The sequence below is a fragment of the Rhinolophus sinicus genome, linkage group LG02, assembly GCF_036562045.2.
Source record: "Rhinolophus sinicus isolate RSC01 linkage group LG02, ASM3656204v1, whole genome shotgun sequence".
Lineage (NCBI taxonomy): Eukaryota > Metazoa > Chordata > Mammalia > Chiroptera > Rhinolophidae > Rhinolophus > Rhinolophus sinicus.
This window is the reverse complement of record NC_133752.1, coordinates 176,231,218-176,335,898: the sequence shown is the minus strand read 5'-3', so window position 1 is coordinate 176,335,898 and position 104,681 is coordinate 176,231,218. Positions and strand designations below refer to the sequence as shown.

General features: G+C 39.3%; 2 protein-coding genes across 4 annotated transcripts; one reads left to right on the top strand and one right to left on the bottom strand.

Moving 5' to 3' along the window:
- The first annotated feature begins 9,785 nt into the window (after positions 1-9,785).
- Positions 9,786-70,169, top strand: SLC2A3 (solute carrier family 2 member 3). 2 transcript variants are annotated; one of them, XM_074326072.1, is made up of 11 exons: positions 9,786-9,965; positions 11,682-11,759; positions 58,258-58,350; positions 58,891-59,051; positions 61,206-61,446; positions 61,744-61,906; positions 62,218-62,405; positions 65,592-65,696; positions 66,180-66,281; positions 66,775-66,978; positions 67,712-70,169. In XM_074326072.1, the coding sequence occupies exons 2-11, from the start codon at positions 11,739-11,741 to the stop codon at positions 67,928-67,930; spliced, it is 1,497 nt and encodes a 498-aa protein (XP_074182173.1). In that variant the 5' UTR covers positions 9,786-9,965; positions 11,682-11,738; the 3' UTR covers positions 67,931-70,169. The 2 variants fall into 2 exon arrangements, with proteins under 2 accessions (XP_074182173.1, XP_019569073.1); XM_019713514.2 differs by lacking the exon at positions 9,786-9,965 and adding an exon at positions 56,301-56,468 and having other exon boundaries at positions 11,743-11,759.
- Positions 70,170-85,519: 15,350 nt separating this feature from the next.
- Positions 85,520-89,686, bottom strand: NANOG (Nanog homeobox). 2 transcript variants are annotated; one of them, XM_019713466.2, is made up of 4 exons: positions 89,536-89,686; positions 87,249-87,508; positions 86,158-86,244; positions 85,520-86,017 (listed from the first exon to the last, which is right to left on the bottom strand). In XM_019713466.2, exons 1-4 carry the CDS (start codon positions 89,684-89,686, stop codon positions 85,586-85,588), a joined length of 930 nt encoding a protein of 309 aa, XP_019569025.2. In that variant the 3' UTR covers positions 85,520-85,585. The 2 variants fall into 2 exon arrangements, with proteins under 2 accessions (XP_019569025.2, XP_074175646.1); XM_074319545.1 differs by having other exon boundaries at positions 85,520-85,969.
- Between the last annotated feature and the right edge of the window lie 14,995 nt (positions 89,687-104,681).

Genomic DNA, 104,681 nt, shown 5'->3' with positions numbered 1-104,681 from the left:
ATTGGTGAATATGCCACAATATACATTTTGTTAGCATTTTTTAAAGACCTGTGTATTATATGAAACATAGTATAGTGCATAAGATTCATGTATCCAAATCATGTATTGGTACTCAGTAACTGAGAATTTAAGTCATTTAAGTCAACATCTCATTAGTAAAATGGGGATAATAATAGTACCTACTTCATTGTGTTGTGGAGGCTTTGTGTGACTTCATGCATGTGATGCATTTAGATAAGCACACCAGAGAAGGGGAACCTAGAGATTAAAAGAGGCTTAAAATACACATAAAGCAAATGTAATATATACAGATCAAGAGGCATATCCATCAAATGCAATATGTAGACAGTTGGGGGGAATCCTGACTTGAACAAAGCAGCTGGAACAAATATGAAGCAATTGGTGAAATTTCAGTCCTGGTTTTTGTGATATCACAGAATATTGTTATATTTTAGATGTGCCAGTGGCTCAGGCGGTTAGAGCTCCATGCTCCTAACTCCGAAGGCTGCCGGTTCGATTCCCACATGGGCCAGTGGGCTCTCAACCACAAGGTTGCCAGTTCAATTCCTCGAGTCCGCAAGGGATGGTGGGCTGTGCCCCTGCAACTAGCAATGACAACTGGACCTGGAGCTGAGCTGCGCCCTCCACAACTAAGACTGAAAGGACAACAACTTGAAGCTGAATGGCACCCTCCACAACTAAGATTGAAAAGACAACAACTTGACTTGGAAAAGAAAAAAGAAAAAAGACCCAGCAATCCGTCTCCTGGGTATCTACCCAAAAAATCTGAAAACATTTATACATAAAGACACGTGTGCTCCAATATTCAATTGCAGCTTTGTTTACGGTGGCCAAGACATGGAAACAACCAAAATGTCCTTTGACACATGAATGGATAAAGAAGTTGTGGTATATATACACAATGGAATACTATTCGGCGATAAGAAAATATGCTATAGGAACATTTGTGACAACATGGATGGATCTTGAGAGTATAATGCTAAGCGAAATAAGTCAGACAGAAAAAGCAGAGAACCATATGATTTCACTGATATGTGGTATATAAACCAAAAACAACAAAAGAACAAGACAAACAAATAAGAAAGAAAAACTCATAGACACAGACAATAGTTTAGTGGTTACCAGAGGGTAAGTGGGATGGGGGTTGGGAGATGAGGGTAAAGGGGATCAAATATATGGTGATGGAAGGAGAAGAACTGACTCTGGGTGGTGAACACACAATGGGATTTATAGATGATGTAATACAGAATTGTACACCTGAAATCTATGTAATTTCACTAACAATTGTCACCCCAATAAATTAGAAAAAAGAAAATGAAAAGAAAGCCACAGATTGGGAGAAAAAATTTGCAAAACACATATTTCCTAAAGGACTGGTAACCACATTACATATATAAAGGACTTAAAAATAATAAAGAAACTAATAACCCAATAAGAAATTGGGCAAAAGATTTGAACATATGAGTACACCACACCAGAAAAGACACACAAATGGCAAATAAAGCACATTAAAAGATGCTCAACATCATTAGTCATTAGGGAAATGCAAATTAAAATCATAACATGTTAGAATGGCTACACACTTGTTAGAATGGCTAATGTTAAAAAGACAAACAAAAACACCTTTCAGTGGCAAGTGCTGTCAAGGATGCAGAGCAACTTGACCTTTCATACATAGGCTGGTGGGAATGCAAAATGGTACAGATCCTATGGAAAACTGTTCAACAGTTTTTAATAAAGTTAAATATATACCTAAAAAAAAAAAAGAATCTTTATATTTTAAAGTTGCGTTTGGGAGTCATGAAATGCCAGAAATTTATTTCAAAATAATCAAGTAATGGGGGAGAAAGGCATAGATGATAAAAGGTTGGCCACGTGTTGCTTATTACAGCATTTTACAAAATATAATACTATTCTCTTTACTTTTGTATATCTGAAGTTTTACAAAATAAAGTTTTTTAAAATACTGTTCAAAAAGTGCTGGAACATAGCAAGGACAATGTAAATGTTTATTATTATATGATTTGTATTTATATCATCTAATGTTTATTTACACCTTTCAGATCACAACGTATTTTCATTTACACTATGTGTTTTGGTATTCACACTAAACCTAGGAGGTAGGTTTTATTATCCCCATTTTACAAATGAGAACACAGAGCCAGAGCCAACACTGCGAGGCCACCTCCACTCTTTCAGCTATAGGGACCAGTGGTAAAAGGATAAAAGATACCTCCAGCCACCATACACAAGGCCCTCGCTTCCTTTAATGCCTGTAGTCAGATTCAGTGGGGAGATAATAAACAATATACAAAACGATTCACCTAGATTTATTAGACAAAATTTGAACTTATATTTGCACATCAGAGAAATTCTAGCTAGCTACTTTAGAAGGCAATCTCGGGGGGAAAAGAGTAGAACACAGCAGAAGAAATTAAATGATAAAGGAAAAGTTCTCTCCGTGGTTTGTATTTCCTCTACTTAACTGTTTATTATTTTGTTTTATTAATTTAATTTTATATCCTCTACCTAACCTGTTTATTCTTCTTAACAAATAAGACTAGAACTAAGGCCAGGGAACAGAGATGAGAAACTGTGGGAAGCGAGATTGAGAGGCAGGAGGACGTCACACCCTAGTTGTTTTGAGGCCCAGCCACTTAACAGTTCCGTTCCACCTTAAGAAGCTTTAGCCGCTCCCCTAGTAGAGCCAGCACTCAGCTCCTCCCACTCCCGTGTCAGCTTCTACCCGGGAACGTGGGGAAGGGAGAGACGCACTGAATGGAAAGACTGTCGCCAGGGGCTGTAGGGTCTCTCCGTTTCCTTACTCTAGCGAGTCGGGGAGGAGCGTGTAAAGCCCGGGGCAATGGGGTTTGGTTCTTTTCCGGGGGATTCAGGATAGGGATGTGTTCTGCTGAATTGGGGGGGAGGGGCAGGCTGTGAGGGGTGGGGCTCATCTTGTGGTGGGGTCGAAGAGGGACAGAACTGGGGCATTTAAGATGTATAGTAAGCTATGATCGCTAGTCGAAAAATCTAAGTTCACGAAGTGCGGACGCACCTCTTCAAACCATTTCCAAAAGAGGGGCAAGTTTTTCATTCTCCGCCCCAATTCCCCTTCTTCATTTTAATTGATTGGGTTTAAGGTAGGCTGGGCCCAAGGTTGCCTGTTGATTGGCTACCTAAGTAATCTATCAGGATGACGCAAGAGTGGGGGGTGGCTATTTGGGAAGGAAGTGAAGATTATTTTGGTACCTCCTACCCCAACAACTGATTGGTTGAGCTTTGCAGCGATGTAAAACAAGGCAGGGACGTCATCTAGGGTGGGACTTGGAAAAGCCAGCTGGACTGTGTTATTGTAGTGAGGACCAAATTGATTGAAACCCGGAAATGAGTTTAGAAGGAAACTGAAGGAAAAAGAGGAAAACCGGCGGCACCTTCGTTGCCCTCAAAGAAGGTCATTTCCTGCATGGGATTGATAGTTTCCTGTTTACTCAAAGAAGTCTGCGTATACCCTGCTTTCTGGAATATGCATGATAGTTAAATTCTTATGCGCCTTTGGTCCCAGACTTCTAGTTACTTATGTTACCTAAAAGAATGAATGAGACAGAGGAAAGGAAAAGCACAGGGTTTAACCCTGCCTTTAGGAAAGGTTAGGGAAACTGAGGCCCTCTGATGGAAAGCTAAGGATGACAACCCTGGATCACAGGATCCAAGCAGGTGGGTTCCTAAAGAAACCTCATAAAATAACTGGAGAGGATGGGTGAGGAGAAGGCACTGTAAAAATTTGTATGAAGGACGGGCATTAATCACATACAAAAACTTTCTTTGATAGAAAGTATGTTAGGCAAGGCCAGAGGAATGAATTGCGGGAGACCAAAATTGGTCTATTAGAATTTATTTGGCATGTTTGAACTGTGGGAAGTCAGGTTAGAAAAGACCATAACCTCCCCGAGCAAAGAGGGTTATGGAGTTTTATAGGAGGGGGTAAACCAGGCTGTTCCCCCTTCAATGCTTCAGGGGGTTTTTGTTGACAAAGGGGGTTTCAGGGCATGACCTAGCCCTCCAGCTTGCTGATCACAGGCCTGTAGGATATAAAGCACAGCAGGATCAAGACAAGATGGCTTTTAAGATAAGGTTTCTGCTCCTGGCCTAAATATGGCTTAACAAAGTGTATTTTATTCATGGTATATCTGGTGCCTGGCAGTATGGGGTACGTAGTAGGTGATCTGAACCAAATCGGAATGAGAAGACTTTTATAAAATACGCTGGACAAATTTTAAAAATGCCAGACCTTTAGAATATGTTTTTAAAGGTATCTGTGCCAATTTTATGATCCTGGAGAAATGTTTCACACTCACCACCTGGGTTAATCCAGCCAGAAATTGTGCTGTCGATATACTTCTCAGACCCACCTGGGAAGCTACCTACCTGTGAAAATGCTACCATTTTCTCCTTAACACCCTAAGGCCTTTAAAATTTGAAAGCGGATTTCCCCTCAACCTGCCTACCTAGAAAGATTGAAAAGACAGATGGGATTAGATGAAAAGATGTCCTCTACAAGCAATGAATGGAAAATAGCGTGTTTAACCTTCAATCTGAGATTAAAAGGTAGGAAGGATGTACTATTTGAGTGTTGAGAAATACCATCTATACTATAAATTATGGAATCACTTTTTTCCCAGCATAGGTGTACACTTGTTTTCCAAATCTAGATTTTTCCTTATAGCTAGACTTCGTAATGCTTTAACATGGTATAAAAGTTCTGCTCTGAAACTGAGTGAACAGTGTAAGAACTTCCCATTAGCATAATAACTATCCCCACTACAGGACCCTGCAAGAGCAGTGGGTCAAGATTCAGTAACAGATGTCTTGTGTTTACCCCAAGTGATCCCATCTTTTTATGATCTTCTAAGCCAGATTGTTTACAAGAGAATATATCACCCTGGCTCTTCAGTATCATTTTAACAATTGTTTAGAAATAGGGGAGGAATATGAGGCAGCTATATTTGAAATAATGAAAGTACCAGGGGAAAATTATTAGTAGGCTACAAATAATTCTGCATAATAAGGTATATGTTGCTTATGCCAAAGGGCAGAGGTGGGGAGAGACAGAGCTGTTAAGAAAATTTTTAAGGATTGTGTTCATGAGAGAAATGTGCATTTTGTTCCTGTCAATGTAAAAAATGTCCAAACATGTAGAGAATTTTTATAAGTTTATTTGAGCCAAATTGAGGACATATGCCTGGGAGCAAGATATCAAATACTCCAGAGAATAACAGTTGGCAGTTTCTTTTATGCATTTGAAATTAGGGAGGGAATGTAAGGAAGATTATCATGAGTGTGGGAGAAAGTAAGGCAGAGATCTGATTACAGGTTAAGATCTCTTGAGGGTGGTCCTGCTTTAGAAGAAGGGGTCTGAAAAGAGGCATTTCAAAGGTGTGTTAACCCAGGCAAAAAGAAGCCTTTTATTACAGAAGTTATATGCAGGGTGCATGACTACGCACCAGGACCCCCCACTTAGTAATTTATGATCAAATTACCCTGTGAGGTTACTTTCCACAGAACCCCATTTTTCATCCACATTCCTACTGTTACATGAATTATATGGAAACATGCAAAGTGATTTTTAGGTTAATAATTCATGCACAGATAGCAGTCACTTTCCCTTTGATGATGCTCAATAAGCCAAAACAGAAATTATCTCTGAGGGAAGTTAAACCCCAGCTCCAAATCTAAGGAAGGAAAAAAAACCTGTCATTGTTCCTAATCACAGATCCCAACCCTCCAGCATGTAAAAACTGTAGATGTAAAAAGGGGTTCTATGGTAAGTAGTCTCACAGGCTGATCTGATCATAAATTACTAACTGGGCAGGTTATGGTGGGTAGTCACACCCTGGGCATATAACCTTTTAGTAAAAGTTTTATCTTTGTCTTAAGCAAGCTCTGTCCATTGTTTCTGTGCATCTAGGTTAATACACCTTTGAAATAAGTTATAACCACCCTCATGAGACCACATAATCTTGTTAACTATCCTGTAATCCAATCCCGCCTTACTTTCTCCTACCATGTAATGTTCCTTAGTTCCATCCTTAATCTCAAATGCATAAAAGAAGCTGCAAAACTTATGAGACACTGAGTCAGATAGTAGAATCTTAGACCTTAAAAGAATCTTCAACCTCTTGGACCCTAGCTGCTCCCCCCTCCCCTAACACCCCCTTGTGAAACAGTAATCAAGCATTTCTTTCCTCTCTAGAACCCCAAGGAACAGCTACAAGGCCTCAGAAAACCAGAGATGAAAGTACCAGATCATACTGCATTTTGCATTTATGGAAAGAAGAGGAAAAGGGAGGGCAGAAGTATAGGAGGGGCTGGTAGAGGCATAGAAGGTACAATGTACTTACTATTGCCCAGTCAGGTATTCTGTCAGGGTTGGTTGCAATAAACAGAAACCACTTTGTTTTAAACAGAAAACACCTTAATACAGAGACATGGATGCTTTAAAAAAAATCATGGGAAGGACTGGAGGAGCATGGTCTCTGCTGATCTCAGAAATGGCTCCAAGAATGAGACTAGTAAAACTCTCCCACCAGGGAAGTTTCATAAAGGGGAGGAATGAAGACTATTGCTGAAACTGTTGAGTTCAAGAACACAGTGTCCTAGTTGTGATCCAGGAATCAGGAAGCTACTGTTGCTATCACTACCTCAACATCCTCCAGTGGCCATGTGAAGGGATGCTGGAAGACTGCTGCAGAAAAACCCAACATCCCATGACCATGCTGGCCAGCCACAACCAAAGCAGCCAGGAGGTGGCCCCTGCCTCACTTCTATTTTTCAAGTCTCTTGGGTGTGCAAATTATTGATAGATCAAAATTTATAAATAATCCTAGCTGCAGGAAAAGTCTGGGAAATACAATTTTTGGGTTTCCAGCCTCTACAGCACAGGAAGGCACATAAAAAAGGATATAGAATGTGGGTCAGCCATATCCCTCACAAGTGTATACATACTACATTTAAAATTTTTCCTTGGTAACAAGTAGAATGAATGGACTCTTAGCCAGAAGCAGCACAAGAATGAAGCAAAAGTCTATTTCAGACTTTTTCGTTTTGTAAACCAATAGGGACATAAGGGGAGAGCAGAGAACTTTTTATATTGTCAGATAAAGACATTACTACCGTCTACCATGACTTTCATTTCATAAAAGGCCCTCCTCAACCTGGTCCTAACCCACATTTATCACAATTTTCTGCCTCTCCTAAAAACAACTGGCATCACTTGAGTAGGTGCCCTTATTTCTATTGTCGTTTTCGCAATTTCATTTCAACAAATATTCATTGAGCTTATTGAGCATCTTCTGTGTGCCAGACTTTGTGTTAGATACTTCAGCAAGTTCAAAGATTGAATCAGGCGCGTCTCCTGCTAGAGTGACCGCCCATTCTAGGTTGCCTAGGACTATCTTGGATTTAGCATAAAAAGAAACCCCTCAGTCCTGGGAAATTAAGACAGTTGATCACCCTAGCCCCTGCCCACAAGTAATTATGCGGATCTTAAGATCACTTCTAACTCAGAAACTCTTCCCAGATGCATATTCTTTACTCCAACGTTCTTCCAAAGTAACTATTTTGGACTTCTCTAGCAGTTAGCATAGTATCAAAGACGATTCCCAAGAAATGACTTTTATGTTTGTGCTACCTCCTAAATTATGAACTCCTGGAAGCAGAAATATCCTTCCGGGACTCCATAGTGCCTACTAATGAGTTGTGTATTGTGATTATAAAAGGAATGTTATGTTGAATAGTAGAGAACTTGAACAAATTAATACTCCAGGCTTTTTTTCCCCTTAAAGTCTTAAAACGTATGGAAAAATGTTCAGTTGGATGATTGTTTTTACGAAGTTAACAGCACCCAGACCAACTCACAGAACATACCGCAGAAGCTCTATTTTCCTTTCCAGTCACAACAGCCCAAAGAATAACCACAATCTAGATTTATGACATCATAGATAAGTTTTGCCTGTTTTTGACCTTTATAGAAATGGAATAATTCAGTATCTTTTATACCTGGTTCCTTTCACTCAATTTTGTGAAATTCATCCATATAGTTGCATGTCACTGTACTACATTCACCATGTTGTACAGTATTCCATTGTGTGAATATACCATAATGTATTTATCCATTTTTCTCTTAATGAACATTTGGATTGTTTCCAATTTGACACTATTATGTATATTGCTGAGATGAATATTCCAGTACCTATTTTTTTGATGAACGTATGTGTGCATTTCTGTTGAGTATATACCTTGGAGTGGAATTGTTAGGTCATAAGGTAGGCATATGTTCTGTTTTAATAAATATTGCTAAATAGTTTTCCAAAGTGATTGCACCAATTTATCAGTTTACATTCTCATTAACAGTGTGGGAGGGTGTGGGATATTACACATTTCCTCCCCTGTTTGGCATTCTCTTTCCTTTTCCTCCTCTTTTGTTTGAACCATTCTGGTGGGTGTGCAGTGGAATCTCATTTTAATTTGGAGTTCCCTGATGACAAGTTGCACACCTTTTGATGTGTGTATTGGTCACTGGTCACCGGAATAGTCTCTTTTTTTGTTTGTTTGTTTGTTTGTTTGTTTTTAAAGATTTTATTGGGGAAGGGGAACAGGACTTTATTGGGGAACAGGGTATACTTCCAGGCCTTTTTTCCAAGTCAAGTTGTTGTCTTTTTTTAGTCTTAGTTGTGGAGGGCACAGCTCAGCTCCAGGTCCAGTTGCCATTGCTAGTTGCAGGGAGCACAGCCCACCATCCCTTGCGGGAGTCAAAACCTGCAACCTTGTGGTTGAGAGGATGCGCTCCAACCAACTGAGCCATCCGGGAGGCAGCTCAGCTCAAAGTTCTGTGTTCAATCTTAGTTGCAGGGGGGAAGCCCACCATCCCTTGCGGGACTCGAGGAATCGAACTGGCAACCTTGTGGTTGAGAGCCCACTGGCCCATGTGGGAATCAAACCTGCAGCCTTCAGAGTTAGAAACATAGAGCTCTAACCGCCTGAGCCACCCGGCCGGCCCCGGAATAGTCTCTTTTGAGAAGTGCAATGTAGACCTTTTTTAAAACCCTGTCACTATTGACTCAACTTTTTACTAAGAGCCATGCTATCATGGTGAGGCTCCCAATAATTAGGTTCAAGGGAGAACAATCCCTCCAAAATACCTTTGTGTTCTGTCTCTTGGGGCCCTTCCCTCCCCTGGACAGCACCAACGAGGCAGCAGAGGACACCTTAAAGAGTCCTCTTAACCCCAACACCTTAAAGAGTCCTTTCCAGGAGGTGGAGAGAAAGGCATTGGGTTTTTTCATCATAAAAGAGCTACTGGGTTCAAAAGGACTACCAGACATTGCCTTTGGCCTCTCAGTCCTGACTCTGGCTCGCCCCACTGTGATATCTGGAGGCACTATCTCCGGATCTCATGGCAGGGAGGCTGGAAGGATGAGGGGCTGGGGGGGAGGGCTGTGTGGGGGAATGGGTATCTCTTAAAGCAGAAATGACAGCATCCTCTTAATGGCGATGTTAAGGATGATGGGGCCCAGAACTGGTTCCCCGAACTGGGTTCTCCAGTCTCTTCGCGGGAAGACGCCTGAGGGGGCGTTGGGTGGGACGAACGGCTGCGGCAGGGCCTGGTCATTTGGGTGTGAAAGTGAGAAGTCAGGCGGGCGCTCCGGGGCCGCGACTTGCGAGCCGCACCCTCGCTCATACCGCGGGCGGCGCATGCGCCTTGCTTACTAAGGGAGCCGGATAAATCGAGTCACGTTTTCCTACTACGTCAACGGATCATTCCAAACAGAATCCTTAGCTTTTCGGAGCAGCGCGGGGATCCTAACGGCTGCTCAGCGGCAGGCGGATGCGCAGTGGCGCGGTCACTGTCACTCCCGGGCGCGGCGGCCGGGAACCATCAGAAAGGGGTGGGTGGCCTCGGAGATGGGCGGTTGAGCGGAGCCTCAGGGCCCAACCGCAGTTGCCAGGTCCGGGTGGTGGGTGCGCAGCGCTGTCCCTGTGGCCGGCCGGTGGGAGGAAGAGCATCCGAGCTGGGCTCAGGTAGAGGTGTGGTGACTCAGAGTTGGGTGGGGCGAAGGGAGGAGTTCTGTGGCTCTGGAGAAATTAACAAGTAGCATCAGGGTATTGGGGAGAATATTTGTTACTTCCTGAGCACCTACTGTGTCCCAAGCCCTGCTCTAGGTGCTGTAGATCCCACAGTGAACGAGGTAGACAATGTCCATGCCTCCCTAGAGCTTATATTCTAAGAAAGGGACAGACAAGAAAATGCATAGATGTATCATAAAATGCCAGACGGTGATACATCTTATGAAAGAAATACATATGTAGTAGGGAATGGAGAAGAGACCGGTATATTAAATCCGGGGAAGGAGAAGGGGTGAGTCTGAGAAGTCCTTTCTGAGGAAGTGTATTTTGACCAGAGACCTGGTCAAAAGGAAGGAAGTGAGGGAGTCATACAGAAGAGTGATCCAGGCAGAGGAAACTGGACTAAAGAAGAGGAAACTGTTGGCCTTGAAAGATGTCTACCAGAAGTTTAAGTATTATGCAGATGAAATTAGCTTTGTAGGTTTTTGCAAGATGAAAATTGCGATTTTCTTAGAAAGTTATTGGTCAGTGTTGAATTCATTTGGTGCTTTATTCCTGCAGTATGAGAACGGGAGTAAGCCCAAGTGCCCTTGGCAAAATATTACAAATTTTGTCCCAGTTTAATACATTGGCTAAATTTAGAATTTAACTTGGTTTTCAAGAATAGTTCAGATCAGTTAATTTTACAAATAAGTAAGAAGCATCTCACTTTTTAAGAAAAGTATATTTATGTGAGTTGAAAGAGTTGTGGAGTTTTTTTGTTTTCCCAAAAGAGGATGACCTAGAAGACAAGAAGTAGCAGACAAAGGAAAGAAGAGAGATGAAACTGGGAATAGGAACGTTGTAGAGAGAAATGCAAAGGACAGAGTATTAAGGAGGCTGTGGAGTATTCAGAGGAATGATCTGTTCTAATTCTCCTCCAAGCAAACTTGGGAAATAATACTAGTGCTTCAACATACAGCGTCTGAGCTAATCCTCAGAACTGTCCAACCAAGTCAGGAGAGCTGGTAGAGGAGGAAATAGACTCAGACTTGATAACTGGTTAAGCAGAATCGTGAGTTCCCATTCCACTGAAGGAGTTTAGGCTAAGGTAAAGCTATGAGGTGGTGGGTTATTTCAAATGTTTTAAACTTTATATGGCAAAATAAGCCACATTAAGTCACAGAATTTTATAATGGCAGGATCACCTAATCCATTCCCTGCTCATTTTGCTGATGGGGAGACTGTGTTAGTTGGTGACAGAGCAATAAATCAAAATATAGAGGTTCTGTTTTCAACATATTCAGCTCTTTTCCTTTTCTTTCCCCAGAACCCGTAACTTGATAGAATTCTTTACACTGGCTTCTAAAGAAATGGAAAGAGCTTTGTTGAGGACCTCAGAAATGCATTAATCTAAGACATCATTAGAATTATATGAGGTTTCGCCTTCTTCCATAAGCATTTATTGGTGTGCCCATTGGTTAGGAGGCTAAGTCACAACCTCTTAAGGAGCTTAAGTACATAGAGCAAATAAATAACTAGCCAATTACAATTTACAGGAAGCAGTACCTTGAAGAGGAATTGGAGGGAGAGTCAATTCTTAGTATTGCAGAGAGATGGAGAGCAACAAACAGGATGTGAGTATTAAGAATGTATGTCAGATGGGTATCAAATTGTTTTTGTCATAGTTGTGTTAATCACAATACCTATCATCTTCCTCAACTTTTATTGTCTTGATAATGTGTCACATACATACATAAATGGTGGTGGGAGAAACTATTCCAACTAATAGACTGTGTACATCCCCACATTCTATTCACAATGAATTAGTACTTGCTATTTGTGGCATTTTGTGCTTTAATATTATGAAGAATAATAAGAATGACAAAATATCCAGGTTCAACATTATAATTGGAAACAGGCCTCAGTAAAATCATACACAACTGCTCTTGAGGGAATCTCCTTGGTGGATAGGTGTGAAGAGTAATACTGAGTAATACATGAATGCACAATAATAAGAACTGTTCTGGAAGAAAAGGGGGGAAAAGAACTGTTCTTACAGAGCAAACACTGGAGTATAACTGAGTCATACAACTTGCAAAGCATTGTGAGGAAGATCCACAGAAAAGTATTAACTAATGTGTGAGCCTTGGAATGGGATAGGGGTAGGGTAGGCATCATCTGGTGGCTGAATCACATGTTGCCAGAAGTCAGGGGTTTGCCTACACATGATCACATCTAGAAAGACTTTAAATAAGCTTGTTCTTTGGGAATTCACTGGTATCTTGAATAGCAGTCTTCTCAGACATCCAGATTTTTTCCCCCGCACCTTTTAACGGTCCATACTAAGGGAAGCAGAGCTGGAGGAAGTGCAGATGGTACAATTGCTCTTCCTTAGCTAGCACATTTTGCAAAAGTTCCATCTTTTGGAAAATCTAAAAAGTCACAGTTTTAAAGATGATACCTTTACATGACAATTGTTAAGACTATCTTGAAAAGGCGTTTAGGGGAACCACTGAAAGAGCAAGATACGAAACAGAAATTAGTCAGAGTGATCCTTTATTAAAATGTGTTCATTCCTCTACCAGTCAAGACCAAAGCCGCTCTGCTTCCTGCCCACGTCTGCTCCCCACCAAGTTCCCCCTGCTGCATATTTATTTAAGTTAATAATTAGATTTGACAACTTAAGACTAGAGTTACTTTGTTTTCCATTTCAAAAATTATAGGATATTCTACTTCTGTAATTAGTGGGTTTCCTAATTATGCCAACCTTATCATTATTAAGATATCAGATATCATTGTTATTGTTTTATTTTAAAACCCTGTGAAAATCCAAATAACACAGAAATTAAAGGACAGAGTCCCCTTACTTTTGGTGGGAATCAAGTTTAAGTGTAAGTTAAGATGGTTGTTGCTGTTTTTACTGGCATTAAAAGCAGTGAATTTACTTTTGGGAAGGCCATTTTGACACAGCCATATACAAACGGCTGTGAAAGTTTGTCCTATTTCATACTTGTTAGCCAGACACTATAATTAGCTCTTTGGATGACATTTATCTTTGCTGATTATTGTGACAATTGAATTAGATAATATATTCTAAGCACTCAGCAAGGTATTTAGTGTAAACGAAAAAGCTCAGTTTTTTCTCTCCCTATGTAGGAAAAACCCAGTGCTTCTCTACTTTTTTCTATCCTGTGAATCTTTTACTACTCACACAAAGCACTTCACTGCTGTCACCAATTGTATGGAGGTTTTCTCCACACCAAGCAATTTCCTGTGACACCAGCTAGGTGTTTTAGAGTTCAATTCTGATGCTACCTATCTAGAGATAGCATCAGCTCTCATAAGTTAAGTGCTCAGCCCCACAAGACTTCTTCCTCCCACCACATACACACACACACACACATCAGAGGCCAGTCACAAGCCCATGTTATCACCTCTGTTTCTTCCTGAACAACTGGCTAAAGATTGGAGGCTCCAATGACCCCCCTCCTTGAGTTCACTTAATTTGTGAGAGCAGCTCACAGAACTAAGGAAAACATGTATGTTTACTAGTTTATTAAAGGATATGATAAAGGATACAGATGAAGAGATAAATAAAGCAAGGTCTGGAAGGGTCCCAGAAGCAGGAGCTTCTGTCCCCATGGAGCTGAGGTATGTCACTGTCCCAGTGTGGATGTATTCACTGGACTGGAAGCTCTCTGAATATTGGGATATTATGGAAGCTTCCTTATGTAGGCATGATCATGTGGAGGATGGGTGGCAGGGTTGAAAATTCCAAGCTTCTGATCATTGCTTGGCCTTTCTGGTGAGCAGGCCGCTCTAAGGAGCCATCCAGGAACCCACCCAGAGTCACCTCATTGTAACAAAAGATGCTCCTAGTGCTCTCATCACTTAGGAATTTACAAGGGTTTTAGGAGCTCTGAGCCAGGAAATGGGGGCAGAGACCAACGTATCTATTTTCTGTTACCTCACGTTGGCACATAGAAGATGTTACATAACTGAGAATTTCTTATTATTTACATATATTGGTTTGTGAAGTAGATATTATCTGAAATCAAAGTTTAAGATTTTAAGTTATTAGGGTCACACGACTAGTGAATGCTAGAGCTGACCTATGACCAATGTTTTTATACCAAAACTCTTTCCTTTCCTCTGTTCTACATTGTTCCCCTAGTACATACATCGAGAACTTCAAAATTCAAGGGATCGAGATAATTTGATTATAGTATGAAAAAGATAACCTGCATTATTATCCACCCATTGGATTTCAGTTCAGATTTAAGAGGAGATCAGAAAGGAATACAAAGTTAGAAAACAAATCTAAAGACTTTCAAAAATCCTTGCTCTTTAGCCCGATGTCATCACGCCTCAGCTTGATATGTTAGAGAATACCATAAAGATGAATAACACATAAACATAAACATCACTGACACAAATCATGATGGGGATCAGACATATTGTTCTTTTATTCAAGTATTGTTCCTCTAACAAAATAACTTATGGGGTGATAAGTAGAATTATTTTATCTGGAAAGATGTGGTTGTTCTCTATGATGCATTTATATATTCAAATATTTCTTGAGTACTATTAGATGACAGGCACTATTGGTCCAGGGAATGCCCTCATGGAGCTTATATTCTAGTGAAGGATGTGATAAGTTCCTACAGGGTCCATCAGCAGGAATTGAACCGGCAACCTTGTTGTTGAGAGCTCTCGCTCTAACCAACTGAGCCATCCGGCCAGCCCATGATGTGATAAGTTCTATGAAGAAAAATAAAGCAAGGTAAACCCATTGATTGTAGAATTTGGGGGAGGGTTGAATATTCTAAATAATGTGGTCAGGGAAGGCCTCTCTAAGCTGAATGACAATAAGAAGCCAGCCATAAGAAGATGATCTGAATAAAAAGTATCTCAGACAGAGGGAACAGCATATGTAAAGACCCTGGAGTATAAAGGCTCATCAAATTAGAGCAAGTGGTTAACAAACTCTTCTTTAAAGAGCCAGATAATAAATAATTTAAGCTTTGTGGACCATGTGGTCTCTGTTCAACTATTCAAGTCAGCTTTTATAAGTTAAAGTAGCCACAGACATTATGAACAAAAATGGGCACAGTTGTGCTACAGTGAAACTTTATTTATTAGGTTGGTGCAAAAGTAATTGCGGTTTTTGCAATTATTTTTAACTTTTTAAACCGCAATTACTTTTGCACCAACCTAATACAAAAAGAGGCAGAGGCTTCAAATCAAAAGCAAAAAAAGAAAAATAAGAACAAAAAAGAAAGAAAAATAGATAAATTGGTCCTTACCAAAATTAAAAACTTTTACTCTGCAAAAGACAGGCTGCAAAGAAAATATTTACAAACCACATATTGACAAAGTTAGACATACAGATCAATGGAATAGAATTGAGTCTAGAAATAAACCCCATGTGTCTATGTTCAACTGATTTTCAACAAAGATGCCAAGACAATGCAAAAGAACAGTCTTTTCAATAAATGGTGCAGAGACAACTGGATAGCCATAGGCAAAAGAGTGAAGATAGACCCCTACCTCATACCATATAGAAAAATTAACTCAAAATAGATAGAAGACCTAAATATAAGAGCTAAAACCATAAAACTCTTAGAAGAAAACATAGATGTAAATATTTGTGATATTAGATGCGGCAGTGGTTTCTTAGATATGACACCAAAAGTGTGAGCAACAAATGAAAAAATAGGTATGTTGGATTTAAGATTAAAAATTTTTGTTTCAAAAGACACTAACAAGAAAGTGAAAAGAGGGGCCAGCCCGGTGACTCAGGCGGTTGGAGCTCTGTGCTCCTAACTCCGAAGGCTGCTGGTTCGATTCCCACATGGGCCAGTGGGCTCTCAACCACAAGGTTGCTGGTTCAACTCCTCGAGTCCCGCAAGGGATGGTGGGCAGCGCCCCCTGCAACTAAGATTGAACACGGCTCCTTGATCTGAGTAGCGGCTGAGCTCCCGATAGTTCAGTTTGTTGGAGTGCGTCCTCTCAACCACAAGGTTGCTGGTTCAACTCCCACAAGAGATGGTGGGCTGTGCCCCCTGCAACTAACAATGGCGACTGGACCTGAAGCTGAGCTGTGCCCTCCACAACTAATATTGAAAGGATAACAACTTGACTTGGAAAAAGACCTGGAAGTACACACTGTTCCCCGATAAAGTCCTGTTCCCCTTCCCCAATGAAAATCTTAAAAAAAAAAAAAATTAAGTTGGCTGATGTGGAAAGTTGACGGAGAGTGGTGGGCAGTGAAAAATTGGTATTAATAGTTTAGAGATCCTACTTCTATCAAATTGTTGGAAAGAGGTGATCAGTGTGAGATGCAAGAAATACAGGTTTTAGAAGGAGTGCATTTGTTATTAATGACCAGAGCGAGGGTGTCACCATGAGAATAAGTGACTGAGGAAAACAAGATGATTTGAAATAAATGGACAAGAAACAGAGGCCAGCGTATGGGACAAATTATTTCCATGGATGATGAGTCACCAATGATAACAGTAGGAGTGGTGTAACCAAGAGAATGAATCAGGTTTTTTAATTTCCAGGGAATGAGGGGAAGTGCCCCAGGAGATCAGTAGATGATTGTAGTATCCTGATGCCAAGTACTTTAAAAGAGCTGGGTTTTTGAGGGACTAGAGAAGAGAAATAGTTTGGAAAAGGCAATGAGAAGCTCCATAAGAGGTACAAATGAAATGTTGAACCTATTCATTGGTACTTTTAAGGAAGCGAGATACTCTTAAGTTGGAAGATCAGAAAGGGGATCATGGAAAAAGTGGCATTTATGCTAGACTCTGAAAGATAAACAGAATTTCGAGAGAAGTAGATTTGGGAAGATATTTTCAGTCAGAGAAAAAGCTATCACCAAAGAAAAGGGAGTTAACACTGTTGGTTCCGCCCACATCTAATGCTTTTGCAAATCCACCTTCAGGCCTGTTGATGTTGCCAGACCTCTTTCACAGTAGGCCACCAGGTGGCAGTCTATATCTTTGAGGCACCCTTCCTGGTATTGTTGGTTTGTGACAACTGGAAATGAGACTCAACCATAGCTATAGCTGAGGTGAGGCAAGTGACGTGTGGATTGGTATATCTCGTTAGGCCTGAAAGTGTTGTCATGGTCCTAGCAATAAAGTAGCAAAGTCCTTAAGAGAAGAGAATAAGCTTGAGAACATTTAGGCAAAAGACAAGGAAGGGAAAGGGAAAGGAAGCTGTCAGAATGGGAGTCTGACGGGGTATTAAGGAAAAGCTGAAAGAACTGCAAAGAAAGGAAGAGACCCTAAATTATTTTAGGCAGTTAGGGAGAAAGTCAAAGGTTTTTCTCTGAGTCTTTTGTTTCTTAAAAATAACTAGCTTAAAATAGTGAATATCCCCCAAAAGCATATTTTGAGCTAGCAAACTCTGCTTCCCTTCAAGTACCCTTGTGCAAAAAAAAGGTGCCCCTCCTAGCTGAGGAGCAGGGCCTGACCAGTGGATTGTAGGCTGTATTTCAGCTGCTACTTAACCAAAGAGACTGCACAACTAGGTTTCAGCCTACACTTGCCCCCTAAACTTCACAACCACACACAAAGCTCTTGCAGACTTTTTTATTGTATTGTATTGTATTGTAAAAACCTTTTAATTCAGACAGAACTCATTCAATTTGTGGAAATATAAATGAAATGACAAAGTCATTGTTCATCAAACCAATAAACTAGTCAGACTTCCTTTCTGTCAGAAAAAGTCTGACTTCCGTTTTTATTTCAAATGAAAATGTTAATATGTGTCCCTGTGTCAACCATCTTACTTCTGAATTCTAAGATATACAGATGCTATGGAACTTTGCTTTTTGATTTCTTTGCCAGTTAATGCTTCCAAAACTTTCATACATTTAAAAGTCACTTGGAAGCTTGTTAATACAGATTTCTTGGTCCCACCCTACAGAGATTGTGACTCAGCAGGTATGGGGTGGAGCTGAAAATTTGCACGTCTAACAGGCTCCCAGGAGGTGCAACTCATCTATGGATGAGCACACTTTGAGTAACACGGGATAAAATATGGCACCGCCCATTTAATATTGTGTGTCAGTGCCATATGCTGTCATAGCACTCTCCCTCAAGAGCTATGCACTCTCAGATTGTGGCTATGGAACCATAGTAAAAATGTAAGGTGGGTTAGAGATTAGTTTTTCTTTTGTGAAGTAGGAAGATAGTAGTAAAAAGAAAGGTGGGAAAGAAAAAGGAGCAAACCAGGCACAACCTTTACAAAAACAATTTTAGGAAAGAAAACACATGAAAAGTTTAAGATCTGAAAAATTCCTTCATTAAAAATGAGTGGAGGGAGCAGCAGGGCTGACTAGGTAGAGTACAGAGGATTTTAAGTGCAGTGAACGACACTATAATGGTAGATATAAGTCATTATATGTTTGTCCAAACCCATAGAATGTACAACAACAGGAGTAAACCCTAATGTAAACTATGGACTTTGGGTGATAATGATGTGTCAATGTAGGTTCATCAACTGTAACAACTGTACTGCTCACTGGTGGGGATGTTGGTAGAGGATCTTAAAAAACTGTTTGTAGGCTATTAGGTTAAAAAACATGTGACCAAAGTTGTCAAATTTTGCATGTCAGATTTTACACTAAAAATGTAAAATTGTGTGCAAAATGGTGTGGATAATATAATTGTTTGACAAATCTACTTCATGTTATTAGATTGGTGCATTAAGGAGGAACATTTGTGGATTGGATGGGACAATGGTAAATATTTAGGGTAAGGAAGGCATCACAGCCTGATGAAGGAGAATATGAAGCTATCCATGTATTACATGACCTATCTAGATTTCTGTTCCCAACATTACTGATGTAGCCATTTGGGGAACAAGAGGCACCAGTTTTCAGAAAACAAAATGGAGCTGAAATTGACATAACTATCTTAAGAGGGTGTAAATATAGGTTGCCTAATGTCCAGATTGGGAGTTTAGGGGTTACCCTGGGAAGTGATAAAGTCATTTTATTGAGCAATGACACACATTGATTTTCCAAGCTACACACAAGAGAAATGCCTTTGAAGAAAATCTGCCTGTAGGGTGAGCTATTGCATGACCTCTGGTTCAAGGAATCCTAACTTTCTATGTTGTGTGGGTCTCAGTGCAGTAAAAACTTAGTACTTGATAATTTCCAAAGAACTTGAACGTGTATTATCTAATCTTCCCAGTAACTCTATCACTCAACTTTGCACGGATCTGGACCTTGAGGCACAACTCACCCAAAGTCATACATTTTATAATAGCCTTTTATTTTATATAATACATTCTTTCTAAAATCTGAAGCTACCTACGATAAAGGCAGTTCTTTGTGCTAATGGAAGCTACTGTAGGACTAAACCACAATAATTTATGACTATTTCAGTATCCACTAGATTTTCTTTCTAATTATGTTTCTTCCAATACTGTCTTTTTTCATTTCTGTAGCTAAGACATGGACAGCAGGGAAAAATGAACCAGAAGTGTGTTGAGAGACAGATTTAACGTTTTTATGGACAATCTACATATGGATAATTGAAAATTATCAATATCATATTCCTTAACCTAGGAAGGAGGCAAAAATAACTTTTATTTATTGATATTGTATTAGGTACTTCTCCACTTTATCTGATTTAACCCTCCTAACAACTGAGATGGGACAGAACTTTAGCTCTCTCTGTTTAGGGTTGCCAGATAAAATAGGTTTTTGGTATAAGTATGTCTCAAACATTGCAAACAGTACCCCCTTACTCAAGGCAGGATATGCTTCAAGAATTATTTAGTTTTCTTTACAAATCAACCTTGTGAATAGATACGTTGGTGAAATCTTACAACAAAAATTATAAAAGTTTAAAACCAGAAGGGGCCTTAGAGATTATCTTATTTTTAGAGTTTCCAGAATCTAACTCTGAATCTTAACCAAGAACGGATGTCTCCAGGCAATGTAGATGAGGATTCCTGTAACCACTGCAAGGGTAGGGTCGGGGGTGAAACTCCCTCACCTTTCCCCTTTTCTTGCCTATGCTGCCTCCCAGACACCTCTCCTTTTCTGAGTACCTGACATTCCATATATCTTTTGTTCTTAGGTTATAAAGTGTTATTTATGGCTCCAAAGTGGTGACAATAAAAGCCAAGCAGGTGAGGAAAGTGATATGGAACAATTAGAGATGGCAATAAACAAGCCCCAGACATAGGGAAAGTCCCTTAAGTGAACATTGTGACAAGCCTGAGGAAGAATAGTTCATTCCAATATGGAAGAAAGAGAGGAAAGTGTCAACCCACACAGTCTTGCAGTGGATAAACATAAGGTTATTCTCCTAATAAATAGAATCCAAGGTCAAGAATGCTAAAGAGGAGCAAATGCCAAGTTAGTTAGCACCTGATCTTCCAATGAATATATAACCTTGCTTCTGTTCTAGAGAAACAAATAGATTAGCTGAAATATTTCTAAATGACTTTCTTTCCAGGAGGGCCACCAGCTTACAGAAAGTCACTTATCCATGATTAAATAGCACATATCTAGAAACTTAGCAGTAGCTTTAAGCCATAACAGCATGATATCTCTCTGTGGATATACAGAGAATTGTGCCAAGAGGATCTAATACTATATGTTTGATAAATAAATGTTTATTGAATGAGTTCTCCAAAGTTAGGTTCTGTATTATTTTTCCTGCTTTGTCACAACTATTGCTATGTCTTGTTTTTCCCATCAGTAGTTTAGGAAAAACAAAATCAAACTAGAAATCATAACATCTGCCTCTCAAGGAAATTTACTTGAAAACTTGCATTAGGTGTATTTTTTAATTCTTTTTGATACCAGACATTCTGAGCCCATTGCCATTACCTCAGTTCAAGTCATCATCACCTATTAGTATAAAGCCCCTACCTAGTTTTAGTACAGTCAGTAATCTTTCTAAAATTCCAATCTACTTCTGTTATTAATATACTTAACCTACTTGTTTTCTGTTGTACTCAGAATAATGTTCAAACTCCTTAACCTGGCATTTTAAGGCATTTATGATATAATCTCTGCTTATTTCCTGGCTTCTTCTCACCTGTACACTTTAGCCATGCAGAAAATTTTGCAAGATCAAGCCCTTTCTCACACAACCTAGAAGACTGTTTTCTCCTATTCTCTCCCTCCCTCCTACTTTGTCAGGGCAACTACTACCAAGCCTTCACTTCTTTCTCAACTTACCTTCTCAAAGAGGAAGGCTTCCCGGATATTACTACACCCCTTCCTCCTGCCTGACTTTTGTATCTTTCCCCCAAGTCCCTCCCTAACCCCCAACTCATGCATAACAGGAAGTTGTGCAGCACCAGGTTACCAGGGAGCACCATTCACATAAACTCTGATATGAGTGTTAATCTGGGGTGTGCAGATGCAATCTGCACAATGTTATGTGGCATCCCCACTGGAATTTGAGTCCCATAAGTCTCCTATGCTTCTGTCTCTCATAAGACTAATACTCTAGTGACATTGCCTATTATCATTTTCCCCTATATAACTGAAAACTTTACAATTCTAGGCCCTGTACTGAGTACTGGAAATAAAACAAAGGGAAACCAAAGGCATTAATGTTTGTGCTCAACAATAACACATAACAAAATTATGGTTAGTCCTCCTATAATAGAATTGTAAAAAAAAAAAAAAAAGTTACCGTATAAGCACTCAGGAGAACATAGTTGTTGCTGATGATTGGAAAGAAGGTAAGTGGAGAGATATTTGAGCTGGGCCTTGAAGGTATGGCAACACGCAGAAAAGATAAATAACCGCATTTCAAATAGAGGAAATCACAATAAAAATAGAGGTCATCTGTGTGACCAGATTAGATAGGAGTGAATGATGAGAATGGAAATTAAGGTAAATTGTGTAATGCCTTGACTGTTTCATTAATCAATATGAATTTTATTCTGTAGGCAGAAAATCATTGAAGTTTTGAGCACAACAGTGTTACAATCAGATCTGTTCTTAAAATATGTTTTACTATAAAACAAAACATGCTATTCTTTTTTTTAAAGTTTGTTCCAGAAAAATATATATCAGATAAAGTGAAAGTTTTCTATAATCCCACTCACTAAAGTTAACCATTTGCTATAATGCTCCATCCATATCTTTTCCTGTGCATATATCTTCTCACAAAGGTGTGGCCATTACTTTAATAAAATAAATAAGAATTCCAGTCAGATTTACTCCAGGGATGCAAGGACACATCAATATTCACGAATCAATCAATGTGTGTATATCATATAAACAAAATAAAAGATAAAAATCATGATCATCCCAACAGATGCAGAAAAAGCATTTGATAAATTCAACATCCATATCTGATAAAATCTGTTAACAGTAGGTATAGAGGGAACATACCTCAACATTATAAAGGCCATTTATGACAAACCCACAGCTAACGCGCCACTCAGTAGTGAAAAACTGAAAGCTTTTTAAGATCAGGAGCAAGACAAGGATGCCCACTCACTACTTTTATTCACCATAGTATTGGAAGTCCTAGCCACAGAAATCAGACAAGAAAAAGAGATAAAAGGCATCCAAATTGGAAAAGAAGTAAAACTTTCACTTTTTGCAGATGACATGATTCTGTATATAGAAAACCCTAAAGATTCCACACCAAAAAAAAAAAAAAAAAACTATTAGAAATAATAAATGAATTCAGCAAGGTTGCAGGATACAAAATTAATAGTCAGAAATCTGTTGTATTTCTATACACTAATGACAAACTATCGGAAAGAAAAATTAAGAAAATCCCATTTCCAATTGCATCAAAAAGAATAAAATACCTAGGAATAAATTTACCCAAAGAGATGAAAGACATGTACTCTGAAAACTATAAGACACTGATGAAAGAAATTGAATAAGACACAAATAAATGGAGAAATATACCATGCTTATGAATTGGAAGAATTAATATCATTGAGATACCTGTACTACCCAAAGCAATGTAGAAATTTAATGTAATCCCTATCAAAATACCAATGACATTTTTCACAGAACTAGAACAAATAATCCTAAAATTTATATGGAACCACAAAAGACCACAAATAGCCAAAGAAATCTAGAAAAGAAGAACAGAGTTGAAGGTTTTACACTCCTGAATTTCAAACTATACTGCAAAGCTATAGTAAAAGAGTATGGTACTGTCACAAAAAAACAGACACATAGATCAATGGAACAGAATAGAGAGGCCAGAAATAAACCCACTCTTATATGATCAATTAATCTACAACAAATGAGTCAAGAATATACAATGGGATAAAAATAATCTCTTCAATAAATGGTGTTGGGAAAACTGGACAGCTACTTGCAAAAAAATGAAACTGGACCATTTTCTTGCACCACATACAAAAATAAACTTGAAATGGTTTAAAGACTTAAATGTAAGACCAGATACCATAAAACTCTTAGAATAAAATAAGCAGTAATCTTTGATGTCAGTCTTAGTAATATGTTTTTTTGGATATGTCTCCCAAGGCAAAGGCAACAAAAGCAAAAATAAACAAATGGAACTACATCAAACTAAAAAGCTTTTGCACTGCAAAGGAAACCATCAACAAAATGAAAAAACAACCTACTGAATGGGTGAAGATATTTGCAAATGCTCTGATATGGGATTAATATCCAAAATATATAAAGAACTCATACAACTCAACATAAAAAAAAAAAAATAATAACAATCTGGCACCTTGGGGCCAGTGTCATGGAGCCCAGGTGTGTCCTGCCATGGACCCCTAAACCCTTCACTTGGCTGCTTGGGGTCGCCGATGGGGAAAGTGGGATTGGAGGGGCCCAGGAGGGATAAGCCCTTTGGGGGATTCTGGAGAAGACCCTTGACTTACAGCCCTTTCCTTCAAATATATGAAATCTTCGTCCAGTTCCGTAGCTTCCTATCCTCAGTTTCCTCATTTGTAGAATGGGGGTGCACAACCCTTACTTCAGAGGTCAGAAAAGATTCAGAAAACTGGGAACAGTGTGGAATCTGTGGCCTCACAGCCCTTACCTCTCATAAGTATTTGGTCTTCATCCACAATTCCTGACTCACAGCTTCCTGAACTTTTGGGTGAAAACAAGATGTCTTTTGTTATGCTAATAAGGTGACTTTTGGAAAACACTTAAGTATGGGGTTCTGAGAGCTTCCTGGTTAGTGAACACATGGAGTTGCAGGGAGAATGGCACACATGGAGAGAGTAGAAGCTCCGGGCCCTTTCCCACATGCTTTGCCCTATGCATCTCCTCCATCTAGTTATTCCCAAGTTATATTCTTTTACAATAAACCAGTGATCTAGTAAGTAACATGTTTCTCTGAATTCTTTGAACCATTCTAGCAAATGAAACCCAAGGAAGGGCTTGTGGGGACCTCTGATTTATAGCTAGTCATTTAGTAGTACAGGTGACAACCTGGATTTGTGACTGACACTCTGAGTTAGAGGTGGTGGTTGGAACCTCCAATCTGTGGCCAGTTGGTCAGAGGCACAAGTAACCTGGGCTTGCGTTTGGCATCTGAAGTATGTTGAGGTGGGGCAGTCTTGTAGGACTGAACTCTTAACCTATGGAATCTGATGCTATCTCTGGTAGATAGTGTCAGGATTGAGTTGAATTCTCCAATAGCCTGGTAGCTGAGAATTGTTTGTTGGTGTGGGGGAGCTCCTTCCTCCGCCCCCCCCCCCCCGCCCCCCAGCACATGGTGGAATTGAGTCTGGAAATCTAATTTAGTCGTGCAGTGGAAACGGGAGACTGGAAGGATTCTGGGTGTATTTTGAAGGTAAAGCTAACAGGAGCTGCTGTTGGATTAGATGCGGAAGATGTGGGAAAGAGAGAAATCCTACCTAAACAGCTTCTAGCATTTTGGCTTTTGTAAAAGGGTGAATAGTGATAATGTTTATTGAGAGGGAGAAGACTAAGGAAGGAAAAGATTTGAGGGTTTGAAAGAGAAATTGGTACGTCTATTTTGGCTATACTTAGTTTGAGATGCTTTTTGGCCACTCAAGTGGAGCTATCACACAGGCTATAGATATATGACTCTGGAAATTAGGAGATAAGTCAGCAGTGAGAAACTTTCTACCTTACAAGGCAGCCCATTATATTTTGGATATATCTAATTACCAGGAAGTTCTTTTCCATTACATTGAAATGTTTGCAAATATAAATGATGCCCATTTCCATCTGGGGCTACTGAAAAACACATATTTTTGGAAGCACATTAAATATTTGAAAAAAGTTATCATGTGGGCCAGCCCGGTGGCTCAGGTGGTTGGAGCTCCGTGCTCCTAACTCCGAAGGCTGCCGGTTCGATTCCTACATGGGCCAGTGGGCTCTCAACTACAAGGTTGCTGGTTCAACTCCTCGAGTCCTACAAGGGATGATAGCGCCTCCTGCAACTGGCAACGGCAACTGGACCTGGAGCTGACACAACTAAGATGGAAAGGACAACAACTTGACTTGGAAAAAAAGTCCTGGAAGTACACACTGTTCCCCCAATAAAGTTCTGTTTAAAAAAAGAAAAAGAAAAAAGTTATCATGTTCTCCAATGTCTTTTCTTCGATAAGCTAAATACCTCTATTTCCCCAGCTGCCTTTCATGCCCTTGTTGCCAAATACTTCATCATCCTGGATGCCAAGGACCAAAGTGACCTGACTAACACACCATAAATGTAGGCCTATTATCCCTCTGATTTATTATCCTTTCAGAAATATATTCACTTTTTATAATTCGTTTGTTGTTGTTTTCTTGCTGTCACTAGTGTGTTAATATGCTTGCCCGTGGCATACATCCCTTATAATTTTTATCTAATCTGTTGTTGATTTGGAAGTCAAATAACCAACTTATGCTCTGTGTCAGATATAAACATTTTGCTTTCTATGTTTGAAATATTTTATACTAATTAAAAAGAGAGCGAGACTATATGCTTTCAGAGAGGGGCCAACGGAGCTTTGAACTCTAGCGAGAAAATCTTTTTTCCTTACTTTGTTTTTCTAATGTATATTCAAAATACGTGACTTTTTCAAATAGTTGTGTTCCAGATGGGTGAGGTATTTCAGTCTTTTACACAAGGATTTCAGTAGAGATTTTCAGTCTACGGCAATGGCTCTCAACCAGCAGTGATTTTGCTCCCCAGGGACATTTGGCTTTTTCTGCAGACATATTTGGTTGCCGTGACTTGTGGCAAAGAGAATGCTACTGGCATCGGTGGGTAGAGCCCAGGGATGCTGCTAAACATCCTGCAGTGTACAGCACAAGCCCCAATAAGAAAGAATAATCTGTCCCAAAATCTCAATAGTACCTGGATTGGAAACCCTGGGCCATGGTATCTCCAAGATTTTGTTTACTACTCTTATTGAAGACAGTTAGTACAAGCTTATATGAAAAGATTGACATGATTTAAACTTAGTGAATTAATTCTGCTTCCAACTAATCACTTCCCTCTCCTTTTATAGCATGCCAACCATCTGTTAATAATCATTCTAGAAGTTAATGGGAAAATAATGAAGCACTAATTTTTTCAATACGAAAATGTTATAATGGCTCTAATTTTCTGTCACCTCTCCTAATCGCCATAATTTTTAGAATATTAACAATGTTCAGCGATCAAATTTTGACATTATTTTCATATGCTTTTACTGAAAGCAAAATTATACTCTCACTAAAATTTAAAATATATACATATATGCTCTCACTGATCTCATTGTCCTGTCTGACCCTTAGTTTCCCTTCCCCAGACTTTGTTCATTCTTTCCACTGAAAGTTCATCTTCCTTGAGAAGAGGAATAATGCTGCTCTTCTTCTGGCATCTCTTAATAGTAGATAAATACAATACAACTTGACTAGACACTGTTCTTATCTTGCAGGTGCCTCAGTGAAGCATGCAGCTATTTTGGGATGTGGCTATCCTAATAATGTTCTCTAGTTTGTTATTAGTGAGATAGGTGGAGGCAGAAGTCACCGCCCCGTCACTGGTTGTACTTAGAGATAGAGGTGTGGGGGACAAAGAAGAATGTTGTTGACTGCACGTTCTCCACAGTGGGAACCTGTGAGTCTTTACCTGGGGCTGTTTCTCTTCTTGGTATTGACTGCAGCTGTCAAGATCAAAGAGGAAATAATGAGACAGGAGTAAATAGCTTCATTCTCAGAGTACCTGAAAGAAGCAAATTCTGATGGGGATTAAAGTAAAAGGGGAAAAGCAAATTCTTTCCTCAGCCATACCCAGAAACAACTAGGTAGGTCTTTTCAGATGCTTCTGATTTTTCACATTCCAAATAGTTACTCAGAATCTAGTCGCAAAAATAATCCTTCCCCTATACCTTTATGTTCAGAGCTAGAGATTCAGTCACTCATTCAAATAATTATTTATGTATTAGGTGGGTAAATGAACCAGGGAAAGATTCTAAAAAATTGGAAATTTCAAGTGTGTATTTGAAAGAGGAATGATAAGTGAATACATAATTAGTAGGCAAATATGTATATAATTTATCACCTTTTTTCAATGGCGTAATGATTGCTTTACATGCATGAATCACTAAGTATTTGTATAGGCCGAGTATTTGGCGGGGGTAGGGGGGGCCCTAGAGATTGCAGAGACTGAAACAGCTAGGGTCTTTCTCCTTCAGTCATAAGACCACCTTTTAGAATTAAAGAACTGAGACATGTTTAATGACTTAACTGTTAGCATACTGTGTAGCCCAGCAAGTGAGCACTGTACGCTGAGGTGATACCTGAGTTTTCTAACTTTTAGCCCTGCCTTTGTTCTAAACATAGAAGTGTGAAAAGATTGTTTGCAGAACATGCTTTCCACCAGTGTACCCAGTTGGTAGGTACACTATTTTCTATCAGAAAGCCTTCTGACCTTCTGGAAACAATGTGTAGAATAGTGAAATGAAGCAATGGAGATTGGGGTTCAGGGTTGGGACTAAGGGAAGCTGTGGAAAGGGGACATTAGAAAAAGCACAGAACAAGGAGAACATTTTCATTTGGGCAAAGCATGTAAGGTAAAAAGTGATGCATTTGGCATCTCTGGAGTACTGGTGGTATATTGGTGCTGTAAAAAAGAAAAAAGTGCAACAAAATTTTGTTTTATTCCCCATCTTCAAATAGCAGATCTGGTGTTCAAAGACTCTGCAGCATGGCCCAAATTTGCTTCTCCAGCATTAGCTGTTACTAAATTCCTGTGAGTACCCTACTTTTCATCTAAATTGGACAAAGCACTATCCCCCAACCTTGTGCACAAACTTCCTACCACCACACCTTTGACCAGGCCACTCCATCATTCTCAAATGCCCTTCTCTAATCTCTGCCTATTTTTTTTCCTACCCATCTTTCAAGATCCATTCCAAATTCTAACTTCATGAAGCCTTTCTGGATTGTTTCCACTTGAATAAAATCTCTTTATTCTTTGGCTTCCCTCAGCACTTTATAATCAACTCCAGGGCAGGTACTTTGGGTTCTACAAAGTGCTATGGATTTTGTAGCCTCTCTAGATATATTTTAAGTTTTCTCAACATTGCCTTTAAAAGAAAAATTCATTAAAATCTTCCTGCATTTAGAAAATTGTTGTTTTTTTATTACTTTTATTAGAGGTTATCTTTTCCAAAGATTGAGAGATTTAAGTAAGAATGCAGCTAATGGGCAAAAATAGAGAATGGAGTTGTAAGAAACAAAGTTTCTGGCTAGGATGTGGGGACAAGTATGACTAAGTAAAGGCAGATATTGGAAAAGAGAATGGGGTAGACAGAAGGAAGTATTAAGATGGTGAAAATGGAAAGAAAAAGGAGCAAGAAAGAAGGAATTGTAGAAATTTTAAAATATGAATATTGAAGAGATGGAAAGAGTCTAGAGGTTAAAAGGGTTATATCTAAGGCAGGTGCCTTTGGTTGTCTTTGAGAGGGTCCTTTTCTTATACTTCAGAAGTCCATAGGCAAGAAAAGGAAGTGGAAAACAATACTGAAATAATGGTATCCTCTTTTTAAACTCCCACTGGTCTTTTCCTTGGAAATAGGAATGACTCAGGAGGCATATGAGGATAAACACTGTTCTCAGCAAGGTTCTCTCTGCAGCTGCTTTCTCCAGAATCCTGTATGATCTGGTTCAATACCCGACTGTGTCTCTCGCCCCTTCAGCTTCTCTACATATATTTCAAATCCCTGAGTTTGCTTTTATCTGTTGCCTTAGTACCTCTACTCCTGTGGGCAGTATGTCTCCACCCATTTCTGTAAGTTGTTTATGGCATTTCTCACTTGCACATTTCCTCTTTTGACTGTCTTAAGTCTCATAGGGCTGTGCCTTTTCCTTTTGCTTTAGTCTTTTATTTTTCTCTCTGCACTCTCTCCCATTCTGTTTCTGTCACTGCTTTTCTTTACCAGCTGGTTTAGTATGATTTCATCCCCATGGCAACACCTCTCTGGGGAAGAATGAGGGGAAGTAGAAGGAAGAGAGAGCCTAGAATAGATGGTCAGTGAGAAGCTGGATTAGAGTTGGAGAGCAATCTTTGGGATTGAGTTCTGGAACAGAGAATGGACAAACTATATAGGTAGTTGCCAGCCAAGTTACACAAAACCCTAAGGGAACACAAATTGGGCCCAAATCCAGCCCTTGCTAGCAAAACTCATTCAGCAAATCCCTTATGTTTTATGCCAATTTGTCGTCTGTTTTTCTTTTTTGTTATCCAGATTAACTTTTTTTGTTATGTTTCTAGCCTTCATAATTCTTATACATGTATGGTTTCTGATGTATTGTACCTTGAAAAGCGATTTTCTTAAAGACTCATGAATATTTACATTGGAATCACAAGAGCTGTCTTTTAATGTACTAGAGTATTTCACTAGGATTTGTTCTGGACACCATAATTTAAGTGATAATAAACACTTGGAATGGCCTTAGAAAATAATTTTAAAAATCAACTTAGAAATAATATTGTACACTCTTATTTAGGACAAGAGAGTCAATGAGCAAGAAAGAAGATTTTACCAACAATGGAATTTGTTTTACCTAGGGAAAGTTTACTCAGGGAGGTAATGGAATCATTTTGCCCCCAAGGTCTTTAAAACCAGTAGGTAAACACGTATCTGCAAAGGAATTTGGCTTTAAAGATCAGTGCTTCTCAAACTTGAGCTCCTTTTCCCACTGCTTCCCTTGACCCCAACCTGAAGAGCTTTTTAAAAAATTCCTGAGCTCCTCCCTTAGAGATTCTGATTCTGTCTGTCTGGGGTTGGGGATTGTGGGGTAGGGTGGAGGCGCTATGACTTTGTACCCTTGGTGTTTCTGGTGTAAATTACCTGAGCTCTGTGTTTTGAAACCAGTTTAATAAGTTCTTTACTGAGGACCTCCTGAAGGGCTGCCCTGGCCAGGGAACCGTGGATCTTCAGTCTCTTGGAGACAAGAGCTGGGGTTATAAACTTATAGCTGGGAACTTCCTTATGGAGTTTGTCATTTGTGGCTTTGTCAGACAAGACTAGGTTATTGAGCTTGTCTTAAACTTTGCCTTGGGACCACTTCTTTTTGGCCTTACGTCCAGATTTGTTAACTGGGTCTCTGCCTTTCCTAGCTGACTTACCGTCATCTTCCTTCTTCTTGTCCTTGGGCTGCCTAGAGAATTTGGAAGAGCAGCTGCTACCACCTCAGCCTCTTTAAAATGCCCAACAGAAAATGAATTTGCATTTCTATTTCGAGCAGCCTCCCTGGAGATGCTGATGCTGTTGGTTCATAGACCACAGTTTGAATAACACTAGACTAGAGGATTTCCAAAGTCAAGGAATATGTTGTCATACGTGGTACATAAATGTGTGGCCATTCCATTGTTCTTTAATTAAAAATATATTTTTCTTTGGGAATGGAAGAGCATGAATGAGCTAAATCAGACAGGTTTTATGTTTCTCTGCCCATTGAGAAGCCTTGATAATCACTTGACTCCTTTCTTTGTTCTGTAGAGTGAGCAACCATCCCAGTTTGCCCAGGGCCTTTTAGTGCTAAAACTGGGACAGTCCAAGGCAAACTGGACATCAGGGTGACCACTCTAGTCTCAGGAGGCCAGTGAGTTGAGAGGAATATAAATGGAAAAATGAACTTGATTAGGAATCAGAAAGGGTGGTTCCTACTCCTAATTCACAACTTATTAATTTTATGGTTTTAAATTGGGCATTTAAATTCTCCATTTCAGTTTCTACACCTGTAAAATGAAGACAGTATTATCTACTCACTTCACAAAAATGTTTGAAGATCAATTGAAACGATGTATATACAAGGTTTTTATTAAAATACCATACATGTATTAAGTCAAAGACACTTGTTTTTATTTAGGATTTATTGCCCCAAAAAATCAACCCAGCAATTCCATTCCTAAGTGTATACTCAAAAGAAAAGAATTCATACATATAGCAAATGACAAAAATGTTTATAATAGCCCAAAACTGGAAACAATAATGTGAGCATCAACAGCACAATGGATAAATAAATTTTGGTACATCCATAAATAGAATACTACTCAGCTAATAACAAGGAATGAACTACTGATACACATGACAGAATACTCATAGACACTATGCTGAATGAAAAAAAATCATAGCACAAGAGTACATACTATATGATTCCATATATATATAGCTCAAGAACAATGAAATTAATTGATGGTGATAGAAGTCAGTATAGTGGTTACCTCTGGGGAGGGAGGGTATACATAGATTGGAATAGGCACAAGGAAACCTTCTATGGAGCTAGAAGTGTTCTATAATCCACATCTTAACCTGGGTAGTGGTTATACAAGTTAATACAGATGTAACTGTTCATCCAGGTATACACTTAACATTAGTGCATTTTTACTTGCTTTACTGGATATATATTATACTTCAGTGAAAAAGAAAAAAGACATAAAAGGAAGAAAGAACTCCCCTTCAGTTCTAACACCACTAGAAGACAAATTCTTTTTCTTAAAATGTTTCGATTCTAACAGTCCCAGCACTATTGAAGAGGCTCAGTTTTATAATTTGAACATCTAATGTGGATCTAAAGATTATCTCCTCATTTCATTGTTGGTGGTCAGATATCTCAGGTTTCTAGACTTGAGCAACATGTGACCGTAAGGGGAAATGGAAACCCTGTGTCACTGGTTCAGGAAGAGGGCTAGGTTTACATCAACATTGCAACAAATCTTTTTTTCTTCTTCTTCCTTTTCTTCTTATTTTTCACCTTTGTGTTCTTATGCCTACTTTTCTTAGATTTTTCACCCTCCCCTCATACAACATACCGTTAAGGGAGGGGGGGCCTTCACATTTTCTCCTCAGTAGCCTACTTTGCCATCTTTTCTAATGCGTCTCATTAAACTCAATGATTCATGCTGAAATTTTCTCTTATGAGTCTTTTCCAGGGACCCAACATCCTGTCCCCTGCCCCAGGAGCCTTTACAGCTGCATTGTCAGACTTTTATCTACTTGTTTTTGAAACAGTGCCTGTGACATTCCCAAACTCATTAGGGCATGCCTCCCTCCCAGGCCTCCAGGCAATTCCCCCTGTTTTAGTACTTTCCTACCCAGCTTTCTCTTCATTGGCTATTTTGAGTCTACTGTGTTTTTGTCACTCGTAGGTTTCTTTAAGAAAACAAAGCATTTACTTCTCAGGAAAGATTAGTCACCTGACCAAGTAGTCTGAGGGACTACAAAGGTGGAATTATCAGAAATATATAGGTGGAGGCAGAGCAGAAAACAGGAGTCACATTTATGTGCCTACCCTTTAAACTGAGTGGCTCGGATTTCTTATTTATTTCTGTAACATCTATTTCATAGAAGGTACTTAGTAAATAGTTGCCAATATATGAAAAAGGTGACTGCATGAGACTAAAACTATAATGTGTGATTGAAAAATGACAAAGTCAGCAAGAATCAGGGTGCTTGAGACTGCATGAAACTAAAACTATAATGTGTGATTGAAAAACGACAGTCAGCAAGAATCAGGGTGCTGACTGATTGAGGGAAGAATGAGGGAAATTTCTGAGAAGATGCAAATCTATGGCGTGATGGTTGCACGGGGTATCTATCCAGCTATCAAAAGTCATCGACCTGTTGTCCAACAATAAACCGGAATTTTATTTTGCTGAGTTGTTCTAAAAAAAAAAAAAAAAGTCATCGACCTGTACACAAAATGTATGAATTTTATTGTACGTATTTTATACAAAAACAAATTGACTTTAAAAAATAGAATCAGGTGCTGCAGGAGCATAAAGAAGGGGAAGATTTTGTAAAGATCCGAGGTCATATGGAAGTGTGAAATGTGGAATGTACACAGAAAAGAGATGAGGGGAGAAGAAAAGAGAAGGCAAGACCTGCGGCGAGGCAGGCCTGGTTGTCAGGGTAGGAGTGGTGCTTGCAGACTGACACAGCTGAGTGGTACTAAAAGGGATGTTTGGGGATTATGTTGTCTAGAACAAAAACATATGCCCTTGAGGCAAAACCCTAGTATAACTTTTTGCATCTCCGTAGAGATGTCTCAGATTCCTGGAAATTACGACTTTCTCTGGCCAACTGGGGTGAGCGGAGCGCTCCGGAAGGCTCCTCTCAGCATCTGGCCCCAGCGGAGGCGGGGAGGCGGGGCGGACCGCGGGCTGGAAGCCTGAGCAATGCCTTTCCGTCACTGTTGAGGACGTGCTGGGTCGCACGGCGTCCACGGCGCGCTCGCGTCCTGTCCCCGCCCCGACCTAGGAATCCCCGGGGGAGACGCTGAGAGGGCTGGCTGAGTTCTCACAACTTAATCCTGGCCCCACATTCTCACGTGCACACAATTTTTTTCTTCCGTATCTGCTCTCGGTCTCTACCTTGGACCAGTTTTAGCCACGGAGGAGTGGTGCTTGCAGACTAGGAGTAGTGTTTAGCCACGGAGGGCAAAAGAAAAGAATGAAAATGGAAAGGGGTTGGGAGGGCCTACAAGAAAAAGACTGAGTAGAGTGCAGGAGAGCATTGAAAGAGGAGACGTGGAAACTGGATAGAGGACTGTGTGCGAAAAAGAGAGGGAGAAAGCGCGGTTAGGGGAAGGGATGGATAGAGCGGGTACTGAGAAAAGCGATAATTTTGAACTAATCAAGAGGCTGAAAAACAGGCAGCAAGACTGGGAATAGAAGAGCAGTAAGAACCTAGTAATGGAGGCGTTAAAGACGAGAATAAACTTGTAGAGGGAAATGGAGAAAAAGTAAGTTGCAGGCACGTGGAGAGCTATTTTGCACGCTGCTTGCCGCGGCAAAATTGGTGCCTGAGAGGAGAAACTAGTGGAAACCAGAAAGGGAGTGTGTGTGGGGGGGGATCTAAATCAAAGACTCCATTTCCTGCCTCATTTTCCTTACTGTTCAGATGTAAATGAGTTCCTCTGTTAGTGTTTATCTTTCCCTTTTCATGCTTTGGTGGAAAAAATAAAAGAGCCTCACTTTTAAAACAAGGTGATATATATGTATGATGACATTCTATTTGTGTGTTATATTTTAATTATGCACTTGGTAGTGCCTCTTCTTGCCGCTTAGTATAAACTTTTTAAGACCCTGAGTAGACACATTCAGTATATGTGTCTTCAAAGCTGTATTCAACATATTGGAGAAAGCCAATTATTAGAAAATTCAAGCATGTTCTACTGCACAACACACCTATTGTGCCACATGAAAATCTGCCTTTGCAAATAAATTAATTAGAACAATCATTTACATTATAAAATAATGCAGGGCTTTTAAAACTAATGTAGAGTTTGACTTTATTTTTTATAACAATCTCCCATAGTATATTTAAAAATATGACAGCGTCTAGCAGTAATAGAAATCAGTAAGTGTAGAATAATCAAATTAATGACCTGTGTTTAATAAGGTATTCTGTTTATAATGATTTACTCAGATACCTAATTCCACTAAGGTTCTTTTCCCTCTGCTATTCTCTACATCCCATTTCTTCATTCAACACTTCATTATATAGACGGGGGATGGCTCCAATTTCCATTCCCAACTTTTGAGACTTCCACTTCTCCAACCGGAAACGGGAAAGTTAGAACATGGGGAAATTTCTGGCAACAGCCTAAGACTGTTATCAGTGCATTACTGTATACTTCAGCCATCCTTTTGGCCTTCCTGTCTATATCATCTTTGGTGTTTATATAAAATGCAGTGTGTCTGCCACCTTTTCAGAGTCGCAGAAAATAACCATGGAACTAAGGAAGATGGGAAGACTGGACTTGAAGCCATCAGCCCGTCTTTCATTAGCCACTTCTCTAATCCAGTCCTCAGTTTTCCTCTCCCTAATAACTTGGAGGGCAGCAATATCTTGAAGGTGGCCACTAGGTATTAAGGTGTTATAATATCTACACTGTGTTTCTAGATAAGTAAAAACAACCAGGTGAACCTATCAGCCCTCCATGAATCTAAGGAATCAGTTTGAGAGGGCACTCTCAACACTGGTAAGGTTTTCTCCCATTCCCTATTACATGGAGTGAGAGAAATTTGGAGAACAAATTCATATTTTCTAGCCTCTGTCATTTTGCATCTTCATCTTGGTAAACCCACTTTTTTGCATTCCCTAAGAAACGCTTAGAGATTTTTACTCCTCAGGATGTCTGTATCTCACCCAAATGTGTTCCATTCTTTCTCTCCTACCACCTACTCCTATTGCCCTGCCCCATTCCATTCCTTCCCCTGACTTGGGCCTAGTATAACACTATACTATGGTTCTCACAACTTTATGACCCGATTTCATTTACTCCACCTACTGTCTAACTCAGGAATTGGCAAACTTTAAAGGGGCAGATACTAAATATTTTAGGCTTTGTGGGCCATATAGTCTCTGTCATAACTATACAACTCTGCCATTGTAGTGCAAAGCATCCATGGACGATATGTAAATGAATGATCATGGCTCTGTGCCAATACAATTTTACTTATGGTCACTGAAATTTGAATTTCATGTAATCTTTACAAGTAATGAATTATTATTATTTTGATTTTTTTCCCCAATCACTTAAAAATGTAAAAGCTATTTGTAGTTTATGATAGTATGTGATATAGTATGTAGTACTATAGTACTACTAGTAATAGTATGTGTAGTATGTGATATAAAAATAGGCGTTGGGCACTCCAAATCATTTCTGAAGGAGATGCTTCCTTTTTTTTCCCATTGGTATTTTGATGTGAAAGTTGGACAGTGATGATAGCTGATAGGAAAGAAAAGGATTCATTTGAAATATGGTGTTGGAGGAGAGCTTTGTGGATACCCTGACCACCAGAAACATGAACAAGTGGGTCCTAGAATAAATTAAGCCTGAAACACTGCGGGAGGCAAAAATGACAAAACTGAAGCTGTCCTACTTCAGCTACATCATGAGAAGGCAGTGTCCTTTGGAAAAGACACAATGCTGGGAAAATAGAAGGCAGCAGGAAAGAGGAAGACCAAATATGAGATGGATTGGTTCCATAAAAGAAGCCACAAGCATGAGTCTAAAGGAGCTGAGCGGCTGTTGAGAGCAAGATATGTGGCTATCACTCATTCATAGGGCTACCAGGAGTCAGAGCTAACTCAATGGCATGTAACACACATACCATATCTTGCTTGCAGAGTCAACACTGGTAAGTAAGTAGCAAGAGCTTTCCTTCATTCGAGTAGCTTCCTTCCCTGCCATCCTCATCTCCCCTCCACCAAGGAGGGTTTTCTCTCTATAGCCTGAGAATAAGGATTTTTACTGAATTGGTGGGATGGCTTTTTTCACTTGAATAGCAATTTATCATCAGCCTCCAGATTTATTGCACCCCAGCCATATTTCCTGTTTATGACCACCTGCTTAAGAAGGGAACAAAAAGAGCCTCCATTTCTAGGAGGAAAGAATTAGAGGCTCCATTTCTAGGAGCAAAGGAATGAGGGAAACACAGCTATCCCAGATACTTTTTCCTGAACCTACATTGACTATATCTTTCTCTTAATCTATAGGAATATCTTAATCTGCAGGAATATAGTGTAATACAGTAAGACAACTAGTTCTGCTCCAAACAGAGGGTACTGAAGCAAATGACTTACAGATTTCTCATGGTAAAGCAAGATAATACTAAATTTAAACTACTGTTATGAATTCTAAATGACTTAACATGGTAAAAACCTTGTCACTTAATAAAAACAGTTTCAATTTATCAAGAATCCATTATTACTACTGCTACAGAGAAGACTATTTCTGTGATTTGTTTGAGCTTCTCACATGTAATTGGAGATTCTTTGGAAAGTCTTTAGATTCTTAAAAAGAATGGGGATCTAGCCTTTAATACATGACCAGCAGAAACTTCTTTATCTCTTATATATTAAATATGAAATTAAATAGGTTTCTTTCTCTCTTTCTCTCTTAATTTGACAAACACTTGTATGACACTTAGTACTGGGCACTATTCTATTTTTCTTTCTTTTTTTTTAAATTAAAGTTTATTGGGGTGACAACTGTTAGTAAAGTTACATAGATTTCAGGTATACAATTCTGTAATACATCGTCTATCACATTGTGTGTTCACCACACAGACTCAGTTCTCTTTCCATCGCCATATATTTAATCCCGTTTACCCTCATCTACCATCTCCCTCCCCCCTTACCCTCTGGTAGCGACTAAACTATTATCTGTGTCTATAAGTGTTTTGTTTCTTCATTTGTTTTTCTTGTTCTTTTGTTGTTTTCAGTTTTATATACCACATATCGGTGAAATCATACAGTTCTTGACTTTTTCTGTCTGACTAATTTTGCTCAGCATTATAATCTCAAGATCCATCCATGTTGTCGCAAATGGTACTATTTCATCTTTTCTTATGGCCAGATAGTATTCCATTGTGTACATATACCTCAACTTCTTTTTTTTCTTTTTTTTATTGGGGAATATTGGGGAACAGTGTATTTTTCCAGGACCCATCGGCTCCAAGTCAAGTCGTTTTTCAATCTAGTTGTGGAGGGCGCAGCTCCCTGGCCCATGTGGAAATTGAACCAGCGACACTGGTGTTATGAGCACTGTGCTCTAACCAACTGAGCCAATCGGCCACCCCACCACAACTGCTTTATCCATTCAACTATCGAAGGACACTTTGGTTGTTTCCATGTCTTGGCCACTGTAAATAAAGCTGCAACGAACATTGGAGCACATATGTCTTTATGGATAAATGTTTTCAGATTTTTGGGGTAGATACCCAGGAGAGGGATTGCTGGGTCATATAGTAATTCTATTCTTAAATTTTTTTTTTTAAGTTTATTGGGGGAAGGGGAACAGGACTTTATTGGGGAACAGTGTGTACTTCCAGAACTTTTTCCAAGTCAAGTTGTTGTCCTTTCAATCTTAGTTATGGAGGGCATAGCTCAGCTCGCGGTCCAGTTGCCATTGTTAGTTGCAGGGGGCACAGCCCATCATCCCTTGCGGGAGTTAAACCGGCAACCTTGTGGTTGAGAGCCCACTGGCCCATGTGGGAATCAAACCGGCAGCCTTTGGCATAAGGAGCACAGATCTCCAACCCCCTGAGCCACTGGGCCAGCCCCTATTCTTAATTTTTTGAGGAACCTCCACACTGCCTTCCATAGCGGCTGTACCAATCTGCATTCCTACCAACAGTGTATGAGGGTTCCTTTTTCTCCACAGCCTCTCCAACACTTGTCATCATTTGCCTTGTTGATGATAGCCATTCTAAATGGTGTGAGGTAATATCTCATTGTGGTTTTTATTTGCATTTCTCTGATGATTAGTGATGTTGAGCATTTTTTTTCATATGTCTATTGGCCATTTGTATGTCCTCTTTGGAGAAATGTCTCTTCAGTTCCTCTGCCCATTTTTAAATTGGATTGTTTGTATTTTTTGTTGTTTTGTTTTATATTTTGGATATTAGCCCCTTATCCGAGGTGTTGTTTGCAAAAATCTTCTCCCATTCGATTGGTTGCCTCTTTATTTTATTTTGTTGATGGTTTCTTTTGCAGTGCAGAAGCTTTTTAATTTGATATAGTCCCATTCATTTATTTTAGCTTTTACTTCCCTTGCCTTTGAGATTAAATTCATAAAATGCTCTTTGAACACAAGGTCCATAAGTTTATTACCTATGCTTTCTTCTATGGAATTTATTGTTTCAGTTCTTATATTTAGGTCTTTGATCCATTTTGAGTTAATTTTGGTACATGGTGACAGATAGCTGTCTAGTTTCATTCTTTTGCCATGGCTTTCCAATTTTCCCAGCACCATTTATCGAAGAGGCTGTCTTTTCTCCATTGTATGTTTTTGGCTTCTTTGTCAAAAATTATCTGTCCATATTTATGTGGGTTTATTTCTAGCTTCTCAGTTCTATTCCATTGGTCTGTGTGTCTGTTTTTCTGCCAGTACCAGGCTGTTTTGATTATTGATGCCCTGTAGTACAAGCTGAAGTCAGGGAGTGTGATACTTCAGCATTGTTCTTTTTCCTTAGGTTTGCTTTAGCTATTTGGGGTCTTTTGTTCCATACAAATCTGATGCTTTTTTTTCTATTTCCTTAAAAAATGCTATTGGGATTTCCCAATTGATAGGAATTGCCTTAAAAATGTATATTGCTTTGGGTAATATGGCCATTTTAACTATGTTGATTCTTCCAATCCATGAACATGGAATGTCTTTCCATTTCTTTATGTCTTCTTCAATTTCTTTTAAAAATGTCTTATAGTTTTCAGTATATAAGTCTTTCACATCCTTGGTTAAGTTTATTCCTAGGTATTTTATTCTTTTTGTTGCAACTGCAAAAGGAATTGTTTTTATTTTATTTTTTTATTTTTCTGAGATTTCATGGTTAGTATATAGGAATGCAGTTGACTTTTGTACATTGAATTTGTAGCCGGCAACTTTACTGTATTAATTTATTGTTCCAATAGCTTTTTGGTGGAGTCTTTAGGGTTTTCTATATATAGCACCATGTCATCTGCAAAAAGTGACAATTTAACTTCTCCATTCCCAATTTGGATGCCTTTTATTTCTTTCTCTTGCCTGACTGCTCTGGCTAGGACTTACAATACTATGTTGAAAAGCAGAGGTAATACTGGGCATTATTCTAAGTACTTTACAAATACTAACTGATTTAAATTACTCCTCATAACAAGTCTTATGAAGTAGACTCTATCATTACCTTTATTTTACAGATGAGGAAATAGAAACACAGTGAGGCTAAATAACTTTCCCAAGATCACACAATGTAATTGGTAGTGCTAGGATTCAAACCAAAGATGTCTGGCTCCAGGATCTGTGCTTTTAGCTACACTTAATTTAAAATAATTTTTTCAACTTTTATTTATTTAAGTGTGTTTTTCCAGGGTCCATCAGCTCCAAGTCACATAGTTATTTCAATCTAGTTGTGGAGGGCGCAGCTCACAGTGGCCCATGTGGGGATCAAATGGGCAACCTTGTTGTTAAGAGCACTGCGCTCTAACCAACTGAGCTAACAGGTCGCCTCTAAAATAATTTTTAAAAGTAGAAATAAAAAGTAAAAATGTGTATGTAACCCCACCCCACTTGAATTTAAGCCCCATGCAAGCAAAGAATGGTGTTCTCCTACCACCTTCACCACAGTATCTTCAGTATGTTGCTCTGTTGCTACTTATTAATAGTATTGAGAGGGAGAGGGAGCAGGCCAGTGCTGTGGGGATGAAAAACAATATTCCTTCTACTCCTCTAAATTCTTCTGGCTGGTCTAATAATCGAATTGACATGAGACAAAATAACAGGAAAAAATAAACATATTTATTATGTGCGTGTGGGGGGTTCCATAAGAATATGGGGCCTAGGACAGATGGAGCAGTTAAGGTTTTTACGCCATCTTGAGCTAAGGAGAAGGGGCGGTACAGGGACTTCAAAGGGAAGGAAGGCAATTGACATGGAGATAGAAAAGCAAATGTTTGGTAAATAAATGTTTGCTGAGCCATCTTTAACAATGGGGCACAGAGAGGACTTTGATCAAACAGGCCTTGCTAGGTTCCTCCCAGTCTGTCAAGCTCTAGCTCGTATTAAACTAGTTATCTATGATGATAGTTATCTATTTCTGGTGCAGGTCCTCTATCTAAATTCTTTTAGGCACTAAGGGGAAAGGTCAAAGGTTTTTCCTGAGTCTTTTGTTTCTTAAAAATAACGAGCTTAAAATAATCAATATCCCAAAGGCATATTTCAGGGTGGCAAACTATGCTTCCTCTTAAAACTAAGGCCCAAAGTCCTTAAAGGGCCACTTCTCAAGGGTGTGAGATTGAATGGATTGTCTCTTTCCTCTTAGTTTTCTAAAAACATGTTTAAACTTGTTTATTTCCAATTAGCTTAAAGCAGCTATTTACATGTAGTTGGAATTAAATTTGATTTAAAAGTCCATCTGGAACCTAATATTTTAAGAATTTAGATTGTGATTGTAATCAAAGTAACTTCTCCATATTTGAACACTTAAAACACATAGGATTATAGGGTCAGGCCACTAAAGTCAACATTATTGCACACATTTTTGAAATAGGTACATATTCATTCGATAAGTTTGCATACAAACATGCAAGAGGCACTCAGGGTTTTACACACCCATCACATTATGAGATTCATGTGAAAAGGGACCAAGAACCAAAGAAGATGAGGAAAAACAGGAGAATGAGGGAGAAAAAGATATTGCCTGCATCCCTGGCTAGCATCAGCTTGAAAATAAATTCCGTAGGGAGGGGTGGAGAAGCACCAGAATAAAGAAGGGACGGAGTCTTTGGTCAGCTGTAAGTGATGGAACTGGTCGTTTTGGAGATTTGGCTGACGATCTACAATGCACGTATGCACTTGCTTACGTAGCCCCTGAAAAAACCAGGCGGAGTTAACCTACAGGGTCGGTACAGACTAAAAGAGATACTTTGGTTTCTGGGCCCGCCTCATCCAAATATTTCTGTGACTGCGTGATTCATTTTGAGGCTGAAAACAAGAAAGACAATGAATGGCCTCTGTTATTTGCGAGAAAGTTGTGTGAATTAGGGAAGACAATTTTTTTTTACTACACAGAAAGATTACGGGGCACTTGTAAACGAAGTATATATTTGAGATATAAAATTATTACAAATACAGTGGTTACAACATTGTGTAGCATGAAATTAGGCATCTGGTAAAATTTGTTGAATGCATGTAGTATGGACAGTTTTGATGAGAATACACAATTCTTAGTTTAGCTCATGAGAGCTTTGCCTCCACTGCTTCACATCTCTGCCTCTTCTAGTTACTAGCGGCAAATGCTAACGTGCTACAGTGACCACTTGGACGAGGAAGGGTGAAGAGGTTTAGTCTCCTCAAACTATGCCCTGTTCTGAGGATTGGTTGTACTTCTTGTTAAAGCACCTCAATAATAAGTGGCACTATTCCTGCACTCAGAGAGGACTGCTTTCTCTTCTCCCCTACTAGAAGGGAATTAGAGCCTCTGGCTTGGAAAAAGCATGCTCTTTGTGATTCCACCTGCAGCCCAGATCATCTCTAAGAGTAGAAGAAGCAATATGAAAGCAGACAATACCTAAAGTTTCCACACCACATTTCCTCTTTGATGACTCGGGAGAGGTCAGATTCCTCTCTTCCTCCTTTCTATTACACTCAATGTTTGGCAGCTGCTTTGGCTGTTTTCTGGGTTTTGTACTCATTTTTGGGACTGTGATAAGAGCTTATGGTCCTCCTCCCCCCTCAGAAAAGTAGACAGAAAAAAGTATACTTTTTTGCATCACTTTCAAGGGGGTTGTTTATCTGCCTAGTCCATCTTAGAACCCCACATTGATAAACACCACCAAGAACTTCAATAGCCTTTTTTCTCCTAGAGAACTTGATGAGTTTTTTTTTTAATTTGTCTCTGCTGGGTGGAGGGTCACCAAAGTTAGGGAAGAGGCTTGCTAAGAGAACATAGACCTTTAATTGTGAAACATTGTATTGAAAAGTGGCTTTGCTCATTACCTCATCTACAGATTGAGACTTGCTTATGGTTTTTTTGAAAGAGTAGATGTGAGTTAGCATGAACACTTCAGTTATCAGTATTCAGTAGCTGTCTTCCTGGAAATGAGCCAGGAAGGGGGTATCCTGGTGATAATGTCCAACTAATAGCCACACAGAGAACAAAGGACATCTACAGTTTTAGAGTAAATTTAAGGAACTCAGAGGAAGACAGTTGCTTTCTGCAAGCAATGGTCTGTGTTCTCTATTGGCACTGTATAGAAGTTGACATTTAAAATACTTGTTTGTGGGCCTGCCCAGTGGTTCTGGTGGTTGGAGCTCCATGCTCCTAACGCCCAAGGCTGCCGATCCGATTACCACATGGGCCAGTGGACTCTCAACCACAAGGTTGCCGGTTCGACTCCTCGACTCCCACAAGGGATGGTAGGCTGCACTCCCTGCAACTAATAATGGCAACTGGATCTGGAGCTGAATGGTGCCCTCTATAACTAAGATTGAAAGGACAACAACTTGACTTGGAAAAAGTCCTAGAAGTACATACTGTTCCCCAATAAAGTCCTGTTCACCTTCCCCAATTAAAAAAAAAAAGAACTTTAAAATACTTGTTTGTGACCCAGCATTCACACCCCTTGGTATTTAGCCAAATGAGTTGAAAACCTATGTCCACACAAAAACCTGCACACAAATGTTTATGGCAGCATTATTTATAATTACCCAAACTTAGAAGCAACCAAGATGTCCTTCAGTAGGTGAATAGATAAACTGTGATACATCCAGACAATGGAATATTATTCAGCACTAAAAAGAAATGAGCTATCAAGCTGTGAAAAGCCATGGAGGACATTTAAATGTATATTACTAAGTGAAAGAAGCCAATCTGAAAAGGATACATACTGTATAAATCCAATTACATGACATTCTACAAAAGACGAAACAATGGAAACAGAAAAAATACTGGGTGCCAGGGAAGAGGGATGAATAGGCAGACAACAGAAGGTTTTTAGGGCAGTGAAACTATTCTGTATGATACTATAATGATGGATACTTATTATACATTTGTCCAAAACCCATAAAATGGAGTTTGGGTGACTATGATGTGTCAGTGTAGGTTCATCAGTTGTCACAAATGTACTACACTAATGCAAGATATTAATAACAGGGAAATTGAGGAGGTATATGGGAATTCTATGTACTTTCCGCTCAAATTTTCTGTAAAGTTAAAACTGCTCTCCCCAAAAGAGTCTATTAATTAAAACCCCCACACACACACTGATTTATATGTCTCCTTCCTCTTTCATGAGACATTAAAGGCAAGAACCGTATCTTTTGTTCTTTTGTACCTTTTTATTGCCAGAATCTAGGGATGAAATAGAAGATTGTTCTCTTATTAGTGCATATCTTAACAATACCTCAGACTTAACATGGCTAAAGCAAAACTGAGGATTTAACCTGTCAAACCTGCTAGTCTTTCTGCTTTTCTGATTGAAGTGAATGGCAGTTATTCCAGTTCTTCAGTTGCTCAGGCCAGAACCCTTAGGATTATTCTTGACTTCTTTTTTTTCTCTCTCACCCCCAGCATCTAGATTTTCCATTAGTCCTGTTGGTTCTATCTTTTTTTTTTTTTAAACTTTTACTTATTTTAAGTGTGTTTTTCCAGGACCCATCAACTCCAAGTCAAGTCGTTGTTCCCACCTAGTTATGGAGGGTGCAGCTCACAGTGGCCCATGTGGGGATCGAACTGGCAACCTTGTTGTTAAGAGCACCATGCTCTAACCAACTGAACTAACAGGTTGCCCCTTGAAAATATATTTAAATCCAACAACTTGCTGCTTCCATTACTCTTACTCTTGTTCAAGCTTTCATCATTTCTCACTTGGACCAGTAGCTTCCGAATTCGTCTATATGTTTCCACTCTAGCTCTCCTCCATTCAACATCTTCTCCATTCAACAAGGACTTTTAAAAAAACACAAATCCACTGATGTCAGTCCTTTGCCCAAAAACTAAAGTGGCTTTGTAGCTTCCGGGTTTCCTGTCACATTTAAAATATAATTCAGGATCCTCACCATTATTTACAATGCCCTGCATTGTCAGACTCCCAACATCATTTCTCCTACCTCTGTGCCCCTGGTTCACTCCACTCTTGCAAAAGTCAGCCTTTCGGGCACTATGCCAAGCACACGTCCTTCTCTTGGTGTCTTTGTATTTGAAATGCCTTCTCTTTGAAATGCTGTTCTCACAAATGCTCCCAAAGCTTGCTCCCTCTTGTCATTCAGGTTTCTGTTCAAATGCCATCTCTAGTGAGATTAACCCTATCTACCTTATCTTAAATAATCCTCCTTTTCCAATTCTTAAATAATCCCCCACCCCCAGTTTTTATTATATTATTCTTCAAAGTGCTCCCTTATTGTTATTTGACATTATGCATTTATTTGCTTATTTATTGTCTGGTGTATTAGTCTGCTAATGCTGCCATAACAAAGTACCACTAACTGGCTGGCTTAAATAACAGAAATGTATTTTCTTACAGTTCTGGAGGCTGGAAGTTGAAGATCTGGGTGCCAGCAGGGTTGGTTTCTCCTGAGACCTCTCTCCTTGCAGATGGCTACCTTCTTGCTGTGTACTCACATGGCTTTTTGTCTGCACATCCCTGGTGTCTCTTTCTCTACTTATAAGGACACCAGTCATAATGGATTAGAGCCCCATTCTTATGACCTCATTTAAACTTAATAACTTTTGTAAAGGCCTTGTTTCCAAATACAGTTACATTCTAAGGTACTGGGGATAAAGGCTTCAGCATATGAATTTTAGGACACAATTTGGTCGATAACACCCCCCCCCGCAACCCCCCTCGCCAAAGTTCATTTCCTTCTCTCATGCAAAATACATTCAACTCCATCTCAACAATCCCTCAACAATCCCCAATTAACCCATTCCAATATCAATTCCAGGGTCCAAACTCTCATCTCTATCATCAGATGTACTTCAAAACTCTTCCAGCCTCTACCCATTACTAGGTTCCAAAGCCACTTTCACATTTTTAGGTATTGGTTAGAGCAGAACTCCATTTTTTTGGTACCAGAATCAGTATTTTTTGGTACCAAAATCAGTATTAGTCAGAGTTCTCCAGAGAAACAGAACCAATAGGGTGTGTATGTGTGTGTGTGTGTGTGTGTGTGTGAGAGAGAGAGAGAGAGAGAGAGAGAGAGAGAGAGAGAGAGAGAGAGATTTGTTTTAAGGGATTTGCTCACATAATTATGGAGGTTGGCAAGTCCAAAATCTGCAGAGTGGGCTGGCAGACTGGAGACTCAGGAAGAGCCAATGCTGCAGTTCAAGAACAAAGACCATCAGGTTAGATACCCAGGAAGAACTGATATTGCCATTGAAATTGGAAGATAGTATGCTGACAGAATTCCCTCTTGCTTTGGGGGTGGTGTCAGTCCTTTGTTCTAGTCAGACCCTCAACCGATTGGATGAGACCCACCCACATTATGGAGGGCAATCTGCTTTATTCAAAGTCTACTGATTTAATGTAAATCTCATCTGAAAATACCCCACAGAAACATACAAAGTAATATTTGACCAAATATCTAGGCACCGTGGTTGTCCAGCCAAGTTGACACATAAAATTAACCATCACATAGGTCTCCCATATTAACATGTAAGCTCTATGAGGATAGGGACTTTGTCTTAGTGACATTTGTATTGCTTGCATTTAGGATTGTACCTAGCATACAGCAGGTATTCAATAAACTGTTGATGAAAAATGCGTAAATGACTGACTGATTGACTGAATGAATATTTGTTAGGGCTTTAAAGTTTATTAGTTGGTTTTTTTCACTTGCATTATCTTATTTAATTCTTCTAATAATTCTATGGGCTGAGTATTATGGCCTCCCATTTAAATATTGAAATTGAGAGATAGAGAAGTTAAATGACCTATTCAGATGTCTAAACTCTAGTTCATGTTCCAGAGCTGGGGCTCAGATTTTGCTCTTTTGACTTCCAATCCTTTGCTTAGTCAATTACACAAAATATTCCCTCTCCTACCTATTCTTCTTAGTGTTGATGATAAGACAAAATAGAAAACATAATAATGCCCAGTCACTGCTGGATGTTAGAAAGGGTATATATAGTGAGTGAGAAGGATATTTGTGCCACACCCGAGGCAACTGTGCTCAGTAAGAGGAGGTATCAGAGAAAGAGATTCTGCAATAGTGGTGGATGATCATATCTGGGAAGCATTGAGATGCTCTGCAAGGAGAGTGTATCTTCTTTCTCTCATCCTAGAAGAAAACCAGTTAAGAAAATACTGGAGACAGTCTTTAAATATAAGCCCAAAGATTTTCCTCTGTGCTGCTTTCCAGAAATAGTTTGGCATATGGATATTTGGGGAAAGTTTGGTGCTGAATTTCGGGCAGCTGTTGTATAGGTAGTGGTTTTTTTAGTTTGTATTGTGACATTCACTTCCCTTAGTAACCTGGTTCTTCCTTTTTCTTCAGATCTTCCTTTATCAGCTGTAATGACCTATTTATCTTTGTAGATATTATTTGGAGCATATTCTGGCATTATTATTGATTTTAACAATAAGTATAATATAAATGATGCTATGGCCTGGCAGAGTCAATTTAATCTCTGCCAGGTATTAAACAGTAATATATATATATATATATATATATATATATATATATATATATATATATATAAATTACTTGGAATTGGCAGACATAAAAGCATGAAATTAAGTTTCTAAGGATATAAGTACTAAATAATGGCATATTTTCAAAGAGGTTTAGGGGTATAGTATTAAACAGCAAAGTTCACTGTTCTTTCCATAGAATATTCTTATAAATAGACAATAGTTGGATTTCATTAAAGAGGTGACAAGAAGCAAGCTTAGTTGACTGACTAGGCTAGTGAAATTGATGCAACAGATTATAAATTTTTAACTGCCATTCTGGTTTACCAATAAGAGTGAAGAGTTTATGTCCAATCAATATGTTCTCTCCCATATAGAACTGTCTGCCTCCATAATGAAATTATTGAATTCCCCTAAAATACTTATCAGGTATCTACTTTAAATAATGTACTGTGTCAAGTATTGAGAGGGTGATGGAAATGATAGAGGAAAAGACACAGAAATGAAATGAGCACAGCCTCTGCTTTGAAGATTGGAGAACATTGCTTATATAAGGAATTGGTCTTTTTTTTAGACTTTTTTTTTTTTAGAGCAGTTTTAAGTTTACAGAAAAATTAAGAAGGTACAGAGATTTCCTATATACCTGCTGCCCCCATACATAACCTCCCCCATTATAAACATCTCCCACCAGAGTGGTACACTTATAATTGATGAACCTACATTGACACATCATAATCACCCAAAGTCCATAGACTTTACATTAGGGTTCACTCTTGGTCTCGTACATTCTGTGGATTTGGACAAATGTGTAATGACATGTATCCATCATTACAGCATCATATAGAATAGTTTCACTGCCCTAAAAATCCTCTGTGCTCTGCCTATTCATCCCTCCTTCCACGCCTACCCAAATCCCTGGCAACAAGTGTTCTTATTACTGTCTCCATAGTTTTGCCTTTAGCAGAGTGTTGTGTAGTTGGAACCACACAGCATGTATCCTTTTCAGATTGGATTCTTTACTTACTAATATATATTTAAGGAACCTCCATGTCTTTTCATGGTTTGATAGCTTATTTCTTTTTAGTGCTGAATAGTATTCCATTGTCTGGGTGTACCACTCTTTATTTATGCATTCACCTATTAAAGGATATTTTGATTGCTTCTCAGTTTGGGCAATTATGAATAAAGCTGCTACAAACATGTGTGTGCAAATTTTTGTGTGAATGTATGTTTTCAACTCCTTTGGGTAAATACCAAGGAGCTTGATTGCTGGATCATATAGTAAGAGTATGTTTAGTTTTGTAAGAATCCACCAAACTATCTTCCAAAGTAGCTGTACTCTGTAGCATTCCTGTTGCACCACATCTTCACCAGCATTTGGTGTTGTCAGTGTTCCAGATTTTGGCCATTCTAATAGATATGGTATCTCAGTGTTGTTTTAATTTGCATTTCCCTCATGAACATGTGATGTGGACCATCTTTTCATATGCTTATTTGCTATGTGTATATCTTCTTTGGAGAGGTGTTTATTAAGGTTTTTGCTCTTTTTTTTTTTTGCCCTATTTTTAAATCAAGTTTGTTTTCTTATTGTTGAATTGTAAGAGTTCTTTTTATATTTTGCATAACATTCTTCTAGTCGGGAATATTTGCAAATATTTTCTCCCAGGCTGTGGTTTATCTTCTTATTCTCTTGACAGTGTCTTTTGTAGAGCAGAATTTTTAAAATTAAGTCCAACTTATCAATTGTTGCTTTCCTGTATTGTGCCTTTGTTGTTGTATGCAAAAAATCATCTCCTTACCCAAGGTCATCTAGGTTTTCTCCTGTTATTTTCTAGTTTTGTGGCTTTCTGTTTTACATTTAGATATATGATCCATTTTCAGTTAATTTTTAGGAAGGGAGTAAGGTCTGTGTCTAGATTATTTTATTTATTTATTGTTTGTTTGTTTGTTTGTTTGAATGTCCTGTTGCTCCAGCACCATTTGTTGAAAAAACTATCTGCTCCATTACATTGCCTTTGTTCCTTTGTCAAAAATAAACAGTTGAGTATATTCATGTGGGGCTTTCTGTGGGGCTTTCTGTGGGTCAACTTTGTTCTTCTTCAATATTATGCTGGCTATTTCAGGTCTTTTGCCTCTTCGTATAAACTTTAAAATCAGTTTTTTGATATCCACAAAAATAACTTGCTGGGATATTGGTTGGGATTGCACTGAATCTATAGATCAAGTTGGAAAGACCTGACATCTTGACAATATTGAGTCTTCCTACCCATGAACATGGACTACCTTTCCAATTATTTAGCTCTTCTATGATTTCATTCATCAGTGTTGTAGTTTTCCTCATGTAGATCTTACACATATTTGTTAGATTTATATCTAAATATTTCCTTTTTTTGAAAGCTAATATAAATGGCATTGTGTTTTTAATTTCAAATTCCATTTTTTATTGCTGGTATATAAAATATTAAAAAACTGACTTTTTTTATATTAACTTTGTATCCTGAAACCTTGCTATAATCATTCAGCTAACATGTATGGGACCCTATTCTATTCTGGCCCAGACAAAATCAACCAAACCAGATGGACCTTCCATGGAGTTCCAATTTAGATATCTAAAATTCAAGATAGAATGGCGTATCATAAGTCATGTATGGTCTTCAAATATATTTTCTTTGGTGAGGAGGATTTTGCATTTTAATTGACCCTTGAAGGATGGGAATGACCCTTGAAGTAGGGATGACAGAAATTTGTAAGACTGGGACAATAACAAAGTAAAAACTGTTAAGGCAGGAAATGGGTCCTGTTTGAAAACTGACAAATAGTTCAGTTTGGCTTGGGAAAAGGGAAGATACACTTCTTGGGTGTTTAGTTCATGTTCCAGGTAAGATTGAAATAACTAGTTGATATCATGCTAAGGAGTCAAGAGCTGCACCATCTAATATGGTAATCACTTGCCACATGTGGCTATAGAGCATTGGAAATGTGGCTAGGAATCTGTTAATTTCATCCCATTTTAATTTATTTGAGTTTGTATTTTAAAAGTGAAGCAGTGTAAAAATTTTTGAGGCAGCGTAAAATGTTTTTGTTAAACAGAACTTTATTGTTTTAATAAGACTACATTTCATTTTGATTATTGAAAATTTAGTATGCTGTTAAGTATAAAATACAGATTGGAGTTTGAAGATTTACCATGTTTCCCCGAAAATAAGACCTAGGCGGACAATTAACTCTAATGCATCTTTTGGAGCAAAAATTAATATAAAACCCGGTTGTATTTTACTATAAGACCTGGTTTTTGTAATATAATATAAATATAATATAACATAATACCAGGTCTTATATTAATTTTTGCTCCAAAAGACACATTAGAGTTAATTGTCCATCTAGGTCTTATTTTCAGGGAAACACGGTAGTACCAAAAGGAGAGAAAAATATCTCATTAATAATTTTTTATATTAATTATATGTTGAAATGAGAATATTTGGGGTATATTAGGTTAAATAAAATATATTAAAATAAACAACTTTCTTGTTTTTATTATTTTTTAATGTGGCTACTGGGAAATTTTAAATTTCATGTGTGGCTCACATTGTATTTCTGTTGGGCAGGACTAATCTTGACTTTTTTAAATACCCATTGAAGATACTCACATAGGAGATTGATATGATTAAAATTTTGATTTAGGATAATTCATCTTGCACTGGTGTGTGATGGATTGATTTTTGAAAGAAATTGGTGGAGGGAAGACCCTTTAGTGATAAATAGTTGCAACCCTGTTTAGACAGGAAAATCAACATTTCTCAAATTTTTTTTTTTTTTAAAGATTTTATTGGGGAAGGGGAACAGGACTTTATTGGGGAACAGCGTGTACTTCCAGGACTTTTTTTCCAAGTCAAGTTGTTGTCCTTTCAATCTTAGTTGTGGAGGGCGCAGCTCAGCTCCAGGTCCAGTTGCCGTTGCTAGTTGCAGGGGGCACAATCCACCATCCCTTGTGGGAATCGAACTGGCAACCTTGTGGTTGAGAGGATGCACTCCAACCAACTGAGCCATCCGAGAGCTCAATGGCAGCTCAGCTCAAGGTGCCGTGTTCAATCTTAGTTGCAGGGGGCGGAGCACACTATCCCCTGTGGGACTCGAGGAGTTGAACCAGCAGCCTTGTGGTTGAGAGCCCACTGGCCCACGTGGGAATCGAACAGGCAGCCTTCGGAGTTAGGAGCATGGAGCTGTAACCACCTGAGCCACCGGGCTTGCCCCGTCAATTTTTTTTCTTTCTTCACCCTGGGGGTGTATTTTCTACAGTGTTTTCAGACACAAAATGCACTCTACCTACACCTAAACAAATAAAGGAAGATAAAAAATACTGTAACAAAAGTTGTTCTTTATGTGGAATATTACAAATACAGGCGATGAGTAGAATTAACCTTGGTGGACCTTAGAGCAGTCACTACTGTGTTTCCCCGAAAATAAGACCTAGCCGGATCATCAGCTCTAGTGCGTCTTTTGGAGCAAAAATTAATATAAAACCCAGTCTTATTTTAATATAATGTAATACTGGGTATAATATAATATAATATAATATAACTGGGTCTTATATTAATTTTTGCTCCAAAAGACGCATTAGAATTTATGGTCCGGCTAGGTCTTATTTTTGGGGAAACACGGTAGCTTTTTGGGGTGCCTTGAAATGCCACTTACATTGTTCTGTGAAAAAGGTGGTTTTCCCTGTCTTTACCTTGAAGTGGCTAAAACCTTGTGTTACTCCCTGATTTTAGGATTTGGGATTTGTTTGTTTTTCTGCTTGGTTATCACACTAGCAGACATCCTTCCACAGAGTAACATGACACTAGGATTGAGATTTACGTCTGCAGATATCTACATTTGGATCAAAGGCATTTCAGACCATTATTCCATTCACTGTCTTCATTCTACTGAACCCTACATTAGGTAGGAATTCATAACATTCCTCCCCAAACATATTCCATTTAGAAATTTATCCACTACATCGCCTCCTCTTTTGTTTTCAGTAAAAATGGAAGAACATCTCACAGGAATCTAATGACACAGGATACAACTTTTACGACATTTACCTTGCTGGCCTATCCTAACATATTCCCTCTAGATTGATCACCAGAGCTATGATCTCCTGACTGAACCAGAGCTTGGAATCTAGTGGGACCTACTCCCAAGGTGCACCAAAAACCCCAGTCAACCAACCAATCTCCCCCAAATGCATCATCAAACAGTTATATTGAGCAACTATTATCTATTGGCCAGGGTGAGGATTGCCTAACTTGGACCTATCTGTACTGAACTCTGTACTGAACTGGTTTCTGAGCGTAAGAAGATTAGGTAGGTCCCACTTGTTTAAGAAGCCTGTGTCTCAATAGCTTTAGCACACTTTTAGATTCTTGAGATTTCAGCTGAATTGCAGTTGTAACTTTTCAAATATATATATATTAATGAAAGTAGATCTCTCTCTCTCTCTCTCTCTCTCTCTCTCTCTCTCTCAAAAATGCCTAGCCTAAATGCCTAAAGATAATTTTCTCAGACTGAGTTTAGCTAGCGAAAACAGGTTTCAGATCTCTCTCTCTTTCACACTCCCTTCTTCTTCTTTTTTTTTTTTTTTTTTAAGATTTTATTGGGGAAGGGGAACAGGACATTATTGGGGAACAGTGTGTACTTCCAGGCCTTTTTTCCAAGTCAAGTTGTTGTCCTTTCAGTCTTAGTTGTGGAGGGCACAGCTCAGCTCCAGGTCCAGTTGCCGTTGCTAGTTGCAGGGGGCACAGCCCACCATACCTTGCGGGAGTCAAAACCAGCAACCTTGTGGTTGAGAGGACGCGCTCCAACCAACTGAGCCATCCGGGAGCTCAGCGGCAGCTCAGCTCAAGGTGCCTTGTTCCAACTTAGTTGCAGGGGGCGCTGCCCACCATCCCTTGCGGGAGTCGAGGAATTGAACTGGCAACCTTGTGGTTGAGAGCCCACTGGCCCATGTGGGAATCGAACCAGCAGCCTTCAGAGTTAGGAGCACGGAGCTCTAACCGCCTGAGCCACTGGGCCGGGCCGGCCCCCACACTCCCTTCTTTTTATCAAGAAGAAAATATTCTACAGATCTCAAACATCTAAAACTTGACCCTCAGTGTTATCTTTATCCATCGGGGTTTTACACAAATTATTTTGGGGCAGGTATAATCCTGACTCTTCACAATTATTTTGTTTATTCTTTCAATTAATATTGGGCAAATAAACACTGAGACAAACACTGTGTTCTGAATTATATTGGAGCCTACTCTGAGTAAGTGAAAGGGAAAGGACAGACCTACATTGTACTTTCACTGGTGCCATTTGCTCTTGCAAAAATGAAAGAATAATTATTCTAAGGTTAGGGAGTAGGAAAAAGAAAAAACAAAGTGATTTAAAGCCTAGAGTGGCATTGTGAGATAAATACTAAATAAAACCGAAGATAAAAAAGAATGGAGAAAAGACTAGAGGAAAGGGGCTTCAGGGTCATGTTACTGTAAGCTATAAGCTTCAGCCATGAGCCTCATGGGCTGTGGAGTACTTACACGTGGACAGTGCGACTGAGGAACTGAATTGCTAATTTTAATTATTTTAAAATTGGAGCACTTTAAAATATTTCCCCATTAAACACAACTTTTGGTAGAATATATTTAACTGTAGAAAACTTAGAGTTTAAAATGGAGATGTGTTGTAAATGTAAAATATATACTGGATTTAGAAGACTTGGTAGGAAAAATAAGTAGACTAACTTATTTTTACATTGATTACATGCTGAAATGATATTATTTTGGATATACTAGGTCAAATAAAATAATTACTAAAATTAATTTCTCTTGTTTCTTTTTAAATTTTTAATGTGGCTACTAGAAAATTTCAATATTACATAAGGGGTTCGAATTATATTTCTATTGGACAGCGCTGCCACACTGGATATTTTTTGTCCTTTGGCTGCTAAATTCAGTTGCTGTGGTAACTAAAGGGGCCTCTAGGTTTGTGTTTCCTGGAAGGCAGGGTGAGATGGGGGAGGGGAGGTGTGCCCTCTGGGAAGATTTTCTTGGACCTCACGTTTCACCTGTCTTCAGTTCTCTCAGCTAACAATCAGATTTAGAAAATATCCTCATTTAAGGGAAGGAGACAGCATAATCTGGTTTATTTCACGTCCAGTAGTTTCAGTTTGAATTCTAGGCCCTCAGCAAAACCCCCAAAGAAATATGCACTTCCTCCAATTTACCTAGAAAAATTATGTCCACTTACAGGGCTTCTCTCAACCCACACCGTCTCCCCACATACTGAAGGGGTTGCTGGGCTACAAATTAATGGGCATTAGGAATCCTTGATGCTATCTCTCACTCGCTCAGCTCTTTAACCACAAGTAGTTTGTTTTGCTCTGTTTACTTTCACACTGGAGCCTCTTCTTCTCTCCTTTTGTTATCCTTCATCTTCTTCTCTTCATGTTTTTTTAATCTGTTTTTGTTTCTACTCATCTGCTCAGTTTTCTTGTATAGCTTAGTAATCAGATATTTATCTCACACTTTTTTTTCAAGAAATTCACAGTCCATAATTAATATGATACTGATAACTCTCTTTGGTTTTGTAGGAATCATTTGGCCTTGTTTAACATCTCCATCCCACCCCCCGCTTTTTTTTTTTTAAGTAGAAGAAGAGAAAAGCTACAAATTATTTAAGGGCCAAGACTTTTTTGTCCTATATACTGATGAATTCTCAGCTTCTTGGAGAGTACCTGATACATAGTACTTGTATGTGCTCAGCAAATACCTGTTTAACCGAATTTGATAATTGTTCCATCTCTAAATGCTGTAAATCTGAGACTAGAGGCAAAACTTGCAGAATGGGTAGAATTCAGAAAGGGTGGCATGGTGAATGGCATATTGAGGAGTTTAGATCATATCCCATAGGCAATTGATTCTCTCCTTCCTGCATCTTAGGGGAGTTGGTCTAGCTTCTGGATATTCAGGTTTCCCACCTGGAATGATTATGCTAATCAGAGGACAAGTAGAGCCAAAAATTGGCCCACTTCTTCCTTCCCTTTTCTTTTCCCAGACTATCCTTTCCTCCCCTTCAAGATTGTAGACTCAGGAGATAATCGCAAAGCAGCTGATAAATTCATAGGATCATGAATTTTCTGCTTATACTCCTTCAAACAACCTTAACTCTCAGATAGTAGCACTCACTCGACTTTGCCTTACATAGATAGCATTTATTCTCATGTCTTTATAGATTGGTTCCATTCTGAGCAGACGCTAGAGCAAAAAATAAAGTGTATTTGCCCTCCCTCCAGGCTTTTCTGGTAACATTTTGTCTGTGAAACTAAGAGGCTGTATCTGCTATTAGAAGAGGGAAGCCAATGAGCTTAAAAAAACCGTAGTGGGAAGGGTGCAGGATGTGGTTTTAACCCAGGGCACCGACGGAGTTGTTGCCTAGGGTGGGGGCTGAATTAGATGTTACAAAATTCCGAAAGGTCACGAGATTATTTGGGGGCGGGTATGGGGAGGGGCTGGGGGGGGGCTCGTCTGCCTGCTAGACTCCACCCTTTGCAAAGATTATAAATGGGTGCCTGGCGTGCTCTTCAACAGTGAGAGTCAGCGTGAGATGTAGAGCATTACTCAGAATCTGAAGAAAAACTTGCTGCCAGAGAAGGACATTTTGAAGGTTTGTTGGCTGGAAGAGGTGTCCCTGGAATCACACTCCTAGATCTTTCTTGAAGATTGGAAAATTAAATTAGGGCCATGGGGACACAGAAGGTAAGAATGACACAATTACCAATTATTTTTGCTTGTTTGGGGTACACTGGGAAAGGCAAACAGTAAATGTGATCTCTGTGTTCTATTTTATTCTAAGTCATCACCTATCCATCTTAAGGCCTTTTCATTTCTTCTCCAGCCTGCAATGCTACAGTTTCACCAGTTCTCTTTGAATGTCATATTCTATAAAGGATTTATCTGTACCATCACTTTTCTGTCCTAGGAAAAGTCACCTGGAGACGTTGTGCTTGTTTCTCGGGTTTATTTTACATAATTACTACCGAGGATGAGCCGGTCGAGTGTACCGAGCATCAGGGACTGCTCAGTCGTGCTGATTACAAGTGTGGGTTCAGGGGCAATAGGAGGATTTCTATGGAAACATTAGACCTTGAAAAGACTTGAGATGTGTTTAGGGGCATGGGTCAGTGTCCAGCGGTCTGTTCTATGACCTATAGAATTCTCTGGATACTAAAGAGAGTGAATCCAGTTGTCCTTCCTATTGTTAGGATTGTGAGTGCACAATTTAGTAATATTGTGTTATGTATGTGGTATTTATAATGAAGAAAGGCATTTTCACTAAGGTAAACTTATTTGAAAATAAAGGAAGATAAGAGAAACGATTAAAAAATGGGAAGGAAAAGGAAGGAAAATTACAGATCAATAGCATTTATAAATATAGATGAAAAATCCTGAACAAAATATTAACAAACCAAGTCCAGCGTGTATAATAAAAATAACCTATATTTACTGGAAAAAATTAGTAACTAAAAAGTAAAAAACTAAAAAATGGGAAGGAAGAGGAAAAGCCCCTCAAGGATAGTAATGATAAGGGGGAAAAGAGGTTTTCACTAAAGGGAAAAGGATTAAACAGAAAGCTATGAACTGGCAGGGGGACTTATGCCTAGTTGCCTCAGAGGCAAGGTCAATTCCGGGAACAGAAATTCTCAGACTGCCACTCTTGTCTGATCCGGAGAGAGGAGTTTAAGGAATGGTTGGGGGCTGTAGAGGATGGCCTCAGGCATAAATATTGACTTACCTTAAGGTGAATATCTAAGATAATACCCACTTGAATTATTCCTGGCAAGCTGAGATGACTGGGTTGATTTCTGCCGCCCACTCTCCACAAGAAATGTCTCCTCTCTGGTGGGTTGTGAGTGTACTTGTGCTCTCCCCCTGCTGGGTGGGGGATAGCAGTACAGCATTAAGTAAACTGGAAGAATTTCAAATGGGGCCAGGATATAGTGGGTAGATACACCATCCAGAGAGAGAGAAAAAGAACAGCTCAGTAGTGAAGACACACACACACACACACCACCACCACCACCACCACTGCTCTGGGTCTTCTGTGGAATCTAGGGTACAGGAGAGACTGCACTGGATCTAGCTGTTTCCCAAGTCATCTGTTCTTAGGAATCCTAAGTCTGTCTACCTGTGCCCTCCCAAGTTCTTTCATTCCTCCGTGAAATTCTCTTTGCTTTTATTTTACCTGGGGCAGTTTTTTGAATGCTCCCAAACTGACTAACCCAGTTCCTCTTAACTGTTTCCTCCCCAAATTTTCTTGCCCCCTTTCCCAAGTTTATTCTACGTTCTTGTCCATATATCTCCAGATAAAGTCTTCAGTGATAATCTGCTCTTTTGTGTTCCTCATTCATTACCTAAATCTCATTAAGTTTTTGTTCTTTTCGTACCACTCATAGGCTAAGTTATTCAAATATGTCTCCTTAATTAATAAGAGACAATCGTCAATCAAGAGTCTTAAGGACTGTTTCTCCCCTCCCACCCCCGCCAGGTCACCGCACCTCTGGTCTTTGCCATCACCATTGCTGCAATAGGCTCTTTCCAGTTTGGCTACAACACTGGAGTCATCAATGCCCCTGAGATGGTGAGTGCCAGGCAACTAGAATTAGAATTTGGAATCGGGAAATTATCCTTTAAGTAGGGTTTCAAGAACTAAGAATTTCTGACAAACTTGGTTCTAGCTTGGCTTAAGACTGAAGAGGGAGAATAATATTAGGGAAATCTATTTGAATCGTTAGTCAAAACAAAAAGCCCAGTTGCTCCCCATACCCTGGACTATACCTGTTCTTCCTCTCACCCTATGGTGATAAACTTCCTTTATTATCCCTTAGGGGTTAGTTGCAAAGAAGTGGGGTGCTCTCAGGAGAGGGCTGGGGTAGTCACTGAATATCAGTGCTACTACCTACTGAGGTTTTCAGAACAAATAACAAATGGTTCTTTTCAGAGTTAGTAACATTAACTCCAATATGTTATCTGTCTCTTCCATCCCCATCTAGTCATTTTCTTAGTTCTCTACCTATAAAGTAGTAATTGTAGTGTAGGGAAGGGAAAATCCCCAGTACTTGTTGTCTTTTCTCATCCAACTGTAACAATCTGCCCTCCCACCAACCATTTTAATTTGCAGATCATAAAGGATTTTATCAATTACACTATGGAAGAGAAGTTAGAAAACCCTCCCACTACAGTGTTTCTCACGACCCTCTGGTCCTTGTCGGTGGCCATCTTCTCCATTGGTGGTATGATTGGATCCTTTTCCGTTGGACTCTTTGTCAACCGCTTTGGCAGGTATTGCAAAAATTGGGCAAGGAAAGGGGCTATTCTGGTTGCACTGAGGACAGGTATTGAGAATTAAGATGGAAGATGATGACACATTTGGATGAGAGCACCTCAAATTCTGATCAAGGAAAATCTAGTCCAACTGGCACTGAATATGACTATTGCTGAGAGCTCTCCTACCCTGCATAGCTTCCACCCAGCCATCAAGAGATGGGCCATGTGAATGAGTGATTGGCCTTTGCAGTCCAGTTTTAGCTGATTGAGTTATTCTCTAGTAAGTTCACGATGGAGTTTCCCAGAAACATACTTTATTTACAAGGTTAGAAGTTGTTTGCTTTTCTTAAAAATTTTGGGGTTTTATGCAAATGTTTTCATTATTTTACACAGCAGGATTGGGTGGAAATAACAGGGGTGCCAAAAAAATGTATACACGTGACTTGTATTCATCTTTTGTTATTGGTGTGTATTGAGTATTGCAATATTAATACAGTTCTTTTCTTTCCTTAAAATGTATACATTTTTTTGGCACCCTCTGGATTTTGTAATCCTTGGTCTTTGGCAAATGTAACTGAACTGATATGTCTTTTCCAGAAAAAAGAAAACTAAATGTTCTCACTCTGTGCTAGCTTAATAAAATGTCTTAGCGGGTAGAATATCTGGTGAAGGAACCATTTAGTTGCTAACTAGATGTTCTGGAAGCATAAATGGAATTTAAGTTTAAAATGAAAACAACCTATTTTATTTAATAATGTTTGTTTTTCTTTTTGTTTTTTGTTTTGTTTTTGTTTCTTTAAATTTTTATTTATTTTTAAGTGTTTTTCCAGGACCCATCAGCTCCAAGTCAAATAGTTGTTTCAATCTAGTTGTGGAGGGCAGCAGCGCACAGTGGCCCACGTGGGGATCCAACCCGGCAACCTTGTTGCCAAGAGCAACCAGCTCTAACCAATTGAACTAACCAGCCGCCCCCTGTTTGTTTTTATTTTTGAGGCTACCTTTTGTCTACTAAAGTCATTAAAATTTTAACGAGGGTTTCCCATAACTGACATCGCTTTTTCCTATTATTTTATTAGCAAAAGAACCAATAGAGGAGGGGGGGGGAACAGGGAAAGGAATGCAGAGAAAGGTAAAATTGAGAATGAGGGATGAGATTTTTCTCTTAAAAAGGGTTCTCTACTGTGGCTGCAGTTTTAAACAGTCCCAGTGCTAGGCCACACAGCAACCCAATTAAATCAGCATCCCTGGGGACAGGATCTAGAGTATCAGTATTTTTCACAACTCCTCCAGTAATTCCAATGGGCCACCCAGTTGAGAGTCACTGTGGAAGTATCGTGTTGCTGGTTCTTCCCGACAAACAGCTTTAGTAACTTTTCAGTGTTAATCTTTTACTTCTGTCTTATATCAGCTGTTTCAGTGGCTCTGCCTCCCACATTTGTAGTGCATAAATGCAGTAATTTATTATTTGATACTGGTTATCAATACTAATTGTTGATGGTATCACCACAGTCCAGCTTAGAGAAAGAGAGCCGAAGCTGACTGCTTTTTGCATAAAATTTTCTCTAATATACAAAAACTTGTCTGAAATAATTTATCATCATTAGTATGTTGGTGACATATCTAAGCAACTACATTACAACTAAATGCACTGAGAAGCACTGGTCCAAAAATTTCTCTTGAGTGTGTTCGTGGACCAACTATGTCCGAATTGCCTCTGGCAGTAGTTCTCAAACTTGAGCTTGCACCAAATCACCTGCAGGGCCTTTTAAAACAAATTGCTGGGCCCTACCCCAGAGCCAAGCCTAATGATTTAATAAATCTGTGGTGGGTGGGACAATTTTAATTTCCAGCAAATTTCTAGCTGAATCTGTTAGTTTGTGGACCACTTTGAGAACTACTGGTCTAAAGTGCTTGCTGAAAAAAATACTAGGCTATAGCTAGTACTTAGAGAGGAGAATCTTAAACAAGTTCTCTAGGTGAGTTTTATGCATATTGAAGTGTAAGAACCATTGATCTTGATTATCTCAACTAGAAATGTTCTGATGACAGAAAATGGAAAAGTTAGACCAAAAGAGAAGATACATGAGCTTGGGGAGAGTAGAATAAGGAAAGAAGGGGAAAGATAAGGCCTGTTTTGCTAACTTGACTTGTCTTTGTTTAATCTTTCAGGCGCAATTCAATGCTTATCGTCAATCTATTGGCTATCACTGGTGGCTGCCTTATGGGATTCTGCAAAATAGCAAATTCAGTTGAGATGCTGATCCTGGGTCGGTTGGTTATTGGCCTCTTCTGCGGACTCTGTACAGGCTTTGTGCCCATGTACATTGGAGAGATAGCTCCTACTGCCCTGCGGGGGGCCTTTGGCACTCTCAACCAGCTGGGAATCGTCATCGGGATTCTGGTGGCCCAGGTACTCTAGAATTTAAAGTTACTGAGTGTTAGTTTCATGGCTCATTAAATGGGTTAACATATATAAAGCACTCAAAAGAATGTCTAGCATAGATTCACCCATATATGAGTTTCAGATATTATTATAACTCACCCACAGCTAAAGAAAAAGACAGGGTAGAGAAAGGAAAAGAAACATTTATCCTTTCCTGTGGTGAAAGAATGGATGATTTTCTGAACTTTTTTTGTTTGTTTTAATCCACTTGTGGCCTCTAAAGTATAGGATTTATTTATACTATTATCTTCGTCTGGTTTCTAGATCTTTGGTCTGAAAGTCATCTTGGGAACTGAAGAGCTTTGGCCTGTGCTGTTGGGATTCACCATCCTTCCAGCTCTCCTACAAAGTGCAGCCCTTCCATTTTGCCCTGAAAGTCCTAGATTCTTGCTCATCAACAAAAAGGAAGAGGAAAATGCTAAGAAGAGTGAGTAGCCTTCACACCTTCACTATAGGCCTTTTAGGGTTGTTGATTATTTTAGGATGAGGATATTGGATCTGTTTTGTGTCAGCTCCTTTCCTTGCCCCTCAGAACTCAAATGAAGAGTTTATTACTGTTAAGTCAGGAGCTTTCAACCCCTGAAGAATGAGGTGAGAAGGTAAGTTAAGGCACAGATGCTGATTGATTAGCCATGTCCAGCGCTCATTTCATGTGGCTTCTCTCCAGCTGTCTTATGGGAAAAATGAACTCAGGACAGCACCTTATCTATATCCTTTCTTCTTTGTTCTCTTCACCAGTCCTCCAGCGATTGTGGGGTACCCAGGATGTAGCTCAGGACATCCAGGAGATGAAAGATGAGAGTGCTAGGATGGCACAAGAAAAGCAAGTCACTCTGCTGGAGCTCTTCAGAGTACGCAGCTACCAACAGCCCCTTATGATTTCCATCATGCTCCAGCTCTCTCAGCAGCTCTCTGGAATCAATGCTGTGAGTATCGGTTTTTGTGTCCAAGGTGTCTTGAAATACCTCATTTAAAACACCTGATCAAAGGTGAATAGCATTAGTTTTTGCTCACCATCTTACACAGAGAGTGCCTCACAATGCTTGCCACATAGCAGCCACTCAGAAAATGTTGATTATCCAGGTTTTAATTTGGTTTTGTTTTTATTTCTTAAAATTATACCGATAGTACATGTTTTCCATGTGGAAAATGAGAAAATAAATAAAAATGAAAAATGTGTCACTCTTATCTTGGAGTGGATGGTTAACATTTATCCTCTTCTAGACTTTTTTTAATATATCGGCCAACACAAATTTCTCTAATTTTTATTCATTCTTTTATTTCCAGTCTTCTTTAACTCTGATCTACCTTATATAATGTCATCAATAATAGTGTAGGCAGTGCAACCAAAGTAGGTCTGAGAATTCATATGTTTTGGCTTTTCTCCCAGACTTTACATTCTAAAATCAGTGTAAAGCCCTGGGGAACAATTAGGAAATCAGTTCAAGAGGTCTAGGGGCACACTGGCAACTTCAGACTGAGGTGGCCTTGCCATTCCACATATTTTTTATAGCTAGAATAGAGACCATGATAGTTTAAAGTGGGGGGCAAAACGGAAGCTAGCAATTGGCAAATGGCCCTTCTAGTCTATGCAAATATCAGCTTCCTGCTTTTGAATCTTTGTTGTGGGAAGAGAGGGTATTTACTACCTCCTATCCATTTGTAGTTAAAATATTTGGATATGAAGAGCAGAACACCCTTGTCTCACCTTTTAAAATACTGATTCATGTCCTGAGTGTTTCTCATCAGTCTTTGATATGACTAAATCATTTTGTGACAAACCATTTTGCAAAATACACTTGATACTCAAAATAGTAAGTGGGCCCTTTGCCTTTTTTCCTCCCTTAACACACCAGAAAGGATACAGTAGTCCCCCCTTATCCGTACTTCCACTTCCTGCAATTTCAATTGCCCATGGTCAACTACAGTCCAAAAATATTAAGTGGAAAATTCCAGAAATAACAATTCATAAGGTTTAAATTGCACACAGTTCTGAGTAGCATGATGAAATCTCATGCCTTCCCAGATATGAATCATCCCTTTGTCCAGCTTCTCTACTCTGTACATGCTCCCTGCCCGTTAGTCACTTAGCAACTGTCTGGGTTATCAGATCGACTATATTGGTATCACAGTGCTTATGTTCAAGTAACCCTTATTTTATAATTGTTCTATTTTATTATTACTTATTGCTGTTAATCTCTTACTGTGCCTAATTTATAAATTAAACTTTATCACCTAAGGTAGGTATATATGTATACGAGTTGGAAAAAACATATAAGGTATAGTTTTGGGTACTATCTGCAGTTTCAGGAATCCGCAGCGGGGTTTAGAACATATCCCCCACAGATAAGGGGGGACTACTGTACTTGTATTTGAAATAACAGTGCTTCTCAGGAGGGGTTAGAAGCTGTTACATTAGAACCTGGAAGTACAGGGAGTTTGAAAAAGACTCCCAGGTGATTTAATGGATCCCGGTCTCAAATTTCCTCATTTGAAATATCACTACAATAAAACATATTCTCAAAACTTTCTGGAGCAGCTGGGCTGGGACTAGATTGAGGCATCTAGGTTTAATTTAAGTGCATGGTCCTGAGAGTAAGCGCTTCTTTAAATTATACTCCCTAGGCACCTCACTAGTGCCTGGGATGCCTAATTTAGATCCCAGTCTGGGCCCTACAAAACAAGATCAGAAAAAGAACACTCAGAAAATTATAAATGATCAATGAGCACTCTGTAGGACAGATTCCTCCCACTTCAGGAAATGGTGTGTGAAAATCACTTTTCCAGCCTACCTTGGAGTAATTGATGTTTTCTAATTTCCCTTAAGAAAGGCAGAGGGATAAGAGGTTGGATGGTATTTACCTAGCAGAGTAAATTGCTTTTAGGTAAGATGGTGTAAGGGTTAGCTTCACCTGGCTTGATGGCACCAGACAGCAAGGTAATTTTACTGTAAAAAGTTTCCTTGGGATGTATCTGTATACATTAGGTTTTTGATAGTGTATACACTTTTATATAAGGAAGAGAATTGGCATAACTATTCATTGCTGGCTTTAACTGTTCAAACGTCTTTCCTCACGAGCTTTTTATATCATTAAATATTATTGGAATTTTTTATCCAGTCTTAATTTACTCACCCTCGCTTCTCTTCTAGAGCAGTAGTTTTCAATCAGGATGACACTAAAAATCCTGTTTCAAAAAGCACAACCATAACCTTATTTTTTTAAATGCAGATGTATGTAGTTGCTATCTTATGTTTTAGGGATTTGAAGAGTTGTTTCTTGTGACAATTAATCCCATTGTGGAGGCATATATTCGTTAAAAACAAAAACAAAAACCCGACGAATACTATTATAGAAGCAAATACTCTGGGTGAAATAGTAAACTCCTGAACCAGACCTGAGGGACTGACTGAACCTGGCTGGTAGATACAATTCCCTTGTTACCTTGAGATCTGAGTCCAATATTTTGACATCTCTTTAACTATGATAATTGCAGCAATCCTGTTTTAGCACACTGTTTTGGAAATAATATAAGTAGTATATATGAACTATATAGTAGTTTATTTACTATTTATTTACTATTTAATAGTGGCTTATTAAAATAGTAGCTGGTGTTATTTTCTTAACACTTGGAAAGGACTTAGGGCTAGGAAATCCAGCCCTAGTTCCACTTCTGATTACATGAGCAGGTTGAGGTTACTTGATTTCATCACTGTGAAATTGGGACCTCAATGTGCCTGTCACTATTTTGGGGGTTACGGGAATTGTCCATTGAAAAAGCTTAATTTAAAAACTTACTGGGACTTAAACCAAACCTTTAGATATAAGTTAATAAAATAGATGTAAGGAAGAGACTAAATGGAATGGTAGGAATAAGCATAGAAGAAAATTGCAAATGAATAGCTAGAATTGAGGAGAATTAAGAAGAGAATAGAGATAAGATACAGAAGATAATTCATTGGCAGAAAAGATACTGTGATTGAACAACAACAACAAAAACTCTGAAAGGGACTCCTTACCTCCTGGGACTTTGAGGTTATTTTTCGACAGTTCTATTTAGCTGCCATGCACAATTGCTGTTTGGAAGTTGCATCTTCTTTTGTTTTCTCCTAGGTGTTCTACTACTCAACAGGAATCTTCAAAGATGCGGGTGTTAAGGAGCCGATCTATGCCACCATTGGTGCTGGTGTGGTTAATACCATCTTCACTGTAGTTTCTGTAAGTTGGGTGGTTTGATCATTTTGGGAAGAGTGAGGTGGGGACGGTAGGAAGAAGAGGAGCTCTTGGCTACACATATTCAAAATGGGTTGCCTGTCCTTCCATTTCCTTACCATTATTTAAACCTTTTTTGTTGTTGTTGTGTAATTGTTCTTTGGGGAAAAAGAGATACTGAAATAGTCTTCACTCTCTCGACACAAATATGGAATGGATAAGAAAGAGGGAGGTATAAAGGGGTTATATAGGATGTTTTAAGCTTCAAACTGGAAGAGGGGAAGTGTGACTCTAATACGTATCCTGCTGTTGGTATGGCAGATTCAGGTAGCCCATACAGTGTTTTCATGGAAGGGAAAGCAGAAGTTTCATGTTATATTATTTTTTGTTTGTTTGTTTGTTTGTTTTCTTTTTTTTTTTTTAATTAAATTTATTGGGGTGACAATTGTTAGTAAAATTACATAGATTTCAATATTATTTTTCTTTTAGCTGTTTCTGGTGGAAAAGGCAGGAAGGAGGACTCTACATATGATTGGCCTTGGAGGGATGGCTGCTTGTTCCATCCTCATGACTGTTTCTTTGGTATTAAAGGTGAGAGCTTTTTGAGTGAAGGTAAGTGAGGAGGGAGAAGGGAGAGGTTACAGTTGACTCTGTGATAGGTTGGTAGTTGAAGCTGGAGATGGATAAAGTCAAATTTGGGAAAAGCAGCATGCCCAGAGTTTTAAGAAAAGTAGACATTAAAGAGGGAAGTAAGTAAATTCCTATGATCCATACAGCTATAAAACATATGGGTTGTAAAATACATTTTGTAATTTAATTCTTAAAGTAATCTTGAGGCTATTATTCCCATTTTACAATTGATGAAATGATCTGGTGCAAAATGATGTAAGTTGATCACATGGCTAGGGTTCAAATCTCCACTGGACTACATACAGGACAGAAGAAGCTTTTCAGTGTCAGTCAGTACTCATCTCTGGGATGCTGGCAGAGGGGAAGTGTGACTCTAATACGTATCCTGCTGTCTTAATACTAATTTTTAAGTCATGCTGTCTTAATACTAATTTTTTTCTGTTCCTTCATATAGGATGCCTACAAGTGGATGAGCTTTGTCTGTATTGGGGCTATCTTGGTCTTCGTCGCGTTCTTTGAAATTGGCCCAGGCCCCATTCCCTGGTTTATTGTGGCTGAACTCTTCAGTCAGGGTCCCCGCCCAGCTGCAATGGCGGTGGCTGGTTGTTCCAACTGGACCTCCAACTTTTTGGTTGGACTCCTCTTCCCCTCTGCTGCAGTAAGTAAATTATAGCAAAACTCACCTAGCCTATCTTGAAATCAGCCCACTTAAGCCACCATGTTTATGAATATGATTACTGATCCCGTGAAGGATTATAGATCGCAAGGGCTTTAACTCAGATGTTTTCCCTCATTTTTAATAATGTAGAAAAAGGAGGAATGATAGCAGAAAAGATTGAGGCAGGAGGGTAAAACTTTAAAAGACCTCTAGTCTGAGATGATACAAGCATAGCATAGTTTTACCTAGGAACAGAATGACAGTGATAAGCTTCAAAGGATTCCAAACTAATACTTAAAATTCATCATTGGAATTAGCATTATGGCTTCATGATCGTAAAGGCTCACTAAGCATAGGATATTAATGAATAAAATGATCTGGAGCTGATTTGTTAAATAAAGGGACGTGCAGTGGGCATCTAGAATGCACTTCCTATTTTTGCCAGTCTTTCATAAACCTAGATTTTAAAAATAATAATAAAAAATCCTGAAATATTCAATAGATATTTGGAAGCAGCTAACTTTAATGAATAGAAAAAGGAATGACACAGAATTACAGAGAAATACAGTAAGTTAGCAATGGCATCATAAATGAATCCCTAAATAAACCTTACTGTTCTCATTAAATATGGAAGGGTTATGGCTTGAAGTCTGGGAAATATGATTGTGAAGGAAACGAGTTTGCCAGTGACCAGATTTTTATATCAACACTCCTTTTTTGTATCCTTTCATAGTTCTATTTAGGAGCCTACGTTTTTATTGTCTTCACTGGCTTCCTTGTGATCTTCTTGGTCTTCACCTTCTTCAAAGTCCCTGAGACCCGTGGCAGAACTTTTGAGGAAATTACACGAGCCTTTGAAGGGCAGGCCCAGGGAGCTAACAGAGCTGAGAAAGGCCCCATCGTGGAGATGAACAGCATCCAGCCTGTTAAGGAGACCGACACCAATGTCTAAGCCATGCCTCCTTCCCACCTCCCTCTCAACATGAAAAAGCAACCTCTCCCTGAATAAGGGAGAGAACTCATCAGGTTGTAACCCAGGACTGTTTCTGAGTGCTGCTACTTGATTCTTTTCTCATTCCCACACTCCATGAGAGCTCAGAGGAACCCAATGCCGGGGTTAGTTGTATCTTCAATGGCTTTTTAAACATTTCATTTCTTGGACATTCTCTTCTGTTTAGGAGAGACCAAGTGAACCTACCTTCATTTCTGGAGGGATTGGCACTTGGCATTTGACAACTTTGCCAGCTCTTCCTCCCTTAAGTTCTAATATTGCTTCATGGGGGCAAACAGGGGAGTAAGAATAAGGGTGCAGTTCCCGCAACATCCAACTTACCAGGAAACAGACATACATAAGTGTGGAGGGCAGAGAAGGGTCACATAAGTGCATCTTCCTCACTTCCATACAGCTCGGCGAGCAAATCAACTTGAGTTTTATTTATTTTAGCTTCCGGTTTTATTGCATAAATATTTATTTTTTTAAGTGTAAAGTAATTTTTACCAAATAATGAAAACATAAGGACATTGAGGTTAGAGGGAGGTGTTTAAAGAGTTTATAGGGTGGAAGATTTGATACTGGAGAGGTTGTGGTATAATAAGAAAGGAAGAATTTAGGCAGAAATGTAATTCATTATTGGCAGGTATATGATGTGGTGTGTGAGGTATGCATGTTGCCTCTTAATTTCTGTCCTTCAGATGGAAACTCTCAAGGTCAATTTCTCAGAAAAGTCGTGTGCCTGTGTAAAGAAGCTACTGGTTTCTTTTGGAACATTTTTCTTTGTTTAAGATTTTATGTAGTATTACTTGAAATTTAGGATTATTACTAAGGTGGGTATTGTAGTTAGTGGTGATTAATTGGTTCTAATTTTGGATGGAGTCCAGAGAAGGGAAAGTTATTTGTAGAAATCAGTCTTCTTTTCCCACCCTGGACCAAACAACTTCCTCTTGTAGTAGACTCATTTTTATTTTTTTTTAAGTGCTCCTGCCACCCTCCAGATGAGCAACCTAAAATATTGGTTCTTGGTAAAAGTTTGGTATTTCTCCATTTTGTTTTTTAGGAGATTTTAGATATTGATTCTTATTTTGTTTTAACCTATAGCTTTAAAAGAATTCAGAGGAGAGTGTTCATAGCTAACTTGGAATTTGTAACCTCAGCCCTGGGAGTGGATTTTTTTCTGAATGATTATTATCTAGTTGACATATGTTGTTGCTGTAGGGTCAGCGCATGCCTGTTTTTGTCTGTTACCATGTCAAGTTACCATGTTACTATGGTATTATGTCAAGTGCCTTTAAGGGACTTGAATCTTTCCCATAGACCATGTTTGAGATAGTATGAATAAATGTGCAGTGTAGCCCACACTTGAGAGTATGAATGTATATGCATTGTCACTTTGCTCTGGGTGGAAGTAGTATATTGGTAACTTGTTTCCTCTATGGTCATTCCTACAGCCACCTTTTGCATAGAGTGTGTTAAAACTCATCCCTATGTATATATAAGTAACACTGCCTCTGTTGGGTGGAATTTGCATCTATGGCTTTCTTCCTAACGTGTAGAGGACTCCTTGTCACTCCAGACTCAATGGGAGTAGGAACAGGAGTGTGAAATCAGGGCATGTGGCCTCCTGGGAAAGCTAGAGGAGAGTCATGGGGGAGAGGGAGACATACTTTTTAAGGGGATAAGGAACACACTGAAAATTGTAACTCTGGAACGGTTCAGAGAGTTAGATGAGATGGAGGTTTTTACACTTGCCTCAGGTCACGCACACCTCGCAATCTAGTTTCCCAGTATTTTTATAAATGGAGATTGGACCCCAATGATACTTTCCCTCCCTTCTCTTTGTCATATGTTGCTTGTTCTCCTTTTCCCTCCTTGGTGCTTATACATTTCAGGCCCTTTAGCCAAACCTTTGCCTATGACAGTATTTCAGTTCTCAGTTCTTCCATTCCCTCTTGTCGTTGAGCCTTTGGATGAAAACTCACAGAGCTATGGCATGGGGGTGTTGCTGGGACAGGTAACTTTCCACAAACTGCACCTCCATTTCTGGCTCCTCAAAAACTGTGGGTTAGCAGTAAGGCAGTGTGGAAGTTTTCCCTTTTCTCAGTAACTACATTGTGAATATTTCCAAATAGATTTTCTATTATTAATGTTACTGTGGTTCTTTGTTTTGAAATAAAAATTCTGAATGTACATACGACATCACAAGCTTGTTTTTTTGTTTTGTTCCATTTTTGTCCTTCCTCTAAAAACAAAATTCATTTTAAATCCCAGTTTGGCTACTCAGTACCTGTTGTAACGTTGAGTAATTTTCTTAAAAGAGTCTTGTACATATGAAAATACTTGTTTATTATGCAGATGAAATGAAAATTCCTTAGTGCTTTCCTTTGCATAGTTAATAAGTTATGTTGGTTTCTTTCCCCACTGAGAATTGTTTTTCCTCTCTCATGCTCTTTCCTACTTTGTTTCTCCTCCACTCTTTGATTATAAAATTCATCCAACACTAATGTCAAGGCATCCATATGACATATCACTATCCTACTTAAAATCTTTCAGTAGTTTCCAATCAACTACAGAAAACAAACAAACAAAAAAGCTTAAGCCCCCTGGTGGATCACACAACCCCTTTGCAGTTTGATTTACAATTTCTTAGTTTTCATTTATATAAGACTCATTAAAACCTCTATGCCTTCGTTTATGTAGTTTTGACCCTCCTCTGTTTCCGTTTATTTACTAAAGATTCTACATGGCTATTTCAGCCCTGGTGTGAACCCCATACAGCCTTTCTTACTCCCAACATAATCCTCACACTGTGGTATTCCATATGTTAGAAGGAATGAAAAATTGAACCACCCTTGACTGTTCCAAAAGAGTCTCAGTGAGTACACTATGTTCTCCATAATTGTGGCTGTCTGCTCCCAGAGAGGTCTTTTAAAAATCAGATTATGTCACTCCCTGCTTGAAGCCTTCCAATTACATCTTGTCACACTTAAAATAGTATCCAGACTCCTTTACTACAATGTGGCCTATAAACTGGGTGACCATAAGGCCCAGTTTACTCCTATTACCCTGGTGTAACTTTTAGTATACTGCTTTTGTTGACAAAACTGCCCTGAAAATAAGTTACAGTTATCCCACCAGAAGGTTTGTTGCTTCAATTTCATCTCTTACTGCTCCTCTTGCTCACTAAAGTCTAGCCCCACTGGACTTTCTAGTTCTATATGTCAAGTTCATTATTGGGTTCTTTACATTGGTCCCCTTGTGCTTAGAATTTTGCATGACTGAGTCTATCTTGTGAGTTAAGGTCTTAGTTAACAACCTCTAGGATGTAAGCTCCCTAAAAGCAAGTACCTTGTCTGTTTTGGTCATGCCTAGAACACTGCCTTACATATAATTGATGTTTAAGTGTGTCAGTCCGGATCCTATTTGAAGGTGGAAATCATGCATTGATATAAACAGGGAACGATTAAAGAATATCAAGCTATAATAAGAGTAAACTATAAAAGATGTAAGAGAACACAATATGACACCCTAGAGTTGGGGAAAGTATCCAAGGGAGGACAAACTTGGAAGGAAGGCCACCTTCCAATGCCGAGGTTCAGCTCTTATTTAAAAAGGTATAGTTGCAGTCCACTAGATAGCAGAGAAATTTGCTGAACTGCGTGAGTCAGCTGGTGCCCATTCCCCAGGCAAGCAGGAGACAACTTTTCAGGTGAGCCACAACTGGTGGCAAATACGTGAATGTTTAGAGGGAGTCAGGGCACCAGTATGGGTGGGAAGCCTGAGGCCTCATGGAAAGTGATCACCAGACCTGGAATGGGGCTGTGAGGTGGCTGAGGGAGCTTGCATTCTGGGTGCATGGCTGGGGCAGGGCACCACCAAATGTCATCTTCACTGCTGACCTATAGTGTAGCCACTGGAATCAGCAGGAGAAAGCTCCTTCCTCCTACAACATCCAGCACCACCCACTGAGAAACCTTCACTGTGCTTAACATTCTTAAATGATTTCAAGGAATTCCATCCATTACAACCCAGCAAGTATTGAAGGATGAATTTGGAGCTGAGAGGCAAGAAATTGATAACTGGCACAATAATTGTTACATAGCTGGCTGGATGAAGTGGTCTTTGGTTGACAGGATTTTCTCCTTCCACCCCTCCCAAAGCCACCTGGACTTGAAATAAAACTCAAGTTGAAAGTGTTGCTTTTTTTTTGAACCAAAAATGTTTGCTGCAGAAATTTGGCCAAAGTTCCAGCTGGGTGGCTCCAGCTGAGGTTCGGCCAGTGGCCTCTGCCGGGGACTGGGAAAGTGAGAACGGGAAAGGCAGAGGAACCGCCTCAGCCTGCAGCCTCAGAGCGGTGCAACGACGTTCCGGGTCTTCACCACGCCATTCCCCATCACCATGGAGAATCTTGGGTGTCAGTTTCCAAAGAGTGGCACCAACGAATCACGCAGCAACAAATCTGTGTCCTTGATGTAGGCCATGGTTGCCGGGGCACCACTGTAGCTGCGAGTCCCACCTGGCGTCCACCTTCCTCCTGCGGGTCTCCGCCCTTTTCCCTGCGATATCACTGCTCCACCCTCGGCAGCGGCCTCCAGAGAGCGCAGAGCTCGCGGGGCGTCAGGGGGCGCACAGCCTGGCCAGCCCACACGTAGCCTGGCGGCCGCGACTACCCATCTCCCCAACAGGGAAGTCGCTGGAGGCCACCTCCGGCTGCGAAAGAAACCGCAGACGCTGCAGGAAGCCGGGCTTGGCCGCACTGAGTCTCCCGCGAGCACCCCCTCACTGCGCAGGCGTAGAAGGCCGGAGAAACCTGTTACCCGGTTTTGTTCAAGATCATGAAACACATTTCTAGATCTAAACAGGATGTGCTTGCAACCCAGCAGATCTTCAAGTGAAGATATTACCCTCCTTTCTTATTCTAGAGTGAATTTACCCTTCCTGGATTGGTGTAGGGTTTGTGACTTAATTGATAGGATTGAATCATCTGAGATAGATTTCAGAGATTAAATTCAAGTTTCGTGTTTTTTTTTTTTAATGAGGAAATTGAGCCCAATGAATGAATTGGCAAAACTGGAACTGGCACCCTTGATTTTGACTAAATGCCCAAGGACTGGAGTAGAGTTAAGTAGCCAACAAGCTATAAGGATGCCAATTTCTACACACTTTTACCAAAATGTTTTATTATCAAACATTTAATCTCTATCAATCTACACTGAGAAAGGGATCCTGTACTTTATGTTTGCATTTTTATTATGAGATTGAGCATTTTTTCACATGGTTTGGAGCTATTTGTATTTCCTTATCTGTGACTCATTTATATGAATCAGATGAGGAATATTTTGAAAAGGATATGTTTTGGAGAAGGAACAAGACAAAATAAATAGAATTTATAAATAAAATAGTTACCATATGACCCAGCAATTCCACTCCTAGATATATTATCCAAGAAAAATGAAAACTCATGTTCACACAAAATCTTGTTCACAAATGTTCATAGCAGCATTATTCACAATAACCCAGATTGGAAACAACCCATATAGTCATGACAGATGAATGGATAAACAAAATGTGTTATATCCATACAATGCAATATTATTTGGCCATAAAAAAGAATGAAGTACTGATACATCCTATAATACATCCTATAATATGGATGAACTTTGGATACAAGTGGATGAAGCCAGTCACAAAAGACCACATATTATATGACTCAATTTATATGAAATTTCCAGAATAAGCAACTCTATATAGAGAAGGTAAATTAGTGGTGGCCTAGACACTAAAGAGGGTATAGAAGGGGGTGGGGACACAAAGGGTTAGGAAATAACTTCTAATGGGTATAGAGTTTTTGGGGGTGATAGAAACATCTAAAATTAGATTATGGCAGTGGTTCCACAACTCTGTAAAAATGCTAAAAATCATTGAATTGTATGCTTTAAATGGGTGCACTTTATAATGTATAAATTATGTAAAAATAAAGCTGTTTAATAAAAAGATTAAAGCAAGAATGAAAATAAGAGTGAGAAGTAATTAAGTGAGACAAAAACCTAAATGTTCTGATAGGAAACTGGTAAAAATAAAATCTGAAACATCCTATAATGGAATATTATGCAGACATTCAACATAATTGAACTGATAGATATTTTTGTGCTGTATGTTCATGAAGGATCTGATTTCTCTATATCCTTAACAACAGTTGTTCACATCTGCCTTTTTGAGTGCAGTCATCCTAGTGGGTGTGAAATGATACCTCAATGTGGCTTTGATTTGCGTTTCCCTAGTAATGATGTTGAACATCCTTTCATGTGCTTATTGGCCATTCCTATATCTCCTTTGGTGAAATGTCTATTCAATTCCTTTGTCTGTGTTTTAATTGGGTTACAAGAGTTTTTTTATTTATTACTTTATCTTTTATATAGTCTGGATGTGAGTCTGCTCTCAGATATATGATTTACAAATCCAATTTTGTAGATTTTTTTTTACTTTCTTGATAGTGTGCTTTGAAGCACAGGTTTTAAATTTTGTTAATGGGCTTACTAAATGGTGTAACCACTATGGAAAACAGTATGCAGGTTCCTCAAAAAATTAAAAATAGAACACTATATGATCTAGCAATCCCACTTATGGATATATATCCAAAAGAATTGAAAGCAGGGTCTTGGAGAGATTCTTGCATACCTGTGTTCATAGCAACACTATTCACAAGCAAGAAGTGGAAGTAACACAAATGTCCATCATTGGATGAATAAACAGAATGTGGCATATACATCTAAGGGAATATTATTCAGTCTTTAAAAAAGAAGGAAATCTTATCACAGTTTGCAACATGGATGAAACTTGAGGCCATTATGCTAAGTGAAATAAGCCAGTCACAAAAAGACAAATACTGTATGATTCTATTTGTATGAGTTATCTAAAGTAGTTTCTAAATCATAGAAACAGAAAGTAAAATTGCTGGTTACCAGAGGCTGGGAGAAAGGGAAATGAGAAGTTGTTGTTTAATGGGCGTAGAGTTTCATATTTGCAAGATGAAAATGTTTTGGATCTCTGTTTCACAACTATGTGACTGTACTTAACACTACTTGAACTGCACATTTAACAATGGTTAATGTCTTAGTCCATTTGGGATGCTTTAACAAAATACCATGGACTGGGTAGCTCATAAACAATAGAAATTTATTTGTCATAGTTCTGGTTTGGAGGCCGGAGTCCAAGAGCAGCATGCCAGGTTGGTTGGGTGAGGGCCATTGTCTGGGTTGCAGACTCCTTGTTGCATCCTTACATGGCTGAAAGAGCAAGGGAGCTCGCTCAGATCTCTTTATAAGGGCATTAATCTCATTCATGAGGGTTCTGCCCTCATAACTTTATAATTTCCCAAAGATCCCACCAACTAATAGCATCACATTGGGCATTAGAACTTCAACATATGAATTTGGGGGGTTCACAAATATTCAGATCATAACAGTTAAAATAGTTTTTAAATTTGATTAAGTCCAATTCACCTGTTTTTTTTGTTTGTTTTTTTTTTTGCTTTTTATGCCTACTAGATTGGCAAATCTTTAAATATTTGTAAAATATCAACTGTAGGCAAGAATGCGAAATAGGAACTATCTTTACTGGTAGTAAGAGTATAAAATTGGGGCCGGCCCAGTGGCTCAGGCGATTAGAGCTCTGTGCTCCTAACTCCGAAGGCTGCCGGTTCGATTCCCACATGGGCCAGTGGGCTCTCAACAACAAGGTTGCCAGTTCAACTCCTCGAGTCCCACAAGGGATGGTGGGCTCTGCCCCCTGCAACTAAGATTGAACACTGCACCTTGAGCTGAGCTGCCGCTGAGCTCCGGGATAGCTCAGTTGGTTGGAGCGCGTCTTCTCAACCACAAGGTTGCCGGTTCGACTCCCTCAAGGGATGGTGGGCAGTGCCCCCTGCAACTAGCAATGGCAACTGGACCTGGAGCTGAGCTGCGCCCTCCACAACTAAGATTAAAAGGACAACAACTTGACTTGGAAAAAAAAAGTCCTGTTCCCCTTCCCCAATAAAATCTAAAAAAAAAAAAAAAAGTATAAAATTGTACCACCACTGTAGAAAGCAGTTTGGCTTTATCTAATCATGCATGGCCTCAATTCTTTACCCTCCCCACCCAACCCCCAATTCCATGCTCTCTACCAAGTGATTTTGTAGTTCTGTTATGGTCTGAATGTTTGTGCCCCTCATCCCAAAAATTCATGTGTTGAAATCCTAACCCCCTTAATCATTGGGAAATGATTAAGTCATGAAGGTGGAGCTCTCATGAATGGGATTAGTGCCCTCATAAAATCTTCCCCAAAAAAACTTCCTTGTCCTTTCCTCCATGTGAGATTACAGCAAAAAGGCGGCTACCTATGAACTAGGAAGCAGGCTTTCATCAGACACCAAACCTGCCAGTGACTTGATCTTGGATTTCCCAGCCTCCAAAACTGAGAAATAAATTTCTGTTGTTTATAAGCCACCTGAGCTGGTATTTTTGTTATAGCAGCCCAAAGGGACTGAGACAAGTTCATTCTACTAAAAGGGAGGGTCAGACTTCTTTTTAAATTTAGGTTCAACCATATGATTTGACTTGGCCAATAGAATAACACGGAAGTAGTAGTGTGTCAGTTCTGAGCCTAGGCCTTTAGAGGTCATGCCTGTTACCACTTGCCTTCCTGCATATTTACCATTGCCAGGGGAAGAGTTTCCTAGGGGTAATTACTGCAACCTTAGCCTGGCCTCCAAAATAAACAGGTGGAGATACCTAGTCCAAACCTTAGAGAAGCCTAGCTCAGCTAGATGTGTAGCTTGAAGCAGAGCCCAGTCCAGCCTGGATCTACTGACCCCTAGCCCATTCACAAATATGGCAGTGGTAATGAAGCATTGTTATTTTAAGTTATTGAATTTGGGGGCTGTTATGAGCAAAAGGTAACTGATAAAATACAATTACCTGATGACCCAATAATTCCATCCTTAGCCCTATACCTAAAACAAAATTTGAACTGCATGTAGACAAAGATAAATGCAGAGAAATCAGTTAGAAGCTACTGCAATTATCCAGGTAAGAAATGATTGTAGCTTGGTACCAGTGGAGGAAGTGGGGAACAGCTATGTGCTTTTTATAAGAGATGCACCTAAAAGTCTAAAGATCTAGAAACTCAAAAAAGATGTGCAAGTTTTAATTAAAAGAGGGTTATTTTACCTATATTGATATCCAAAATAGATCTTAAGACCAAAATCATAATGAGGAATACAGGAAGATCACTTCATTAAGACAAAAGGTCCAATTCACCATGAAGATATAATTGTAAGTATGTGTGAACCCAATAAAATGGTCTTAGTGCCTCTCCAACATTTGATATGGTCAGTTGTTTTTATTTTAGTCAAAAGACATCCGTGGATGTACAATGAACCTCACTGTAGTGTTAATTTGTTGTTTGTTCATGACCAATGATGTTGATCGCCTTCTCATGTATTTATTTGCCTTCTGTGTGTCTTCTTTGGTGAAGTGTCTGTTAAAATATTTTACCTGTTTTGAATTGGCTTGTTTGAGTCCTTGTTATTGAGTTTTTAAAAGCCAGCTTTATTGAGGTTTAATTGACAAACAACAAATTGCACATAAATTGTACAATTCAGTAATTTTTGGCATATGTATACATGCGTGAAATCATCACTGCATCATGGAGGTGGGATTGGCGGGGGTAGGGTCAGATGTTGGTAACCTCTGGTTCTGAATACAGTTTATTATGTTCTGTATCAGTAATTAAATTTTTAAAGAATCTGATAAAAATTTGGGGCTCTACTGAGCAAAACATACATGCACATACCCCAAACTTTACCTGTACTTCCAAGGAGGATCTTGAGTCCCTGGACCCTTCCATTCCCCTCTTCTCTCTGGGTAAGACACTTCCTCTTCTGATTGGGAGGCTCGTTATTGCTGAAAATGCCTGCCATTTATGAAAATGCTTTCTGTCTTGCCTTTTTCTTGCTCTCTTTATCGCTTTCCTTTCACTTCTGTTTGTTTTCATTCTTTTCCTTACCACAAATGCTTTGCACATGCTTTTCAGTCAAGCACCGAACTTGAACTTGATGCTCGGTATACAATGGCGAACAAGGCCTTGCTCTCCAGGAGTTTGCCAATTATTTATGGCCATTTTCCATTAGAGAAGACAGATTAGAAAATAGCCAATTGCAGCCTGTGCTCACTCTGAAAAGGAACCTAGACTAGAAGTGAGTCCTTGAAAATAGGACTACAATGTGTCCTCTAGATGTTAAAGATGAACTGCTGTTGGAATCTTCTTGGGTTCAATGATGATTTCGTATGGCTTGTGCCCCACGAATCAATAACCTGCAGCTTACAGCGCATGCATGATAATTAGAGGGGCCTAATAGCTCCTAAAGCAGATTTTGTTGCTAAATTACTAAATCTTTAATTAGTGCCACAGTTTCCATTCTGCTGGTCAGAGCTCTGAGGAGGGTACAGATAAGTGGTTGGAATTTGATTTGACCTTTATACATACTGGGAAATTTACCCCATAAAATGAAAAAGTTGAAGCTAAGACAAATCAAGAAAAAAAACCCACCATTTTTTTTTTCTGGTGTACCAATTCCAAATTATGCAGAAAGGAAAACACAATAGTTTAAAATGAACTAAATGGGAGTAGGTTCTTATCCTGACCCCACTAATATACTAAAGTGGATTTATCCTAGGTCCAAAAAGAGTGGACCAGATTTCTCTAGGGTCCAAATAAGAAACAGTAACAATGAAGCTAGACATACAGAGAGGCAAACAGACAAACCAGATCAGTTTATGATTCCTACTTGAAAACAACAATACCTCTTTCTGACAACACCTCAAATATGAAGTTTCCTCGACATCTGAAGGAAATAAGGTATAAGGGGTTTTACCACTAAGTACACTTCATCAAATACTGGAACCCCACCTCTTCTGGTTTCAGAATCTATGTTCCTCTAGATCCCTCCAAGGAAATGCCAGTTTTTCAGTGGGAAAAGACCACAGAAACAAATGAGAAATAAAACATTGTCATTTGTCAAAACTATAGTATAGGAGGTAAACAAAAACGATTTTCAGAGAGAAGCTAGGTACCAGCAATTCAACCTTTTAAATTAAAATTATAGGCTCTCCTTTATATACATAAATATACCAAAAACCCATTTCAAGATCTGCCTAATATTAAGTAGAGAAAGAAGGTTTCGTGATACCAGAGTGGAAGATTAGACATTTGATGCTTAGCATGTAAGGAAAGGTGGACCTTATCACACATAAATTAGCAAACTCCAAGAAGGTTATTGGAAAGGTATACTGATAACATACTTGCAAAAAGGGTACTGATAACATATATTAGAAGAGAGTTCAAATATACATTTGAAAACAAAAGGAATAACACTGTTTAGAAGAACAAAGAAGAGTATAATGTTGACTATCTATAAAGATATTATGATTGTTTGTCCTAGGGAGTTAAATATTAACCATCTTTTCTGTTAATTGAATTTTTATCTTAATACGTGAGTTATCTTTATTATGTAAAGGCTGATTTCTGCCTTGTAGTCTAGTAAAATAAGGACTGAGAATTGCCATTGGATTTAGCAATATGGGGATCATTTGTGATCTTGACAGGAACAGTTTTGGTCGAGTGATGTTGAAAATTTGATTATCCTGGGTTCAAAATAGATTGGGAGGATATCAGATAAAATATACTTTGAGAAAAGGAGTATAAAAAGAGAATAATAGAAACAAAAAAAGAGAATAATAGGATGATAAAATGAGTGTTTTTTTTTCTAATTGGGGAACAGTGTGTTTTTCCAGGGCCCATCAGTTGCAAGTCAAGACGTTGTCCTAGTTGTGGAGGGCATAGCTCAGCTCCAAGTCCAGTCATCGTTTTCAATCTTAGTTGGAGGGGGTGCAGTGTACCATCCCATCCCATGAAGGAATTGAACCGGCAACCTTGTTGTTGAGAGCTCGCGCTCTAACCAACTGAGCCATCCAGCTGCCCTTTCACTGTTCTTTTCAAAGTTGCGAGTAGCATAAGGAAAGACACAGGAAAGAGCCATTGACAGAGTTAAGAATAATCATATTTCTCTAATCCTGATGAAGACTGATGTAACAGATATTTAAACAAGGGCTTTTTCTCCATAGAGAGTAGTCCTGATAGATAAAAGGAACCATATTTTATTGACCGAATGAGATAGGAATTGATCAGGGAACCAGTGGGAATGAACACACTTGTGTTTAATGGTTCATTGAACAGCACTGAAGGACTCTGCAAAGCCTTGCAGTTTGGGGACTACTGAGTATGATTGTAGGGTTAAGTGGCTGACAAAGGGTAAAAGACTTAATAAGTGAGATACAGAATCTAGGGGAGGCTAAGAATTAGAGAAGATTTAGAGTTGCAGAAAGAATAGAACTGTGTGGCTTATTGAGTGCAATGTGCATTTACTGTACTCTCTGAGAATGTTCATTCTGACAATGGAAGAGAAAACAAATGAAATTTATGTAACACATAAGGCACATTAACTGTAGATAAGTTAGTAACCAGTAAAACATGCTAGATTTAGATAAGCAGACACGTGCCCACAACACAGAAAGGGATGGAAGGAGCAAGAGGCACGTAATTTTCTTATTTAGTCGAACACTAAATATCCTTATGCACCAGAGGCACTCTAAATCTGTAACTCTTAAACTGGCCATCCATTGGTGATACCCATTCTAGCCCCACATGTATTGTGACCAACTAGTGAAAATAAATTCCATAGCGACTGATCAGACTAAGGAAAGCTACTTTTGTAGCCAGAAGTACTTGCCCTCGGTGTCTCAGATAGAGCAAGCCTGTGTGATTGTGTCCACATACCTTCCTTCTGCAGAAGTTTGGCCCTAATTAAACCACAAATTCTTGTCCTCAATCCTTGTCCTTGGTTCTTGTAACCACCACATTATGCGTCAGAGAGATGGGTCATATGAACATTAGGACCCTTTCTACCCCACTTGCACCCTATCCAAAGTGCATTAGCGTGACCCCATCTTGTTCTCCATGCTTCATGCCACGTGTTTAATTAATTTGATTCTAGCATCTTGATTTGATCCGTGAGTTTTTCTGTTCGGTAACTTGCTTGTGTACATGGAGGTAGTGCTACCTTTGCACTAAAGGCATTTTGCAGGAACTCAACCTTCTAAAATTCTCAAGGACACTTTCTTCTAGGAGTTTAAATCAACCACCCAGAAACCAGGAATCACTTAAAGAGAGACTGGCCACCAGCTGCTTCTTCTTTTCTTTTTTTTTCTGCTTCTTTTCAGTCAGGTTACACTTCAACCTCACACCAAGGAACCTATTCAAATGCCTACATTTCGGTATCCTTAGTCAACCAACTTCCTGTGCCAGAAGCTTTTGTCTGTCCCAACTGGTTTCTTTCTTTAACAAATTCCCTTTATCTCCTGCTTGAGGCAAAGCTCAGTTGGCCCTAGTAGCAATATTTACTAAATGCCCTCCCCCACTTTCCTGCCTCTGTCTGGCAGCCTTTACCTTGGGTTTGCAGTTATGGTTTGTTTTTTCCCCAGCAGATACCAAGTTTTCTGAAGAGCGTATCAGTCAGTGCAGAATTAAACTTGTCCTTTACCCCAAGAATTGGATGCTTGAAATTCACTAAGCAAAGTATATATTCCTCCCACTTCTGAGCTTCGAATCCAGACTGATTTCAGAAGATCTAGGCAATTCAATTCAGTGTGCTTCTCCCCTTCAAGTACAAACTGAAATGGAAATACAAGCTGAAAATCAACACAAAGTAATTTTTAGAAGTTAAAATATAATAAATTAACGAAAATATGGCATTGGAAGTAAAAACCACCTCTTTTGGGGAGGAGAATGGAGAGAGCAGATTTTTTAAGGGATGTGAAAAGATGGAGATACTGGCAGATGAATTTATAATTAATTTCATTTTCACCTTATCTTCTATGCTAGTTTATATATTCGTGGTGATCCTGTAACCAAAGGGATAAGCTGAAGTGCTTTAAATTGGGTTTGTACCTCTCTGAATCCTTTTTTGGCAACCTCCTCCGGCTTTTATGGTGGCTTACTTACATAGATAGTGAATTTGGCTCTAAGTTTTATTAGCTTAATTCTCAAAAAGCAATTTTTTACATTCTTAGATATTCACTATACATTTTTAAAAAGTTTTTAAGAGCATATAGACTATAACTTGTTTTTAAAATCACTATTATCTAGTAGTGCTTTAATATAATACATTAGCCAATTAATGAAATCTCATCTAACCATGAAATCAGCAAGAACAAAAGGAATGGCCAATCCAAAAATAGTGTGCAATTTCAGGTATGAATTTCAATTTCCATTGTTTATGAAAACATTTTTCTATATTTTAAAACATATCTTAACATATTTATATTAAGTGACAAAATATTAATTGCAAATAACTTACATTGTAGTACATCCGTAAGATGTCATTATACAGCAATTAAAATGAGTCAGATCTAAATATACTGATGTGGAAAGATATATATGATACATTTTTATGTAGAAAAAGCAGGCTGTAGAACAAAATGCACGATATAATTTCATATTTGGTCAGGGAGAAATGTGTTTTAATTCTGTGTCGTGTGTATGCATGAAAATGTCTGGGAAGACACCAAAGTTAATGATAACAAAGTTAACTGTATATAATGATCTTATTTTAATGTATTACAAATAGCTTTTTCTTTTTTTAAAAGGTAATGACAAAAGTCACACTGAGGTGTTAGGAAGAACCAAAAAACTTAATTTTTCCCGTCTTCAACTACCTGAATTTCATTCTCTTCCTATCAGAAATGTCTTGGTAGAGAATATTTAAGAAACCGTCTAAACCTTGGCTTAATATATTTAAGGAAAATAGGGAATCTTATTGTTTTTGAATGTAGTAATTTTTAGGATCCTCACAATAAATGTCTCTAAATTCTGACATGCAATGAAGTTGAAGGTGTAATGCTAAGTGGGAAAATAAAAATGGCTTTTGAAACAATGTATGGCATAATCCTGTTGTCTCCGTTAAAATTCACATAAAACCACCCATATTATATATATTATAAAATATCTGTCGGAATAGTGTTTATCACTGAAGAGATGTGATTACTAGATTCACTTCATTATGTATTTCTCTATTGCTTAAATTTGTTAATAGCAAATTTCTTCTAGTTTTGCCATCAAAATGTCCAATCTTTTAAAAAGATAAATCAAGATGTTCTTTGGTTCTTTGTTGATTGTGGATTTTACTATCCTCTGCCTTACGTTTTTAACTCTACTTACTCACCTTTAATATCCATCTGTGGGTTGTAAGAAACCATAAATGAATGGCATTTCCATGAAGGGCTAACTTCCAAAATTAAGCCATGAATATCAGAAATCAATCTTTCTTCCTCTTTCCCACCCCCCCCACCCCCCCGTCCTCCCTCCCAGGGTCTAGCATGCTTTCAAGGTAATAAGTGTTCCCCTCCTTTATGCCACTCTTAATATTCCTTAATTCTTTGCCATTCCTTACTTATTTCCAATGTTTTACAAACCAATCTTAATCCAAAGCAAAGACAAACAGCAGTAAGGGGTGTAAAGAATTGTTCCATGGCATGATTCAGTACTAGAGAGCTAAATTTGGAGTTTCCTGGGCTCTATTACTTTGTTTATAGCTATTTTCCCCAAAATATCTTGGCTCTGGGTCACCTTTTAGTTATTTCTTCAGATTTGTTGTCCAGAACTTAGAACCAAGAATTTTGTAGACATGTTAGTGACTTATCTTTTAAAAAGTTCTAGTTTAATCTCTTGTAAGATTCCCCCCCCCTTCACTCATACATTTAAAATAGAAGTGAAACAGGCAGGTGGCAGGAACAGTGAGATTGGATTTTTAAGTCACACTCAAATCTGCTTGAGTTATAAGACTAAAAAGTAGTGACTTAGAGAATGGCATTTCCTGTACCATTTTCATTGTTCAATGAATGCTGTTTCCATTACCTACTTGGTCTGTAATATAGTGCTTGGCACACAACTCAAATATCTTGACAGTTGAAAAGGAATAAGGAATAATGAATAATGTGTTGTCCTTAGGTCTTGGCAGAAATTATCCCTGACTTCATTCTTCTTTTGACAAATGTCTATAAATTGTATTGGATAAGATTATAGAGCAACATTGGAAAATTGGAGGAACCATGAGGAAAATGACCAAGAAACTGCTCTCGTTATTCTCTGCATCTCTGCTGCTTCAGAAAGCCGGAGTTTCCATGGAGCAAGAAGGCAGAGTGAAGAACTAAAGTGCTCCCAATCAGATCACTTTGGGGCTTCAAGCCAAGATGGGAAAAGGATAGTAGAAAAGGGGTTAGTATAGTTTATAGAGGGCTGCTTACATCCTTCTAAGCCGGTAAGTTTACCTGGGGGGAAAAAAAGCTATTTCAAACTAGCCCTAGAATTTACCTACACTTTGGTTGCTGGTCCAATTTTTAAAAATGTTAACATTAATACATTTGTAGATTCATATATTAAAATGACATTAAATTGTTCTGTCTACAAATTTAAGGATCACACAAATAAAAGCTGGCATTTTATTTTTTAAATGTTTAAAAATAATCTCTTTTCAACATAGTTCTTTCTAGCAGAGTATAACTGTACTGAAGAGCAGTCACAGAACCTTTCCTGAGTTACAGGGTGAGATTCCATTATTTACCTCTCCCCCAGCTGCCCTTCATTCAACCTCTTTAGAAACCTAGGAACTCTGCTTATCGCTTCTCTATTCCAAGTCTTCCAGATGTGGCACTCTTCAACCGCAAGTAACTACAAATTGTTTTAATATTACACACACAAGGAGGAAGTTTGTTCAGGTTTAATTAATCAGTCACCTAGCATTGTATTTGTGGTTACTTTTCCTTTACTCATTTCTAAGATAATAGTCTTCCCAATGACTAGAGAAGATTTCAATTAATTTTTCCCCCCACATCAAAAATGCAGGTTTAGCGAATTTTTACTCATTGGGCCACTGGGTGAAATCATAGTAGAGACAACTAAAGGTAAAATAGACGTTGTATTTATTTGCACTTAAACTTATAAACCAACCAGCCAAACTGGTACTATTATCGTGATACAGCAAAGTACAAAAACATCTTTTACAAATACTTAAGTAATTAACAAATTAAACGTTGTAGTAAAACAGCAAAAGGGGCAGAGGAAATCAATGAAGCATATTATAGCTCATTAACCTCTCACCTGAGTTGAGGTTTTTAAGCAAGCCTCCCAACCCCAGAATATGTGACTAATCCTTCATCACACATCTTTATACTTTTACTTTCTGTTCTTGAGACAAGATTCTAGGTCCTAAAGATATCCAAAATATTATTATATCTAGTTATCTATAGCCAGAGACATTTTTTATCATCATTTTGTTTATAGCAGTAAGGCTACAGGAACCTCTTTGATTAGACTCCAGTCATACCCTACACTCCCACCCCTCCAAATTAACACAATAGGCATAATGAGAAAGAAGCAGGATATCAAGGCAGAGATACATAGAAAAATCCTAGAAGTGACGCAGGCACTGCCCAAATTGATTGCATAATATACTCATCGTCACACATCGTCAGGCTGTATATTCATGGAGTAATTTGGGAATAAATCCATGATTTGCTGTGTACCACAATACTTAGGGGTTTGCTGTATCACATCATAGCTTTCCTCAGCAGTTTCCAAGGTGGCCTCCAAATCACTGACAGGTCGATTTTGCTGGAACTGGATCTGTGGTGGCAGGGCTTCCTCCCCATAACCGTAGAACTGATTGTTCCAGGCTTGGTTGTTCCAAGACTGGTTATTCCAGGATTGAGGGCACCAAGTCTGACTGTTCCAGGAATGGTAGCTCCAAGATTGGCTGTTCCAGGAATGGTTGTTCCAAGTTGGGTTATTGTAGGCCTGGTTGCTCCACATTGAAAAGTTTCCAGAAGCATTCACCAGGCATCCCTGGTGACAGGAAGAGAGGCCCGGGTACTCTGCAGTTGCTGAGCCCTTCTGAAAGAGAATGGTGGGTTAACCAACTGAAAGGGTACAAGGAAATCAGAATTGTCTGTGGCTGGGGTTGTATGCTTCAGCAATGGACAAAACTAAAAAGTCATCGAAAGGATAGAGAAGAAAAATAAGTTTCCTGTTACCCGAGTCATATAGCTGCTGTTCTTTGGCCAGTTGTATTTCTGCCACCTCTTACATTTCATTCTCTGGTTCTGGAACCAGGTCTTAATCTGCAGGAAAAAGGTGAGAGGAAAACGTAAAATACGACAAATACAGATATGCTAGGGAACAAATATTATTAACATTTTTTCCCCTAACTACAACTATCTAAAGCTCAGGAGCAAAATTTTAATTTCTAGAGTCCTTTTTAAAATCTCAAACCAATACACTATGAATGAATATTCAAGCCCCTCAAATCAGTTGTTTGCTTTTTAATAAAACTAACCAGTTAGAGACAACACACTGCAAATCTACTGACAAGGAAGTGCACATTTAAACGTCTACCCATCTTCCCTTTGGTTTACTCATGATGCTGTTTGTCAGTTAAAGGTAATCTGTTTGCAAAAAAGCCTCCCCTATGTAAGCACATTACATATTTCATGATACTGGTGGTATTTTACTTCAAGAATTATGAAATACACCATTAGGACAACTCTTTAGAAAACATCAAGTTATATTGGAGCACACAATAAAATTTCCACATGGTTTATAAGCTTAAGTTAGAAAATTAGAACATGGGAAGACCACAAGAATATATATTATAAAATCATGGAATAGACTTTCTAAGTACGGCACCAGTAATAGAAAACCATAAAATATTTTACTGAACAAAATGCCAACAAATGTATGAAAATAATTAACCTCATTAGCAACCGAATGCACACATAAAAACAAAAGATGCAATTTTTATTTTAATGAGGTCCGTATTGGTTAGGGACTGTCCTAACCTGAAGACAGGAGTATATACACACCTCCTTTGATTAAGAAGAAACTGAAAATGTTTTCACAATTTTGGTTTGTGCAATAGGAGAAAATGTTAAATAAATTATGACACATTCACACAATAGACTATTTAATGAAAGAAAGATGGTTATGAAACATGTTACAAAAACATTCAGTTTTCATATTAAAACAAATTATTTGTAGGAGAATCTACAGAAAGATGTTAGCAGTGCTTATCTGCAAATTAGTTTCATTTTTATTTCTTATTCCAAAGCCAACAAAACAACCCTACCTGTTTGTAGCTAAGGTTCAGAATGTTGGAAAGTTCTTGCATCTGCTGGAGGCTGAGATATTTCTGTCTCTGAAATCTCTCATTGAGTACACAGAGCTGGGTCTGTGAGAACACGGTTCTGATCTTCTGTTTCTTGACCTGGACCTTCTCTTCCTTCTTCACTGTGTTTTCTACAGAAGTGGGTAGTATTACGCTGGGACTGGTGGAAGAATCAGGGCTGTTCTGAATAAGCAGATCCATGGAGGAAGGAAGAGGAGAGACTGCTGGGAATAAAATGATACTTTTCTCTAAAACTTTTCAAATAATAAACTTGCAAATTTATTGTTTTCAAAGCATTTTTCAAATCCTCACAACATCAGAGCAAGATAGTAACAATTCTTAAATCATTCTGAATATTTTGCCAATCTTTGTACAATCCAGTAAGTGTATCAGTGTCTCCCTTTTATGTATATAATGGACATGGCTAATTTGCTAGGGACAGATTGGGACTCAAACCTCTTTGACTACTCTCCAGCTGTTCATAAACGTCAAAACAGATTACTTGACTCCCACCTACTGTTTCCCTCCCGTAACTTCCTTTTGTAATCTTAATCATTACCTAATTTTTTAAACTAATGATCAGATTCTGAGAATTCTATAAAAGCAACAGTTTACTGCCCAGTTCTAAATACCAAAGCTAACAGGTAATATGAATTTTGATAGACTTCCGTTTCAAGCCAGACTTTCCCTTTATTAGCTCTGTGACTGTCTCCAAAATTATTCCTCCCTGAGTTTCTTAATTGATTAAAACGAGATCACAGATAAAAATTGTCTAGCACAGGACCTGGCGTATATTGACTTGGTAACAGAAAATTAATTTCCTGTACTACCTAGGTTGAGTGGGCACTTCAATTCTTACTTGCACTGAAGAATTCTCAGTGCGCAACTCCAAGTCTTCCCTAGTCGTGGTATGAACGCACAGGCTTTAGAAGGCAAAAATTCACAGTCTTGTGCTTCTTACAAGTAGATCTAAGAAAGTCCTCAACTAATGACATTTAAGTGGGGTGTGTCCTGAAAATTATCTCTACAAACTTGCACTTGGCTTGCTAACGAGGACATGCTCACTTGCTCATTCCCAAGCTATTTCTCACAATCCAGCGCTGTATTTTCAATGTTTGAAATTACCAAAGGACATTAACACGAAGTTTAGGAAAGCAGCGTAACATTAAAATCTAACACTCAAACATAACGGTTATTTTGTTTACTTATTCCTGCTCCACAACTTAAGTTTCATTGTAATAATGTAAATAGTTTTAAAGCTATTTTTTACTAGGTTAAAAATGGCGTTCTAGGGGAAAAAGTGATTTATCTTTTTATTTTTAACTCTTGCCAAATTGATTTCCAAAAAAGTAGTACCAGCTTTACAGTATCCTCAGCATCCCCCACATCCCCAGTTATCATTTAGAAACCAAAGGGTTGATTTAGGACATTGGAACATTGCATGTGCTCACAGAGCTGCCCAATAACACCCACACATCCAAAGGGTGGGGGAAAAGCCAACTGCTACTGTAGTAGAGAGTTACACATTTCAACAAAGTAACATTCATGTAATTAGCCATGCCATTTCTGGCACTTCTGGAAGAAAGGTGATGCTCACCGCCCGACACCTCGCCCCTCATCCCGAGTGATGTTATGACTTCTGGCTTAGCAATGCTTATTGTTACTGTGTGCCCAACACGTAGTCAAGATTTATACATCAGCTTATTTATCACAACACATTTGTGTTTCCACAGTGCCTACACACGTTAACGTCTCAAATACTGGGGGTGCCAAAAAAATGTATGCAAGTGGACACTTTGGTCAACGTTGCTCAAGCAATAGTTCACTGTAATCAGAAGAGTTTGGATACTGATGGTAACCACTTAGAGCACCTCTTGTAATTGCAGAAGTCAAATGTGACTTGTATTCATCTTTTGTTATCGGTATACATTTAGTATTACAATTTTAAGTTTTTTCCTTTCTTAAAATGTGTATATAATTTGGCACCCTCTGTATACGGTATGCATTTGACTTGCTGAGTCCCGTGTCCCTAGTCTCAGACTACAACTGACACTTAGGACATAGGTTAAAGGACACACGCCACTAAATTACAATTGAAAGAGAGGTATTGCAAAGATTAACAGATGACACCAGCTTCTACGAATGGGCTATAATTGGTCAAGAGGGAAAAGGATGACCTGTACCCCCCTTCCCTTCTTTCTCTTTTTCTTAAGGAACTGAGGCTTTCAAAAATTCAATTTTTTCTTACCATTCTCCGTGTGGAGTGTCTCAGCAGATGACATTTGCAAGGATGCATAATTTTCTTCAGGCCCATAAATCTCAGGCTCTGGTGAAGAGTCCCTAGAATTGGATGCTTCGGGGCAAGGCGGGCTTTGGGGACAAGCCAGATCCACACTCATGTTGCGGAGTTGAAGGAAAGAAAAAAACCAACAACCTAGGTTGTAAGAAATGCCCGGGCTTAAGTATCTAGGTGGAAAAGCTTAAAGAAATAATGAAGGTCTCCAGATGTGGAAGTATAAAAAAGATGGAATGAAGTGAGTCACCTTTGCAGTAACAGGACCCAACCAGCCCTATCTAGCAAAAAGTAAGGATTTTGTAGACTCTAGATTTATAAGGAAGGCTCAACCAAATTTAGACCCGCCCCTCCTGGCAGCCCCACACCCACACACACCCTTGCGAATTCTCAGTTAATCCCGTCTGCCAGTCTCACCAAGGCCATTGTAATGCAAAAGGTAGCTGTGGAATAACCCAGTCTAGGTGGAGAATGAGAAAACTGGGGCCTTGGAACCTGGAGATAAAATAAACCAAACAATGAAATACTTCAAGATTCAGAATGTTTCCACCTTTTAAAATCAAAGATGTAGGTACCTTCACTAGCTGAGGCTACCTCAGGTGATTGAAACTCCCACTAGGACAATTAATTTCTTGATTTCGAGACCCCCTTAGGGTCTCGAAATCAAGCTAATTATTCAGATACTTAAACTTGCTGCATTTTCGTCTTTGATTCACCCTGAAGTCACAATAAAACACACTGTGTTGCTAAGGCATCAATTGATGTTAAAAATAGTACTTGTTTATAACTTCTGCTGGAGTTCCTTCTTGTTTTTTAGCTTTCAGAAAGACAAGCTAGTTTTCAACAAAAGTCAGAGGAAAGGAGTTGATCTAAGGCACTTTGGTTCCTTGTTAGTAATTATGCATATACCATACCATTACTATGGAAGACTTTTAGCCACTTTAAGAAGTCTCTGTTTTCTCATCCATAAGTAGAGACAAAAGAACCTTCTCTGTGTTGTAAGAATTAAAGAAGATAAAGTGCTAAATGCAATAGCTGACATGTCAGTGACCTACAAAGGTTGGCTGTTAATAGAAATGCTGTCAGGAGTCGATGTCCATACTCTCCAAATTTGAAATTGCCTTTTGCTGTGATTTTTATTTTAATCCAGTGAACAACATGATAGAATTAAACACTACCTTTGAATTTTGCCTGGGACATTACTAGGTGTAAAATACTGAAATTTATTGACCAACACAACTGAAAGGAGAAAAGTAAAGAAGAACATCTTTCAAGCAAATTATATTCTTATAGTGGACATGCCAAAGTAAGCGTTTGTGATAGGTTCCTTTTAGAGTCAATGTTTCTCCTCCTGTCCATCCCTTCTTCCCAAGCAGTCATCTTTTTTTCTGGCTTTTTCCCCCCCTGGCTCTTTCTTTAAGCAGCTTTTCCTTCTCTGGCCTGGTAATCCGGTCAAGACCTTCAACCTTACTCCATCCCCACACTATTCCTTTTTGGTACATCTTCCAGAGGAACCGTTTTTAGATTTGGGTTCCAGAACTAACATTTATGAAAAGATAATAATCTACAGCTTTCAATTTTCCTTCCCATTCCCAAATTCAACATTCAGTAAACTTAAGATTTCTTCCTTTTTTTTTTCAGTCTCCCACCCCTATAAGTAAACCCTTAGCAAATCCCAATTATATATTTTTCTAAGATACAACTTGACTAATCCTCTCATGCACTCAGCTACTTGAGTCTCCACCTAGAGCTGCTGGCCTTGTGCCCTTGCAAGCTGATTTTTGTTCACAATGCAAAGATGCCAACTTGTGAGCAGAGGAATATTGCTGGGTCCAAATGGAGTTGAAATTCTACATAACTTTTGTCTTTGCAGACCATCATTCTGGAGGGGAAGCGTTTGGAAGAGGGGAGTCAAAGTGAGGGTGAGTGGAAATACATTGTGTTTCAGGCAATAGTCTGTCTCATTAGAAATAGAATATGATGTCTTTTAAAAATGAGAATGTGAGGTGATGGATGAATTTATGGTAATAATTTCACAACATATACATAAATTATGTTGTAAACCTTAAACTAATACAATATTATATGTCAATTTACATTTCAATAAAACGGGGGGAAAATAAATAAAGGGGAAAACTTGACTTCCTGGCTCTCAATTATCACTGTTTGGTGAACGAGAGAAGTCAAGGCCACCATGCTTCGTTTTCCTGCAGCTCTCTAAACTGCAGGTACCAGCTGCTTTGTTCTTTGCTGACAGGGGTCTTTGCAGGAAACCTCGGGACAAATTCACCCCATCCCCCTAACACAAGTCTCATTGTATCTAGTATAAGAGCCTCCAAAGTGAAAGACCAAAGGGATGGGGGGCTGGTAGCTAGAAGGCAGACTTCCTACATTCTTTGCCCTGGAAAGCAATTTGAATAAGTTTAAGAATGCTTTAGAAGCTGTCGGAGACCTTGGGTTTGTTTGGGTAGGTTGTATGGATGGAGGAGGGGTGTGTTATAATGTGCTAGAGTCCAAGGGCCGCAAATGTAAGTGATTCGGTAAAACACTTGTTTTAGATTTTATAGGCATTCCTCGGAGATACTGAGGGTTCCCTTCCAGACCACCTCAATAACAAGTCACACAGATTTTTTTTGTTTCCTAGTGCACATAAAAATTGTTTACTCTAGTCTATTTAGCGTTCAATAGCATGTCTACAAAACAGTGTACGCACATTCATTAAAAAGTACTTTATTGCTAAACAATGTTAATCATCACCTGAGTCTTCAGCAAGTCATAATTTTTCAAAAATTCTTTTAAAATTTATGTTTTATTGAGGTAACATTGGTTTATAACATTATAATAGTTTCAGGTGTGCAACGTTATAAATCGACATCTGTATGTACTACATCACGCTCACCACCAACAGTCTAGTTTCCATCTGTCACCATACAATTGAGCCTTTTTATCCTATTTCTTCTTTATGTTGTTTCACTCTACCTAATAAACCCATTCCATAAGTAACTTGTCAATACATGTACACACATATGTGTGTATATATATATATATCCCCTGTATATCTGAAAGTTAAAATGTGCCAGAGCTTAGTTCTCCAACTCTCCTATTTATACTCACTACCGTGGGGATCTCATGCTGTCTTATGACTTTAAATACCATCTATATGCTTTTGACTTTCAAATGTATATCTTTATCTCGGACCTATTCCCCATCTCAGGTCTGATATATGCAACTCCTTACTTAGCATTAGCATCTCCACTTGGATTTCTAATAGGCAGCACAAAACTAGTATTTCCAAAACTAAACTCCCAATGTTCCTCCCTATACAGGCTCTTCGTATAATCTTCTCCCTCAGTGTATGACAGTTGCATCTGTCTATTTAGTTAGTTGTTCAGGCCAAAATCTTAAAGCCATCTTTGTTGACTATGCCATCAAAATAATCTAGAATCCAATTGCTTCTTTCTTTTAAATTTTTTTCCTTCACGTATTTTCTTTTTCCACTGTTTGAGTTTTTGATCCTCACACGGACTAGGGCTTGGAGAACCTGCAAAATAGCAAGAAATGATTATTTGTTTTAAAGAATATGTATTTATTTTGTTATTGCCTGTGTCACAGGAGAGCTGGGGGCTTGAAATTATCTGCATCCTCTGGCAAAAGAGTAAGCTCACATTGGCAAGTGTGCCAACAATAGCTGCACTTGATGTTTGCTAAGTATCTACAATACTGCCTCCCTATCCAAACTACCATCACTTGGATTATTCCCATAGCCTTTCAATTGGTCTCGCTGTTTGCACCCTCGCCTTCCTATAATCTAGTCTCAACCTATTGGCCAGAATGATTTTTTTTTTTTTTAAGACATGCCCCATCAAACTATTTTTTTGCTCAAAATCCTCCTTTGGCTTTCTCGCATTCAGAGTAACAAACCAAACTGCTGAATTACACAAGCCCTCCTCCAGCCTTGTACTGGACCTCTAGCTTGTCTCTTTGTATTCTCCTCCACCCCATGAAGCTGGCCTCATTGCTAACCCTAGAACACACCAGGAAAGCTCCAGAATCAGGGCTTTCACCCTTACTTGTATCTCTCTCTGACCTGTTCTTCCCCTAGAAATCTAACTGGCTTGATCTCTCCCCTCTTTTAAATCTTTAATATTGCTTTCTGAAGGATGTCTCTCATGGCCTATCCTTCGCCACTTGATTTTTCTGTATAGCACTTATCGCCATCTTGAATAATATATTCTCTCTCTCTCTCTCTCTCTCTGTCTCTCTCTGTCTCTCTGTCTCTGTCTCTCTCTCAACTATCATCATCTTTTATCTCCCCAGTAGCACTAAAATATAAGTTCTATGAAGGCAAGTATTTTAATTTTTGCTTGTTTTGTTTAGTGTAGTATCCCCAGCCCCAGAAGAGTGTGGTCCATAGGCCAGCACCATTAGCATCACCTGGGAGCTTGTTAGGGACACAAGTGGATGAGCTTTACACCAGAATTACTGAACAGGGATCTCTGGTGGGGGTCACTAGGAATCTGTGTTTAGAAAGTTCTCCAGTTGATTTTTTCACATGTTGTTGTTTGAGAACTACTATTGTAGAATAGTACTAGATGCTACATGTTATTTCTTTCTGTTTTTTTTTAAACTTTATTTATTTTAAGTGTGTTTTTCCAGGACTCATTAGCTCCAAGACAAGTAGTTGTTTCAATTTAGTAGTGGAGGGCGCAGCTCACTGTGGCCCATGTGGGAATTGAACCAGTGACCCTGGTGTTATGAGCATTGCGCTGTAACCAACTGAGCTAACTGGCTGCCCCTCCATGTTATTTCTTAATAAAGGAATGGGTTTAAATGAGATCTAGGGCTTACTAAGCAAATAGAGGGTAGGAGCCCTTTCCTTACATTTAAGTATTAAATTTTACTTCAGTGTGATATACAGAATAAACCTGTGAACCCAGAGAAGCAAAATTCATTTGATGTGAACCCCAGGAAGGAATTTATCTTCTGAGATGGACTTCCCATGGTCAACAGTGGGCCCACATTTTACAAATAATGAGAGTCTAATAGCCATTTGCTGGCAGGAGCTTCACATGTACTCTGTGTGCTAGGAAGAACCTCAGACTGAATTATCGCTTCCCATACTATGCCCCGCTTGTTTATGTTGTCTGAGTCAACTACTGAAGGGAAACCCTGGTTTCCTCTTTTGGCCAATGTACTGAGACTTGTCTGTCCAATCAAACCACACAAATTATACACCAATCGGAGCTGTACAGTTTGGACACCCCAATTACATGAAATGGACCAAAATGGGAACTGTGGGTGGGGAAATTCTCTATAAAAGGTGACCTTTCCTTTGTCTGGGGGAGCTTACTTTGTTTCCTCCAGAGGTCTCCCCAGTTTGCAAACTGTTTATTTGAATAAACAGTTTCTTTCTCTTGTCACTCTAAGGTTCATTCACACCCTTAAAAAAGCACAATGCTCCTTGCCTCAGGTCCCCTAAACTGAATTCAACGAGCCTGGAGCTGTTTTAAAAGAGTTCATTTTAATTTGCATCAAATAATCCTTCCAGTTTGCTCCTCTAGGAGATAGACTCCTCTCAAATTACCTGTGATACAAAGATGAACCACCCAACCACCACAACTGCTGGTTTAGAGATTATAAATGGAACTACACAGCGTATTCTTCACTTATTTTGCTTTTTATAGCCTTAGGAGCCCAAACACACTTCCCCCACCCAAATCAACCTTCCTATTATGAAAAACTTCAAACTTACATATTTGACAGTATGATAAACCTTCATAATATATTGTCCAGATTTAGTAATTTACTTGTGGCCAATCTTCTTTCATCAATGACCTTACCATAAGCACAAGTTCTGAAGTTCAAAGAAATTTTCATCTAACAGGAAAATATGTGAGACATTATTGACTCTTTTTTTCCCACCATCCAAATCTTTACTTAATCAATAACTATGTCATGATAGTTTTATTGCCTAATACTTCTCCAGTCTGTCCCCTGGATGTTTGATACCATCCTTTTACTCTTGTTCAGGCATTATCTCTTGCCCAGACCTCTGTAGCTTTCATAAATCTTTAATAAACTGAACCAGTTGTTCCGCGGAGTGATTTACCCCAAATTCAGCAATATTTACCCTCTGCTTAAGGCTTCTCTAAGTAAGCTCACAGTCTGTTCTCAGGCCGGTTTCAAGCTTTGGCCAACTGTTCTTCCTAAGCAATCCCCTCCGTCCTGAATGCTTTTCTCCCCTCCCCCCTCTTTGCTTAGTTCATTTTAGTTATTTTTCAAGACACAGATCAGGTGTCACTTTCTATAGTCTGCCTTCTCCCAATGAATTAGGTGTCCCTCTAGTGTGCCCAACTCCTTCCACAGCAGTTATCACTTGGCATTTTAATCCATTTTTTTTTGTGTTTGGATACCTGGCTGGAATGAAAATTCCTTGAGGACCTGGCTTATTAATATAACCTAATGTTAGCATTGCAGAATTCCACTTTCTTGGCAACACCATCAGCATCACTTCGGGGCTTGTTTGAAATGCAAATTATTGGGCTAGGTGTTTCCCTAGACTTACTGAATCAGAATCTCTGGGAATGGGGCCCAGGAATCTGTCTTTTAAGAATCTCTAATTCTTATGCACCCTAAATTTTGAGAAGCACTGCTCTGGAATATGGGCTAGACTGTAGGGAAACGCCAATACGTATTCATTAAATTAAATCAGCTTCAGTGGCTGAAACACTGATATTCTGAAAATTGGAGAATTATAAGAACTCCCCAAAATAAACAAATGACCCCAAATTTCCCCCTTGTGGTTCAGTTTTAGATTTGTCAGATCTTCTTCTAGCTAAATGTTTTTAATATTTAAGGACTAAATTATATGTGTACCAAGTTCTTAGGTCTCCTAGTGGAGAGTTCAGAAGAGTAAACCATCAGAATGAACAGTCAGTCTTGACCTTGAGCAACATTCCAGATATCAGGGCCTCACTCCCTCTTTCCCACCCTACCCTCGGGGCATCTTTGACCCAATGTAAAAAGGGATTTCTTTCCCCCTTATTAGGTTTAACCCCACAGGAGGGGAAGATCATCTTGGAAAGTCTACCAAAGGCGAGCAAAACATTTAAAATTGCTCTGGAACAAGATGTTATTATTGGCCCAGAAGAGAATAGACTTTTCAGTTTCTCAGTAGGTGCTAGAGAATGCGGAAGAAGAACTTCAAAAAGTAGGTTATTGTGGGGGTTGAGTAAGGTGAAGTGATGGTGGTGGTGGGGAGAATAAAGGGGAAAATCTAACACCTTAGTTGTTCTAATTTGCTGGTAGTAGGACGAAGTAAAGCTGTTCATCCTAATAATAATGCATCTGAATATTGTACTTAAAATATTTCAGGATGCCAGAACATTCTAATATTATTAAGGGATTAGAGCAGGGGTGTCCAAACTGCAGACCGTGGGCCAACTGCGGCCTGTAATCCATTTTTAATTGGCCCGCAGCAAATTCCAAAAATATATTTAGTTTACCTAAATAAACCAGGTGAGGCAATACGTATGTCACCTCGAGTGAGTGGCCCAGCTGTTTGTGTATTTTACCGCATATGGCCCTTGGTAAAAAACGTTGAAAAAAGTTTGGACACCCCTGGATTAGAGGAAGAGGTAGCAAGAGGTTCCTCTCTCACCGGAGTAAGTAAGTTTAATCATGTAAAAGAAAAAGTTCAAAGCTAAGGCAAATAGCATGATGTTGGAAAAGGAATTTAAATTTAAGAAAGCATTTGTTGAATGTACTAGAAAAGGTTAGGGCAAGAAGATGAGAAAGTATGGCAAAGTCTTTTTTTGTTAATTAAAACTGAGAAATAGCGGGGTGACCAGATGGCTCAGCTCTGTAACATCAGGGTTGCTGGCTTGACTCCCACATGGGCCAATGAACTGCACCCTCCACAACTAGATTGAAGACAAGGAGCTGACACTAAGCTTCTGGAGGGGTGGCTGGATGGCTCAGTTGGTAAGAGCATGAGCTCCCAACAATAAGGTTGCCGGTTCAATTCCCACATGGGATGGTGAGCTGCGCCCCCTGCAACTAGATTGAAGGACAAAACGACTTGGAGCAGGTGGGACCTGGAGAAACACACTGTTCCCCAATAAAAAACAAACAAAAAAAATCCCCTGAGAAATAGCATACGTTGAATGAACAAATCTCAAGTGTACAGCTTAACAAATTTTTATTTACTTACACAACTCAAGTAACAAGTATCCAGATCAGGCATTTCCAGCACCTCTGTAGGCCGGCTTGCATTTTTATTAAAGACAGGAATCTTAAACTACAGGTTTCTTAGACCTTTGTCAAATTCTTTTGTGTTTCAGACATGGAGTCAGACAACCTGCATTTGAATCCCCTTTTTACCCACTGGTATGTGACAAGTAGTTTCACATTTCTATGAGTTTCCTTCATGTAAGAATCAAGTAAATGAAGTAATACACACAAACTGATCAGAAACGTACTTGGCATATTGTAAGTGTCCAATAAATGTTAGCTGTTATTACATTCTCTTTGTATGCTATATTTTGGGAAATCATTCAAAGTGAATTCATTCATTCACTCAACAAATATTTATGAAGCATCTCTGAAGTGTCACGTGCTAGAAATAAATGAATTGTGCACGTTTCATGTACCAAAGTATTTTATAGTGTAGTGTGAAGAAGCCATGCAAACAAATGAGTGCATTAAAATGTTGCTGGAACTGTGGTATAAATATATGTAAGATAAAGCAGGAGTACAAAGAAGGGACTTTATCTCAGAGGGAAATTAGAAAAAAAATATCATCATAAAAAGATGGTACTTGAATTCGGTCTTGAAAGATGAGTAGCCAGTAGGAAAAAAGGCATCAAGCATGAGGAAGCCTGAAATCTACTGGGGATTATGCAGTTTGGTGCAGGTATGGATAGAGATGATGCTAAAATTATTAATAGTACGAGCCAGTTTATACAGGTCTATGCCATGCTAAAGAATTTGGGTTTTGTACTACAGGCATTGGAGCCACTAAAGGGTTGTTTAATGGGGACTGATATAATCAGTCTTATAAGAACACCTATAGAGGAACTGAGGAAGAAGATAGAGCAGGATCCATTAAGAGATTAATACATGGAGCCAGCCCGGTGGCTCAGGCAGTTGAAGCTCCGTGCTCCTAATGCCAAAGGCTGCTGGTTCAATTCCCACATGGGCCAGTGCCAGATGGCTCAGTTGTTGGGAGCGCGTCTCTCAACCACAAGGTTGCCGGTTCGACTCCTGCAAGGGATGGTGAGCTGCGCACCCCCTGCAACTAACGGCAACTGGACCTGGAGCTGAGCTCAGCCCTCCACAACTACAATTGAAAGGACAACAACTTAACTTGGAAAAAGTACTGGAAGTACCCACTGTTCCCCAATAAAGTCCTGTTTGTCCCCCCACAAAAAAAGATTACTTCTAAAAAAAAAAAAAGAGATTAATACAATAAACTAGACCAGGGGTGGGCAAACTGGCTGTCTATCTGTTCTTTATGGTCCAAAAACTAAGAATGATTTTTACATCTTTAAATGATTAGGGGAAAAAAGTCAAAAGATTAACATTTTTCTGGCTTGTGAAAAGTATATGAAATTCAAATTCCAGTGCTTTTTAAATAAAGTTTTATTGGAATTTAACCACAATACTTTGTTTATGTTTTTGTCTATGGCTGCTTTCATGCTACATGTGGGGACAGAGCCCCAGAAAGTAGTTTACAGGCTCTCGGCCTCACGTGGAAAAGTGCTGGCTCGACTGTGGCTGATTGGCTGTTGGCTGTGGCCGGTTAGCCGATTGGCCGCTGGTATAACTGCTGCGGCTACGGAGGAGAGCCGAGGACTGCCGAGGACTGCTGAGGATTGCCGAGGAGCCGAGCAGAGCCGAGGAGAGCGGAAGAGGAGAGCCGAGGAGAGCGGAAGAGAGGAGAAGAACAGAGTCGAGACAGTGGAGGAGAGTCGTCGGTCGGTCGGTCGGCGGAAAGGCGGACGGCAGGTCGCGCGTCCGGTGGGCCCAGCCTCCAGTGAGACCATAGTGGTATGACTCCCCTACCTATGGCTCCGTGGGTGTTCCTTTTTGGCCTCACCATATCCTGCGTTCTTGTGTGGGGAGCAGGCGCAGAGACCCCTCAGGCCGCCCCGCCTGAAAAATGGCGCGGCGAGCAGGCCTCCGCGCACGACAAATGGCGCAGTGAGCAGGGTCTCCCGCACGACACTACAACAGCAGAATTTAGTAGTCATCAGAGACCATATAATTTGCAAATCCTAAAATATTTACTACTTGGTTCTTTGCAGATAAAATTTGCTAACTTGGGAGTTAGACAAAAGTGACAAGAGTCTCTATGAAAGTGGGAACCATGCAGAGAAGAGTGGGAGTGGATGTATATGAACTACATTAATAGAATTGATAGGGCTTGGCTACTCATTTAATATAGGAAGCAAGAAGAAGAGATCTCTAGGACATATCAAAGAGGTAGAGATCAGGGGTCACATTTCTAGCTAGAGTTTTGAGTGAATAGAGTTGCCAGTCACTCAATTTTGAATTATAAGTAGAGAAATAATGTTAAAGATAATTAAATTATCTACTTAAAATAAAAAACAATGGGAGTTGTTTGCAAGGATGCAGCCTTTAAAGAGCAATGTGTTGTTGAGACCATGTGGACAGTATATGACTAAAACTAACCTCTACATAAACTTTTAAGATTTTGGTGGCCTGGTGGAGATCTACTTGTCTTCTGGCCACTCAAGATAAGGTTTTTCTTTAAATTCCCTTGCTTATTAAATCTGCCACCTACCAATCTGGAATGCTCTGCCTCTTTCTTTGATTTCTCCTTAACTTCTGTGTATGGGGGCCAGTTTCAGTTTTCACCTGGGAAATTCCCAAGTTTATGAACTAACAATTGGCTAGCCAGCCAGGTGACCAAAGAAATGGGTCTTGAGAAAGAGACTTCCACATGAGAAATCCTAAGGTGATCATCCACCTTTATGTGAGGAGGAGTGGCCCATATATTAAACACTTGTGGACCATCTCGTAAGGAGATGCTCTGAAAATGCCAGCTGGTCTAATATGTTTGATTGCATGTGGCAAAGAAGGGGAACGAATGATGGCCTCTGCTGTGGGCAGTTCAGCTGGCCACCGATGCCCAACTAGAAGCTGAAGCTCGAATTAGAAGGTTGGAAGAAGAGCTGAGGTTAGAGAAGGATGTCCACTAGTCTGCCAGCTTTGGGGCTGGCAGACAAGATAGGAGAGCAGGATAATAAGTTGGAGATCGTAGTGTGCTGTTTTACAAAGGTAGGAGGGCACAAGATCCCTCGGATTAAGGTCTAAGTGCTCTGACAAAGCCTGACTGGGACACTAAAAAGTAGAATCCTTGGGAAAGTGAGGTGAGCAAAGAGGAGGATATTGTGGTGATCGACAGTGGGACAGATGAAATGCCCCATGTCCTCGATCCCTAATACAAAGGAAAGCAAAAGCTCAGCAATAACAACCCCAGCCAGCCGGGCAGCCCCCAATTCAGAAAACATTCATGATGACAGAATATACTCCCACTGAGCTGATTGATACAGCTGCCAAGTTCCAGCAAAAGGCCAGAGAAAGTGTTATGGTTAATGTGGCTATGGGATATGGGGTCGGGGGGAGCGATGGCATTTCTCTAACTGGGCAGGAAGCAGAGAAAATGAGCAACATCACCACACAGCCTGCACTCGGGCAGCACCTGCATGGTGCTTGAGGGGTTCAAGGTACTCACTGCCTTATAGATTGGATAATTCTAGCCTATAGGGAGGCTTGGCCCAATGAGGGGGAATCTCTGAGCATGTGGAACCCTGGAAATCTATAGAGGAAGGTATGACAAATCCTTAAGGAGTTGGGAATGAGACAGGCCATTGATGCCTCTGTCTTCGAAGGCCCTGATTTGGCCACATTCACCGCAGTAATGAAAGCCAAGACACTCTAGTTTACCCCAGCACCTGGTATCAGACAGACATGTCCATGCAGAGTCCACTTGTGGGACAAGACATTTATGACGTTGGGCAATTACTTGCTGACCTGGGGGAAACAAATCCCAAGAATGGGTATGGGTTGTAGGAAAAACCTGAGACAGAGAGAACTTAAAAAGCCAAAATGCTCTCCCAATTGGCTGTAAAGGGTTCGGTAAAAGTAACCCAAAAGTATATGTGGGTTGACCTCATTGCTGCTAGGTCTCCACCTGAAAAGATAGACCAACAACCCAAAGTTGTGTTTGGCCTGTGGAAAGCCTTAAAAAACCTCAAAACCTGCCCCACCTGCCCCACCATCCCTGATACTCCATCTGCTCCAGCAGAGGCCTCAGGGATACAATCCTATTTGGGTTGGGAGCCTCCCATATCCCAGGTATAGGATGCAGGACAAGATTGCCTCCAGGTGAGGGTCAGTGGAGGTGATCAGAGCCCTCACGTTGAGCTTACTATTTACTGGTCCCCCCAAAATAAAAGGTGATGGCTCTGGGGACACTGGAGCTGAATGTACTTTAATACATGGTGACCCTCAGAATTTTTCTGGTCCCCTCAGTACCATCAGTGGTTATGGAGAGAAATGATAATCAGGAAGTACCCTTTAACACTGAAAATTGGAAATTCTCCTCTGCCTCCCCTGAGAATACGAGGTTTTTATCTCTGTAATACCAGAGAACATATTGGGCATTGATATCCTACAAGATCAAACTCTGCAAACCTCCATCAGTGAGTTCTACCTCCAGATGAGAGTAATCAAACCATTGCTGAGGGGAAATACTAACTGGAAACTAATGTCTACTGCCCCCAAGAATAGTGGTAACTGTCAAACTATATAAATTGCCTGGTGGGCATAAGGAAATGAGAGAAACTATCCAAGACTTTTATTGAGTGGGTACTGTACCCATTGCCCACAATGCTTTCAACAACCCAGTATGGCTAGTAAAAAAGCCAGGTGGTTCATGGTGGATAACCATAGATTACCGAGACTTGAACAAGGTGGTGCCCCCATCCATATGGCAGGGCCCAATATTGCCACCATTTTAAATACCTTGGCCATGGTCCTAGGAGCATACCATGTTGTACTGGACTTAGTAAATGCTTTTTTCGGTATAATTCTGGCCACTGAGTCACAAGATCAATTTGCCTTCACGTGGGAGGGGCATAAGGCAATAACGGACCTTTCAAGTGCTTCCTCAAGGCTACCTGCACAGCCTCACAATATGTCATGGAATGGCAGCCTGAGGCCTGTCCCTGTTCTCCTTCCCCACATCAGTAAAAAGAGCCCATTGCATTGATGATATAATGTTAACATGTGAAAACTTGCTTCTGCTGAGGACACTGTAGAATTTGCTGAAACATCTGTAAGGGAGAAAATGGGAGGTAAACCCACAGAAAATTCAAGGCCCAGGCACCACTGTAAAGTTTGGTCAGCCACATGGTCAGGTAAGAGGCATGTTATTGCAAAGGGAGTCGCATGGTCACATAAGATGCATGTTGTCCCAGAAGTTGATAGATAAAATGCAAGCCTATTCAACTCCTATGAACATGAAAGAGATGCAAGTCATGGTAGGGTTTTGGAGAACTTTTATTCCCCACCTAACACAGTGCCTTCATCCTTCATACTGCCTGGCAAAGAAAGGGCATGTGTGGGACTGGGGATCAGAGCAACAAGCTGCCTCTGAGAAGACAAACATACTAGTGAAGCAGATTAAAGCTCTGGACATCTCCCACACAGAAATGCCATTTGAGGTAGATGTTTCTGTGACTCTTGATGGTACCGGTTGGGCAGTGTGGCAGAGATGACACAAGGAGAGAGTATACCTAGGATTTTGGTCCCAGGTCTGGAAGGGGACAGAAACCCAATATACCCCCATAGAGCAATAGCTCCTAGCGGTGTAGAGCCTGTCATGAATGAAGAGCATATCATGTTAAGAACTTCCTTTCCATTCAAGGGGTGGATTGAGAATATGTTCCATCTCTGCCATGGCTCATACTCCCACTTTGACTAACTGGCACGTCTATTTGTAGCAGAAGATCACTCTGTCCTCCAGCCCACTGTCTTTAGAAATGTGGGTGCTACTAGGCCCTGTAGAGTATGTAGACCCTCCAGATGCCCTTGCTCCTATTCCTTTGGCAGCCTTTGCAGCCTATAGAGAGGGAGTGGGGAAAATTCCTACTGACGCCTGGTATTCAGATGGGTCTACCGCGTTTCCCCGAAAATAAGACCTAACCGGAAAATAAGACCTAGCATGATTTTTCAGGATGACATCCCCTGAACATAAGCCCTAATACGTCTTTTGGAGCAAAAATTAATATAAGACCTGGTCTTATACTGTTTCAATACATTGAAAACAGTAGTTGGGGCAATCCATCCACAAGGACTGTAGTCACTATTTAGCCCAACACTGACACCCTCTGGATGGAATGAACCACAGCAGCCAGTGGGATCAGGGTGTATGGAGGGACATTTGGGTTCACCCTCAAGAGCCTGCGCTTGTCCTCACTGGCTCATAAGGCACTGACAGCGCCTGGCAATCAGGAAGCTGATGCCTTAGCCGGGGTAGGAGCCCAAGCCACTGACCAACTGACCCTTTAGTAGATACAGCAGGTGGGGTGCATGGGAATAGAGGCTGCTGTAGTGCCTCGGTGGAAATGGCATATTGGCAATGATGCCAGATTGCCCTTGAAACACAGTGGCTTGGTTAATGAAGTAATAGCATGTCCTGTGTTTTCTCAACAAGGCCCTGTAGAGTATTGGCTGCCAAAGGAGTCAGGGGCCATCCACCAGAGTTCCCAACATATGAGGGATTGGCAAATTGATTATATTGGCCCCCTCCCTCTGAGTGAAGGTTCTAAATATGCCTTCATTTCTGTAGATACCACATCTGGCCTAACCCATGTTTTCTTCTGTCACAGTGCGAATCAGACTGCCACTATTAGAGGATTAGAAAAGCTAAGTACTATGTACCCATATGGAATATTTAGAGATTGAGGGTCACATTGCAAATATCATGATGTGCAAGACAGCAAAAGAACCTGACATTAAATGAAAGGTCTATCTCCCCTATAACCTGCAAGCAGCAGGTTTTGTAGAAA

Bases quoted from the DNA above. Each gene is read 5' to 3' on its own strand.
- SLC2A3 (XM_074326072.1), top strand. From the start codon at position 11,739: ATGGAGAGCAACAAACAGGAT. The intron at 59,052-61,205 runs GTATTGCAAAAA...TTAATCTTTCAG, and splicing joins TTTGTCAACCGCTTTGGCAG to GCGCAATTCAATGCTTATCG. The intron at 62,406-65,591 runs GTGAGTATCGGT...GTTTTCTCCTAG, and splicing joins AGCTCTCTGGAATCAATGCT to GTGTTCTACTACTCAACAGG.
- NANOG (XM_019713466.2), bottom strand. From the start codon at position 89,686: ATGAGTGTGGATCTGGCTTGTCCCCAAAGCCCGCCTTGCCCCGAAGCA. The intron at 87,509-89,535 runs GTAAGAAAAAAT...TATTCCCAGCAG, and splicing joins GACACTCCACACGGAGAATG to TCTCTCCTCTTCCTTCCTCC. The intron at 86,245-87,248 runs GTAGGGTTGTTT...TTTTTCCTGCAG, and splicing joins TGAACCTTAGCTACAAACAG to ATTAAGACCTGGTTCCAGAA.